The sequence below is a fragment of the Ambystoma mexicanum genome, chromosome 3p, assembly GCF_040938575.1.
Source record: "Ambystoma mexicanum isolate Mex_15411 chromosome 3p, UKY_AmexF1_1, whole genome shotgun sequence".
Classification (NCBI taxonomy): domain Eukaryota; kingdom Metazoa; phylum Chordata; class Amphibia; order Caudata; family Ambystomatidae; genus Ambystoma; species Ambystoma mexicanum.
The window spans coordinates 918,147,220-918,291,398 of NC_090925.1; the positions used below are offsets into that span (position 1 = coordinate 918,147,220).

The window sequence follows — 144,179 nt, forward strand, 5'->3', positions numbered from 1 at the left end:
CCACTAACAGGGGTATTGCTCACCACTGGGAATCCTTTAAGGCTTAGTGTGAGGTCCATTGTACCAAATATTCTTCATTTTTTGCAGTAGGGATTTCAAAAAGAGCTTGCAGTGGCATTACTGAAGGTGTAGTGGGCAGCACTCAAAACATTAACACCTTCGGTTTACTCCTGCTCAATCCTCCTAAAAGCCCCAATCTACAGGTGCTGCCAGATGCATAAGTACTTAGACTAGGACCAGGATTTCAACAAAAGAATTGTTCGAGTTTTCCATCTGGACCAAGCCATTTCTACTCACTACTAATTGTCAATTCAGGTCTCAAGATGCCAAAGTGAAGGCAGTTTATCAGGCATGATGCTTTTGGTATGCTGTCACAATAAAGGGTGTGGCATTTTCTGATGATTGCAGTGGTCATCATGCATGCAACCTATTGTGAATTATCTTAGGTATGTCCTCTGTGAGTAGGGACATGGAAGCAGGAGGGGAGTTGCTAGGTAAGGATTTGATCCCTTCTGGTTGTCCACATTACCGCATCACCCCTTCCTCATCCCCTTTCTTACTCCCCACTTTACCATTCTTGGAACAGACGACAGGTTTCTCTGATCTTGGGATATTCAGGAGGATCTACAGGATGGCAGCCACATACCTCCAGGAGGCAGGGCACTAAGAGCTGTATAGAGGGAACAGAGGAAAAGCCTCTATGGTAAAGTTCTGCAGAAGAAAAAGGATACCTCAAAAAGGAAGGGAACAAGGCAGGGGAGTTGCAGTAATGTTTATCACCACCTTCATTCCCTGACAAATGCTGTTCTTTGTCCGATAGGTCAACACTCCTACCAGGCCACACTAGGCACAACAACGGAGCATGTTCAAGTGAGGTTTGCAACTGCTCTCAACCTTCCCTTCAAAATATAAAGGATAAGGAAAGTGAATAGAGCACCTAAAGTCTTCCTGAAGAGCCTCTCCATCTGAAGCAAAAAGGGCATGCCTCCCAGAGCATGAGCACTTCACTTTAATTCCAGATTCTTGTTTTACAGAGGGTCTATTTGAGAGAGACTGGGTCTGACATACAAAGTAAGAAAGTGAAATTCAGTCCTATACAGAGACAGTGGTACTAAGCGGAAGCCATCATTTATTGCCCGGCTATGTCTTGTTGTGCCTTTATAGGTTATGCCTTGCTATATGCACTTGATTATTTTATAAGCTGTTTTTCTCCTGAATGAGGCGTTGCTCAAGGACTACATGGCACCCACTGTTATTCACCCCATTAATGCATGATCCTTGATCAAAATGAATGATGTGAAATGCGACTCTCTGCTACCTAATTCACACCATACTTACCGTTTCAGACTGCCAACATAACAGACATATCTCACCATGCCACTTAAAACTCTTTGCCTTACACAACGCCGAAAACCACCTAAACACAGACCAAAAAACATACTCTAGTGACCATAAACGCAACCAAACCTGAACCAAACAAACCCACAGTCCACCCTACACAACTATAATGCTACATTACTATAACAGCCACTGAACAGATATGCAACATGCTTGTTGACCTCAAGGAGCACTCATTTCACATCTTAAAGCAATACATACCAAAACCCCTTGAAGATTACCCACAGAGTATATTTTCTTATGATATGCATGCTTCAAAAGAGCAAAGAATGTAACACTGATCTCTCTGCTCGGGTAAACCAAAGCCAACCTATTCTCTTGCAGGTACAAAGTTCCAAAAGATCATTAAAAGAGCAAAAGTAGCACTACATAGAACTATTGTGCTAACTACACAGGACATAACCTTACTGTGGCATCAGGGTCAATGGTATCTGGCTTTATTGTGCTAACTTGACATACTAGAATCTGATCTTCTAGTGCCAAATGCTACAATGGAATCTGGCACTGCTGTGATAACTGGGCATATCCTTGGTAATTGTCTCAATACCTGAGAACCAGATGGCAAATTTATAAGTGCCAGGATTTTGAAAGCAATGGAACTAGTGTTCTTCATAGCAAAACCTGTACATGGTATAATAAAAGTATTTTTCAATGCCATTTCCTGCCACAGGATGGAAGTAAACAAGCATATCTGAGAAAATGATGGTACTTCGGGGTGTTGATGGCAATACCTGGCACACCACATCGGAGCTTTGTCCTCTTCTAACACTGAATTCCCTCCCCCTTCTGCTCCTTCAACTTTCTTTTCTGACTTTGCTCCCATCTCAGACTCTGATTACTTCTGTTGGGTTAGGTTTATCCGACAGCAGCTCCTGTGCATCCTATTCCATCTGCTCTTATTTCCAAAGTCTATCCTCTTGCACCATTTCTTGTTTCTTTCTTTAATATCTGCCTCTCTACCTCCATCTTTCCTATAGCTTTCTAACTCGCAACTATTATTCCAATTCTAAAATAAAAGCTCAGCTAATCCTTTTATCCTCTAATTACCGTCCTATCTCACTCTTACCCTATGTATCTAAGCTTCTAGAGCGCTTAGTACAGTCTCAGACTTCCTCTTTTGTCAATGATCTATCTCTTCTTCCACATTTCCAAACTGGGTTTCGTCCCTGTCACTCTAACGAGAATGCTTTGATTTGTGTGATTAACTCACTTCTTTGAGCTCGCCACTCTAAACACTCTTCCTTTCTTATCCTTCTTGATTTATCAGCAGCTTTAGACACCGTTGATCACTCTTTGTTTTTGGAATCTCTTTCCTCTTTTGGTTTTAGGGGCTCCGTTCGTTCCTGGTTCTCTTCGTATCTGTTTAACTGACCTTTTTCTGTCTCCTGGGGTGGTAAGGCCTCCACACCCCTCCCTCGAGAGAACAGTGTTCCCCAAGGGTCGGTCCTAGGTCCCTTTCTCTTTTCACTATATAGTGCGCTACTTGCTCCTATTATCTCTTCTTTTGGACTTTCTCATCACTTTTACACCGACAACACGCAACTCTTCCTATCTTTTTCATCCTTCACTCCGGAAATACATCATACTTTTACGACTTGTCTTTCTGTCATCAAATCTTGGATGGGGTCTCACTTTCTCACTTTAAATGTCGGGAAGACTGAGGTTTTATTCTTCCCTGCTAACACTCTTTCCCCTCATCCCTGTAAGGATATATATATAGCATTTTTATTGTCAGCATACAGTAGGTAGCATTTTATTGCCAGCAGATAATAGCATTTTGCCAGTATGTAATATAGCATTTTATTTGCCAGTATAATATATAGCATTATTGGTAGTACGCAAAGGACAGGATTTATAACACAGCCAGGCCCAATTTGAAACTGCATATATTCAGAGCACACATAGAAAAACTTAGTGTGCTGCCAAGTTCAAATAATGAAGTGGACCTTGTATTTTGGATGCTTCATGTATGGAGACTACATTAGAATACATAACCGACTAACATTATTAACATAACTACTAAATGCTAACATTTAACATGAGAATGTAGTCTTCTATGCAAAATGAGGTGAAATCCATGTTTTGGTGGCACGGCTGAAATTCATTTTTAAATGCACAATGGCATTTTCTTCAGCTTGTGGAGAACAGAAAATATGCAATCTGCAGGAAGCAAAGTGAAACAGTAACTCTGGGCCTGAAGCTTTCAGTGTTCTGAAAATGAAGGCTGGCACAGAGCACGTCATCACTCACCTTCAAATGTTTAAACAGTGCAGCCCCCACACTATCTCGCAGCCAGAATAGCAACAAAAAAAACCACCCGCCCCACCAGATCGATTAACTCTTACTGCCTGCAGGTGCCCAAATTCAGACAAAAGAAAACCGGCGGCAATAGCTTCCCTGTCTTGGCAGCCCAACGCTGGAACGCTCTCCCACTCAACATCAGAATAGACCAATCCTACCATAGCTTCAGGCGAAACACCCTCACCTGGCTGAGGTCCAATGATCCCCACGACTAACCCTGCCCTCCCAAACGCTCATGCTTCTGCTCTAACCTGACTGATTCTATGTACAGCATTAAAATGTATATATGCAAATATGCAACTTCAACCGAACTGCCTCCATGCACAGCATCAAATATGTAAATATGTAAGCAAGTTATTAACTATATATATATACATGTACTCTCGATTCTTACTCAAATCTGCCATCAAGGAACTAAGTTTTTATGTAATCTTATCTTCCTGCTCTATGTTGCGCCCTGTTACCTCTGGGTTTTGCGCGCTATACTAAATAAATAAACAAACAAACATTCTTTTAAAACTGATTGGGAGAAAATGTAGGCAGACAAGCCACGTCAATAAAGAGATGGGTTAAAGTTTTATTGGAAAATATAAATGGGGCGCAGTTAGTTCATGCTGGGCTGAGGAGACAGACAGACGGAGTTCCAGGGGGTAGAGCGCTGACTTTGGGATATAATCAGTTGGCGCTCCCCCACACAAGCTTACAGAAAAGTTTCGCGCCGACACTGGGACTGGGACTGGGACTGGGACTGGGTCTGCATCTGCGAACACAGAGAGGTTGTGCGGGGGGACTTCAAAGAATCTCCGACCTTGGTAAGGTAAGTGTTAACTGAGGACCAGATAAAATGCTGTATGTGTGACTAAGATTTATTGCAGTGTAGGGAAGTTAGGAAATCATTGCATGTTTATTTTTCTCTATTTTCAGAATGTGGGAACATTAATCCATGTTACAAAATACCTGCTTGTTCTATTTGTTCTTTTATATTGCAGATGATGCTGTAAATAACATGGTAAGATTTGGTGACTTGTAAATGAGATGCAATACAAAAAGCATATATAAAAACAAATGGGATTTTTGTGTCATTCATGCATCTGTAAATTATTTACATAAGTGAAGTACAAAGGGGAGGTTTATATCAGTGCAGTAGTGCATTTACTAATTTACCACTGTAATTGAAATAGCAAATAAGAGAAAGTCAGTACTAAATATCTACAAGATAAAGGATGTGTGTGATATGTCATGAGTGAGCCCTTCCTTGCATGCTGATGGGAAGGTGTCTAATCTGATACATAGATTGCTGGATGTACATGAGCCAATAATGCCCAATGGCACATAGATTACTGGATGTACATAAGCCAGTGATGCCAGCCACAAACTATAGGTGGCACATTGAATAAACTCATTGGGTTCACTGAAGTGCATAAGTCTGGCACTCTCTAGAGACAACTAGAAGGTATTCTAATAGAAAGGAAAGGTTTGTTTTATGATGGGGTTATAGTATAAAAAAGAAACCATGCTCACCACTATACCACAGAAATAAAAGACAGCAAAGCAAGATACCACTAAAATTACCACCAATACAAGCTAACAAGGTATGGTCACTAAAATAGTGTGATACCAAACCCGCTCTAAATGTAAGACTAATGTATCGCCAAATTACCGCTAATATTTTTACAGTAAGAAAATACTGCAAATTCCCGAATTTACCCCAATAAAACAAAATCTCCTACATCCCCCACCACTATCTTCTTTCCTCCATCTACTCTTTGTATGTCTTTTACTGCACGTAATCTTGGCTTTTACCTTGACCCCAATCTTTATTTTACTACACATTTCTCTCACTTCACTCCTGTCGCTTTCATCTCTACAATATTTGTAAAGTTCGTTCTCCTATCACCTTCAATGCTACTAAACTTCTTGTTTCTTCTCTGATTTTCTCTCTGCTTTTCTATTGTTCTGTCATGCTTTTTGGCCTCCCTTCATCTCGTCTTGCTCCCTTAAAATCTATCATTCTTCAGTTTGTGTACTTGGTCTCCTCTCTTATTGTAACTCAATTACAGCATCATTTGCCTCACTTGGCTGGCTACCCTTCCATTCACAACTTAAATTTTACTTTCTCCGCCTAGTCTCTAAATCTTTTTATGGTCTAGCTCCTGACTATCTTGTTGTACTTGTGTCTTTCTATACTCCCTCTCTGTCTCTTCGCTCTTCCTCCCTCTTCAGGTTGAACGTTCCACCCCCTCCTTGTGCTCAGTCCCGCTTTCAGTCCCTTCAACTTCTCGCTCCTCTTTCCCTTCGTTTTATCTCTGTTTACTCTCTCTTTCGGGTCTCTTTTTAAAAATCACCTTCTCCATTGCCCTGATTGTTAGCTACCAAAATTGTTGCTCGGCCAATATAAATGATAATTATTGTCGTACCATTTGATTTTAACCTTCTGCAGCACTTTGGATTAAGGCGCTATATAAAATACAATATAAATACAAAAATACACACTGCATGTACTTACCCATATGTTGCATATGGCTGATGAATGCCTGCATACAAGACAAAAACTGTTGGATTTATTAGTGCAAGTTTTGCAGTAGGTGTTACTCTGATCTGTGCTCTGGAACATTTATCAAACTCTGCTGTGGCAGGTACATGTTTAGCGCATGAGGAATGACGACACAAGTAACTAAGTTTTGCAGGTCAAAGATTTTTTTGTGGGCTATTGAAATAGCAAGTACATTATACATCTTTTGTTAAGACATTCTTTCTCAAAAACACAAATCTGAGCAAATATCTTATTAATGCCAGCGGTGGCATCTTCTCCCTCTAGATAAACCTGACATGACAGTTTTTGTAAAGCTACACCTCAATGAGCAAGACTACATGTGTGAGCTTCTGTTCTTTAATGCCAGAATGTTTCTTCTACCCTTACGCCATTTCGTAATGGCATCACTATGGTCTATTGTGTTTGCAATTAATGGATTTTCTATAAAGCCTGTTTCCATTTGCTGTGAATCATTATGGCAATCTCATTTTGCTACTGTTGGCCAGACATTACATTTCACAGAACTCATAACTGAGTTTCCAAGATGGTTTTCTCTTCCAACCACGTGAGTACCACAATGAACCACATGCATCAGTTAGGTGAGGCTCTGTTTTAGGATTCCTTTTAATGAATGCTACATGCTCTTATTATAATATGTAATGTGTCAAACACAGCTTCCATCAAGAGTTTGTATGGGATCACTTTCGTAGTCGACATGTTTCGATGTGCTGACATGGTTACTTAACTCCTGTGGCACACAGGAGGTGTGGTACTAGTTCAGTGCCTTCACTCCACATTATGACAAAGAAACATTTCTTGAGAAGTCTTAATGTGCTCGCTCTCCAATTAGTGGATTTAGTAACCGTTAGTAATCTATACTTCAGCAGTTCTAAATAATTGTAGCATGGTTTGGTTTTCAAGAAACTCCCTTTTGCTGGTGGTATTTCACTCATTCCCATAAACCGAACATCAATGTTTGCTGTTGTTTCCTTCCTCAACTTTTCATTTGTAACAATTCAGCATCATCTGTATGTGCCAATGTCTTATGTTTCATCATGTTTGAAAAACGACTAAAGCTCTTCTCACATTGATTACATGGATAGGGTCTTAATCCAGTGTGAATGTGCTTGTGACGGATCAAATTTGAATAGACACTAAATGCTCGTCCACAGACATTGCATGTATTTGGTTTTTCTCCAGTATGCATTCGCTTATGAATGGTTAGATACGAAGCCCAGCCAAATCGCTTCCCACACTCATTACATGAATATGGTTTCTCACCTGTGTGCGTTCGTTGATGCATGATCAAATAAGATGAACTTCTGAAACTCTTGCCACATGCATTACATGTGTAAGGCTTTTCCTGCGTGTGTACACCTTCATGTTTCAGGGCATCTGCTGCTCTGCTGAAACTCTTCCCACATGTATTGCACGTGAAAGGTTTCTCTCCAGTATGGATTATCTGGTGCTTAATTAAATAGGTTGACTGACTGAAGCACTTACCGCATTCCTTACAGGTATATGGTTTGTCGCTAGAATGTATTCGGTGGTGTTTCTGAAGGTTTGATAATGTAGTGAATGCCTTTCCACATTCCTTACAAGAATTAAGCTTTTCACCAGTATGTATTTTCTGATGAATAATAAGACTTGATGACCACCTGAAACCTTTTCCACACTCGTTGCATGTATAGTGTTTGTCTCCGGAGTGCGTGCGATTATGCCTTAATAGGTATGAAGATCCTCTGAAATACTTCCCACATACATTGCAAGAATATGGTGTAATCCTTGTATGTACACTCTGGTGTTTTAGAAGCTCAGACGACAAGCAAAAGTTCTTCCCACATTCACTACAGGCATACGGTTTCTCCCCAGTATGTGTCCTTCGATGTAGAACGAGGTTTGACGACTGGCTGTATCTCTTCCCACATTCACTGCATGAGTAGGGCTTCTCACCAGTGTGTGTTCTATGGTGACTCAGAAGATGTGATGATCGACGAAAACTCTTTCCACACACATGACATGTAAATGGTCTATCCCCAGAGTGTATTTTCTGGTGCGTGATGAGAAAGGATGACATACTGAAAGCATGGCCACATTCATTACATATATATGGTTTTACCCCTGTGTGCATACGCTGGTGAGTGCGCAGGTTGGATGACTGAGTAAACGTTTTTCCGCACTCGTTGCATGTGTATGGATTTTCACCAGTATGTGTACGCCTGTGAGTAATTAAATGCGACATTTGGGTGAAGTTCTTTCCACATTCACTACATTTGTGGGGCTTGTCCCCTGTGTGTATTCTCTGGTGTACGGTGAATTGAGAGAGATGGCTGAAAGCACTGCCACATGTATCACATATATACGGCTTCTCCCCAGTATGCACTCTCTGGTGAGTAACAAGTCCTGAGGAGACACGGAAGGTTTTTCCACAATCCTTACAGATGTATGGTTTCTCTCCTGTATGTATTCTCTTGTGTACAATAAGGTGTGCCGACTGACGGAAACACTTCCCACATTCATTACAGGAGAATGGTTTTTCTCCTGTATGTACTCTCTGATGGTTGACAAGTTCATATGTTTGGGGGAAAATCTTTCCACAGTCCATACACACAAATTTCATGGACCTTCTCCTACGTTTGGAGTAATTTGATTCATCCAAACTTTTAGGTTCACTTAGTTGCTCAAGCTTGCGAACTATATTTCTCTTCAGTTTCCTTGGATGTGTATTATGGATCTTGCTGGTTTCTTCCTCGACTGAATAACTCAGAACCTGGGCTTTAGCTTTTCTTAATAATGTTGGTCGTGGCTCAATTGTTTCAGAGCATTTCTTATTCTTCCGCTTATATTTTATTCCAGGTCCCATTCCTATTGGATTGAAACAGAGTAAACAGAAATTACTTTTTAAGTGTATGAACTAATGATTGCTAAACATATATAACTCATTGTTGCAGGCATTTATATTGCAATATTGTAATTACACAAACGTGGTACCTCTTTAAAAGATAGGAGATGGGGCATACCATTTCTTGTAAAGGAAATGGATACAAGATTTGTATTATTAGGTAACTATAAATGTGTAAAACAAAAAAGCAGGAGATGACCGGGTTAGTCATTGGCATGCTCGAGTGCCTAGGTTGGTTTTAATCAGTAGACATTTGTTGCCAATTTAAAAATCAGCAATGTTGATGCAGATCTATGTAAAAATATTGTACATCAGTGGTAATGTAAATCACGTTGCAAGCTACCAACCAGCCATGGAAAGTTACTCGCCTCCCCGATCATGATCACACACACACACACACAGACACACACTTAGTTGCCAAGAGTCAATCATCACTAGCCAGTGGCTAGTGCACATTTTGAGGACTGTTTTACAAAATAACTGGTGTGAAAATATCGTCAAAAATAAACCTCTAAAAAAAGACCATCTAAAATTAAAAATGAAGACAAAAAGAATCACCCACCACCCTTTACACACACACACTATACAATGGAATTCTTAAAACACCAGAACATTCATTTTATCAAGGGCGACCCTTGTTTAAACCATCAACCAAACAGAGTACCCAGTTACACTATGCTAACAGTCTGCAAATCAAAAGGGCCAGCCAAAGCCTGATCACCAAGCTACCTAACCCCGCCTCTTCTCCAGTGGACAGAACTACCCATGCTCAGGAAGAAAGCAAACACGTAAGCCTAGTACCAGGTACCAGAAGAACAGACACAAGACTGCTATGCAACATCAAGGCAAGCCAGACGACAAACTGAGTGGCTTTTGAAAATATCAGCAGTGAATAAATGATTTCTTGTCTGTGAAACAGTTTGCAGCTGTGTGACTGCACAAAGGCCTAGTGTTATCAAAAGAACAGCAATGGTGGATCCTGCAGCTTCAGTGGGATGGCTCCATGAGGGTTTACCTGGGTACTAGCCTTGCCAGTTGGACCAGTAAAGGGAGATGCAGGTGTGCGCAGATCTGGCTTCTGGTGTGTACCCACCAGATCTCAAGGCTTGTAAAGTGTCCTGAGTCATTCAAAAACAGCGTGGCAGGGAAAAGTCGTTTTCCGGCTCACAGAGGGAGAAAGACCATGTATTCACTAGCAGAAAGAAAAGTGAGGCATTCATTCGTTTGATGCGCCAAGGCAAGCTTAATGGAAGAAAATGTGTTATATTAAAAGTTAAATATGATCTGTGGCAAGAAATAAACAAAATAAACCACCATTACAAAATTATTTATAAAATGTTTAAATTGTATTTCCAATGGCTATTTTTAAAACACCACAAGAGGAGAGGGCAAGGATGTGGAAGCCTGTTGGCAAATGGAGTGCACAATTTTCTTATAAAGAAATAATCTAAAATAGTTAACCACCTGAAAATTCCCTTAAAAACAAAAAAATAAATAAGAAGGCGGAAATCTGCACCTTGCAAATTCCACTCAATGATCCTTTCTTTTTTGGTCCAATTAAATGAACCTGGCCATTGCGAACTCTTTCCCTGTGTACAAATGCAAGATGCTGAATTTTCCCTCAGTTGGAGAACAGAGAAGAAAAAAAAGCGTGGCAACTGTACACCATGTTACAGCACTACAAATCTCCCAGTGAGTGTGTGGATTGCTTCTGGGAGGGATTTTAGCAACAACAGTGGGATGTTAGCCCTCTCCTACAACAAATAGGAAAAGTGCCACCGGTTTGCTAATAAAGTTGGCGCTTTTGAAATTATATATACTTAAGGTTTGATACTGCCATCAACTATAGCCAGAGACAGCAATAGTTACAAATGACAAAGTAACACGGATGCCTTTACTAAGCAGACCCCAAAAACAATACAGGCTGACAGAATGGCACACCAAATACTCTTGACACTCAACAACTACTCAAGAGTCTGCAAGGGGATTTCTCTTCTTTAAATACTAAATTGGAGGACATCACTGCAAAAAGACTTGTGGAAGGCAAAACTAGATCAGGAAAGTGAGAGAATCACTGAAGTAGAAAACAGAGTTTGGATTCCTGAAGATAATATTTCAAGGCTCAAGACAGACCTTGTTGAAGTCACAAGGGAGCGAAGGCAAACTATGATGAAATGCGAGGATCTAAAGTCCCCACTCTATGGAGTAAGGACGGTCACATAACTGGAATTCCAGAAAACATGATCAAAGGTTCCATGAAAGAATTAGTGGAAGATCTACTACTGAAGATCTTAGGCAACTTCACCATTTTGCAACACTCTACAGTAGAATGCACTCACTGCACTCTAGAACCTAAACAAAGTGCGGGCCCATGACCACTAACTGCCTGCATATTTAACTATAATAACATGGCTGAATTTTGATGAACCTAAACAAGGTGCAGGCCCATGACCAATAACTGCCTGCATATTTAACTATAAGAACATGGCTGAATTTTGATGATTGCTAGGGAAAAGGCAAATTACACTAGGACTCCAACAAAGTTCATCTTTATCTGGATTATTTTCCACCGGCGATTCAAGAGGAACAACAATCATTCATTGGGGTCAAGAAACTATTACATGAAAGATTCATTAACTATATGATGTTCTATCCGGCAAAGCTCAGATTTCAACTTAATACAAGTCAAACATTTCTAAATGCCTGATGAGGTGGTGAACTTTATTGAAGCAAATATTCCATTGCCATCACAAGCCAAGCCAGTGAGAGTGCAATAATACAGACCATGTGATGCTGCAAAACGTATTTCTCTTTTTTTGTTATATAGGTCCATTCTTACGATACTGTTAATTCAAAATGTGCATAGGCATCATTGTACAATAGTGAAATGTCATTACATATTATGTCAAGATGTTGTCAGACCAGACAATAGTATGCAGTCTCCGCCATGGAGGGTTGCTTTAAGTGCTACTGGTTGTCGGTTTACTATAAGTTAGGGAATAACCTTACCAAAGTTGAGTTTAAATGCTATAGCTCAATGGCATGCACCGCGTAATTGATAAGAGTAGTTCTACAATGTGTAACTATGTGTGCAGTCCATGATTCAGAATCAAACTGTTGATGAAAATTAATATCTTATCCCTGATGCGCAGGAATGTCAGAGACTTGGGGAACCCCATTAAGGCACGCAAGGGTTTGGCCTACATCGATCACCATTAATTTTCTATTCCTACAACAGACACACACTACGGACAAGTCTAAGTTTGCTAAAGGGAGATCCAACAATATATTTTATACGTCATATTTATCACGAACCAGTGGAGTTCTGATCATCGTCCACCAATCCCTGCAGTTTGTCAGCATAAGGAAGTGTGTATATCATTTGGGTCGTTCTAGAATAGTACATGGTAGACTATAATATACTCCGCTTCTATTGGTATAACACAAATGGCCAGAATACAGATAATCCTGAATTCTTCACAAAAGCTAACATATTTGAAATTTAACCATTTATTCCCATAATGTGGCGGCGGGAAGAACGCACTAATTTTTAACATTTATAACAGGCTAGGTGGGTGTGTTCCAATGGAGAGTCTTAAAATTATGTGCTGTATGATTACAGAAAGCCTAACTGCAGATAAACTTTCCCCTCTTATTTTAGCTATGGCAGATTTTAATTTGCAATATGAACCTTTAAAACAACTGGATGGCTCCTGGGACGATCAGGATGTAGCATTTGGTATCCTCAAATTGGAGTCCGTCAGCTCCAGTAGGTTCTACCTGGCTGCCATTGAGGCTGCTAGGTTAATGGGGGGAAGCAGGGCTGCGCTCGTGTAACGGGAGGATTCCTCCAGATAGACCCGCAACACTCACATATGTAGGGTGTCAGGGTAGGTCCCGAATAGATTATATCCTGTTCAGGGCAGCAGACTAGGATATGGTCACTAGAATGAAAGTTTTAAAGCATCCAGATAGTAATCGTCTCCCACGAAGCTACTTCTTCTGCCCCAAATGGGTCAGGAATGACAAGACTGGAAACCAAAGGGGCAAAAACTCGATTACTGTAGCAGGTAACTCTAGACGAGTGGTCAAATAGTCAACTGTCAACCAGAGTGCGACCATGCCGGGTTTGTATGCAAGTAGTGTCCCGTTTATTTCAGGCATCTGTCTGGTAGACCCTAGGTCTTCAATTAAAGGACAAGGATGGCAAATATTTTGTCATCTTTTTTCCTAAAATCAGCATGTGCAAATAGGAAATATAATCTAGTGAATAAATGATGGTTCAACGAAGACTGCCGGTTAGCTAAACAGAACTTATTGAATTACTTTAAACATGCGGTTTTGATTGACAAGCCCCATTTGAGGCTTTTCCAGTCTAATTATAAGGCGGTAATGGCCCTTAAAAAGTCTCATTTTACAAATGAATGGAGTGAACTACTGTTTTGTAGTGAAAATGGAGATCAGGTCGGGTTCTGGAGGTTGGTAGTAGGAAACGAGGTGAAATCTACGGGCCCTGTCTCCAACCAGATTTCATCTGGTGAATAGTTTAATAATTTCAGTAATCTGTACAAGAAAGGGCAGAATGATTCACCTGCTCATTTGGATCAATTAGTTAGGCAAAATAGTGATGAATAACCATTGATGTCCTCTATTGCTGAGGTGGGAGAGGCTATAGCCGAACTGTGATTAGGGAAATTCAACGGGCCCAATGTAATTGCAATAGATATGTTAAAGGAAGAACCATCCATTTGGGCTCCTCTATTAACATGCGTATTTGATTCTGTAGCAGGGATGGGAGATGTTCCCCGATCATGGCGGAAGGCAATCATTATTCCCCTTTACAAGAAGGGTGATAAGAATCCAGTGAACTACAGACCGATCTCACTGCAAGATTCAGTGGGAAAGGTCTATGCAAAGGTGTTGCTGTCCCACCTGCAGAGTTGTGCTTTAGAGTTTAGCCATATAAACCATCTGCAGGCTGGCTTCCAGTCAGTTATTGGAACAGTGGACCAATGTTTTTGATTGTATGCAGTTCTGTCCAAATATATCTCCCTACAAAATAATCAGATTTACACTGTATTCGTTGATCTGCATACAGCATTTGGCAGCATTTCTCGAAGCAAGCTGTGGTCAATGCTGAGGAGCAAGGGCATTCCAGGTCCACTGCTGTTTAGCATTCAACCATTGTATGCCAACAAAGGAGCTTCTGTAAGGTGGGGGCTGGGAGGTGAGACTATTGAAAACGTTATGGTGGAGAGGGGGGGTACGCCCTCTCTTCTGTTTATATATAAATGGAATACATGAAGAATTGTTAGTCAGTGGACTTGGCCCGCCAAATTGGCATGTGATGTGTTCCCAGCCCTCTTTTATGCAGATGATGCAGTGTTGCTATCCACCAGGCCTATGGGTCTGAGATGTAATTTGGATATCTTTGTTAAAGAGTGGAAAAAGCTGTCAATGGAGCCGAGTATAGCACAAACCATGGTGATGGTGTTTGGACGTAAGCGAAGCAAGAGAATTAATATATGATATGATAGGTTATTTATATTGCGCTTAATACCCAGAGGTTTCCAAGCGCCGACCGGGGATCGAACCTGTGTGGCTCCTCATCGTCTTGCTTCCAAGGCGAGCACGTTGCCCCTGAGCTATCCTCCTGAGACTCCCGATGAGGATTTTAATCGAGGAGTACATTTTTATGATTATTTAGGAGTCAGGTTTTCGGATGATATCTTATGGGTTGCACATTGTACTAAGGCCGTGATTACTTTGAAAAAGCACAGTAACGGTGTACACCGTTTTCATAGCAGGCATGGGAGAGGTGCAATTTCCCCAGCTTTAAAACTGTACAAAGCACAGGGATGGACGTCCACCCTTTATGGAGCAGATTTTTGGGGATACTATGAGTGTGCACAGATTAAGGTGGTGGACAGCCATTCCTTAGGTCTCTACTTATGCAACCAAAGGGAGCCCCATGGGCGTAGGACATGGGGGGGGACATGGGGGACAAATCCCCCCCACAATCTTAAGTGGGGGGATACAATGTCATTTATCCCCCCCAGTTTTGTGTCCTGCCCTGGAGTCTGATGTGCCATCATGTGCACTGCTGCGTGCGGGCTGTGGATTCTATCCGAATCTGATTCACAACAGTGGGGGAGGAGGAGAAGAACGACGCAGGACCACGAGCAAGAGTTGTTCCCCTCCTCCCCCACCCCCCAGAATACGGCACGTGCCACTGCCAGCCCAGCCCTGCCTGGGAGTGCGCAGTACACTGCTGCGCAGCTTGTTGCCAGCCTCCTCTGACCTTCGCCACAGCACTACAGCAGGCAGGCAGCGACACGCGAGTGTGAGCATGCTTGATGGATGATGGTGATGGAGGAGTCGAGCCGATTCTCGGAAGAGCTACTAACAGCTCCCACTACCTCTTCATGTCACTGCGGTAAGAACCGTAAGATAAGAAATATTAACATCCACTGCGAGCGCCTTCGTAAAAACACAGATCTTAACGGAAACATATTCAGAGCAACGTGATTAGATTTCCCAACAGAATGGTAACGAAGCACAAATACCGTTCTTCATCTAATTGTAATGAGGCAGATACATGAGTCCAAGCATTATTGGGAGCATAGCTCAGGGGCAACGTGCTCGCCTTGGATGCAAAACGACACGGAGCAAAACAGGTTCGATCCCCGGTTCCGTGTTTAAACCTCTGGGTATTAAGCGCATTATAGATAACGTATCATTTTTAAATAAGGTGAAATGTACAATGGCGATGTTTGATTCTGCGGCGTTTACATATATTAACATATCATATGCTCGGCGTAGTTTATTGCATATATATATTGCAATGAAAAAACATGAGGGAGCACGTCGTCAAGGCAATTTGTGCATTCGTTTTGGTGTGTGTGTTATAAAAATGGACTTCTCATTCATGTATGATAGATCCCGTGTGATTTATTCATCAAGTTTCGGATTTACACAGACATAAGTCAGAATATGATGTATTTGCAGTACTATGTAGCCTCTCCCTTCACAAGGAAACAGGTATTCCCACCCATACCTATTCCTTTCTTGGAGTTTTTTTTTTTTATTAGTCATTGACACATTCAAGTCATGCATGACCTAGGGTGATTTTAAAATATCTGGCTATTCGAAAGCCTCCCTTGAGTTTCTCGATGAAACCGTAAATCCCAAGCTGCATCTGCAAATGTTTGTAATTTTCAACTTCACTAACACCGTTTTGTCTGTTCTCCGTTCCCCAATCCGTGGACATATCAATTAAGTAATCCCTGATGTGCACGTAGGTTCCCAGGGTTCCCAACGCTGGCCTGTTTTTCCGCTCAGCCCTACAGGGAATCTGCTCACATATTTCAGACACCTCACACTAAATGTATCATATTCTGATACATGGGACTGGAGCATTCTACTGATTGCGCTCCGGAACCAGGAAGGGTTTTTTTTTTTTTTCCTGGTGCTGAGGGTGAGAGTAGCAAGTCTAATGAGGACGTTTTATTGTATTGGCGTGCTTGGCGTGCGCGTGCGCGTGTGTGTGTGTGTGTGTGTGTGTGTGTGTTCGCATGCGGCCGGGGAGGAGAGGCTCTGACTGGATGGCCTGGGGAATGTCTCTAGGTCCAGAACTGAAAGCTTAACATGTTGTACTGCCGTTAGTACAAATCTAACACGTTGAGTATTATGTGGGGAGACTGGCATGTATGGGTGCAGTCATTCGGGACATGTTTGGTCACAGCCAGCATGAAAATGTTTTTACACTGGGAAAACACTGCCATATATTGTAAGAAAGGCATCATGAAAATGCATTGGTAAATGCTCCTGTGCAAAGTTAGTGATCTAGCATCTATTGGATTTATTAATGTATTACCCTACATAGTATAAATTAAACTGTGTGGTTTTCCCCAATTTTTCAAAGAGAGAGTGCTGTAAAATGTACCAATTTAACCCATTATTTTAAGGGAAGAGAGCTTTGTTGTTTGGGGCTCCCACGAAGAGGTGTTGCCAAGATTGTCCAACAAGTGCGGCCTGAATCAAATGTAGTTGGGGCCACCACAGTGACATTAAGATCTGTAAATGCTCACACAGCGCTGCAGGGTGGGCATTTACAGATTTTGGGTGGGCCTTGCCAGCTCAGGCCCTACCCTGTCTATGCCTCTGACCCCCACAAAAGGCTCAGTCGCTTGCACACATTCATGGAAAATGTTTGCACCCCTGCAAGTAAAAATGTCACCAGCTGCCACTGGTATTAAAATGGGAAATTGTTGACATGTTGATGTTACTTGGCTAATCTGTTTAAAGAGTTAAAGGCCAAATTCAATATCAAATTTCCAAAGAGGCCAACATTCTCCTAAATATTTAAAAATACAGGCGTCACTTTATAATTAGTTAATGACAGGACGCAAAAATAAAAGGATTTTGCAGTCTGACTGAACTCCTTTTCTTAATTTTCTTCTTTCATTTTTTCTTCTCTCTTGTTTTATACAGTGATGATATACGTGATTTAATACGTACTGCTATTTTAATTTTGCGAAACGTCGATTTCTTTGACTAAAAAACAATAAATAAATAAAAAAATTAAAGTCCCAAGGTGTCCCCTGTCCCCCCCAGATTTGATGGGTCTCCTACGCCCCTGGGGAGCCCCAAAGGCCTGTTTACGAAAGGAATGGGACCTCATGTCCCTGTGTGTAGTAGCGGCCAGTCAGCCGATATTGTTCTGGGCTAGACTATGGTGCACAGCTGAACTTGTAAAATATAGAGATGCGATTATCAACCTACAGAATGTACTTGGGTCCAGCTAACTCCCATGGTTCAGGCATATCCGCAAAGGGCTTGTGGATTTAGAGGTGCCAGTACTTTGTTCAAGCGCAGAGGGGTCACGCTATGGTTTAAAGAAGACAGTCAAAATAAAGTGCTGGGATGTTATAATCAGAAATATGAAAAGTGCATGTGCTGTTCTAAAAATTGGATTGTCATTTGTATTGCTGAAACAAAACGAGGGTTTCGAGCCCTATCTAGACTGAGTAGCCCCTGGGTATGCACGAGCCTTGTTTTTTCAGCTCTGCCCTAATACCGAAAAAGGGGGGCCACTTTCACTGCAAAATATTCTCGTTTCCCTTGATACACAATGCAAAACTTGCGGCAACCCGATTGAGTCGCCAAAACACTTCCTTCTGCTTTGCCTTGGGTATCAGGGCTTTAGGAGGCGTTATTTGGTCCTACTTTTCAGAGGGAGTTTTGCACACAGAAGCTGCTGTTGATTATTGTAAAAATACCACCAATTTGAATGAGGTTTATTCTGTTGCAAAATTGCTTCAGAGCATGGTTAAGGAGAATGGATGTTATGAAGTTGTGCAGCTCCTTTTCCTTTTTTTTTTCTTTTACTGGGATTGATTGCATTTATAAATATTCTTACTTTTAGTCTATCGATAGATAACATGTAACACTGATTGATATGTGCTTTTATGAATTGTGCATGTTGTAACCGTATTGATGCTTTCTTGGTTTTTAATGCCGAATAAAGCAAGTTTGAACAATATGGGGGTGAAGGCGAGTTATGAATAGGAGTGTAGGTCTAGATCGGAAACATACAGGATCATCAACTAGAATGAGGTCTAAAGCAGCTGGCAAGATATTGGAGGATATGTATAGCCTAGAGCTACGCAATAAATGGAGGGACCTATATACCCTGTAGAACACGATTATACTTCGTATTCGAGTGTGTACAATATGTTTTCTAGGATCAAGGTCATCACCAATACTGCATCTTGTTCGTGCCATAGAATTTCTCCCTCATACATATTGAGATCATTCACGTATTGTACTCAGGATGGAATTTAGTGGGGATACCTCCCGCCACAAGACTTCAGGACAGTAGTGTAGGCCCTGTTGGTCTCGCACTTCGACGGGGAAGATGATCTCCCGACAGGGCTCCCACCTGTTCACTTGGCTCCCCTAAAAGCAGTCCACCATGCGGAAGCAAGTCTTATTTTGGGAGCACGGAAATGTGGCCAAACAGGCTTGAATCACAACTCGTCCAGAAAGAGAGGACCTGCAAACAAGCCTTCTCTTGTCATGCATCCACCCTCTGGAACTCTATCCAGGTGTTTGCTCGAAATGCCCTCACAATTCTCAAATTTCGCAACTCTCTCAAAATATGGCTCTGACCAAGGACCAATTCCAATGGACGCACATACCGAGGCACAGACCTCAGTACTGTGCTACTGCTAAAAGATGCCAGTCCAAATGCTGGCTACCCACACCTTGTAAAGCGCTCTGCTGCTCTTGAGCTATGCTTGCGCTTTAAACAAAACCATTAAAATATATAAAAAATAAAATACTGCATCTCTTCCCCTCTGGAGAATTAAACTGCAAGATATTGCCTTTGTCTCCTGCACAAACGCATACAGCTGTTTATTGAGATAAACACTGGATTTGTTTAGTCGGTAGCTGTATTATGGCAAAGATTTAAGGTTTATATAAAAGCAGCATAGCGATGTCAGCTGAAATAAGCGTGTTGAAAAATCAATAGAAATTATATAATTGCATGCAAATGTGAATTACGCAAGCTTTAGCGAGAATGTGCATGTACACCTACTGCAGATGTAGTAACTAATATCAAGACTACACTGGATACATTTAGACAGCGCACAGAGAATTAGAACTTTTGTCGGTACCCGCAGGGGCTATGAGACATGGTGAGGGAGATTATCGGGATAAAGGTTCCTCGGCTGTTAACATTGGAGTTAAGTAGCACCTGTATACTATTGATCCATAATCATAGGGCTTAAGTGGTCCAAAATGGGTGAGAAATAAATGTCTTCCGTAATTATTATGCACCATATAAGCTCCAAGATTGTAAGCCTGCTGAAGAAATGCATGCAAAGATGGATGAGCTTCCAACTTCAGTGCCTTCACAAACAAGAGATAAACTTGGATGTCAGTTTATCACCGAAAAGGTCCTGCTGGCGGAGGTGCTGTTACGCATTGGCCAAGACAGCGGCTCTTCACTAGAGCTCTGGCACCAAGCGCCGGTATGAGGCTGCAGGTTACCATATCCTCACAGCTGCAAACTTGACAGAGGTACTGCCAATGGTGGCAGCGATCCTTTGACCTTGGTCGGACACCTTTGCGAGCCTGCGGTGCAGCAGGGCAGGCATCCGAAGTTACGGCTCAGCTTGGGCAACAAGTGACGAACGCCTGAACCGTGCCCTACGCCGTCACCAGCGTTCTTCATCCTAGTTGAGTTCCCGCCTCCGATTCGGACGCTCTCCGACCCTCGAATATTCCACACATCTGGGTCGCCGGGAGCGCTGCTCTGAGGGGGCCCCTTCAACTGACCTATCTGCTCTTGTGGCAGACTTGAGACCGCTGCCTGCGGGCAGTTGTGCCTACTGCCACAGGAGAGCGTTAAGCCGCTGCTGCGGCATCAGGCCAGGACAGCCGGCAGAAGATTGCGAACGAAGGATTTCCCGACGTGGGCCTGCTCCATCTGTGCCTGCACCCAGGAGCCCTGGGCTGCTGTGGGCCTTTGGGTACCTTTGAGACTCCGGAGCTGCACCTTGCTGGGGCCTCTGCCGTGCAGTGAGCCCTCCACGGGAGGCGTTTAGGAGCAAAGTGGCCCCTACTCTGGTGTTGCTTGTTTTGATTCCACTGCCGGGTCCTCTGGGCCCCCCCAGTGATCTGCTTGGCACCTGAAGCCCCTAATTCTGCTTGTTGTAGGGGAGGGCGCATGCAGCCCGCCTACCCTGCGCCCTTTCACCCGCCTGGCAATCCCCTGCCTGCAGAGCTGCTCTTCGCATGCCAGGCTCACCTCTGCCCGTCTTCCTGGCCCATTCGGCTATTGCTGGTGAGCAGGCCTGTCTGTAGTGTCATGACCGACCTCACAGTGTGAGCCATAGATACACAACCACGTGGTCACAGCCTACCATCCACATATCTGGCACCTGCTGCGTGACACGGCCATACTGTGTCCTTTCCTGCAGGCTAGCCCCAGACCAGGCCCCTTGACAGTTACCAAATCAAACTTACCACACAAAGCCCTTCTGCATCCCTGAAGAAATACCCCTGCACTATATGTTAACAGTGACAGACAAGACTCTGATCAATGATCACTGCGCAGCTGGGGCACTGATACCCTCTGGGACGTTCTCCACCGATACAGGTTGCCCCGTTCCTCTGCTTAAGATCACCAAAGGGGGCACTAAAAATCAGCAACCCATCAGCCAGTACACTAGATCTACCCTTAACCCTCCAGCGATCAGTGGGGCTTCCTCTAACATGGATACGGACCCTCCACTTCTAGAACCCTCTGAGACTCAATGTATGATGGCATGTATGCAGGAGGGCTTCGCTAAAGTGCATAGCAAGCTGGACGGCATGTACAGCACTATAGATTCTATAAAGACTTGCATCGACAAAACCGACCAAGGTCTGTCTGAAGCTGAGATCAGAGAGAACTCTGTGGAAGATGAGGTTTCCACTATGCGAGGGGAACTCACGACCATTACTAGGCGGGTGCTCCCGGTCGAAAAGAGGAACGATGGCCTGGAGTCGAGATCTAGACGCAACAACATTGAGATCATCGGAGTCCCCAAGAGCAGCTCAGAATCCCTCCTGCAGCAGTGGATAGAAACCACTTTATTACCGTTACTGGGTAACCCACCACTATCTCTGCAGTTCACCATCAAACAAGCTCATAGATCCCTGCTGGACCCCAAACTAAAGCCTGGAGCCCCTTCACGCCCTATAATTGCCCGCATACTCACTACGGAGACCATGATGCCATCCTGCGTGTGGCACGTGAGCAGGGCGATTTGATGTTGGGGTCAAACCGAATCCATATCTACCCAGATTTTTCCATGGCAGTTCAACAGGAGAGGAAATCCTTCTCATCAGTGAAGAAATGGCTACTTGACAACAATATTAAATACGCAATCCTGTTTCCTGCTAAGAATTGAATGGAACAACAAAACCTTCTTTTTCACCATGCCTAACTAAGCCATGAAATTCTTAGACGAAACCCTCCCAGCGCCCGGAGAAACGGACTAATCATTCGAAGCTGAGAAATACTGATAAAGCCGAATAGCTGACTCTCTGCCTGTTCTGGCACATGCTAAACAGAAGACTACCATACATACTGTGAAGGCCACGACCAACCTGGGGTTAGAAAGATGAAGGGGCCCTCCCTCACCTGAACTTAATGTGCTGTTTCTACATCCCCCCTTTGGGGTACAAATACGACCCAAGTAAACAAAGTTTGATCCTCATTAGTATTGTCCTTGTTTTAGGCCTAGTGTTAGCTGGGTGTGCCCGTGACACAAAGCAATATTGAGTTTCTGGTTGGGAATGTTCTCGATGGGTAAGCATCGCCACGATTAAGGGGGGAGGTGAGGGTGAAGTTAAAACCAGTCAAAAAGCACTTGGAACACTATATTGGCAACTCGGAGCGGAGTGGGTACGGGGAGAATGTGATGTATTGCTAATTCAACAATGCTATTGTCCAGGAAGGCGGATCTGTACAATATCTACGTTGCAATGGGAGACATAACATGCCTTAGTTTCAATGTGCACGGTCTGGCGAACCCAATTAAGCGCTGTAAAATGCAACGCTATTGTGAAAGACACAAAGCCAATATATTATTCCTGAAAAAGACTCACGTCCTCTCCAGCTCATGTGAGGGATTTGCCAGAAATTGGGGAGGGAATCGTTACTACACCTCTTACTGCTCTAAATCCATGGGGGGTGATGATTTTGGTCCATAGTTCCTTCCCTTTTCAATGTAAACACACAAAAAAAGACACTTTAGGCAGATATGTTTTAGTGTATGGCCTTCTCGCTGGGGTGGAAATTGTACTGATGACTATCCCTCCCGACGAGCATTACGCTGGCTGGCTGTAGTAGACTGTATTAAGTTCAAAGTGGCATGTCTTATATTTAAATGCCTGAATTGATTAGCTCCGGACTACCAGAGGAACAAGATCAGCCTGTACCAACCTTCCAGGTGCGTACGGTCACAGGATCAATCCCTTCTGATCACCCACATCTGTGTTTATCAAGGGGGGAATAGAAGATTTGCTGTCTTCGGCCCAAGGTCCTAGAACAGTATCCCTAGAGATCAGGGTCCTGGATACTCTATCAATTCCGTAGGGCCTTCAAATCTTTTTTATTTAGATAGCTATCTAATCTTCCTCTATGTTTGTGCTATAAATTCTGTACAAATCGGATGATGGCTACAATTTGTGGTTCAATTTCCTATATGTCAGCTGCGCCATTATATGGTTCAGTACGTCACTGTGCGCAATATAAATATACAAATCAAATCTACGGCCCAAACATAGACAACCAACAATTTTACGCAGAGGCGATGGTAAACCTCGCCCGTTACCCCCTCATTCCCATACTCTGCGGGGGAGAATTTAATACTATTCTCGATCTGAATCTTGATAGATCTCATGCTCACAAAGGGCCCTCACAAAATCTACTCGAGTTATCCAAGAGGGTATGCAGTCCCTGGGTCTAGTGGACGTTTGGAGAACTTTACACACCAACGTCCACTCATATTCCTTTTACTCCTCCGTCCACGACTCTTCCCACATCGACATGTGGCTCCTATCTGACACTCTACTAAGGGGTGTCTCCAATACACACTTGTTCCCCGTACCTATTCTGACCCATTCCCCGGTTAGCGTCACCCTGAGGCTACCAACATTTGCCAAATCCCAGAACAATTGGCGTTTTAAACCCTCAGCACTTCTAGATACCATTTTTGCTTCCATTATACAACCCACATCCAATTGATTTTAGAGAAGCATGTAGGATCAGTAACCTCCCCCGGGGTAGTTTGGGAAACCTTTAAAGTCTACATTAGAGGGATGGCAATGGCCTCAGAGTTCAGCATCCTAAAAGTGATCTGGCGCTCCATAGAACAGTGCGAGAATGCTTGAGAACTCTGGAGCAGGGCTTCGTGGCCCATCCCCTTAGAGCTACCCTAGCCCAAATCAAAGAGGTATTGGATACTTGGAGCACATGCCGAGAGAGAGGTGAAGTTTTTTTAAACCCCTCTGTTAGCCAGGAAGTACAGAGAAGGGGATAGACCGGGCAAGCTACTGGCCCGCATGGCGTAAATGGTGGTAGATGCATTCCCCTCATTACTGATACATCCAGAAATACAGCCCACACACCCACTGCCATCAACTGAGTCTTTAACGAGTTTTACACAGATCTTTACTCCAATAAAGACGCATGCACTTGGCCGGGAATAGGGACCTCTGCTCCCTGGTTTTCCCAACGGGTTTAGCAGAGCGCTTCGAAACACTTGCCTGTGTAACACTTGCCTGTGTACAGGCACTATATAAATAAACATTACCATTCCATTACCATAGCAGATGAATGTAGATTTGACCCTGCCAGCGTCACCACATTGGCATGGTGCAAATTATGGGTGGAGGTGGGTGTCCCGAATCCTTATCACGAAAACCTCCCACTCTGGAACTGTGCTCCCTCACTACCAAGTTCTGACGCTGGATCCCGAGACATTTGGACACATCACAGACATCACACGGTGGGCTCGTTATACTCTGGGGGTCACCTCGGTCAGGCCACTGAGATACCTGGCTTGAAGTGGGGGAGATCCTCTCAGTGACTGCAATACGCGGGCCAGTGTAAAGTTCATAAGAAGCTGTGGCCTTCCTTCCCAGTGGAACCAGACAGCGACATTCTCCTAGGGTTCCTACTTACTGCACTGGACACCCGTTGCCGGGTCTCTACCCTATACCAACTGATCCAGGCCCACTCAGACATCCCCCTCTGCAAGGCATGAGACAAGTGGGCGTCAGACCTCCAATTTGAGATTAGCAATGACCTGTGGAGTGATATGTGCTCCCAGAAACCTAGGGTGTCGTGTAAATCACGGTTCCTTTTGATCCAACTAAAAAGGTTGCACCGATACCACTACACTCCGAGCCGGCTCCACTTATTTTCAGGGGAGGGGACCGGGGCATGCCCGCGCTGCAGATCCCCAAATGCTAGATAACTTCATATGATCTGGGAGTGCCCTATGTTAACCCTCTTTTGGAAAGTTTGCAACCACTCACTCCCAGCATAAGGACATTTGGACTCCACTGCGACTGTACTTGTTACGTACCGAGTCTGGGTCAGGCGACCTCCCCATCGCCCCCACACCTGTAACCTGCTAGCCCCTCCATTGCCATCTCCCCCTACTGTTGCCAATATTCTGGAAATGTGTTTCCAGGTGTGCTAATAAAGAAAGAGTTACAAAAAAATAAAAAGTCCTGCGGGCAATTGTTGATTTACCAAATTGCAGTACTCCCAGTCCGGATGGGCTGAACTCAGAAACTAAGAAATGGTTCCAAGCTATATTATATTAGCCCCACATTTATTGCCCAAATGGGACAAATCCATTGTATCGTAAGTGCTGCCCCCATGCTACTCAAAGCCAGTATGATCTTGCTTCTTAAACCAGACAAACATGCAGCTGAGTGTAGCTTGTATCCCCATTTATGTTTAAGAAATGTAGATGACAAAATAAACGCTAAAGTGATTGCCAATAGACCACTCCCACTGATGCGTCAAATACATCCAGACCAGGATGGATCTATCCCAGGCCAATCAACTATCCTAAATGCACACAGAATATTTCATATAATGTAGCAAATAATACAAATTAAGCGGTTGCAGTCTCCTTAGATAAACAAAAAGCATGGAACCGTGTTTCCTGTGAATTACTGTTTTGTATAAATGCAGATTATCTTACATTAGCTACTATGCACACTACCATAGTACATACTAGCAGCCTATTCTCTGGTACAAATGCAATGTTGCCCATTGTCGCAGTTACTTTTTGCAATGGTAATCGAGCCTCTTGCCGATTTAATCAGATCGAGACACTCCCAAAGAGGGATCCACATTTCTGATTCCTTCCCAATTACGAATTGATGTCATACGCAATGGAACACACTGTACAAATCATGCTAAGTTCGAAGTATTTCCACTCACAGAAGTTAAAACCCCAGTTCAATGCACAAATTAACTGAAATGGTCACCAGAATATAGAAAATAGTTAAGGGTTTACATATTTAGGTCTTGGAAGACTCTCTTCAACCATAACTACAAATTTTATGGAGAACACATGGAGCAAGTGGCCACACCTCCCTTTATACATAGCAGGCAAAATTGCTTTGGTCAAAATGGTAACTTTACCCAAATACTTTTTATTGCACTTGGGAGCAGAATGTAAGAAATGGTCACAGGTCACAAAACACAAAATCTTATGAATAAGGGGGGATTTAAATCTACGGATTGTGAGCTAGAATGATTGGCAACACAGGCACAATTTGTTTCATACTGGTTTTGGGGTGAACAACCTCAAACACCTGTAAGAATTAAAAGAATTGCCACAGGTATTCACAACCTTCACTCACTATTTATCAGTAATGTTTACGCTGACTCATTTATTTGACACTGTCAGGACCACATTATTAGCATGGTAAAAACATTTTTTTTTAAAACAGTCTCTTTCACACCATATTGTAGAAATATTTCTTTGCAGAATTTCCCTAGACATCTCTCCTACAACTGACAGGTTGGTCAAACCTATTTGCATGGATTCAAATTAAGTACAGTGTGTGATATCTAGCCAAATGGTGAATATATATCCATTTACTAAAGAATGAGAGTAGCCTTTAAAAGCTTGAATGGTCTACATTCCTTCCTCTGGATCCATATGCCAAAGATATTATTCACTTCTATGGTCGTCATGGTATAGTAGCCACACTGTACTTATTCAGAATTGGATACAGATAACATCAGTTCAAATATATGACACATGGGCTCTTGATATGGGAGTTGATAACTCAGATGATGATTTGGGTAGGATGTGCAACTTGATTGCCCGAGTCTCGCTGAACTCCTGGTTCATGCCAATTCCATTTAAAATCCTACACAGGGTACATTATAAACAAGTTAGAATTAAGTTGTTCAATCATGACAGTACTGGTCAATGCCATAGATGTAAAATGGATAATGCACACTATATACATATGCTAAGCAATTGCCTATGTCTGCAAAACCTGTGGCTGCAAGTTTGTGAGAAGCTGCCAGGTTGATACTCTTTGCACCAGATCCCAAAATATGTCTCTTTGGTACATTAGGGAAAATAACGGAAGTCAAAAGATTCCTAATCTGAGTTGCCTACTTGCCAATAGGTGCATACTCAAGAACTGGACTCGTACAGCTCCATCTAGTATTGATGCCTGGTTAAGTGACATAATTTGGGTCAATAATAACAGAAAACTATGTATGTCGCATTCTGCCACCGTTTTCCAGCCCCATGGATATATGAATGAATTTGAGATTCTATTAACTGACAAAAGCTTTGGGTCAATTTTATGCCTGCATGTTACTCACAAACGTACAACACGCTTAGAAACATGTCACAGACCATGTTAGTAAGCTACATACTAAATATGCAATTATTACATCTTGAGATACCGAATATGCATATTGACTAATTGGCATGCGCCCATTGTGCTTCATGTTCTGTATTTTGAATCGTTTATGTAATCCAGACTGTACCACAGTGTATTGCGTTAAACAAAGCAATCAATTAATGCTCAACATGTGCCCTGTGCAGTTCTTATCTCCTGCTGATCCAGATGATCTGATTCCTCGCCTTACTTAGGGATACTTGAAGCCCGCAACACCGTTCACGGGGGCTGCATTTATCTGCTGGCAGCATTTGACCATTCCAAGAGCAGTAAGTTTTAATTTTGAAAAATCGAAGAAAAAAGAATTGCAACATTTTAATTGAACTTCATTGAAATATGCGCGTTTGCTGAGGGGCCTTCTCCACGGGCAGATCCATGCCAGTTTTGCTCAGTGGGACGATTGCATTGCGGGTAGTGGGCTGTGCAGGGAAAAAAGTCGGTTTGCTCATTGCAATCACGGGAACCATGCAGCATTTCCAAGATAGCCGGCGCCTTGTCTTCACTTGTAGGGCACCTCAGCTCTGAGCTCTTTAAACTGTCTGCTGCGCTCCGAGTGGGCCTCACTGCCTTCTTTTCAGCCTATCGGGGAATCGGCAGGCTTGAACGGCCCCTCTCCAAAGGCCCGCATCTAGGGGCCAGTCTGTTCCTGGCTGGGCATTTTGGCCCCCACTTACCTTTGCTCTACCCATCATTATGCACCTGGTGTCTTGGCTATGTGATTGCCCCCACAGCCATCACATTGCCCCCAAAGCCATCACATAAGTGTGGACTACTGCTATACTGCCCGCATCATCCGCCAGACTCTGTGCCTCGCATGACAATCTCTATAAACTATCTACGGAAGGCACCTTTTTCTCTTCTGTTTTTGTTTCCATGCAACAAGCCATAACACTTACTTCCTTCCTGGACTTCACCTCCACTTCCTACACCCCTGGACTGTTGTGCTGTTATACCAGTTGACCTAAAAAGAAAAATCCTGATTGTTTTGCTGCTGTTCAAAATCTAATTTAGCTGTGCTCACATCCAGATTGTGTTGTTACTGTTTAAAATCGAATTTAGCTGTGCAAACATCCCGCTTTTCCTGGGAATGTGCCGACAGGTTATCCCTTTTGTCCTCTGTCTGGTCTGCTATCTGTTCCCTTACCCTCGTCATCTACCATTGTTTCTCTCTATCCTGTCTGTGTCTCCCTGTGCGCTTGCTCCCTTCTCCCACGTACCTCAATAGCTCTGCTTGGTTAAGTGTACCACGCTCTGTGCTCCTCACTATGGCACTTTCTATCCCCCCACATCTACTCTAACTGCTTTTCCATCTCCTATCCTTCACCTCTCACTAAGTCGGGCAGGAAGAAATTCAAGAAGGACATACTGGCTTCCAACCCGGGACTTCCTATCGCCGACACCTACGTCAGTGCTTCCGCCAGAGAGACTCTCACTGACATCCTCTTCGTCATTCCTTCTTCCAACCTATGGACTCTCCATATGGCCGCTTTGCTCTATCCTTACTCTTCCTCACACATAAATGGTGGCACCCGCTGGGAGGCCATTCTATCATAAATGTGTATCGAAATGATACCATCCTGGGACAAGAGCCTCAACCCAGCCTCTTATTTTTGATAGGCTCCTTCCTCGCCTTATCAACTTTCCTCTTTTATCCTCACAGGCTCCCTTGCCACCTGCCTCTATGGCTGCCCAGGCTCCCTTGCCAACTATGCCCACGTTGGCCACCTTGCCACCTATCAAACTTACCACCTCCCTCACAACTCCCATGTTGCCTTCAACTGCACAGGCTTCCTTGCCTACACGCAGTACACTGACACCTGTGTCACCCTGGTCTCCTCTGCCTCCTCCTACCTCCATATCTCAGGCACTCTTGCCACTTCTGGGCAGGGGGCCTCAGTCCCCTGCACCCCCCCCACGTAAGTCTTTCAAAAGTGTCAATCTGCTCCATGTTGCCACACTAAACTCTTGCTCTGCTGTCAAGCACTCCTCTGACATCTGCCAACACCTTGAACTCCTGAACCTTGATGTTCTTGGATTTACTGAGACATGGTTTAAGGACAGCTCTGTCACGTGTTTTGAAACACTCCTCCCTGAAGGCTACAAGATCCTCTTCGTGCCCAGGCCCAACAGGACAGGACAGGAGGTGGAGTAGCCTTGTTCTTTCCGGAGTGGATCCCCGTTTCCATTATTCCAACTCAGGTCTACCTCTCCTTTGAATGCTTAGTCTGCAGGCTCTCTCTCGCTCGCCTGTCGCCTCTCTTACTCTGGCCACTTTCTATCAACTGCCAGGCCAGTCTACCCTCTTCCTCTTGGAATGGGCGGACATGGCCTCTTCGCTCCTCTCCTCCTCTTCCCAACTCCTCCTGCTGGGGGATCTTAACATCAATCTCGACTCTCCTGACTCTTCAGGACCTTTCCGCAACCCCACCCTCTGCTGGCCATAACTTGGATGATCTCATCTCCACAGACATCCCATTCTCTATTCCTTTCACTACTCCATTCTCATGGACTGATCATTCTTTTCTCTCTTCTCACTTGAAGCTCTCTTCTCCTTTAGAAATGGCACACCCTACACCACCTCCTGCCTTCAAGGTCATCCGACCCATGAAAAGAGCGTCAGTGGCTGCCTTGGCTCCACCTACTCTCCTCCTTCGGCTGACTCCCACCCTGACACAGCCCTCTCTAACTTTCACTGTTCCATCTCCAACACTCATGATATTCTTACCCCTGTCATTAGGGTCCGACTGAAGCCTACCAAAAAGTGCAACTCTTGGTACAACTCCGATCTGACTGCCCTTAAACGCAAGTACAGAGCAGCGGAATGGTAATGGAGATCTTCAGGTGACAAACTGGCCTGCTGCCTTCTTCAAAGGCAATATAGACTCTGCATCCGCTCCAAGAAAAGAGTCTGCATTCAAGCCTGCATCTCCGTGGCATCCAACAACATGGCCGAACTTTTGTCTGCAAGGAACTAGCCAACCCTACTGCAGCCTCATCCTCTACTACACCCACCCAGGCCCTTTGCTCAGCCCTGGCCGCACATTTCAACACCAAAACACAAGGAATCCTGTGTGTGGTCTCGGGGTCTGTCTGTCTGTCTGTCTGTCTGTCGCTCTCTCTCTCGCTCCCCCTCCTGCTCCCCCTCCTGCTCCAACATCTCTTGGGCCCTCCTCAGCCACCCACCCCTCCACCTCTTCTCTGCTCCCTCTCCCCTGTCACACCTGATGAGGTCTCTAGACAAGTCTGGTTTATGAAAGCCTCTTCTAAACAGGTCGACCCCTGCCCCTCCAAAACCATCAAGGACAATATTGACACTCTCGCTCCAGTCTTGGCCGACCTCTACAACCTCTCTTTTGCCACTGGAGTTTTCCCCTCTCCTCTCAAGCACTCTCTTGTGCACCCTCTGCTCAAGAAACCCTCTGCCGACCCTTTTTATCCAGTCAAACTATCGCCCGAACTCCATCACCCCTTTCCTGGGAAAACTCCTGGAGAAGCTGGCTATCACCCAACTTACCCTCCACACTGAATCTTTTGGTTGTCTCCATGACCATCAACCTGGCTTTAGAGCATTCAGAGGCACAGAAACTGCCCTTTAAAAACCTGTGAAGACCTGCTCTCAAATCTTGACTCCAACTCCCCTCCGTCCTCATTCTTCTTGACCTCTGTTCTGCTTTCAATAAGATTAACCACAACATCCTGATCACCCGCCTCCATGATACCCTGGGCATCACAGATCAGGCCCTGGTATGGCTTACCTCCTTTCTCTCTGACAGGCCCTTCCAGGTGGAACTTGAGTCCTTTCTCTCCTTTATCACCCTCTCTACTTGTGGTGTCCCACCAGGGATCTAAACGGTCCCCCTAGTTTTTTCAATATCTGCATGGCCCCCTTGGCCCACAGGATCTCCGCCTTTACCTCTCTAAGTTTCAGTGTTATGTGGATGACATGCAACTCTTTCAGGCTACCCTCAGCCTCCTCCTCGCTCATCCCTGAATTCAGTCTTGGTGTGCTGCTAACGATCTCTGCTTCAACGCCAGTAAGACAGATTGTCCTCATTGGAACCTCGCTTTCCCACTCACACTGGCCGGCCGGCCTCCCTTTGCCCTGCACCCTCACCTATCAATGAGGCAAAAATTCTTGAAGTCATCTTCGACTCCACTCTCTCCTTCTCTTCGCACATCTCAGACATCGCCAAAATGTCCCGCTACCAAATGCACCTCCTCAGAGGTATTCTACCTTTTATTTCACTTTCCCCTAGAGGCTCACCACCTCGAGACCCATGGTTCTCCCAGGTTGGACTATTGCAACAGCCTCTTTCTCAACCTTCCTCACTCTACTCTCCGTCCTCTACAACTCATCCAGAACAGAACTGCGAGACTTATCTTTGGCCTCAAACCCAGGGACCGCATCTCTCCAGCGCTGAAATCACTCCACTGGCTCCCCGTGGCTGCAAGGATCAAGTCCAAGACCTTCTGCATAATCCACAATGCTTCCTGGGGCCAGGGCCTGGACTATCTACAACACTTTCTTCCTAAATACTCTCCCTTCAGATTCCTCCGCTTGTCCTTTAACTCTGTGGGTGAACCGCTTTCACAAACAGAGATTTGGGGGTAGATCTTTATCCTCTGCAAGTGCCTCCCTCTGGAACAGCCTCCCCGCCTCTCTGTCTTGAGCCGGAGCACCTTAAGTTTTGGGAAACTCCTCAAGTGCTTACTCTTCTCTTCCTCCTTCTCTCTCTCCCTAGTTCCATGTCATTTCATCGCGGGATATTTTTTCGCTGGGTTTTTTACAGTGAATTTTTTATGGAAAAAAACAATTTTTACTTTATTTTTGGGGGGTTCCCCTCCCAACACCCATTCCCTTTCAGTTTATATCTATTACCAAAAACCGACATCCTATATATTTAATTATTTAACCCCCCCAAAAAAGATTCGATTTTTTTTTTTTTATTAATAATTTGCGGTAAAAAACCCCACGAAAAAAGGACATACCTCTATCCCTCTACCCTGCCAACCTCCGTTCTTTTCTCCACCCTCCTTCCTCCTTTCCTCCCTTACTCCATTCAGTTCTGCAAACTGGTTGCCTGGTTCACCGCCAGAGCCTAACAGGTCCCAGCACCCCCCGGAAGTCTTTGCACTTGCCTCTGTACCACTGCATGATGTTCAGCGCTACTGCACTTTCTGCTTACGCTCTATGAGTGAGGCAAACTCTCTGCAGGTTCCTGTTGGATGCGCTTGTCCCCCCACTCGCTCATCCTCGCATCTCTTTCTGTTGGCATGCGTTACCCATATGTACTAGGACTAGTAAGTTCATATGTCCTGCCCCCACACCCCACCCACCTTTTTTCTGTCCCCCACCCTAGCTGGGTCGGAACTGTAACACTTCATGCACTTTCACTAGGAGAAACGCAGTCAGGCCTAGTATGGTAGTTTTCTGTTTAGATCATCCGGAAACTTCACGGCCTAAGAATGATTAATGTAGTCCCTTGTTCCCTTCCTGCCTTGAAGCGCTCCACCTGTGAATAAGCGCTGTATAAATAAATAATTACAGTTACAATTCCCCAAGGTTCCCTTTTGTCCCCTTTCCCTGGGTGCATATATATGTTCAACATCTCACTGCCCTGTTTAAGAAAGATCAACTTTGCTACCACTCTTGTGACGGAGAGACACACGTTTACTTTAGAATTACAAACCTCTTTCTGAGTGCTAGGATAATCTAGCCAGGTGTATGTCCAAAGTCTGAATTGGATGGTGCAAAATGGACAACCTAAATCAATCAAAAACGGAAATCACGCCTCATTGCCCAAAAGTGCCTGCCAAGATCCATCAAACCTCCAAGAACATCTCTTTTTGTTTATCTAACCCCCTTCCTACATTGACAAGGTTAAGCATCTTAGTGCTATCTGGCAAGCTGGTTCGGGGTTAAACTCTCGCATTGGCGGGATAGTAAAATCAGCCTTTCATAGACTGCGTCTTTTAAAAAAATATCTTGTTTCTTCCCTCAAATGAACATGCAGGGATAGTTGCGGCCCACACAAATTAAAAACTGGATTATGCTAATGATCTAATAATTGGCCTTCCTGCACACCAAATACACTATTTACAGACAGCTCAAAATGCAACTATAAGAGGTATTTTTAAATTGTATTAATTCAGTTAGGTTTCTAATCATGGGGCCTCATTACGAGGCAGGGGGAATGGGTTAACGGGGTCCGCTAATGGATGAGGACCCGTTATTCCCATTCCGCCTGAATACGAGGTCCCCTCGCGGGACCCGGTAATGACGCCTGGTAAAACCAGGTGTCGTTAACGGGTCCTGCGAGGGGACCAGGGAGCTAAAAACAGGCCGGTCGTAATCGGTCCGTTGTTATCTCCCTGCACCCATTTCCATTAAGCCCTGTGGGGGCTCGAATGGGAAAGGTCGGGGAACCCGGACCCGGTTTTGGAGGCAGCCATACCGCCAATAGCGGCATGGCTACCGCCAAAGCCGTAATGAGGCCCATGGTCTTTGCACTGGCTGCCAGTTCAGAAAAGTACTCAATTCGAAATCCTGTTTACGGTTTTCAGATCATCTTTATTCCACTCCCCTACCCTTTCCACGCCCTCTTTCAACAATCAAATAACCTCAAATGGTTTTCCATACTTTTTCCCCCGCTACGTTATCTGCGGACACCGGCCGGTGTGGGATTATTCATTCATTTGTTTTAGTTCTATCTCCCATGGTGCATTGCAGAATCATGGTTTTGAGAAATTAAAAAGCTGCCATCTTTTTTATTTGTCCTCGATGTGAGAGATAGCCCTGCGGCTATCTGAAAAATGAAAAGCAGAAGAAAAAGACTGTTGGAGGTCAAAAATCATGCAAATGCTATCAGGCAAGTGGTGCATGTCATGGTACCTGCCAACCAACCCAGGGTATTGGCACCCGTGGGGACCTTCAAGGTCCCAAAGGATTCCCTAAGGGATTCCTGGACTCGGTCCTGGTGCCGTTGGTGCCAGGCTCATGCTGCCATCTCAAGTAAGGCAGGTTTCAAAGGGAGAGAACCACGTGCAGACCATTCTAAGGCAGGTTGAAGGGACTACTTTACCAAGGGGCTACTTGCTAGGGTGTGGTTGGAGGGACTGCTTTACCTGGGAACTACTTCTTGAAGGCTATATAGACCACGCCTTCAGTACAGAACACGCTTCGCGTTATTCTGCACTCCTGCAGCGTAACACTCACTGTGTCTGCAAAGTCCGGGCCTGTCTTCAGCCACGCCCGTCCCGTCCTCTCGAGTTACCTGCAAGGAAGAAAGAGAGAGAAGAGAACAGAACAGAACAAGACTCTTACCTGATGCTCCATCTCGGTCGCACCGAATCACAGCTTCTGCAGAGCTGCAAAGGAAAAGACACCAGGTTAGCAGCGCAACGCTAATACTTACCAGAAGGCTGCACATTCCAGCGATCCATAGAAGCACCATCACTCGATCACCGCTCCATCATCCGATCGCTGCTCTGGAGCTGCCGCATCTGTAGAAAACAAAAGAAGACATCAGTTTAGCCGCGCAGTGGGGGAAAGGCCTCATTAAGACTTTGAAATCTTGCGCAGCGCTACTACTCACCGGAAGGCAGCCCTTCCTCGCGGCCTGCAAGACATCGCCACGCACTCTCCGCCTTGGATATACCGCACCTGCAGAATACAAGAACAGCAGGTTAGGTGCACAGAGAACCAATACCGTGTGGAAAGATTAATGCAGAACGCTGCTGCTAGACCTATCTTGGAAGCCAGCTACCATTTCCGGAAGGGACCCCGCTCCATATTAAGCACCGAGGGGAAACCTGTAAGGAAGAGGCACAGGAGTGAACTTTTGGCAACTTGAACTCTTAAGCAATCCATACCTTGGAATAAAGACTTACCCATTGAGTCACAGTTGTCTGGAACTCTGCAGGATCAGTGAAGTAACTAGATCCTTGAACTACTACGCACCCCTGCACACAGTCGCAGGATGGAGAGTCCGCCATTCAGAACATACAGGTGAGACATAGCAGAGGGGTGCAAGAAGAGGTCACGGGAGGCGGGAGTTGCCCTTGTCTTTATGGTTGGGTAACATTTGGTTTAACCTTTTAGGCAACCTGCTTTTGTGACAAAAGGGGAATCAGAGGGGGGCACAAGGAACCACTCAACACCGGACCGTCCAGCTCCGTTCGACGCCCCTGTGGAGACCAGGTGAGCGTAACAGTGCAGGGGTGCGGGGGTTGTCAAGAGGACACAAAGTGCAATTTGGGAGTTGGAGGGGATCTGGGGGCCGAGTTTGCAACACAAACTTTTCTGTAACCTTGGCTATAGCCGTGAATAGCCAACAAAGCTAACTGTGTCATAGAAACACTGTGCTGTGGGGGAAATGGGAGAGGGCAGGGGAGATGAGGAGGCCACGGCACAGATGAGGGGGGTAGCAAATCCTGTGTATTCCCCACTAGAGACCTACCTAAAGTCTCCTCCCAGGTGGCCAGGAGAGGGCAGACGCTTCTGGATCCCAATACTGGGGGTGGTGTACTGAGGGAGAATCACCTGGGCAGTGGGGTGCTTTAAAAGGGTGAGACATGGTATTTCTCCTTGGAGAGGGTTACTCTTGCCACTGGGTTAAAGGAGGAATTGGCTTATTGTAATTTTAATATATCTCAACTTCCTACCAAAGATGGAAGGATAAAGTCCCAGGGTATAACCCAACAAGGTACTGTATTTAAAGAACAGGTCTTTTGCTCCCCCCCAAAACATATATCCTATCCAATGCCAAAGGTATACCAAAATGGATGATGGAAAGGTCTGTAAAAAGATTAAGCCCTATATATACCTCTTCCAAAAATATCAACGGAAGTGAAAGTACTACTAAAAGTAGTAAGGAGATAAGAACATTCAATTTCCTCCAAGAAAGACTACATGTCCCAGAATCCTTCACAGACTGATGAAGAAGGGGGTTTAAGAGGCATGCAGAGGTAAAGGACAGGCAAGCAGGCTTAACAGCCTTTTACCAGGCGCAGGCAATTAATATTAAAGGCCTGCAGCTGAGGCCAATTAATCCACCTGAGGGCCATAAAAGACTGCAGCAGGAAGGAGCAGTACAAAGAAGCTGGAGCAGGAAGGTCGGCAGCAGTAGCAGAAGAAGAAACAGAGCACAAGGCTGGTAGTTCACTAGGAAATGTGACCACAGAAGTGGAGGAAGAGATTTTACCTGCAGGCTCTGATTTGTTCCTCACAAACCCTGTTTGTCTGTGCCTGCATTGGAAGAGACTGGGAGAAACTAGCAGTCTTTCCAGGTGCGCCTAATTGCTGCGACTGCTGAGCTGAATGTGTACGTTTACCCGAGGCACGTGTACAGAAGCAAGCCGAGGAAAGCTGGAGAATAGAAGACTCTCCATTATCGAAGCCGGATCGGAGACACCCGCACTGTGGAGCGGTGTGGGTCCCAAGAGATCCTGTAGCAGCAGTAGCAGAAGTCAGAAAGTCGGGAAGTCGGGAAGTGGAAGCAGCCCGCAACCGTTGCGATTTCGGAGCCAGGAAGTTAAGCTCTGTACTCCCAAGTCACTTGAAATACCTTGCCAGTAACTGTAACCAACAGAATTCACACTCGCTTAGAAGTTAAAGCAAGTGAAATTGTTCGCAGTCGTGGGAAGTCCAGTTCAACTAAGGGAATTGTAGCATTAAGCAAAGTGCTCACGTTGTTGCATAGCAATCAATACCAGGGAGGTTGCGTGTCTCCTATTGAGTTGGAGACTTATCAGTAATGGTTTAAGAAGCAGTAGTTGGCATTCCCAAAGTGATACAAGAACATTTCACAGTATCATTTGTAGAAGGGAGGTGCTCAGAATAAGCAACCCCCTTAGAAGAAGCATCCCGATCAATTGCATTCACGACGCTGCAGAGGTAACAAAAGAAGAATTGTTATTCAAGTTGAAGAGGTTCTCTGCATTTTATCCTGGAAGTGGGCTGTCCAGGATTGCCATTGGTACGGTGTTCTTTATGGAACTTGGAAAGGGAATCTTTCAGCAACCGAAGAAGAAGCGTTAACAGTGTATTTTTGTTTGGGTGAACTTTTGTTTCTTTGGAACTGTGCACAAACCGATTTAGAACTTTATTTTTCTTTGGAAGAAATTGACTTTGGACATTCCTGGTGGGAGAAAGCTACCCAGAACAAGGAGAAGTTATCCTAGACACTGGTAATTTGGTAATCTTTTATTTATGTCGTTTATGCTTCGTTTTGATTTTTCCGTTGTTAGGGTCAGTTTTGTTTACGATAGGAGATGATCTATACTAGGTAGGGAATCCCCTGGTAGAGTAGGCTTAGTTGTGTTATTTGCACTTTCTCTTTGAAATAAAATGTCAAATACAGAGAAAATGACAGGTAGTTGTCCGCCTGCCATTGCTGACCCCTCACAGGGGGCACTTGGTGAGGGCCTGCGGGGTCAAAAAATATTTTTTTGGGCTGTTCTTTAGATATTCGCGGCTATAAACTACACATAGCCGCAGCTATCTGTAGTCCATAATAAAATATCGGCATCCAGGTCTACCAACCGAGACCAAACCTGCTTAGCTTCACAGAGAGGAAGGGGCTGCCCCCTTCATGCCATGTTGCCTAATAGATGGACACAAGTTACAAGACCACTTAGAGCAACATTGCCTGAGGGGGCTAGCCCCTTTCTCGCTGTGAAGCTAAGCAGGTTCAGTCCTGGTTACTGAATGGATGGTAGACCGTCCACAGTTCCAGATGCTGTGGCTTTCTTAGTTTTAAATACCTCATAACAAACTAAGAAAGCACACTGCATCCGCATGGTTAAAGAGCTGTTAATACTTGGAGAATTGCAAATACAGCTTGCATGTACAAAGCATACTAGAATAACTTTTTGATATATATATATCCCAATATGGTTTAAAGATCTTCTATGTTCCCAGTGCTCTCTGAGAGCTCAGAAGAACATTTGTATGACTTTTGCTGAATTGCCAATGCCTTTATGTATTAAGTTTGAGAAAGATTATGTTCTCGATAACCCCACATGGTCATCTAATATACTCATTTGGAATAGATTTATAGACTACATCTTTGGTGTCTGGTGTGGCACTAAGGAAGATTTGACAATATTTCCCACTTACCTCAACACAGTACACTCCAGAATAAAATTCACCATGGAGATTGGAACACCTACACTTCACTTCCTAGATGTGAATTTATAGATCAGAGATGGGAACATTATAACCACGATCTACCATAAACCCACTGATGCAAATAATTTACTCCACTACTCCAGCATCCATCCGAGGGTCATGCTCAAAAGTCTACCCTATAGCCAGATTATGACATTAAAAATGATAATATCTGATCCAGCAGGGTTTGACACTGAATGTTCAACACTTGTGGAGAACATTTAGGAAAAAGAGGATATCCTGAAAACATCTTAAATGAAGCCTAGGCAAGATCGACAGAGGTGACAAAGGACCAATTACTGAATCCTAATATCCAGAAGAAGGGGATACCCCTTTTGTTTATCTCAAAAAGTTCTCGTCAAAGTTTCCAGATCAGCAAGACGATCAAAAAGCATTGGAACATTCTCCATAATGATCCCATGCTTTTTAAGCTGTTTCCAAAAGCCCCTACGATGTGTTTCAAGGAGGGAAAAATCTTAGAGACAAGTTGGTCAGGGCAGAAAAACCCTCTAAAGACAACCAATTACTTTGAAAACCAGAAAGAAGGGAACATTCCCATGTTTTAGTTGCACCCATTGCTACAAAGTCATAAAAGGCGATACCGTTTCCCATCCACGCACGGGAAAAAAGTTCAAACTCAAGGATTTTTCGACCTGCCTGACTGCTGGTGTATTTACATGATAAAATGCCCCTGTGGGAAACTGTACATAGGACGATGAGACCTTCAAAAGAAAGTTGGACGGAACACAAATCTAGCATAAGGTGTAACAATCATCGATCACCGGTGGCAAGACACTTCGTAGAACACCTACTTAAAGTTGGGAAACGTCCACAAAGGGGAGGCAACAATCACTCCCTTCTTCTTCAAAGGGAACTGTATTGGATTCACTTATTAGACACTGTCCAACCAAAGGGCTTGAACGAGGAATGTTCACTAAATTGTTTTCTGTAACACTCTATTCTACACAGTCTCCATTTGGAGTATGTACAATCTATGGAATTGCCTTGCTTAAAAACCCTCTTTACATATTGTCTTCATTTTAATGTTTAACTACACTCCTGGAATACAGGGATCAAGGCAGTGTACCTATACAGACTGTTTATATCCTTATGTCAAATATACATCTGAATAATAGACTGATCAATGTTCCAGTATAAAGCAGTGAACATGTTTTAGGCTATATTGCACATTTTTGTGGTATGGTACCCTCAGAACCAGGGAATCATTGTATGAAACATTTAACATAACAAATGGAATAACTCGATGGACCAATGTCCCATCATAAAGCAATTAACAGGTTTTTGTGGAACGGTACCCTTATGATCAGGAAAACAATGTATAAGATATATGTAACCTGTTACATTGAAGACAAGAAGTGTGTGAACTTGGTATGAGTTACGCAATGTAGTGGAAGAAAGATTAACACGAATATGGGCCACATCTGATCCATCTTGGGGCAACCCGCAGTGTTACTTCCTTAGAAATGTCCTGACAACAGAATCAAGCCTCTGGGCCATCATCATTTGTACCATGGCACATTCTAAATGTATATTCCCCTTTGTTTATTATCATCAGAGTCCTCGGTTCATTTCGTAGGATCAACATTTGCTACAGGCACACTTATAACAAGCAACAATTGGGCTTGGTTGTTATTGTTGGTACTTTACACACTCCCATTGAAGAACAGCCATTAGAGTACAAATGGAATCGAACGCTATCTAAAATTCCATTCCATATTGGAGCACTTATTCAGACAGGGATATGCGCACGTCCAGTCCTTTCTCCCATATCCGTGGTTACTGACGCTCTCATCTTTGTTAACCCCCCCGGCACTGCAGCGTTAGATACAGAATTAAGGTAAGCCTCTTTTTCCTGAGACCCCATGCAGCCGCAGGGGGGGGGTTCTTTACTCTTTGATATTATGCAACATACAGATTAATGAATGCCCTAATATGCCTTTCAGCATTTATCTATGCGAGTCATTCATTGACACAACAGAGGTCATTACCAGGGATACAGACACTTTCTAGACAGCACGAGCCTCGACCGCTCGCAGATGAGGGTGAGTGAATTTCATAATTGGGAAGGTCACTCCATATCAAGCTTATACTGAGAATATTCACATCGAATTGTCAGGTGACAAGATTCACATATGGGGATATATCAATTATCACCTTTAGCTTTATGAACAACCTGCCTCTAGAACTCGAACAGTGCACCATTAATGAAGACCCAAGAGGAGAACCCTTTTTTTACCTCAAATTCACAGTCGGACATGACAAGTCGTAAAGGCACATACCACTAGGGTTCTATGTCACATTTTTTATAAGATGTTCCAGGAGACCAGCGTTATGATTGTCAATACATAATAAACAGTTCATAACGTTTGCTACATAGTCGATTTTTGGAGGTTATATACCCTGCACACCCTCAGACGATAGACTCCGTTTTCAGGGCACACTCTTGACACTCTCGACACAACCAGTTGATCACCAAGAGGTGGGAATCCGTGACGATTGTCCTAGAACACAAGAGAATTCAGTCGACTTTAAGAATATTTAACTATTAACAATTCATCAGAGAAATTACACTAGAGCTATACACTGGGTCTTGCCCAGATGGCTCCATGTTTCAGTGATTTGTAGACATTGGCTGGTCGAGCGGTTCTCAAATTATTTAAAAAATCACAATGTCTTGTGACCCACCTGGAGTCTGGGTAATTTCTCCATTGATGCCATTAATGACTTGGTAATATCCGGACTGGCTTGCATATGTATAACAAGGTCTATTGATGTATAGTACAACTTGAATTGACCTCTAGGCTAGTTCTCTTTTAGGGAGAATTGTACGAATTAATGATTCAGAACCCATATATTTGTCACTGTGGCCAAAATGCCTCTTGGAATTTACTGTCGCCTAACTCAAGTCTAAATTCATTGCATTATAAGTATGACTGTACTCAATTATGATACATCTTTTCTGTATAAAAAGGGAGGATTCTACTTTCGAATTGTCTTTTCTTCTTTGTATTATGTGATGGTTTTGTACCAGTATCATAGTTCCTCCCCTGCACCTTAAATTCTCTTCAATGAATAAGAAAAATAATCGTAAATTCTGATCCTTTAACATTGGTGTGCACTGACAGCTCTTAGCTTCAAAGCAGAGTACTGTTGAAAGCCAGACGTGGGGGTCAGGAGGAGAAATGATGAGAGGGCAAGCAAGTCATGAGTATTTGCCCAGGATGTGGCAAAAGAAGTTACAATCATGGACACTGGTGCAATTATTTTCCCCTGATTATGGCAGCTTTTCAGGGCACAAGTAAATGACACATATGGGTTTACAGCGTAACTTTTTTTTTAGAGGGTAGACACAACCCCCTTTTTTTAGGTTGGCAAGCTTGCTCAAGTATTTGGCTGCCAGGATTTTACTCAAGTTCTCAAGTTCCCGGTGCAGACGCTTACCCACAAGACCACAAACACGTGTTTCGCATTGCGATTTTGTTTCCCTGAGAATATTTCACGACAAATTGCTAGGTTTAAAAGGTGAGCACCTTTTATTCTTTGCCAGCATATTTATTGGAACGCTTCCTCTCAGGTTTTTTTCTGGTCTTCATCAATTTTTAAAACAATCCAGTGCTATTGTGTCTTGTGCACTTTCAACTAAGGGGAAGGACAATTGAACTACATTTGTATATTTCACTTTAAGATATATGTTCACTTACTGTGCGTTTATTCATGGGTGCCAGCTTTTGATTTTCACTATTGGGGCAAAAGTACCTGCGCATATGTTATTCTTGTAACCAGTCATTTTTATTCCCTTTTCCGTGCTGCTTTAATGCGGTTAGTTTGGGTTATGCGATGTATCACAACAGTCAGCAAGAGACTGGCCATAAAACAAGGGTCTTGTAGCACTCTGCTTAACCAAAGTGTGTGATCCTTGGCAAATAATTTAATCCCACTGAGCATTGCCTAAAAGTTCTCAAAGCCTGCTATTATTTATGAATAAAAATGCCACGGTCAAAAGAGGTGAAAAATCAGTCTGTGGCTGATTAACATCTTTGAACGATGGTTGCATTAGGGTGGATTTCGAGGTTAACCTCTCAATCCACTGCATACATTAGTCTTGCAGCGGGTCATGAGGGATATTACCCTACTTATGCACGCAATGAAACAATAAAATAATATCTCTGTGTTTACACTGGAAAAAAACAATTCCCTGCAATTGTTGGAAGGGAGCACATGGAAAAACACTGATAAACAGATTCTGAAATGTTTGGAAAACAGGAAACCTAATAATAATGATACATGCGGCTATGGCAAAAAAGTAATTAAAACAAAATGTTTAGTAATTTTAACAAATACTGCGAGGTTGGGGATGAAACATCACTGACTATGGCCTCCAGTGGTCTGGTAGTGTGTTAAAATGGACAGTGGCCACGTCCAAAGGCCATGCCTAGCGATCACTTAGTGATTTAAAAAAAAAAGCAGTAGACACGGCCGGCCGGAGGCCATGCTTGCTGGCTATGGCCGAAGGCTATGGCTAGTGGACTGGTAGTGTTCTAAAATGGACAGTGGCACGACCGAATGCCATGACAAGTGATTTAAAAAATACAGTGGGCTTGGGCAGAGCGTGCACGGCTATTGGTCTGGCAGTAGTTTTAAAAATACAGTGGACACGGGCAAAATGCCGTGGTTAGTGATTTAAAAAGAATACAGTGGGCAGGCCAGAGCATCCATGGCTAGTGGTCTGGCAGTGGTTTGAAAAATACAGTGGGCACGGACAGAGGTTGTGCCCACTGGCCATGGCTAGTGGTCTGGGAGTGTTCTAAAATGGCCATAGGGCTTGGTCGAAAGCCATGGCTAGTGTTCTGGTGGCGATTTAAAAAAATACAGTGGGAACATGCGGAGGCCATGGCCAGTGGTGGGGAAAATAAAATTTTAAAAAAATAATAATCTATGGCATAACAAAATCCTTGAAATTCAATGAAAAAAAACAGTAGTTGCAAGGACGTTAAGGCGAGCAATACATTGTAAAAAAAAATGATGAATTCAAGGAAAAATCATTGTTGCAGGGACGTTAAGGTGAGAACTTAATGCAAAATAGACCGGCCATTCAGCTAAATCCACCTTAACTTTGCATCCCCTGTTGCGCAGCCTTTGACCACAATGACATACAGATGACATCCCCAATTACATCATCCATGACATCCCCAATTACATCATCCATGACATCACTAGTGACATTACAAATGATATCATATAGGACACCACTGATTACATCTGTGATGCATCAGACATAACATGTATGACTGAGCTTATAAAAGCTTTGAGTAACTTTGAGTAACTAAATAACAAATTAGGTTGTGTCCTTAGCCGTGGCATTTGCAAGTGGTATGTTGCAGGCAGATTCGCACCAAGGGAAGGGTGCTTAGCCAATCAGGATGCTGGAAATGAAGGTAAGAACACACTAAGTACCACCTGCTTTTTCCAGCCACCTGAGGCCCTTCCCCTTGTGACACCATCTTGATTCTGGGGAGGCAACAGGGAGTCTCTCCCCGTTGCCTCGCCACAGCCGCACCCTCCTGCTGTCCATCCGCCCGGACCTGGTGGACCGGAGCTTTGTGCTCCGGTCCCGGCGCTCCTCCCACACATGCCAGATTACATTCTGTAGATCAGGTACACAAGGATGATGTTAAAGATGCATGCTGTTGTGATGCCTAGAGCCAGTTCTGTGCAGGTGCTAAAAGGGAATTTACTATTTTCCTAAGTCCTTATCACTTACATGAATATCTAATCGCAGAGGAAACAGCGTTTTTCTCACCACTTGTTGCAAGATCCAGTAGTAGCCAAAAAGGTTAAGCAAGGTGTCAAAAAGCACTTCTTCCACAATAACAATAGGTACCACAAATAGATTTGGCGCTAATAAAATAATACTAGACAGATGGATCAAAATAAACTTGGGAGTTCATCATGAAGGCTGGGATACTTGATCTTAAAGTGCACAGAAGTGCGGCGCCAATTCATTGATTTACACACAAAAGAGCAGCCCATTTCCCATTTATACTGCATGGTCTTTTTCATCTTTATGTCTGTGCCAAGAATTGCACTGGGATTCTGCAAGGAAAATTATTTGATTAGCTAGACTAGTAGAGTCAAGTGATCATAGGTCTGAGTCAGTAAATGTATCTGACTGTATTAAAAAGGGATGTGTGTGGCGCAGAGGTTGAGGAGATTGGTGCCGCATGAGCTAGACAAGGATAGTAAGTCCATTGGATGAGTTTTAGAAAATTATGCTAATATGTTGATAAAGTGTGTCGAGAACTGTTGCCAGCCTCGAAAGATCATTAAAAATCTACTGGACCTCCAGGTCTAGTAATTTAATGTATCTACTCGACCTAGGGGTAATGTACTCGACCAATGATTATGACACTTTTCTTTTTGATTAGAAACATGTTTGGGGTGTTAAACCTATGCAGCGATGCGAATGTGCCTTTGAACTTACGAATTTACACAGCCATACAAAATAAAAATCAAACTCAACTAGTATTATGTAATTGCGGTCTTCTAACACAACTTGGTTTTCTTGCATCTTGATGATCATGGCCCAGAACTTGTTCTTAGGAACAGACATGTCAACATGCAGGGGTTGCTAATGTGTATGAGTTGACTGCAGGGAGGGGCTTTGCATTTGCAAAACTACCAATGTACACAAATACCAGCTTGCATGGTCTGCTAAGGTGGACATATGCATGTCCTTGTGAAGTCCCAATGTGCAGGGTTAGCTCTTAATTTGGACAGTCAATTTGTAGAGCTGCCATTTTACAGGTGCAAAGGTAGCTAGAGGTCCGTTTGCATGGTATTCTAATGGGTTGGCGCCCTGTTTAAGGGACTGCTAATGGACACATCCATCAGCTTATCAGAGCTACTTATTTCCTTGGCAAATAGTTCACCAACGTGAATATCCTCAGCTACCTACTTGGGGGGGGGGTTCAATTGTTAGGGCTACTAGTTAAGCAAGGGGCAATAACACATGACTGTCAGTCTGCAGCAGCAGCTAACCTTCAAGCTCCAGGTTTGCAGGGGCTTTCAATGTGCAGCAGTGCCTGTAGGGTCTGGTAGTTTGCAGCACTGTGACTTTATCAGGGCATGTAATGTTCAAGGCTACCTGCTTGCAGAGGCTGGTAATGAGCAATGCTGCCAGTCCATATCGGTAAGTGCATAGAGATACAGAGGAGGGAGGGATGGGTACAGAGAACAAGGACCGTGGATTGACAGAAAGGTGATGAGGGGAGGTAGGTACTGAAGGAGAATGAGTGAACAGAGAGGGAGACGAGAGTGGATGTGGACAATGGCAAAGTGGATGGAGAGGGAAAGGAAGCATAGAATAAGTGGAAACAGTCCAATCAAACGCTATGCCCTCGGTCATGACTTGCTAGCTAAGGGTGAAGGGGCATGGAAGAAAAAGTACATAGAAGGGTGAAGTTAGGAAGGGGAAGAGAGAGAGCCTGACGGGAGGGAGATGAACTATGGAGTACACACTAGCGAGAAAAAGAGTTAAGCGATTGAGAATGCAGGTGTAGGTGAGAGAGGGAGAGTGAGAGCAGAGCATAACTGGGGCTAGAGAGGGAGAGCAGGCGAGAGCACAAGGGACTAGTCAGAGGATACAGCAAGCATGGGAAGCTAGCGTCCAAGCAAGGACAGAGGGGACAGTTGTATACTGGGAATACTGGAATAGATGGTAGAGCAGGAGTCAGACTGTTCACAAGGAGGGGGTGAGGGGTAGGGATAAAAAGTGTCTAACTAGAGATGGTCACCAAGCGAGACACACAAAATAGGGTAAAGGCATGACAAACATCTACAAAACTGTGTTTGCACATATGGATGCACCCATCCTTTCAGAGTGGCAATATTTCTGACACTTGTGGGTGGGCAAGTGCTATCCGCTTTGAATTGCCCTGTAGCCTCATCCAGCCAGTGCTGATGTTGGCGTGACGTCCACCACTGCATGAAAGGGGACCTAAAAATGCAGATGCCTGCACTGTACCAACAGTGTGTGAGAAAGTTGCTTTGCAAAAATTTAGGCTATACCTGTATTCTGTGAAAGTGGGAAGTGCAGCATGGGTGTGTTACGCTCTTAAGGAGCAAAGCTTCCCTTGTGAGGACTGCTAGTGTAGTGTAACAGAAGCTCATAAAAAGGTAACGTGTTTCTTAAATAGACCATTTCACCCACAAAACAATGAGAGTCAGAACTTAACAACACTTTTATCGACTCCACAACATCACAGAAGCAGTGCCCAAACATTCAGTGCCCCCCTTAATACCTGACCCATCCCACTCTCTACTCCTCTCCCTCACATGAAAACAATCACAAGGCAAAAGCGTCAATAGTGCTCAGCTGGCCTTGATCCAGTGCTTCACAGGCATTTTACTCCGTCCAGGGCAGAACGCATTCTGCTTACCGAGTTTTTATTTTTAAATAGCACCCACAAGTCACTTCGCAAATAAAGATGTGGGGCCTACCTAATCGGATTTTGTAATTGTCATTGTTCTGAATGCGCTTCTTCATGTCGATCCAGTCTGTCTGCTGCCATCTAGTGGGCATTTAAAAAAGTGAAACTATCATGCTCAAGGAACGCTCACCAACAACGTCGAGCAGGTGTAAATGCTGCAGGTCCCTCATAAAAATAGCTCGACTATGCGTTTATAGGTAACTTACAACATCCAATTCTAGAGCAGGCAGAGAAAGGGATGCCCAAAGACACAGATATGCCCACTGTAGTGGTGGATCCATTTTCCCATCACGTTCAGCAGAACAGAGGTATGAAATGCATACACTTTGGGGTTTCGAACACTATTCAATGCTCTCTGCAGAGGACATCCTAGCCATTTTAATTGATCCAAGTACCTGCATCTGGGAGGATTAGGGCATTTGTACTTATCGCAGAGTATATAAAGTGTCCAACTTCCAAAATAATGAATGCTTAACTGAACATTGTATGCTGACATGGTTGCATGCACTGTGGTCCTCAAAGTGCATTAATATGGTGTTAATCCCCCTTTCCAATAGCTGGAACGGGGGATAACAACCCTGCAGTCCAAGCCCGGGGACATCACCCCCAGCCGCCCTAGAACTCTGGATGCGCTGCGTTACAGCGTTGCCCTCGGGGGAGGGGTGGGGGACCCTGCCACGGCTCCCTGGGACAGCCGCTGGACTTGGGGACAGTCAACCCACATTGGAGACAGGCGCCCAAGGCCGGGGGCTGCTGCACCCCCAGCCGTCCTAAGGCTTTGGCTGGGCTGCGTTATAGCTTTTCCGTCTTGGAACAGATGGGGACCCTGCCGGGGCTCCCTGTGCCTGCCGCTGGACTTGGGGACCGTCAACCCTTTCTCTTTTCCGCCAAGGTAAGCACACCCACGCATGTGAGGTACCGTTTTCGTCAGGACACATTGCCTGCATGTTTCAGTGGTTTCTTGGTGGTAAATTGTGTTTTTTCCGCTACATTTTGTACTTTGCCGGGCCTTGTGTGTAATGAAATCTAGGGTTATTTGCGCAAGTCAGACCTCTTTGGATTCCCACAGGTTTCTTCTTTTCAGAAATGCATGGGGTTCCCGGTTTTCCCAAGCCCAAATCTGTGGGTTGTCCACAAAGCCAACTCCAGTCTTCCCCAGTGCGTATGATGTACCAGTGGTTTAGCCTTTTCCCTTTGCGCCCAGGTCAGTACACACACATGTTTCCGTCGGGACACCTGTGGAAACGCGGGAAGGTAGGACATTTGTTGTTTTCCCTGGGTTTTGATAACGTTTTCATACATTTCCTACTGCACTTTGTTACACAACCATTTCATTTCTCAAATGTAACCTACATTTAGTCGCTGCTGTAGGCACTGCACGCTTTTGTAACCTGCACAAGTCACCTATCCTTCAAAAGGTCTGCCTGTGCCCTTTCAAAAAATGTATACTTGCCATTCTTCACCACATTCGTTTTCCTTATTTTCAAATGCCAAGTACGTGCCAAGTAAGTCTGTTTAGGCAGTCAGCACAGAAATCCGGTGTACCATGGCTCCGTTTTTGGATCATGGTATTGCTTGTTTTGTGAAACATTACGAAAAATGTGTGATTTCCTAAGAGTCGTAGGAATGTAGGTATTCAAAGACGCCATTACTGTACAAGTACAAACATGTCCATGCTTGTTTTCTGTCACTTTTCCAATGTTTTCCCAAACTTCCTGAACATGGAACGATGTCTACTTTTCAGAAATGTATGCGTTTCTGTATTCCCATTGAGCTTTCCTACCCTCCTTTTCTGTTCTGTCCAAGAATGTCCTATTAAAATAAAATGGGAAAATAAAATAAAAAAATAATTAAAAACAAAAAAAAAAACACCTACCTCTCACAAAATGATGGTAACTTTATGCAAAATATGTATTTTCGTTTCCACTCAACCTATTCTTCAAAGCATGGCAAATGGCGAATTCAGAACTGCAAACCATTTGTTCCTAGCTCTTACAAGAAAAAATGCAGGGTTCTTTGTACATCATTTTATTGGTGTTTTCTGAAAAAACACAAATATTTTCACTTTTTGTTACTTTCTCACAACCCCCCTCACCCTACAGTTTACAACTAATCCTTGGCATTATGACCGCGTACATGTGACAACAAAAGGGTGCACATTTGACCAGTTTTATAACTTGTAAAAAAAATGTTACAAGGAATTGAATGCGACATACCGAAATGTCCAAAAAAGGGCACAGCACTGGGAGCAAAAACCCTCAGCAGGCAAGGGGTTGAAGGTGGGAATACACTGGCTAATTTGTGGCGTTTAAACTGCCTAATCCGGTCTGCCTAGAACATTAAGGAAGCTTTGTATGTATCCTAAGTGGACTACACTAAAGCTTTTAACACCGTCAATAGGCAAAGATTGTGGAGGAAACTACAATGTTGGAGACATCTGACAACTTTGCATTTTGTAATTGTCTTATGCACAGACATCATCTCAAGTTAGATGTAATATGAATGGACAGCTGGATAAGTCCATTCATACTAATCATGGCTTGAAACAGGGGTGCTTATTGGCCCCTGTACTTTTTAACATATATCAGATCTAGATGTACTGTGTAATAGTAGGAATAACCCACCAAAATCGGTCATCAGGCGATTGGATGCCTTTCCTAAACTGATGACACTGTCATTTTTTACCATACTCCCACCGGGCTACAGCATAGCTTAACTGGCCTCCATACATTTTCCAGAAGAAATTAATTAATTTTGAATCTGGAACAAACAAAGATAATGGTCTTTACTGGCAGAAAGAATAAATATAAGAATCACATATGGAAACTTGATGGCACAATTATTGAAATTGTTCAATACTATATGTAACTGGGAATTACCATATATGATTCCTTTGACTCAAAACTCCTGGCCAAGGATATGAAGGCCAAGGTGAGCAGAAAATTGAATGCCATAAGATCATTTATATCTAATAGTGGAGGCTACTCAATGGAAGGTCTTGTTAAAATATATAAAGCAACACTAGTCCTCAGTAGCTTATAGGGCGTAGAGATATTGCTTGATAGGGAGATGTATTTGTTAAGTATTATGGAGGGTAAACTATGGCAAGGCCCACTGGGGCTGTCTCTGTCTGCCCCAGTGGAAGATATATGTATGGAGTTGGGCATTAGCTCCATGTCCACATTATGGAAAACACGCTGTGGTCCGTGTCTCCTTTAGATGCTGGAACAGAGTAAGAATCAAGAATGTCTGTATTTTGAATCTGACCGAATGTTAAGCCCGGAGGGCCCCCACAAGATGATGGAATTTGTGTTGCAGGATAGTAATACGTTCCATACAGACATTGAATATATGGCACAATGCCCTGCCAATGTTAGCTTAGACACTAAGGAGATTAAACGTAAAGTCGAAATATGGGAACGCAAAAGGAACACTAATCACTAATCTAGCAAGGTGTCATTTACAAAGTATATAAAACAAGGCTTTACCATCATCAGAGTTTCATTTTAATATTTTTATCAAGGTCGGAACTCAAAAACAACGTTTTGTAATGAGATTTCGCTTTGACCAGCTACCTACTTTTGAACGTGTAGGTGCCTACATCAATGTTCCTTATGATGATAGGCTATGTCGTATATGAGATGGTGATTTCGAGTCTACCCGCCACTTGCTTACCTCATGCTCAAAATTGATGTAAATTTATATAAGAGGGTACTGTAATTTTGTATCAGATACTAGGGGCACACACAATTATCAATTTTGGTCTGAAATATTCTCAGGTGAACATTTAATACTGAACTATGCTGCCTATTGTGTTTGGCAAATGATACCGAGAACGTAGTCAGTAATATCCAACAATTAACTGAAAGTATTCACTTTAAGATTGTATTACATTTTGTAAATAGGATGAATTTTAACAAATATAGGGTTGACATGACAAGGATTTTTTATTTTTATCTTCAATTCACGGTATTATAAGAAATTGATGAAATATGCATGTAAAAAGTGAATGTACTTAAACTGGTGTTTCCTGAGATTTTTATTTATGTTTCTTTATATTGTTTTTATGTAATTTGGTTTGTTACCAATAAACCTAATATAATAATTAAAAAATAAGTTGGTTACTACGCCAAGATTATTTTATGATATGATGTGGCATTTATAGCACGCCTGTACCCAAGTGTTTCTAGACACGACAAGACACGGAGGGAGAAACAAAGGGAGGACAAAATAACAACCTTACTAAGCCTTGTGTCATTCAGATCACGCAAGTGCAGGGAAGAGGGAAGTCCCAGGCGGGAGGAGAAGGGGGAGGTACAGTTAACTCCAAAGAGCAGCCATCGGTTGGCTCATAAGTGCAGAGAGAAGGAACTGTATGGTTGCAGATACAAACCCTTGAGTGCTGGGGAGCCCGGAAGCAGTGTGAGGGCAAGTTGATATGCAGCAGCCTGGGACCGAGTTCAGAGGATGACAAGGTGGCCAGTGGGCGGAGCAGTCAGGTGCATCAGCAGGGGACAGGAAGAGAGAAAGTATGAGAGGGGCAGGGAGGCTGTTCTAGAGGGAGGCCCCCGCCAAGGAGATAGATCTGCCCCCAACTGTCTGCTTAGAGAAGCATCTGACTCTCAGAGAGCTGGAGGTGGATGAGCCGAGAGCTTGAGAAGGAAGATAAAGTTGGAGGTAGAGAGGTCCAAGGCCCCGGAAAGCCTTGTGGATGATGCAGAGGGTCTTGAACTTGGATCCTTGCGCCACAGGGAGCCAGTTAAGAGATTTCAGAGCTAGAGAGATACGATCCCTGGGCTTGACGCCAAGGACAAGTCTTGCAGTCCTGTTCTGGATAAGTTGTAAAAGTCGAAGAGTAGAGGCAGGAAGATTTAGAAAGAGGTTGTTGCAATTGTCCAGCCTAGAGAGGACCAGACCTCTGGAGAAAGTGAGCTTCTGGGGGGGAAGTAAGAAAAGGAAGAATACCTTGGAGGAGGTGCAGCTGATAGTTTGACTTCTTAGAGACGTCAGAGATGTGAGGAGAGGTGAGGGTGGAGTCGAAGATGACACCAAGGTTCTTAGCCTCACAGGAAGGAGCAGGGAGAGAGCCCAGAGTGGGCGGTCAGAGAGAGAGAGAGAGAGAGAGAGAGAGGGGGGAAAGGAGGGAGCGGGTGTCCCAATGAGGAGGATCTCAGTCTTACTGGCATTAAGGTAGAGATCACAAATAATGACAGTGGCACCTACCAATTGGTATGCTGGGGAAGACTTGTAATTGGAGAGGGTGGACAGGATACCCGACTGCTCCTCACTAACGTGGTCAGAGTGAAGGAACAATGACTGACCAGTAACACCTGTGACTGGAAAGCACTTAACGTGTAATCAGATGGAAGCTCAGGTAGGAATCTGAGTATGATGAGCATAGTACAGAACAGGGAAATCCAAAAGCAGTCCGGTAGCACAGATCGAGGTCCAGAGCGTGAAAATCCGCAAGTTCAAGGCGCCAAAACCAAACGTAATAGTACAGCAGTCCGTATAGTCTTGCCAAGTTCGCAGCAATTCAAAGAGTCCGAGCCAAAATAGACCGTTGTAGCAGTGGAAGAAACAAGAGTGGGTCCGTAGATCAAAAGCCACGGTCAAAGTCCGGAATTACCAGAAGTTCGTAGCAACTTGAAGCTGGTGTAAGAACGCAGCTGTGAAGCGCTGTACAGTGATTCCAGTGTTACTTTATACCGTAACATTGGTAACACGATCATGTGACCGTGTCCCTCTCACATGATTGTGTAATCATGTCCTCCGGACGTGGTCCAGTCTCCAAGGTAACTGCCAATCACAGGAGACTGAAGCCGCCAGGTATAGTGTGGCCGTAATGAAGCAGACACCTGTGTTATAATGCGAGGGATACTACGTACACCTCAGCCCCCACGTTGCAGCCTGGGAGGGTCACCTCCGAGTACCACGTGAGTGTGGTGGTATTGGAGGTGTCATGATGTGTAATGGTGGCATTGGGGCATACAGGATGCGTGACAGCAGCTGACTGGTCTATGGAATCCACTTACAGGCCGTTTTACCATAAACACATTGAACATACAGCATTACATGTTTGCAAGAGCTTTAAACTTGCATAAAATGCCACCAGTTTTGACATAGAATGGCTAATCCCCCTCACTACTGTGAGTGGGGGTTTAGATTATATTAAAGACAGAAGTGCGTATTATCCATGCCACCTCCCACTGTTTTTAGTTTTTCTTGCAGTTGCGGTCCAATGAAGCCAGGATACAGAACCAACTCAGAGTGCAGGTAAAGGCAACCTTAGAGGGCATTGCCCGGCTTCAATTTAGGGGTAGATTGCCCTCTGCATGGATTTTCCTAAGGCTTTCTGACATTTTATTGCAGCTGAAGAAGAGGGTGAAGGGATGATTCAGGATCCTTATACAGACTTTTATGTGATCTCATTGGATTTACGGCGGTCATGGCCTACCCCTCCATATTGCATTGTTTTTCTTTCTCCAGGGTTATATTTCAAGTGGAAAAGACAAAAAAAAACTGGTTTAAAATGTACTCTTTGCTGGTAGTAAATACCTTTGACATTCTCATCCTTGCGTTTTTAATACAATACAGATTTTCAATACTAGCGTAAGAGAAAGTCATGATGCTATTATTAAAGACACAGGACCGAAGGATTATGGTAATCTCTACACTTTACTTCTCGAACAGCTCATAAAAACACATTACATCCATAATAACAAACAATGAAAACTATGATTCCCTAGAACAGTAAGTAATTTTGTAGCTGCTTGTTTATTGGTTCTTGGTTTCACGTGACTTCCTGAATCAATCACGGTCCTTAATCCAATATCACTTCCCTTAATCTCCTTCCTTCTTTGTCTTTCTGTAGTTGATGCACCAAATTGAAACTTGCGTCCCAACCAGTTAACGCCCCAACTAAACTGAAAGCTTCTCCTATTTTTCATGATCCAGATCTGCACCTACCAAATATAAACAGTATTACCGAAATAGCCATTGACTGGGTGGGCAACCATTGGCTGGGTGGGCAATCGCATGGAACAAAACATCAGTCATGTAATTAATACTTCTACTTAAATGTTTTCATTCAATCCATGTCATTCTATCTTCACGATTGATAGGGTGGGATAATCATTTGCCTCTGTATCTTTAATAGAAACATTACTTTCTGTTACGCTAGTATTAGGCTCAGATTATGCTTGTTCAAAGCTTGCTCACCACCAACATAGACACCCTGGTTGATCGGTCGAAAATAAAACAAGTCAACTCCTTCAACCAGTCGGCTGAAACCGAAACATTTTTGGTTTCAAAATGTCTTCCAAACATGTCCCCCAGCCTGTATGCTGTGGATGCCATGGCATTGCCAATCGAACGTGCCCCACATTGATCCACATCAATGCCAGCCTACAGCATGTACCATTTTACCCATCTTGCCAAGGAAGATGGAGCGACTTCTGTAAATGCCTCACAGCTATTAATAATTGGGATTCCCCTGCGGGTCTGAACGGTGTTGACATTATTTCAAAGGCCTTCAGACATCTAACTGGACACAGTTTAGGCCAATTTGGAAATACCACATAACCTTATTAACCCTTCAGTCACAGACGGCTGAAGAAAGAGGTTACACTACATTGTAGTGTGGGGGCTCAGTAGTAGCGTGTTGGGAAGATTTTAATTGATTGACCTAACAGGGAAAAACGTAACTTTGACTTGCGTGCATCTCACAATATTTATTGTATGACTGCTGCAATTGTAGGCTGAGTTTGGCTATACTTCTAGACATCACCAGCTGGCAAGTACTGTTGTAGGCATCTAAAGTAATTTGTTTAAGTTTGCAACGAGTAAGCACTTGTATTGTGACCTGCTTTGTTTGTACTCTGCAAGCAGGAACTACAGTTCCCAAGAGCACTTGCGGGCTATATTCTGAAACGTGAGGCGCTTCAGAGTCAAGCCGGTCCCACCGGCCTCCCCTTATTAACCCTTCAGTCACAGATGGCTGAAGAAAGAGGTTAGACTACGTTGTAGTGTGGGGGCTCAGTAGTAGCGTGCTGCGAAGATTTGAATTGATTGACCGAACAGGGGAAAACGTAAGTTTGACTTGCGTGCATCTCACAATATTTATTGTATGACTGCTGCAATTGTAGGCTGAGTTTGGCTATACTTCTAGACATCACCAGCTGGCAAGTACTGTTGTAGGCATCTAAAGTAATTTGTTTAAGTTTGCAACGAGTAAGCACTTGTATTGTGACCTGCTTTGTTTGTACTCTGCAAGCAAGAACTACAGTACCCAAGAGCACTTGCAGGCTATATTCTGAAACATCAGGCGCTTCAGCGCTGGCGCGTCAGAGTCAAGCCGGTCTGTGACGGTCCTCGCCGTCCACGGCGCCCAGGCCAGGAAACGCTGCTCGAGTCTGTCCAGCCTACCTGCAAATTCACCACAGGTAATTATGGGGATACTTTCTATAGACAGGTAAGTGGTAGACTTCCACAATCTCCAATGCATGAATTTGGTCGAAAAAGCTGTCGCCACCGCTATAGACCGCTCCAGCCAGGACACTCCCCCACCTGGGGTAAACCTGGCAATTAAAAAGTTCACTAAAAAAGAGAAATCGACTACCCCTTCACAGAATGGCGCTGCGCTCCACTCCACTTTCAAGCAAGATCTTAAATTAGGTCTACTCAACACTCGCTCTCTTAATAAACACGCTCAATGTGTACATGACAGGATTGTAGACGAACAAATAGATTTTTTTTGCATCACCGAAACCTGGCTCAAGGACCCGAAAGGTCCCACTTGTGATATCGCGGTCCCGGAGGGCTACTCTATCTTCTACTCCAACAGACAAGAAGGACGGGGGGGGAGGTGTTGGAGTAATTGCAAGAGACATTATCCACATGTTCCCCAGTAACATAGCATGTACGGGTAGTGAATTACTCCACCTTAAACACCTTCCCACGGCCAATAGTAGCCTAAACTTGATTGTCTTTACAGGCCCCCCACATCTACCCCAGAATTTAATGAAGAGATAACACACCAGCTTAACATGCTCAACGGGCCCAACACAGCCACCTTAATTTTGGGAGATTTCAATCGTTGGTATGGGGATACTAATGAAAAAGAAGCCAGCAATCTACAAAGACTTCTCAATAACACTGATTTCAAGATTAACAACCAGTAACCCACGATGGACAATGGACACCTACTTGATTGGGTTGTCACAAACAACCTTGAAACCCGTGACTTTATGACAGAACCGTGCATATGGTCATTCCACCACATTATAACATTCCATATCTCCTTGCCACTTCCTAAATCCAAAACCTCCAATTGTCCCGTTCCAGCGACACACCGAACTACAAAAACATTGACAGGAACCAACTCATGCAATGTCTTGCAAACGTTGAAAGTAATCAATGTGAGAAAGACTCATGTGAATCCCTACTGACAAATTTATTAAGCCACCTCGAAAAACTAACCAACCAAGCACCACCTCTTCAACCAAGCCAACCAGTCCAAAAAAAACAATGATTCTCAAATGAACTTGCACAACAAAAAAGGGACAAGAGAAAGAGAAAACGGCTGGTGAAAAAACCTTTTGCCTGCCAATAAAGCCTCTTGGAAGGAAAGTGAAATCAAATACAAACTCATGATACTAGAGGCTAAGAAAAACTACTATAATTAACAGATAGGAATAGCAGCCAATTCCACCAGTAAACTATTTAACATCCTGATATCAGTAGAAAACCCTAATGCAGAAGTCACCATCAGTGACATGACTAAGGTACTCGCCTCCATGAAACCCACTACATGCGCGGAGAACATTCTCCTGCCTAAAATAATTTTGGATAACACTGACATTTTCACTCTGATACCAAAATCATCACTGCATCTTCCAGAGACAAGAAAGTACCTAACTCCATCAAAAGGGTCACAGTGACGCCGTTGGTGAAGACACCAAACCTCGACCAAAGAGATCCCAATAATCTGAGACCTATTTACTAACTGTAACTTTGTCCTAAAAATGGTGGACAGGATTGCTACCAGACAACTCTAGGCACATGTGGAATCAACAAACTCCCTGCAGCCTCAACAGTCGGGTTTCTGCCCTGGCCAAAGCGCGGAGACGCCCATGCCAGACTTACAGACCAAAATGTTCAGCATCATAGACAAGGGAAAGACAGCCCTCCTCATCCTCCTTGACCTAAGCGCAGCGTTCGATTTACTGGACCATAACTTACTCCAGACTGCACTAAAGAAAACAGCCAACTGTTCTGAGGAAACCATCGGCTGGATAATGACATTCTTAAAAAACAGGATATCCAGGGTTCATTGGGGTGACAAGTTCTCCCTAGAAATGGAAATTCTATGTGGAGTTCCTCAAGGTGCCAGCATGTCACCATTACTATTTAACCTTTACCTGAGATACCTATGCCTTGTCCTCGATTATATTAACACCTTCTTTACCAACTATGCTGACGATACGCAGCTGGTGTTTGAGCTGAGTGGAGACTATCAGAAAGACAGTGACCAGCTCACCATGATCTACAACAATGTGGAACATTGGATGGATTCCAATTGGATGTGTCTCAATGGAAAAAAACAGAGCTCATGGTATTTGGCTCTCCTTTTGCCAGAGCAAAATTATCCACCTCCTATAAGTCATTCCAGATCAAAAGATACACACATACAGGTTCTGGGTACGGTCAAATCCCTTGGTATGATGCTGGAAGCATCTTTGGGGGCCGATGCTCAAGCACAATACATTAAAAAAAAAAACAGTGCCTATCACCTCAGACTACTAAAATCCATCCAGCCATACATATCAGAGGACAACTGTGCCACTATTGCTAGAGCCATCATAATGTCTCGCCTTGACTATGGTAACGCATTGGCTTTGGGCTCCTCTAAAAAGTGTTTGCACAGTTACCAAATTGTCCAGAACAATGCAGTAAGGATCGTTAAGCATAAAACCAGATCACAGCACATCAGCGACTCCAGAAAGGAGCTACACTGGATGAAAATCGAAAATAGGGTGCACTTCAAAGCCTTAACACTTGTGCATAGATGTATCTTTGGAAAAGCCGCGGCCTACTTAAAATCCAGGATTCAATCATATGTACCCAGCAAAACACTAAGATCTTCCCACATTGGTAAAATCATAGTGGCTCAACACAAACTCAAATGCGGCTTAGGCAGATCTTTCCCGATACTGGCAGCCGGCCTTTGGAACAAACTCCCCAACCACAAAAGAATGGAACCCAACTACATGCGATTTCACAAACAGGTGAAAACCCATATCTTCAAATAAAATCCCTTCTGGAGGTCCCTACCTAGCTCCCGTGTGAATCTTTTCTGTCAGTCCTGTTCCGTGTAGTCACTGTCCATCTTGTCTCGTGTTCTTGTATCTGCGCCCCGGACATGCAAGCTACCAGTGCAATAAAATATTAAACAAAGTAAAATAAAATCTACTGTCCTAATCCCAGTCTTCGCCCTATTTACTATATAAAAGGTGACACCTGTTGGTGAAAAAGTTCTTCTATGCCCTGACATCTCAGGTGTTTTTGCATGATATGAGACAAAGTAGAGTATTCAGTTGTGCTCATAAAGCTTTCCTGGTCAGATCTTTGTTGTTAGGCCCCGATTCAAATAGTTGAGGGCTTCATGATGTGTATCCTTTTTATCAATCTACATACCAGCGGATGTTTCCCAATAGGGTTACCTTCTACTCTCTCATGTCCCTCTGAAATTGCTGAACGATATGTGTTGATTGTCTGGTATGCTTTACCCTCTGCCGTCAATGCATCTAGTAAATTAACTACGTGAATTACATCGGGAGGTACGTCCCTCTCAGGCACCAGCTACGCCACTTAGACCAGGCACCTTTATAGGCTATCTGGTTCTGGGAGCCCAGGAATCCCTCAAGAATTTCTGAGCCTCTCCGGAAAGTCCTGGCTTAGTCCAGGCACTCCTGAAATCACCCACACTATTAGGTTCAGACTGCCTATCTGAATGAAAGGATGAAGCTCTCCTGCTGGTCCTCGCAAGATAGATTGTATCTGGGGGCAGTAAGAATGGTATGTCGTACAACATCGCTCACAGGTCCGGGAAGCAGGCCAGTCCTCTCCATTCTGAAGTCAAGCATGGTAATATCGCTCTTTTTGTCTCCTTATTTGCGTGAGAGTTCACGGTATCATGGCGAATGGAAGCTATGTGTATTCTGTGGGTGGGCCCTGGACCTGGAGAAAGGCATCCGTCGCTCTCGCTTCCGAATCCGGTCTCCAGCTAAAAATATCATGCCAGCTTCCTGTTCAAGTCTTGAAGCGAACAAGTCAGTCCGACAGGGGCACCGACGTATCATAATTACCTGAAAACACGGTCTCGTCCAGCTGCCATTCGCTGGAGTCTCTCAGGTATCTCGAGTTCCAGTCTGCCGTCCAATTCTGGATACCTGGTAAATGTTCCACTGTCACGCTGACTCTCCTTTGAAGGCGTAAATGCCAGAAATCTTTTGCTAGCATCTTGGACCTTGTCCCGCCCAGGAGATTGCTATACCTTGTCCATCTTGAGAATTATCGAACATTTGGTCCTCACCTGGGTCCAGCATCGGACTGCAAATGTCCATGCTAGCAATTTGAGGCAATTGATGGGGAGGGCTAGTTCTTCCTCTCACCATCTCCCTCATGTTGTCATATCACCAAACCGGGCTCCCCAGCTACCTCGCCTGGCATCTGACTCTATAAGGTCCGGGGAGGATGCAAATATTGTCTTCCAATATCGAGGCCTCCATGTAGTGGTACCACCACGCCAGTTCTGTCCTCACCTCCTGTGAAATTGGTACTCTGTTTGAATGACAGACCCTGTTTGGGGTGTTGAATTTATAGCCGTTGTAAGACTCGATAATGTAGAGGGCCTGGAAATACAGCTTGAATTGATGATGATAGACATCCTCCAAGTCTGGCTAGTCCCCTCAGGAATATCATTTCTTTCACCAGACTGGACTCGATTTCTTGCTTGATGGAATTCAACTTCTCTGAAGCTAATCTGAGGGTTCCATGCTTGGTGTCCACTATGAAGCCTAGGAACTCCATTGACTGAGCCGGGTTTACGTCCGGCTTCTCCCAGTTGATCAGAAAACCCAACTGTTGCAACAAGTCGGTCGTGGTCTTCACCTGCTCCAAAAGCAGTTCTCTGTCCTGGACCATTAAACATATGTTGTTTATAATCAATCTGGTGCCTTGTTCCCTCGGAGGATCAACCACTGGTTTTATCAGCTTGGTAAAACACCACGGAGCAGATGCCAGTCCAAACGGGAGACTTGTAAACTCTCATCTCTGTTCTTTTCAGAGAAACTGCAGTAGATAACACACAATTCGAGTTATGGGGTTTGTAAGATATGAGTCCCTGAGGTCCACCGAGGCTAACCAGTGCACTTTCTGGAGTATGTCTCTCAGAAGATAGATTCCCTCCCTCTTGAAACATCTGTAGACCAGAAAGGCATTCAACGCCCTGAGATTGATGACTGTTCTGACTTTGCACCTGCCCCTTTCTAAAAACATGTTGCTTATGAAGCCTCCTGGGACATCTGTTGCTTGCGCAATGTCATCTTTTGCCACATGTTCCCCATCTTCCTGTCCAATATTTTGTCTTCTTTGTTCAGCCCGAGCGGCCTCAGGGTGTATGTCTGTGCCGGTTCTTGAAAGAATTCTAATCCGATACCCTGTACCATTTCCAAAACCCAAGAGTCTCCAGATATCTCTCTCCACTTGTGCAAACACTGCGCTATTCTCCGCCCTCCCCACAGGTGGGATGTTTGCGTCTAGCTGACACTCTCACGTTGTGGGCAAGGCTCTTCCTTGTGTTATTATTTTGTTGTTTGCCACTGGACCTCCACCCTCTGCCACAACGTCTTCCCCTTGGTGGAAAGGAAGGGTTGACACGACAGTCCTTTTGTTCACTCCATTGTTCTCTGTTAGCAGAGGGCCTATATGACGAGTATCGGCTGGCCAAAAGGCCTCTGCGTCTGCCATCCCTGACGTAAATCGTTATGCCAAATATTTTCTTCAATGAGGCAAATTATCCCATATCTTTTATAAGTCTCTCCAAATAGCTTCCCTTTAGCTACGGCTGCCGCTTCTGGCTTGGTCAAATTGCCCAGCTTGGGGTCAATCTTCACCAATATAGAACATCTTCTTTCAGTCATTGTGACACTATTGGCATTACCCAATAAACAAATCGCTCTCTGTTCCCAACCTGACACAATATCAGGGTCCACCACTTCTTTCTTCTGCTTGCCCTTTTCTGCGAGCTGCCATATCTTTGTGATTGGCCCTACCACATCCAAGAGCTGGTCTTGGCATGCTCGCTATGATCAGTCTATGCACCTCTTAACATCCTTGCCATACCTCGGATGAAGGTGAACATGCGTTCATCTATTTCCGGACAATCTGCTACACCCTCTAGCACCATGGGTCTCGGGCACTCTGCTCTCATTTTATTTCTGGCCTCCTTGTTCAGGGGGGCACTCAGTCTCTTCTTCGGGTAAGCTGTAATGTTACTCAGTGGTTCCCTCCGAGGACCAGGGGTGTATTAAAGAGTCTGGGTCGAACTCTTCCCCTTGTTCCTCATCGTCTACTCGCAGGTTTCTCTTACTCTTGTGTTTTCTAGCACTGCTGAGGAGGAGTCCTCCTCCTAAATGATTCTGCTAGCTCTCATCTGTAGATACATTGGTGCTTCTGCATCCACACTTGTCTCAGGACCTCGCCCTTCTCTTGCCACTGTGTTTCTTGTGTAGCATACATGGGGCGGTGGGGGAGGCCATGGGCACTATGTACCCATCGGGTTTTCCTTTCTTCCCACTTTCCTTGCCTTGAGAGAAGGGTAAGAGTTTGTCCATAATGCTCATGCCTTTGCTCAATGGGCCCCTGCCGGCCCTCGGTACCCTTTAGGGATGTAACGGTATTACGGTATACCGTTAAAGATACCGTGAACCAATGAATTGAACAATAATAACCGTCACATTGTTTATACCGGTATACCGTTCATACCGTTAAGTGTGCTTTTCAATCTGATTTGGAAAGGCTGCAGTAAGCAAGTGCTGCGCAGTCTTGGCCTTGCACTGTTGGATGTGCCGTCTGCCAAGTAGTTTCAGTTTGAGCAATTTTTAATGCCATTCCATAAACCACACTTCCCGACACAAAATCAATATGTTAGCAATAGGAAGAATACATTTTATTTACATTTTTTTTAAAGCGCTCACACAGTCCGCAGGCATCGCGGCGCTGTTAAAGAAATTGTTTTTGTTTATTTAGTTGTGTAATTGTTTTTGTCTTAGTCGCCTATTTATAACACGGTTAAACACCCAGAGGTTTCTAAGCACGGACCCGGGGATCGAACCTGTGTTGCTGCTAGTGTCGTTTTGCTTCCAAGGCGCACACGTTGCCGCTGAGCTATCCTCCCGGGACTTTGGGTTGGCGGCTTTGGGGTTTATATATTTATAATGGATAATGTTTTCTAAACATATGACAATGGGGGATTTCCCTGGTTCTATCATTGAACTTACATATAATAAGTCACACTGCGAAATTTACTCATCTCTGTGGGTATTCCCTGCTGCCATACCAAAGGGTAACATGTCCGTGATTACTGAACACCTTTTGGTCCGGAAGTAAACTAAAGGCTGTAACATAAAGAGAGAGTGCGTGTGCATGCGCAAAAGCATATACTACCATCAGACTCCATTGATCTGTGGCATGCAGGTTATCAAGATGGCAACATATTCATCTTCACCAGTAGCCAGTGGGGGAGCTAAAAGCCTAAATGACCACTTAAGAAAAGCTATTCAGTTTGCTTTGCCAGTCGCAGCAGGGCCCCCCCCTCCTCTTCTCCACACGTGTGTTTGCGTTTGGTGGAAGCAAGGGGTGGCATTTCAGTGGAAAGTATGTTGAAAAGCCCAATTCTGCCCTGAGTGCCTGGTTTTGTTTGTGATGAATAATCTGACAATTTATGACCTTTTAGAAAATATTTAAAATAACTCCACCTGCTATACCACGATAACCATGATATACCGTCATTTGGCAAGAAGGTTATTGTACCGTCATAAAACTAATACCGTGACACCCCTAGTACCCTTTGAACCACCTGACTCATTCTACTACCACTAGTGTGTGGCACATCTGATTCCTCACTGGAGATCTCTCTCCTGCTCACGTTGATTCTTGTTCTCTCGGTTCAAGTATATGGAATATAGCAGTTCCCTTGGGATGTCCCAGTTTACAATACTTTAATACACAGCACGGCAGGTCTTTTGGTATAGTATGAACAGTTTTCCTTGGGACTGCGTTGAAGCTGCTTGTGGGTTTATGACCCTGCAGAGCCGTGTGCAGTTGGTCTTGGGACTGAGCCTGTATTGATGCACCTTGGATCTGCACCCTTTGTGCTGTCTTTTTCACAGCAGTTATCAGCTACCACTTTGTATGTGCAATAATTTTGTCACTCTGCGCTGTTTGTGACACTTCTCCGAGCCGGAATAACTGTTCGCTCCTACCCGATGCCAGCTCCTCGCAGAAATACGCAGCAGCGTCCGAATAGTTCAGAGTCCCGTTGGCCTACCTGCGACTTCCATAAGGCTACTCTCTCCTGACGCCGCACTACATGAATGTCGGGGCCCCGTCACGTTCCAACACTGGCGTTAAGTGGATAAGATCTGCTACGCTGCGCACCTAGACTCGATGCACTCTATTCCTACGCACCCAAACTTAAACAATCACACTGTCAAATTGAAGCAATAGTTGCTGCTCGAGCAGCAAAGATAGAGGAATTTGGAAGGAGATCAAGGGGAGTTATATTGGATTAAGGACTGGGATTGGATTCAAGAAGTCACGCAAAACCAAGAACCAATTAACAACACACTACAAAATCACTTACTGTACGAGGGAATTGTAGTTCTTTTACTGTTTGTTTTTATGGTTGCAATGTTTTTATATGAGCTGCTCGAGAAGTAAGTGTAAAGATGAGCATAATCCGAGCCTCCGGGTCTTGACATAGAATCTGAACCCCCCTCACGACAGTGTGGGGGATTAGTCATTATGCACATCTGTTAGATCGATCACTTACTTACACAGACCACATCTCCTTAGTTACGGTTCTCAGGAAAAGCATTGAAATAAATCCGAACATGAACTATTTTCATCACACTTAATCCCACTCAACACCTGCACTCGCCACTTAGTTGCCACCAGGTACCACAGTGTTGTGGAATTGTCGGGATTTTGGCAATCACCACACTAGCTGAGTTGTGGACATTGGCAGGTGCACTGGCCGTATGAGTGGGAAGGGAAGACAGGTAGGGCTGCGAGGGAGGCTGGTGGAGGAGGTGTCAGATGTGAAAGGGACCTTGAAGGCCAGGCGGGCCCAGATCAGGACAGAGGCGCAGGGGTGCTCCTGAACCCCATTTGGGGAGATTACCTAAACCCAGCGCCTCAATTCAGGATAGAGATGCCAACTAACCAATTGCACTAACAATTTCCCCCTCTGCATACACCTCTCATACTCTAAACCAAACACATCCACAAACCTACAGCACAACAAACCGCACAAACTTCACTACATTGCAACAACAAAACAAAAACACACAGACTCACACAACAGACCACGACTACCGGCCGCAAACACCCCAGGCCCAGCCAACTGACCCACCGGGCTGAGGCCGCCAACAGCACATCACTGCTCTCTTGCACTTTTCCAGCTTCCTCCCACTAACCCCCCTTCACTTCCTCTTTCAGAGCCGCCACAGCGCCAGGGGACCACACCAGAGGTGATAATGTTAAAGGACATTTGTACCACACACTAACACTTAAAGTACTGGCTGTGTCCAATGTTGCTTACCCTGTGTATTTAAAAATGCACCATTTTTATGGCATTTCAAGCAGGAAATGAAATCTTCAAGTCAACTTCAAGTCCGCTTCTGAACACTTGCAACTTCCTACTGCAGGAAAGTGAAATACTCTACGGTACGATCACAAAAGCCTCCTTGCTCAGCTAAACATAATAATGAAAAAAACACTTTGATGATAAGAGGAAAGTATGTTCACAACCATTTTGTTGGCGAGCTTCTCTTGAATTTCGTGGAGAGACAAAAACCCTTGTGATTGGAGGGCTATATAACAATTGATACTGGCACTAGAGCCTCCAGCAATTTCACAGTATAGCAATTCCACAGAATTGTGAAATTGCTAGAGGTTCCAGTGTCGTTATCAGTTGGTATAGAGAGCTTCAATAAAAAAAGGGGTGTTGCTTCTAGGCGCTGTAATAACATCTGCTATTATAAAAGTTAAGTTTGCCCAGGTCAGGATTCAAAAGTTGCCCAAGCGCTTAATCCGAGAATTCGGTGCCCTAACATGCGCGTCCACTGCCCAAATAGCAGCAATCGTAGAAATGTGGCAACAGAAACTTTTTTGGAGAACAATGGATTTTAATTAAACGCAAGACGTGACGTAGCTTCTTAGCAATATCCTACCTGAGTAGATTTGATATTAACCGTAAATCGCTATTACAGGCAGTGCTGGAAACAGTGCAGATGCAGCCTTCTCTCGCCTGCGTACTAAAATAAACTGGACAACCCTCTGTGGGTCAGCTATCGGCTATGCCATCCTGGACTCTAGATCAATTTGTAAATCAAGTCACCACACGCTGTATTACGTGTCAACTTTGATCCCTTTTGCAGACCCTGGCCGCGCTCTGTACTGAAATGGAAAGAGTGGGCAAGCCCCTCCCCGCCTGTTGCAAACACAGAAGCCATTTTGGAGCTTCTGTGGAGTCTGTCCCACTCATGCACTAAGGACACAAATAAACAATTTAATACACCAACAGAATTTACGTTGTCTCAAATACTTAAGAGAGTTTATAGTTCGAAGAATATCGTAGTTAAATTTAATACAAACAGTGAGATTTTTATTTCGCACAAAAAAAGTAAAAAACAATCCTCATTTCTCTGTAATTAAATATTAAATCTTGGTGCTGCCTACCGGAGAACTATCGACAAACGCTTCGCCCTGGTTAATTGCAGCATGGTTTTTTTCAAATAACGAAATCAACGGTCTTTTCCATCACAGTTTGCATTGTATTGCTGAACAAGGGCAGTGGTGATGTTTCCGTGACGGAAATGCAGACAGCCCATTCTTGGTGCGTGACTTGTAGAATATCGCCTTATTCACGCCACGCGTGTTACTTTTTTGTTTTAGTTCTTTTTAACTAACAATGCCTTAGCGGGGGCATCCAATGCTGTGCCTCCCCCCCTCCAGACTCTCCATCCTGCCAACATCATTCAAACCCCCCCCCCCGCGCCCCTCTGGATGGTCTTTTCCCTGAATAAACAAGCCAAACAAGCTCTCAACCATTTGTGTCAAAGGCAGGTGAAATCGCCCGATTTTGTTTTTGGCGGGTGAGACCCCCATTGGAATTAATGGGCGTGCAGGAGTCCTTGGCGGGTGAGAGTCAACCCTTTACAAGGCGGGTGACACCCGCCAAAAGCGTGTGGGTTGAGAGCTATGCAAGTGAACACCCCCGCCCCCACCGTCTGTGTCTGGTGGACCTTTCCGGTTGAGCCCAGCCCTCCGTACCGGTGTTGTATGCTATCCTGCCTCCCATGGTAGATTGTGGGAGGCAGTGTTCGGCAATCTTCGGAGTCACGCCCACTTGATGGCTACAGCCATACATGCAGCCAGAAATGAAAAGCTAATGTTATAGCCCGCCTACAGCCCGCCCTCCAACATCTCTGTTCAGGGATTGGCCAGAGCTACCAGGTGGGCGTTGTTTCAGGGCCTTCACTCTGTCATGGGAAGCCGAATATCATACAGTATGGTATAATATACGGCTTCCCATGTTGTTTTGTTTTTTTTTAATACTGTGCAAAGTCTGGGAGCCTAGCATTCGCTCAGTTGTACATTTGCGCACATGTTATTATTTTAAATGGTATAATAATAAGAAAGGTTGTACTGTTACAGTAGATGGGGCACTTAAACATGTTTTATGGCATAATTAACCTTTCTATATTTTATTCCAACATCACACTACAGCCAAAATAAGAAAGGTTGTACTGTGACAGCAGATAGGGCGCACATGTTATTATTTTAAATGGTATAATAATAAGAAAGTTTGTACTGTTACAGTAGATGGGGCGCTTAAACATTATTTATGGCATAATTAACCTTTCTATATTTGATTCCAACATCAAAGCGCGAGGAATCACTGCAGGAGTCTCTCTTAAGGATAAAGAGGGAGGTTGGGCTCAGTCACACAACTCTGTCATAATGCAGGGGGGTGCATGGTAGGGTCTCCCTTCCGCATGTGTTATTGGGAAGGGAAGTCAACAGTATTTTACGTAATTGGTGTTAAGCTCCCTGTTCACCCGCGGCTTGGTAAACTGTGCACATTATCACACACTGCTGCAAGTGACTGGTATGGCCTGCGCTATGTCATGGCTACAACACCACTGGGTTAATGAGGCTCAAGCCCCCTACCTAAAGTTTGGGCTGTTTTGTATGGGGATGAAATGCAGACTGGTGAGAGTCTGTGTAATTCCTTTCCTTTTGTCCTCAGCAGCGCTGTTCTTCGGCGTGCATTCAGCCATCACACACTACAATGGGGCATTTCCAACCGAAAGATCCCCTTCCCCTTACAGCTACAACTATCAATTCTGTGTCTGCTTCCAAGACGGATCTATCTGATTACTGTGCCCCAATTACTATGACCCCCAAAATGTTGACTTTTTTATTTCAACCCCATTTTCACCTCATATATATGCTGGGAGAGACACGATCAGCCCCCCTACATGTATTATGGTAATTTGCATCCCCTGTCTCCCTGGGGTTAACTCACAATGACACAAGTCGTCATCCTGTTTAACGTTTAATCTGGTCCCTACCAATGTATCGGCACCACCTACCTCCTCCCTTGACACCCCCATACCTTTTCATTGATGGGGTGCATGATATCATGGCCTGAACACAACTATGGTAATTCACAAAACCTGTAACACACATCCTGTTTTATGTTTACTCTGGTCCCAAATGATGTAGAGGCACCACCTAGCCCTTCCCTGGATACCTCCATACCCTTTGATTGTGGGGGTGCAAGATATCATGGCCTGAATGCACTTATGGTCATTTTGCATCCCCTGCCTCCCTGGGGTTAGCTCACACTAACAAAAGTGGTCATCCTGTTTTATGTTTAATCTGGTCCCAAATGAAGTAGAGGCACCATCTAACATCGCCCTGGACACCCCCATACCTTTTGATTGTGGGGGGTGCTAGATATCATGGCCTGAATACACCTATGGTAGTTCGCATCCCCTACCTCCCTGGGGATAACTCACACTGACGCAAGTGGTCATCCTGTTTTATGTTTAATCTGGTCCCAACCAAAGTAGAGGTGTCCCCTAACCCCTCCCGGAACACCCCCATACCTTTCGATTGTGGGGGGTGCAAGATATCATGGCCTGAATGCACCTATGGTAGGTTGCATCCCCTACCTCCCTGGGGTTAACTCACACTGACGCAAGTGGTCATCCTGTTTTATGTTTAATCTGGTCCCAACCAATGTAGATGCACCATCTAACCCCTCCCTGGAGACCACCATGCCTTTTGATTGTAGGGGGTGCGAGATATCATGGCCTGAATGCACCTATGGTAATTTGCATCCCCTATTTCTCTTGGGGTAATTCACACTAGCGCAAGTGGTCATCCTGTTTTATGTTTACTCTGGTCCTAACCAATATAGAGGCATCCCCCTAGCCCCTCCCGGAACACCCCCATACCTTTTGATTGTGGGGGGTGCAAGATATCATGGCCTGAATGCACCTATGGTAATTTGCATCCCCTATTTCTCTTGGGGTAATTCACACTAGCGCAAGTGGTCATCCTGTTTTATGTTTACTCTGGTCCTAACCAATATAGAGGCATCCCCCTAGCCCCTCCCGGAACACCCCCATACCTTTTGATTGTGGGGGGTGCAAGATATCATGGCCTGAATGCACCTATGGTAATTTGCATCCCCTATTTCTCTTGGGGTAATTCACACTAGCGCAAGTGGTCATCCTGTTTTATGTTTACTCTGGTCCTAACCAATATAGAGGCATCCCCCTAGCCCCTCCCGGAACACCCCCATACCTTTTGATTGTGGGGGGTGCAAGATATCATGGCCTGAATGCACCTATGGTAATTTGCATCCCCTATTTCTCTTGGGGCTATTGACAGTAGCGCAAGTGGTCATCCTGGTTTATGTTTACTCTGGTCCTAACCAATGTAGAGGCATCCTCTAACCCCTCCCGGAACACCCCCATACCTTTCGATTGTGGGGGGTGCAAGATATCATGGCCTGAATACACCTATGGTAGTTCGCATCCCCTACCTCCCTGGGGTTAACTCACACTAGTGCACGTGGTCATCCTGCTGTATGTTTAATCTGGTCCTAACCAATATAGAGGCGTCCCCTAGCCCCTCCCTGGAGACCCCTATGCCTTTTGATTGTGGGGGGTGCAAGATATCATGGCCTGAATGCACCTATGTTAATTTGCATCCCATATTTCTCTTGGGGCTATTGACACTAGCGCAAGTGGTCATCGTGGTTTATGTTTACTCTGGTCCTAACCAATGTAGAGGTGTCCCCTAACCCCTCCTGGAACACCCCCCTACCTTTTGATTGTGGGGGGTGCAAGATATCATGGCCTGAATGCACCTATGGTAGGTTGCATCCCCTACCTCCCTGGGGTTAACTCACACTGACGCAAGTGGTCATCCTGTTTTATGTTTAATCTGGTCCCAACCAATGTAGATGCACCATCTAACCCCTCCCTGGAGACCACCATGCCTTTTGATTGTAGGGGGTGCGAGATATCATGGCCTGAATGCACCTATGGTAATTTGCATCCCCTATTTCTCTTGGGGTAATTCACACTAGCGCAAGTGGTCATCCTGTTTTATGTTTACTCTGGTCCTAACCAATATAGAGGCATCCCCCTAGCCCCTCCCGGAACACCCCCATACCTTTTGATTGTGGGGGGTGCAAGATATCATGGCCTGAATGCACCTGTGGTAATTTGCATCCCATATTTCTCTTGGGGCTATTCACACTAGCGCAAGTGGTCATCCTGTTTTATGTTTAATCTGGTCCCAACAAATGTAAAGGCACCATCTACCCCCTCCCGGAACACCCCCATACCTTTTGATTGTGGGGGGTGCAAGATATCATGGCTTGAATGCACCTATGGTAATTTGCATCCCCTATTTCTGTTGGGGCTATTCACACTAGTGCAAGTGGTCATCCTGTTTTATGTTTAATCTGGTCCCAATCAATGTAGAGGCATCACCTAGCCCCTCCCTGGACACCCCCATACCTTTTGATTGTGGGGGTGCAAGATGTCATGGCCTGAACACACCTATGGTAGTTCGCTTCCCCTACCTCCCTGGGGTTAACTCACACTAGCGCACGGGGTCATCCGGCTGTATGTTTAATCTGGTCCCAATCAATGTAGAGGCATCACCTAGCCCCTCCCTGGACACCCCCATACCTTTTGATTGTGGGGGCTGCAAGATATCATGGCCTGAATGCACCTATGGTAATTTGCATCCCCTATTTCTCTTGGGGCTATTCACACTAGCGCAAGTGGTCATCCTGTTTTATGTTTAATCTGGTCCCAACAAATGTAGAGGCACCATCTACCCCCTCCCGGAACACCCCCATACCTTTTGATTGTGGGGGGTGCAAGATATCATGGCTTGAATGCACCTATGGTAATTTGCATCCCCTATTTCTCTTGGGGCTATTCACACTAGTGCAAGTGGTCATCCTGTTTTATGTTTAATCTGATCCCAATCAATGTAGATGCACCATCTAACCCCTCCCTGGACACCCCCATACCTTTTGATTGTGGGGGGTGCAAGATATCATGGCCTGAATGCACCTATGGTAGTTTGCATCCCCTACCTCACTGGGGTTAACTCACACTGACGCAAGTGGTCATCCTGTTTTATGTTTAATCTGGTCCCAACCAATGTAGAGGCACCATCTACCGCCTCCCAGAACACCCCCATACCTTTTGATTGTGGGGATTGCAAGATATCATGGCCTGAATGCACCTATGGTAATTTGCATCCCCTATTTCTCTTGGGGCTATTCACACTAGTGCAAGTGGTCATCCTGTTTTATGTTTAATCTGGTCCCAATCAATGTAGATGCACCATCTAACCCCTCCCTGGACACCCGATTACCTTTTGATTGTGGGGGGTGCAAGATGTCATGGCCTGAATGCACCTATGGTAGTTTGCATCCCCTACCTCCCTGGGGTTAACTCACACTAGCGCACGTGGTCATCCGGCTGTATGTTTAATCTGGTCTCAATCAATGTAGATGCACAGTCTAACCCCTCCCTGGAGTCCCCATGCCTTTTGATTGTGGGGGGTGCAAAATATCATGGCCTGAATGCACCTGTGGTAATTTGCATCCCCTATTTCTCTTGGGGCTATTCACACTAGTGCAAATGGTCATCCTGTTTTATGTTTACTCTGGTCCCAATCAATGTAGATGCACCATCCAACCCCTCCCTGGAGACCCCCATGCCTTTTGATTGTGGGGGGTGCAAGATATCATGGCCTGAACACAACTATGGTAATTCGCATTCCCTACCTCCCTGGGGTTAACTCACAGTAGCGCACGTGGTCATCCTGCTGTATGTTTAATCTGGTCCCAATCAATGTAGAGGCATCACCTAGCCCCTCCCTGGACACCCCCATACCTTTTGATTGTGGGGTTGCAAGATGTCATGGCCTGAACACACCTATGGTAGTTCGCATCCCCTACCTCCCTGGGGTAAACTCACACTAGCGCATTTGGTCATCTGTTTTATGTTTAATCTGGTCCCAATCAATGTAGATGCACCATCTAACCCTTCCCTGGAGACCCCCAGGCCTTTTGATTGTGGGGGGTGCAAGATATCATGGCCTGAATGCACCAATGGTAATTTGCACCCCCTATTTCTCTTGCGGCTATTCACACTAGTGCAAGTGGTCATCCTGTTTTATGTTTATTCTGGTCCCAATCAATGTAGATGCACCATCTAACCCCTTCCTGGAGACCCCCATGCCTTTTGATTGTGGGGGTGCAAGATATCATGGCCTGAACACACCTATGGTAATTCGCATCCCCTACCTCCCTGGGGTTAACTCACACTAGCGCACGTGGTCATCCTGCTGTATGATTAATCTGGTCCTAACCAATATAGAGGCGTCTCCTAGCCCCTCCCTGGAGACCCCTATGCCTTTTGATTGTGGGGGGTGCAAGATATCATGGCCTGAATGCACCTATGGTAATTTGCATCCCCTATTTCTCTTGGGGCTATTGACAGTAGCGCAAGTGGTCATCCTGGTTTATGTTTACTCTGGTCCTAACCAATGTAGAGGCATCCTCTAACCCCTCCCGGAACACCCCCATACCTTTCGATTGTGGGGGGTGCAAGATATCATGGCCTGAATACACCTATGGTAGTTCGCATCCCCTACCTCCCTGGGGTTAACTCACACTAGCGCACGTGGTCATCCTGCTGTATGTTTAATCTGGTCCTAACCAATATAGAGGCGTCCCCTAGCCCCTCCCTGGAGACCCCTATGCCTTTTGATTGTGGGGGGTGCAAGATATCATGGCCTGAATGCACCTATGGTAATTTGCATCCCCTATTTCTCTTGGGGCTATTGACACTAGCGCAAGTGGTCATCCTGGTTTATGTTTACTCTGGTCCTAACCAATGTAGAGGTGTCCCCTAACCCCTCCCGGAACACCCCCATACCTTTTGATTGTGGGGGGTGCAAGATGTCATGGCCTGAATGCACCTATGGTAGTTTGCATCCCCTACCTCCCTGGGGTTAACTCACACTAGCGCACGTGGTCATCCTGTTTTATGTTTAATCTGGTTCCAATCAATGTAGATGCACAGTCTAACCCCTCCCTGGAGTCCCCATGCCTTTTGATTGTGGGGGGTGCAAGATATCATGGCCTGAATGCACCTATGGTAATTTGCATCCCCTATTTCTCTTGGGGCTATTCACACTAGTGCAAGTGGTCATCCTGTTTTATGTTTAATCTGGTCCCAATCAATGTAGATGCACCATCTAACCCCTCCCTGGACACCCCCACACCTTTTGATTGTGGGGGGTGCAAGATGTCATGGCCTGAATGCACCTATGGTAGTTCGCATCCCCTACCTCCCTGGGGTTAACTCACACTAGCGCACGTGGTCATCCTGTTTTATGTTTAATCTGGTTCCAATCAATGTAGATGCACAGTCTAACCCCTCCCTGGAGTCCCCATGCCTTTTGATTGTGGGGGGTGCAAGATATCATGGCCTGAATGCACCTATGGTAATTTGCATCCCCTATTTCTCTTGGGGCTATTCACGCTAGCGCAAGTGGTCATCCTGTTTTATGTTTAATCTGGTTCCAATCAATGTAGATGCACCATCTAACCCTTCCCTGGAGACCCCCATGCCTTTTGATTGTGGGGGGTGCAAGATATCATGGCCTGAATGCACCTATGGTAATTTGCATCCCCTATTTCTCTTGGGGCTATTCACGCTAGCGCAAGTGGTCATCGTGTTTTATGTTTAATCTGGTTCCAATCAATGTAGATGCACCATCTAACCCTTCCCTGGAGACCCCCATGCCTTTTGATTGTGGGGGGTGCAAGATATCATGGCCTGAATGCACCTATGGTAATTTGCATCCCCTATTTCTCTTGGGGCTATTCACGCTAGCGCAAGTGGTCATCCTGTTTTATGTTTAATCTGGTCCCAACCAATGTAGAGGCATCACCTAGCCCCTCCCTGGACACCCCCATAGCTTTTGATTGTGGGGGGTGCAAGATATCATGGCTTGAACGCACCTATGGTAATTTGCATCCCCTATTTCTCTTGGGGTAATTCACACAAGCGCAAGTGGTCATCCTGTGTTATGTTTTATGATCATTGCCCCATACACATCTATGATAATCTGCATCTCCTGATACAAAAGGGTACCCACCTGTACAGCAGGTTTTCCTCTTTTCTATTTATTTGATTCGTCTGAACTATGCAGCAACAACTGTACATTCCATTAAATGTTCATATATATATATATATACATATATATATATATATCCAACTCATATGCCAAATTTAACCCCTATCATACAACCTCATCTTGGATTATTTATATTGTTATTCAGAAAACTCAACCTCCTCTTGATTCCTCCTTGAAAAGCACCTCCTTTTCATTTGAAATATTTCTCACTGAAGGCTCTCAATTCATGTTACCGTAGATCAGCATAATTCAAACTGTGGGGCGCGCCCCTCTGGTTGGGCATATCCTCATGCCCAGGGGGGCACGCACCCATAGCCTGAAAAGGAAAACACAAAAAAACGGGATACATTACAAAAGGATCGGGCTGTTGCTTCATCAAGCAGCAGCCGAATCCACGTCCCCTGTCTTTAGTGCGACAGGGGCCGGGCCTTTTGTGCAGCCTCAGGCTCCATTAAGAGCCGATTTAGGAAGACAAAACAAAAAAGCACACACCTTCTTTTGCCGTGATGACCAGTCATCGTGGCAAAAGAAGGTGTGTACTTTTTCTTTCGTCTTCATGGAAAGGCTCCTAATGGGGCCTGGGCCACACAAAGGCCCGGCCTCTGTCGCACTAAGGACAGGGGCCGGGCGTTTGAGTGGCCTCACACTCCATTAAGAGCCTATTTATGAAGATAAAAGAAAAAGCACACGCCTTCTTTTGCCGCGATGACTGGTCATCACAGCAAAAGAAGGTGTGTGCTTTTATTCTTAATGGAAATCCAAAACATCGTGCACGACTATTGTTTGTTCACAGCCTTTCTGGTGACCTCCTACTCAATGTCAGGGCAGTTTCTAGCCAAATTGGTGCCCAGGGCGAAACATCAGAATGCACCCACGCCCACCCCCCAAATTGCACACATCACTCACAAACTGCACCTCTGTTGTGTGACAAAACCGCTCTGCAATATGAATAAATAATTGCTATATAAATTAAGTTTGTTTCATTACATTGCAATTAAAGTAATTTGCAGAATAATTTTAATGTGAATACTAGTCTAACCATAAGAACTATTTTTTGATAGAAGGTTATCATTCCAAGATTGGCAGTCTGGTACACTCTTAATACCTCTTTGAGAGTGGGAAAGGGGATAAATAGCACCAATGAGGATTCCTTTATGTTCTGCATTAAATCACAGAGCATTTCAGGACTATACCAGTGATCCGAGATCACTACATTTGATAAACCAGTCTGTGATAAAAGGATTGTATGTGTGAATCTCTAAATTCATGACGGATGTGTGGCTTGGTGCTCACATCACGGCTCACAATACTCACCCTAACATTAAAATGTTAGGAACAATGAACCATACATGCTTTTGGACAGCTTACGTTTTTGGAAGCAAGGATTAAATGGCTGCAACATCAGCCACTCAAATGTGGTACAAGGGCTCTTTTGCTTCTTGTTTCTGAAGGAAGGGCTGGGCCTCAGTGCGGGCATCCCCAACACCAATGCAGAAACAACTTTAGGGAATTCAGGATACCGCACAAGAGAGACCCAATAAACAATGCACAGAAATGCTGCACAGAAAGGATTGTACCACTTTCAAACTTTAGCCTGATCAGTAATAAACTGATGAAGCGTTTTAAAAAGAAATGTCCTCTAATGCATGTTAGAGGGTCCACAAATCCTCAGCCGATACCTCCTCCATATTATGCAAGCCTCAGGGGTTATTTCGGCAAAAAAGAGCAGGCCCAGGCTTTTTCTAACAGAGTTGGCATTAGTATCTCTCATTAGTGCTGGCCTGCAGCTAGTGAAAATCATGGTGTGGCAGTGTAGAAAGGGCATTTGGCCTAGTGGATTTACAATGTGAGGCAAGTTCTTTGATTGCTTTATGTGTTTAAATGTGGGCACAGTATGGCATGCTCATCAGAGCCACATACACACAACGTTCCATTGTTCTTATCTATGGACATCACGCATTCCGCAGCCATCTCTATAAATAAAAATAAACACCAGCACAAAGGTGCGGGGCAGGGGGGTCCCGAACAATTTATTTTTTGCTCAGTGTGGCCTTGGCATGAATAGTTTGAAGACCCCTGCCGTAGATGTTCCCAAATACCATTTCCTGAGATGGGAAATCTTTGAAGTTTTTATTCTTCGAATTTGGTAGGGTAAGTGGTTAATTTAAAAAAGATAGATGGGGTGGGGTAAGGGTATAGGATAAGGTAGAGGGGAAGTGGGGGGCTACAGGGGGTCTCCCCCGCATATAATAAAATGCAAAGAAAATATAATTCGAAGTTTTCTCCATTAGGAGAAATGTATTTGGTGAAATCACATACATCCCTCCATTCAAACTCAATATAATTTTCTTTTATGATATAACATAGCAGTGAACCTCTCAATTTCAAAGATTTCTATCCCCAGACACCAGGGTCTAGTTTTGTATTTATTGGAATCTCCCGATATGGTTCTGTATCATGCAGCACTCTCATAAATTACCCCCACCCTTTTTTATTGTGGTGGTTCAAGATATTATAGCCCCATACCCACTCCTCATAATTGCATCCCCTGCCCTGTACAGGCAACTCATGGATGCATACCAGTTAAACCGGTTTTATGTTTGTGTTGCAAGGAATTGTTCTGTACCAATGCATAGATTAACTTTTTTAATACAAACATTTTAAATAACACAGATTGACAACAATAAACAACTTTTATGAAAAGTAATAACTTGAAAACAGAAACATAACTGTTTTTAAATACTGCGATTGTTCATATGTAATTGTACATATGTTTTAAGAGTATTTTAATGCTCCTCTGTGGTGAAGTCTGTGATGCTCACATGAGATGTAATCAGGTGCTTGACAACTTCTTTTGACATCTGTTACACAGAAATTGTGCCTTGTCCACGTCTACCGGTCTTTGTTTTTCATCCACACAGTTCCAGTGGAACCATAGTTTGCATGCATCACACGCAACCTGAAACAAGTTAAATCATATTAACGGAACAATTTTTATAAATTTAATTTCATTTTGTATTCAAATTCTTCTTCCCATTTTTGCTACAAGCAGTCAATTGTTTCACACACTATCACAATCAGAAAGACAGACATTAATTGAATATATATCAAATAGTACAGCAGATATGGGTGTTAATCATATACTCTCATTAGATAATAAGAGAGAAGGCAAGATATATATGACATGCTTTACTTACTGTAATAGTATTTCTGATGATTGTATCTGCTTACAATCACATGGTGTACATATAGTCCGACATCTAGTTTATTGAGAATCCCAGACTGAAGAGTAGATCTAACGTCTGTTGGGTGTTTCATAGGCATGTTCCGTACAAATCCCCTGTTATTAGCCAGTCGTCGAGGTAAGGATAGACTGGAATGAACTGCCTCCACAGGTGAGCCGCTACTACCGCCAGCACCTTTGTAAATACTGTGGGGGCTGGGGCAATCTATTTATTTACCTTTCTAAAGCACACTAGGCGGCTCTGGGGCATCGTGGCGCTGTTACATAGTGCTTGCTTGGTTACAAGAGATGGGACAACAGAGAGATACAAGACAGTGCATAAACACCAGAATACAATGACATTTACATGAGATGCAGTTTAAATTCTAATGGTTCTGAGGTTACAGGGGAACCATCTGAAGCTCTTCGTGAGATTATTAGCAGGGGGATTTAGTTGAAAAGCTTGGTTTTTAGTGCTTTGTGGAACGCTGCGGATGAGGTTACGTTCCCGAGTGCTGTGGGCAGGACATTCCAGTTTTTTGGCGCTAGGAATAGGAAGCTATACCGAAGTGAAGAACCTTGAACTGATGGTGTTTGTCCTCGCGCTCTGAAACACCTGCGTATGGGCGCAATATAAAGTATGTGTTAGGCAAGATTTGGAGCAATACCCTTGGGGTGCACTACAACAAACCTTGACCTCCTGGCAATAGGAACCGAACCTTTGGTATAGGTCTTTATTACACAGGTTGGTAGTGTGGTTCAGCAGCCAGGCTTATCTCAAGAGGTGTCAATGTGAGCTATGCTGCAGTTACACAGAGATTCACAGTGACAAGTATCCAAATAAACACATACTCTCAAGGTTTCTTGATTAAATTCTTAGTCTTACTCATTTATTTAACAGTCAGTTTGAATAAGCCTTCCTCAGAAGGGAGCAATATAATAGCAACACACAAATACACTTCAAACTACACACTCTTAGTTTCTCTAAATCAGCAAATACCCATTTGGGATGGCACACAGACACTTCCTACACCCTCAGGTGACTTAAATAGCTAGGACACTGTGGGCATTAATATATCACTGTAGCATTTAGAGCAATACTGAGATGAGTGTCAAATAAAAGGGTTATTAGAATAAACAAGAGATCACAAATATTCTGAAGCAGGTAAGTACTTTTGAACCCCTCCCCCCCAAAGCAACGTAAGTTAACCCCTTCCTGGAAGGATAGGTTCAACACAATGTCAGAGGAGAGAAGAGTCATTCGGGGAGCCAGGCCAGCCAAAGTCAAGTTAGCAAATGTCTAGGTGAGCTGAAGCACTTCTTGCAGGTAAGTAAAAGTCTTGCACAATGTTTTAGAAGTCTCTGTAGAAAAAGAAGGATCAATGTAGGGCCACAAGCTGTTAGGCTTGTGAGAGTAGAAGATGCAAGCAACTCTACAGATCAACCAAGACAAGTCTCAACTGAGAACAAGCAAGGCTATACAACAAGAGGTAAGTTCTCTTAGACTGTACACTACCTTTGGTTAGAAGAAAAAGGTTGTAGATGACTTCTGTTCCTGTGCAGCTCTGCAGACCCTGTTGTTCCTGGGGCTCAGTCGTGGGGACAAGAGGGAGGACGTCTGGGGACTCCTGCACTGCAATGGGACGGTCATTGACAGCAATCAGCAATCTTCAAATGAGTGGCACCACTGCGGTTTCTGGCTATCGAGATGGGCTTTCCTTGCATTTGGGGTCCAGCACTCTGTTGAGGTGGCTCACACTCGGCCAGTCCCCGCAACCCCAGGATGAACCGGTGACACACACCCACCAAGAAACAGGTGGCAGAAGACCCGGCAGAGGTACATGGAATAAGAAAAGCCAAGAGACCAATTTGAGTAATCTCCCTTGTCAAAGCAATTACAAACAGATTAAGAAACGCAAGTGGGCAACGGGTGTAATCTCCCTCATCACAGTGACTGTAAGAACTGTGCGAAAAACCGAAGAATACTACAGGAGTAATCTCCCTTGTAGCAGCGATCATGAAAACCCTAAGAAAAGCTAAGAGGAGTATGGGAGTGGTTGCCCTCATCGCAATGGTTGTAAAGTTTATGGAAAGAGCCAAGTTGACATCCTTGGACACTTGATAAAGACACAAGAAGCCCCCTTGAGGAACTGCATGGGCTAATCAGTACTATAGAAAAAGACTATGAGATCAGTCACTAAGGCTGAGTAAGACAGGCCAGGACAAGGGAGTCATGCTCTGCTCACCACTGTCTCCTTATCAATGTCAGGTCAGATCACTAACGTTAAATATAATAAAACTTCACGACTGAACACTAGATCTCATTCTAGCTGTCCTAATAATTGAAGAAATGTTGTTCAACACTTATTTGGCCACATTCACCCTAGCGGGTGCCACTTGGCATCTCATTTTGCAAAACAGACCAGAAGGCCGAGTGGTTGATTCTGCAATATCAATTTAGGCAGTATACATAGATCTATGGATCGGGTTATGGTAGGTTCTTAGCCACAAATAAGAGTTGACAATGTCTTAAGTGTGGATATTTACCATAAAGGTTGTATCAATGCATGTGAGAACTTTCCTTGTGTGTCCCCATAACTATCCAACTTGCTTCCCTTAACCTCTTCCCAGTTTTCCTAACGTCTCCAGAAACTCCCCCTAACCCTCTTCGACCCATTGCCTGCCTCGTGGTCCTCTGTTGTGTACAAAATCAGTAACCCGTACCAACCAAGCTGGGAAGGCTCTCCATTCAGCTTCTGTACTTGGGCAGTGAGTGTGGATACACCCACATTCCCCTTGCTGCTGACTTTAAGCTCAACTAATTTGAATTCATTAACATTTAACCACACATCAGTCTGCTACAGAATTCTCGTATTCTATCGTACCCATGACCCCAAATGTCTTTGTTGACTTTCTGTCACTCCTGATAGACCTCTGCATTACTTTGATCGACAGGATAATCGCAGAGGTTTTGAACATCTATCCTCCCTCAACATCCTCTCCAGAACACCATGTCACTCTAAAGACCACTGTCCAGATACTAAAATGGCTTACAGCAGTCCATCCATGTATACCTGCAACCTGCCTGTTTGCTTGTCTGATACCTCCATGATGTTCTTCCCATGCTTTGAACCTCCTCCCTCTTAGAAGATGCAAGCCACAGCAAAAATCGGCCTCTTCTAATCTATCTAAAAGATGTCATCCCCTTCTTAACAAAAAAGCCCTACCAATCATTCCCAGCGACAAAAAGCTGCTTAGTGATGGGTTCTTTGATCAATGCCTGCTTGGACTATGGCAATGCCCTTTATGCTGAAACTTCTAACCGCCTAACAGAAAAAATAAACAAAGTGCAAAATGCCACCATATGTCTAAGTGTGCCATTATATAAACACATCATGTATCCCTGCTTCGTAAAAACCCTTAATTGGCTACCCATGGATCCACCTTGAAATGCAACATCTTGACATTATAACAGTTAGAGGCAATTTGGTTTGCAGATTGCGCTTAACAAATTAATAAACAAAAGTATGGAACAGAGTAGACAGGACATAGGAGTAATGCCCATCCTAACATTGTGTCTCTTCCCCACCCACTGGGCTTGGGGCAGCTGACAACACTTTAAAGGATATGGCTAAGAGCACAAGTAAATGCTTTAAAGCAAGCACCTTGACCACCGATAGCTTACGTTTTTAATGAAGTTGAAGGTGCTGCCAGTTATATTTATATTCAGTGATAGCTTTTTATAAGTTTATCTAAGTTTAATTAAATGGGCTGTCTACTGTCCAGCACACTTACTCAGATACCTAGTGAAATTAAAATAAGTTACTCACTGTAGTGAACTTTGTAACCTTTTCCAATGTCCCATTACCTCATGCCCCATCACCATAGGAAATGATAACCCACAAGTATGGATTAAACTGGATGTGATGTAGAAGTACAAAATATTTTGTACTTGTTAAACAGGGATTTGCGGGCAGAATGGTGCACAAATACCTGTTTTTCGGCGCACAAATTCCATGAATCCGCTCCTTAAGCTTGACAAATTATCAGAATGGACAGTCAAAAAAATGAATCACATACATTTAACAGTTACCTCATTAATGAACTCTTTTCCATGATCTGTCAATATGCGCTTTGGTGCACCGAAACGGTAAACAAGTTTTACAATACAGTCGGCGACTTCGGCTGCAGTCTTGGATCTTAAAGGATATGCCTCTACCCATTTGGTTAAGTAATCAGTAATTGTACATATATACTGATTTCCATTTTTTGTTGAAGCTAGTGGCCCAATGAGGTCCATACCGACAAGCTCCCATGGTTCTTTCACCTATAGAAAACAATGATAGAAAAATTGAATTAATGTATGGAAGGCTAAAAGTTGAAGAAGCAAGACAATGCAACTCTCGAGGTAGGCGGCCAAGATATTCAAAGACAAAGAGGTATGGTGAGCCCTAACAAGCAGATACATGTGTTTCTGGTACTTGAAACAGGACTGATGAAGAGGAAGGTTCAGGAGGAAAATGAAGTCGTTTTTTATAAATTACCAGTATTGGTGTGTATTGGAGCGGTGTTTTAATATTGATTTTTTCCATTTGACACTCGGTGCACTGCGATACCTAAAACAACATTGAATGTAAATGTTAGTTATACACACATTTACCCTTACACTTTACAATTGTATCCTCTGAATCCATATAGTTCAGGAAAAATAAAAAGATGAACATAGTTTTCCATTAATTTGTAATAAAACATCAAAACTTTTAAGAAAAGAAACTAACATGCAGTGTGGGACACTGGGTGTGCATCACCCAAAGAGAATCTTTGGCTTGCAGGCAATAATGGCAGACATTTCAAAGATCCTGGTCACTTACTTGCACACCTCATCAATTTGGACCGAGCTAGATCCCTCTGTCTCCTTCCTGATTTAGCAATCCTGCAGTTGTCTAATCTCACTTTTCACCTCTTATTTCTAGCAGGGTGCACCATGCACGTATGCCTTTCTTCTACTTGTGCCCAGCCCCCGTGTGCACACCTGCTCTGAACCTACTACCAGTATGGGTCATAGAAAAAAGAAAAATGACTTCTATTCCTGTGTGTCTCCCGTCCTGTCACACGGTAGCCTTCTGTGAACTTTTTGAATCCGGGTTCGAAATTCAGGGCAGCTGGGAGCTATTTAGGTCCTGCTTGTGGCCTAGAACCACCTGATTAACTTGACACCAACAACTACCAGCAGCTACTTTTGGCCCCCCAAAGCCAAATTATGCCAAACAAACATTCCCATTAGAACTTATGTCTAAATAAGCATTATAACACATCTGTACAACATGTAAAATAGCATAAGAGGTCATAAATAATGGACAAAATGTTAAAATTGCACATTACGTAGAAGTTAGATTTGTGGAACGCCATGTACTAGCCCCTCACTCCCCAGTGGTAGCTCCTCCACAATGGTTAATGCCGGATACACAGGAGCTGCATTTAGCTCCCCCTTCTCCAAACTTAATTTCGATCCCCGTGAATGAATAAATATTGGGTATTATGTTGTGTTTATGAAAATGTAACTCAGTATCCAAACTTGTCTACGGGAACCCACCGTGGGGATGCTTCATTTAAATTTCTTTTTATTAAGCATTAATCACAGCAAATAGCTTGAAATCATTGAACAGAGAAAATAAGGCAACAGTCAAATTAATCCAGCGTAGATCATGCTAATGGATACAGGAACAAATCTGAGGAGCACAAAGGAAGAGGGTTGTGGAGTTGCTCCAGGGAATGGGAGCCCTTGTCCCCAAGAGGGGAGACTTTGCCGGACCTTGTTAACAGGACATGTCCAATGAGATAGCTAAGTGTTAGCCTTTCTACTCTCAGGCCTCCTCCTCCTTGCACCAGTGTTTGCAGAAAGGGGGCAGAGTTGGGAGAATCCTATAAAATAGGATGGGGTGTGAGTACAGGAAAGGGGGATACCGCATCTCACCACTGGCTGCTCACCCCCACTCCCTGAAGATCCCTCACCCAGGTGATCCTCCTGCACTGGTCCACCACCAGGGTCTGGATCCAAAGGCGATGGGCATGCCCTGGCCACCTGAGAGAGAGAGAGATCGATCCCCGGGGACTAGCAGGTGAGACACCCTTTGGTTTCTCACAGCACTGAGTTCCACAATGTTGATGCCAAGGTTAAATAGGTGGCGCCTCCAATCTTGGCTAAATTGGAGGCGGGGACCACTAGGAGGAGGGCAGTACTTGACCTTAGAGTGTGGCTTGGGTGGTAAGACGTAATCTTTTCCTGTCAGTATTTTGGCCCAGCTTTACTCAGTGAGTAATGAACAGGATTTTGAAGGTGACCCTTGGTCCAGGCGGGAGCCAGTGTAGTGTCTGGAGTGCAGGGGAGATGTGATCCCCTGGTCTGAGCGCAAAGAGCCGTCTGGCAGCGAGTTTTGGACTCTTTGGAGTTTGTTTATTTGGTGGGCCAGTGTATCCAGGTAAAGTGAGTTTGCATAGTCAGGTATGGACATGACAATCAACATAATTGCTGCCAGTCTATTGAGGTAGGTGAGGTAAGAAGATGCGTTTCAAAAGCGTAAGGTGCAAGTGGTAGGATTTGGAGACATTGTTAATGTGGTGTGACAGAGTTAGGCCAGAGTCCATTATGCAGCCAAGGCTTTTGACAATGGTGGAGTTTTGGAGGGGTTGATCCACGTTGTGAACTGCACCCTTGCATCCAGTGCCAGAGTGTGTCACCCCGTCTGAGTGTGCCACCTTACCCCGTGCTATACAAACGTGGGGCGAGAGTTTACTCCTAAACTTGTAGTTGTAGGGCAAGGTAGGAGTTTTCCAACCCCGTTCAAGTTAAAATAAAGGTTTTGAAAACTTGCAGCTCTTGCGTCAGTGTCTCCTTGATGATATCATGCCTCCCTTACATATAGGAATATGCATTGCGGGCAATCAGTTTTGCCAAGAATCTGGTATTGGTGAGAGTGAGCAGGCAGTCACAGGCCTTTGAGAGGGGTGATTGGGATTGGTGTCCAGAGCGTGGATGAGGTGGTGTTGTGGGTGGTTGGAGATGACAGGGGTAAGAGCTGTATTCAAAGAGGGAGGTGGAAGGCATAGGTGACAGAGAGGGGTGAGAAAGAGGGGGTGGGAAAGGGTAGTAGGTAAACTGACGTAGGCCAGAGAGGTGTGTAGAGCTGATGGTGAGGAGTGGCCCACTGCCTTTGTGTTTTCTGTGTTTGGGTGGGAGAGGTTTGTGCAAGTGGGTCGAGGGAGGCAGGAAGGGGGTTGAAGCGATGGTTCAGGAAAGGGCAAAGGTGGTCTTGTGATGGTGGTCGGGGGGATAGAGGGGTTAAATGGTCTAAGGGTCATGTTTGTCAAGGGATGTGTGGACGAGGAAGGGGAAATAGGTGCTCGGTGGACTTCTATCCCCATAACCGCAAGTAAGCTGGGACAAGGAAGAGGAATCGAGTAATGCAGAACATAAAAGACCAAAAGCACAGGTTGCGCTCTAGTTGTTGGGAGCCCAGTCCTGTAGCCGGGAGATTTAATAAATAAATAAGAATTAGAAGACATCTAATATACATTTAAACACAATGGTTCATACAAACTGGACAAAATGTACAAAGGAGCATCTTTGGTAGCTTCTAGTTCACCAGCAGTGGCTCCTGCCTAATGGGTGATGCCCGACACCCAGAAGCTGGTTTTAGGTCAAGAGTTAATAATTGGATTTTGTTTGAGGTAAGGTGTGGTATGCATGCAATTGAAATTTAATACTACAGTCAGCCAATAACTGGACTCATAAAATGGTACGCAAGAAAAAGCATATATTAATAGCATGCATTAAGATATGCAAAACATAAGATGCTTGAAATGAAATAAATGCTAATGGACATATCACGACTACTTCTATAGACGTATTATGCAAAATAGCCAACTTATAGTTACCCAGTTCCTAACATCGGCATACATGTTTGGCCAGTAGTAGCGTTGGGAAACTGCATCACAAGTCTTATTAATGCCACAGTGGGCACCAATTCCACTGCCATGGAAATGTTTCAATATTTCTTGTGCCTTTTCAGCGCTAGACACCACTTTTTCTGAAGTTGTCGTCCCGTCCCTTTTAACAGTAACGTGACACAAATCTTCACCTGTAGAGAGGAATAATGGCAACATCGATGCAGATGAGAAAGGTATTGTGTATGAGCAGGATATATTATTCATATAAAAAGCCATGTAGGTGGCTGCTCCACCGTTTACAATCACAGAATTGATTTTAAGAATAATCTTTCTTTTGTGGTGTTTGTTCATCTATTGGTTTTATACAGTATACATTTGAACAATAATTGATAATTACTACAATGCACACACAAATCCACATATTTTAAAAAATGATTGTGCATTTGCAGATGCAAATATTTCAATGTGAACAAGGATGATTATTATTTTTTTTAAAACTTTATTTATTGAAGAGCTTGACAACGCAACAACGGACACCAACAGTACATACTTGATCAGTGAACATACATCAGGTGTACATTTAGTGTCACAAATCATTCATGAGCAGCAGAACAACTGTTTAAGGTGACCAGGGGAATGACATCAATACAAGTAACATGAGTATAGCAATACAAAGGGACTAAGCAACTTCAGGAGGGGGGGATGGTGGCTCGCTGACCTCGTCCCCCGAACTGGCAGACAGGGAGGAGATGTATGAGCGAAAGGGGCCACACATATTGCTTGGTCTAGCTCTTAATGGTTGTAGTAGTACCCACCATTATTCAGTGTCAGCAGCCCATGTGACAGCGCAGAGTCATGGTTCGTGTGCGGGGGTCTAGGCCGGAGCCAAAGTAAGAGAATGCACCGGGTGGAGAGAAGCAGGCACAGACTCGCCAGTCTCCTGGAGCCGCGGTTTAACATGGGAAGATCGTAAAAGAAACATGTCAAGGGGGATGGGGCGTTGGTACACTCCAGCATTGCAGAGTGAGATGCACACACTTCGGTCCAGAATTGGGTAAGTCGCGGGCATGACCACAGCGTGTGTATATAGTCTGCGCTATCAGAATTACATCTTGGGCATGTGGCGGGGTGGTACTGTGACATGCGGCGAAGCATGATCGGTGTATAGTGGAACCTGTGTAGGATCTTAAATTGCATGAGTTGAATGAGATGTCGTGTGTACAAGTGCACATATGTTCCCACCGTTGATTGAAATCTCGGTTCCCAGATCTCTTGTCCACAATTCCCTGAGCCTAGTGATCTGTGGGGATATCTCACTCTGAAGGGTAGCGTATAATCTGGAGACCTTGCCACTGAGAGCCGTAGTGTTTAATAGTTCCGATAGTAAATGGTTATCTTGTGGAAGTGAAGGGAAGTCAGGGAGTCTGGACTTTTGTGCGCGTTACAGGCCCACATAGTGTAACCAACGATAAGGCCTGCCCCGCAGGGACCCCGGCAGATTGGCCCATTCAGTGAAAGTGCCCTGTACACATATATCACAAATAAAATTCAGGCCGGCTTCCGCCCAGCGGTTCGCGGTCGTTATGTCAACCCGGGGGGAAATCAGGAAAAACATTCAGGGGAACTCTCCGTGAAACGGCTGTGTGTCACCGGTCTGTTTCCACATCTTGCTTAAGGCTAGGGCCGTGGCGCCTACAGGATCGGTGGGTTCAAATCTGGGATCGTAGGACTATGGTAAGGATATTTTTGCTATCCACAGCAAGATGCTCCAATTTGACATGAAGGGGAGGGTCAGAGGGCATGAACCAGAATGATGCAAAGTGGGCTTGAGCCGCAATCCAGTAGCCCTTGAAATTCGGAGCTCCGAATCCTCCCTTCGTTATTGGGGTGGTTAGTGTTGCTAGCTTCAGCCGGACCGCGCCAGAGTGTCATAGAAATGCGTTAACGGTACGAGTGAGTGTAGCAGAGAATTCTTGTCCCGGCCACAGTAGGACATTTAAGAACCTGTAACGTAGTTGCAGCAGTACCAGCATTTTGAGAATGGCTATTCTACCAGCTAGGGTAATCATCAGGTTCGTCCAACCCGCGCACTTCCGGATTAGAGTGGCTAGGTATTTACCAAGGTTAGCATCATACAACGTGGCTGGATCACGAGCGACTACCATGCCCAGGTATGTAAACGTATTCTGTGCCCATGTGAACCCCTGGAGATTCGATGGCGTCGTGGTAGCTTCGGTCAGCGGGAATAATACGGACTTGAAGAAATTAACTTGAAGGCCTGACAACTCGCTGAAATGAATAACGCCTTAGAGTATTGGGGGAAGGTTGAGCTCGGGTTGGCGAACGAAAAGGTGAGCATCATCCACATATAGTGAGATGATCTCCGATGGGCCCGCCAATCGTATGCCTCTGTGCGCGTGCCTCTGGCGTATCCTATCGGCTAGTGGTCCAATAGCCAGTGCAAAGACTAGTGGCGAGAAGGGGCAGCCCTGTCTCATGCCTCTTGCTATCGGGAATTGAGTTGAGCACATATTGTCGATGCGGACCCTAGCAACAGGGGAGGAATATAACTGTTTGATCCATGCTCTGAAACCGGGGCTGAAGTTGCATTTCTCAAGTACCTGCCAAAGGTATCCCCATGAGAAAGAATCGAAGGCCTTCTGCATATCTAATGTTGCTGCAACTGCTTGCCTGCTGGGATTAATGCGCGTCAGTACATTAAATCGTCGGCGTAGATTGAAGGAGGTAGCACGGCCAGGAATAAAACTGGATTGGTCCGGGCGTATAATATGGTGCATGTATGGGGCCAGACGCAAGGCTAACACTTTGGCGTAAATCTTAACGTCACAATTTATGAGTGACAGAGGGCAGTAGGAGCCACACTGTGTGGGGGGTTGCCCGGTTTGGGCAGCACTGTTATTACTGCTTCACAGAGGGAAGGGGCCAGGGCTCCCACAAGGAGTAGTGATACAAGATGGGATTTATAATGTTTATAAAATTTGATAGGGAGACCGTCGGATCATGGAGCCTTTCCCTAAGCCATCTGGTCAATGGCGGTAGATATTTCGTCTGATGTGATCGGGGCATCAAGGGTATCTCTAGTTGCCAAAGAAAGAACCGAGAGCGGGCGACTGTCCAAGAACGACCCAATGTCGGTTTCACTGGCTGTATCAGTGTTAGAGTAGAGCTTCTCATAGAAAGATCGGAATTCAGTGTTGACTTCTTGCGATGTCACATCCAGAGTGCCATCAGCCTTTTCTATTGCCGGGATATGTGATGCACGCCGTTCAAGTCTGATCAACCTGGCAAAAACCCGACCTGGGCGTTCGGCCTCCACGTATTGATGTGCGGCCTGGGGGAATCAAAGAACTTCCGTTCCTGCTCAGCATGCGCACAAAACATATCTAGTTAAGTGCTAATATCAGTATGTAGAAAAAAGAGAGAGGGTGAGGCGCGCACTCTAGTTCCCAGCTTTGAATAACTGATGCATTTCAGTTGCTGTTCTCCTCCAAGCACTTTCATGTCTCTAACAATCTACACGGAGGCAGTCTTTTCAGGTGTTACAAGCCGCCCTACCGCAACCAAAGGGGGGGAGTAGCCTCACCCTGATCCGAGGAAGCAGATACAGGATGTATGCCCTTCAATGGTTGCCAGCTGAGTCCAGGACACGTTAAGACGTGATGCCACGGGGGAGTGCCCCTTAGGTGCTGCAGGATAGGTCAGTCTGGTATCTGGGCCCGAGTCGCCCAACTCAATTAAGGGGAGCATGCACCATCACACAGGCACAGGAGGGGTCCACACATGTAGCACAGATCCTTACAATAGTATGATCGGGGAGGGGACCCTGGTGTACACGGCTTTAGAGTTGGCAGATTGATGGATCATAGGGACGTGGCTTGGTGTAAGCCGAATCCCCTGGCTGTCCCAGGCTCGACTGTAGCCCTCCACGTAGGTTCAAAAATGTGAAAATTACAACAGGAGGGCCAGTGCCGCTAGTTACTATGCCAGACCAGTAGTCCGCTTCAGCACAACAATGTCACAGCCTGCTGGGACTCCCAACACATTGTGAGCCGGCGCTAGTAGTAATATGCAGGCAGAACCACTAGCGCAATCAAGGAGCACTGCGCACAGCCGTGCCCCCACGTGCCAGGTGAAGTATGCGCCCGCAGCAGGCAGGATTTATGAAAGGAGAACAGTGGAGGCTGTCAGACAGTGCATGTCCACGTCCTGCCACCGTGGATGCTTAACTATGAATTCTTGGCAGTAATGTGACAAGCTAGCTTGGGTCTGTGTTTAGTTAGGAGACCAGGAGCCGTGCGTGGGGAGGTTCGGGGGAGCCAAGCGCAGCGTATGATCGCTGACTCCACAGTCGCAACACATGGCACAAGAGCAGGCAGTCCGGACCGCCCGGCATGCTACAGCAGTAGGGGGCGAAGACGTCCTTATAACCTAGGAGGGTTTGTGGATCCCCTGCTTCTCATGCGCCACCACGCAGTATCCATGCACTGCGAGGCTCCCCGAAAGCCCCTGCAGTGCCGCCATTGCAGGTCCTACCTTGCCCAAAGATGCGTCACATCATGGTGGTGAGCGGTGGGAGGGGAACAACAGGAGCGCCCAGAAGCTGAGCCAGGAACCGGCGCCTCAGTCTCCAGGAGCGAACCGGGAGATGGGGGCCCAGCGCCAGTCAAGGAGGATCTCCAGAAGTCAACTGCCGCCCACCGAAGAGCCGCAGGCGTGATGGGGTGCTGTCTCCAAGTGGTGGAAGGGCTCAGGCGCAATGAACACAGTGGCGACCAGCAAGTATCCAACAGCCCGAATAATAGTGCTGCAGTATGGCCGTAGAGCCTTCCCCCAGGCAGAGCAGCACAGGCGAGGCGCGCAGTCAGGGCAGTGACGCCCCTCCCCCACCAGGCCTGCAAAGCCTCGCCTCTCGATTGTAGAATGAGAAGTGCCGCGTGGAGCTGCGTCCTGGGTCCTCGCAGGGGAGTCCCGCAGCGGTCTTCAAGTGGTTGTAGCTCCCAGGTCTACAGCCTCCGGAGGCTGCAAGTTAGCCAGTATCTGCAGGAATGGGAGATGTAGAGTTCAGCCCAAGATATTCAGGATTTACTGCAACGCAGCAGATCGTTTGCGGAAATGGATCTTCCCTAAAATGGAGCCCAACGTTCAGGCGGCCATACTCATCGAGTGCAACAGCACCCCTAACAAGGATGATTTGTGACATGTCATGAATGGTTCAATCACAGCTACTGAGTAATATGATTGTGAATTACATGTCTGAGAGTTGTATTGTGAAATATTTAACGATTCATGTGTAAATAATAAGAGTGACCAAAGACATTTTCATTGATGATTACTGTGGCTAATTAAGCTGGTGATTTCTCCATGTTTTGAGCCTCAGTTTCACTGTAATTCAAATAAATATGAAAGAGCAGGCTTAAAATAGAAATATGGAAACATGATTTTACCTGATAATTCAAAATGTGCGGCTCTTCTTCGAATTGTGTGCTTTTCTGACTTTGTGGCACCTAATGGATAGGTCGTATTTGAATTGTAATCAATTATTTCTTTTATTTTTTGGGGATCCATTATCTAAAAGAAAACATTGAAAATATGATGCTGGTGCAATATGGGAAACATGAGCATATACAACCAACAATGCATCCACCATGAAGGGTACAAAAAAGTTACTTAAATACAGGATTGAAAACAGGAAGCCGTCACAAACGCCTCCCACCCTATACTCTACCACAATTCCCTGCCTACTGTGCTGGATCCCATGAATCCCTCACCAAATCCCTGACTAAAGTCTCCTCCCAGGTGGCCAGGGAAAGGCAGACACTTCCTGATCCTGAGCTTGCAGGTGGTGCTCTGCGGGAGGATCACCTGGGAGGAGACAAGGCTCAGAGGTGAGAGGAACCAATGGGGTCGAGACACAGTATTTAACTTCCTCTGAGGAAGACAAGTTACAAATGCCAAAATACCTAATTGCTTGTTGCCACAATAATCTAAATGTTCCACTTGTTGAACATATAAATGTAGGTAAAATCAGCCAAAGCTACGGTGGTATAAAAGAGAATACTCATTGTAAAGCCCCTAGAGCTCAATGGTTCCCTACCTCAAAAGGGGGTAATGGAAAGATGTCTGAATAATAATCACAAAAAGCCTAGAACCCCTTCATCCTCTTTTCAAACAAGAATGGTCACTCAATTGTATGAAATTCCTTCAGAAATGTTGCAGAAAATAGAAGGCAAATCAGCAAAGCACAAAGAGCAAGAAAAACTAACTTTGTTGCAAGGGATTTCAAGTCCAATAATTCCCTCATTACTGGGACGAGAAGAGGGATGGCAAAGAAACCCCACTGTGGGAGTGATCTCCTAATTGGTGTAAATGACCTACACCTGAAGGGGACTGAGAGGCATAAAAAGCCCCCTCAGGTGCAGGCATTAAGAGAGAGAAGAAGAGCAGCAGAAGAGGAAGATGCAGCATGGGCCTTGGTTGCAGCTCAAAGGGAAATCTGTGGCGAGAGAAAACACCAGGACTACTGGTCCTGAGAGTCTTTTCCATTGCCTTTCCCTGTTGTAGAGGTCGTTTGCCCAGTGACCTTTCATTGTGAAGAGTTTGTGCAGCAGGAAGCAGCAGAGGGAAGTGTTCCCTCTTAGGAGGTTCCAGGTGGCTGGGTTGCACCTGGCCCTCTCAGAAGCAGAGGAGGCTCCATTCCTGAGTGGCGTGAGCAGAGGAGGATCAGAGGAGGCTATCCACCTAACCACAAGGAGCCACTAGTACCGAAGACCTGTGAAAACCAAGCAAAGTGTAATCGAGCGACTTACCCGGTGAGTGCAAAGCTTGCAAGTGACTCTGGAGCTCTCAAGCACTGTCTATGTGCTCGCGGCAGGCCGGTTCATTTGCGAGTGTATGAAAGCAGCAGCAGTAACTTTGAATACTGAACTATACAAAACCAATAAAAGTGGTGCCTGTTGAAATTAAATGGCTGTATAAACAAGCGCATGACAGTATGGAAAGCCCAAAAGCCCCAAGGGAAAGCTTTAAACAGTCTAAAAGCTACAAGTAATAACCAAGCCAAGAGTGTATAGTCAATCAACAATACCAATATAACAAATCGCACTCAAGGCCAGAGAGCAATACTGGGAGGCTTAAGGATTGTGAGACTTACTGCTTATGTGCTATGAAACACAGATCTTATGCTGATAGAAACATACATAGCCAAAGCCGAGACAGAGGAAAGGTGAGACTATCTGTTTAGCATTATTTGTTTTTTGGTACAGAGGGGAAAAAAGGTGACAAACAGGCTGCCCTCTGGAGAAGGTTATCCAGAGAGAGGGGAGCATAGTTGCCAAGAAGTCTTAAAGAGGACCAATGTGGTTTCTTGTTTCCCCACAACTCGTTTAAAGTTTTATGCTGAAGAAGCCCAATGAAGGTGTTGTTATTCTAAGTTGGAAGTTACCACTGAAACACTTTTTTCTGTTTTGTTGTTGAAGAGGTAGACAGGCAGGCGAGTATACCTGTAGGGCAGAAGTTGTTCCCTACAAGAACCTGGCAAAAGAATGAGCCAGGTACTAGTTGATGCAAGTGCTGAACTATGGTTCTAACAGAAATAACTCATACTGATTAGTGACATTTGAAGAAGAATTGTAAGAGCTGGTTGAAGAAAAAATACAATTCTCTTTGAAACCAAGATAGTAGTAAACCATTTGTTAGGCTGAATTATATGCAGTACCCTTTGGGAATACCACACACAATTAAGACTACAAGTGACAGTACAAATTCACCTTTGGTACAAGCCTGTACTACACAGTGTAACTAAGGAGGGTCTCCTGACTGTAGCTTTCCATATCTGACATGATTAATATTGCTTTTTAGTGATGTTTTAGCCTTGTGGTTAGTTGATCCAAGGTAATAGCAGCACTCTTAGTGTAATCACTATACATGATACTCACCGCTATACACCAGTGTTAGGCAGAATTATATGCAGTACCATTTGGGAACACCACACACAATTAGGACTACAAGTGACAGTACAAATTCACCTTTGGTACAAGCCTGTACGACACAGTAAAGTGGTAGTGATGGCTGAGCAACCAGACTTATCTCAAGAGTAAGTGAGCAGTATCAAATAGTTGCACAAAGGACAGCAATTACTATGATTCAAACAAACACTGACTCAAGGTTTTCAAGTAAAAGAATATACATTTATTTTACTCTTCAGTTGTATAACATTTCACTAAGTTAAAGCAGTTTAAAAAGCACACTCTTAATACACCACTCCCAATAAGTTCCAGACAAGTTAAGCTCACAAAATGAAGTGGGAGCAAAATGGCACTCAAGCAATTTAAAAGAGAGGGAAAGACAAAGTTAATGGTAATTGAACCACACCAACAGGTAAGTACTCAGGGCAATTGAGCAAGAGGAACTACAGTGATAGAATCAGGTAAAAAAAAGCTTAGGGCCAAAGTCATTAGGTCAAAAGTATTTTGCTCAAGATAACACAGTTCAGGGTAGTTCGCGGTAAAGTTCGTGCCACGAGTTCCGGACGGAGTTGGCCAGCAGAAAAGTTAGTTCAAAGAGAAGAGAAGGACAAGCCCTCGGATTGGGGAAAGATTTCACACTTTCCCAGCGGCTGGACGAAACAAACAACCGATTTGCACAGTACCTTGAAACAGAGAGGGAGCTGTAGCTGAGGCGGACGTTCCTGGTAGTTTCTGCAGGCTCACGGTTCCTGAAGCGACTGTCGGACTGACAAGAAGTAGGAAGACTGGAGGGTCCTGCACTACGCAGGGAAGAAACCAGCAGCAGAGCAAAGCAATGAATAAAAAATAGGGTAGTTACCACTGCCACCAGCCAAGACTTGATGAAAAGGGAGCGAAACAGTGCTCCAAGTGAAACAGTCAAAAAGGGATAAGAATTAACCCTTTCCAATACTCCATGTAAGATGGGGTGTACTGGCTATGTGGTTTAAAGAGACTACATAAAGTTAATGGCACTTTACATGTTTCTCGGAGACAGTAGTCAGGTCCCAGAAATATTGAGTCAGTGGGAAGTCTGAAAGACAACCCTGTGTCACTGCACTGGAGGTGCTGTGTAACATAAAGAAATGATGCCCATGGAGTAGGTGAGGCTCCAGAGCCCAAGGTCACACAAATGGTAAAAACACACACAGCAAAACACATGTAAGAGTGGGAAAAAGGCTCACACTCTTACCAGGTGAAAAAAATAAACCGAGTGTATGAAAGCAGCAGCAACAGTAACTTTGAATACTGAACTATACGAAACCAACAAAAGTGGCACCTGTTGAAACTAAGTGGCTGTATAAACAAGCGCATGACAGTGTGGAAAGCCCAAAAGCACCAAGGGAAAGCTTTAAACAGTCTAAAAGCTACAAGTAATACCCAAGCCAAGAGTGTATAGTCAATCAACAATAGTCTAGTGTTAACCCTGATGGAAATACCAGTGAGGGGATTTGAGGGGGGCGTGGCCTGGTGAGTAAGGAGGTGCTAACCTGCGGCTCCGGCCGAGATCCTGTAAACAGATCCTACACTGGCGGTTATACGACGCCACAGACAATACTAAAGACATCCAAGAGAAGCCAAAGGGATTCTACACACAACCGCAACAAATCCAGAAGAAATCGGACCCGAAAAGGAGGTGCAAAACTCTGTGTACTACTCCCCCCTGGGTCCTAACAAAATGGCGGACGGGACCCGGTGCTGGAGATAGAAGAGGGGGAGGGGCGGAGCAGACCCGACTCAATAGAACGAGAAGCAGCCTGAGAACGCCTGAATACAGGCAGAAAAAAACAGAGCTGGACCGGCTTATTAGACGCTCAGCGGTGCAGACCGGGCTGATATAAAGGAGCGTTCCTACAGCTCCACTACAGCGCTGTCTGTAAGCCTGCCCTGAGCGGGCCGCCCTGAGGAGCAGAGGAATCAGCAGGACCCCTGGTGCCAGGGGGGGGAAAGAGAGGACTGGCGCCAACACAAACGCTGAGGTGAGCGGGGTGAAAAGCGTGAGCAGCTGCACTACGCGGGGGATGCGAGGGATAGAACCATAATAGGAACGCTAAACTGGCCAAGTGAGATAAAGATTAGAAAGACCACACATACACTCATTCTTGATCCCGGACCCGACCGAATTGCCATAATCCCAACGGCCATGCAAAGCGAGTAATCCTGAACCCACGAGCTAATATTGGAGAGGCCACATAAACATACAGGGGACACGCTACAGAAGAGCGAGACACTATGAGTACTGTGCTGCTCCTAACAAACCTATAGCCTGGAAAGTAAACAACGGCCTGGCACTAACACCATTGATGTGCAGGCCTAACCTGGGGTACCACCACAGCCAAACAACGCATAACCTAAGGCACAACTGAGGAGTGGTCAAGACAACGCTGATGACCCCATGGGAACGGAAGATAATGGTAGCACCCAACCATTAGCAGACTAACATAATAACGCCAGGCTGGAGGGATAAGGAACAGGAGACAGACCTCAGCGAGCAACACGCAAGACGCAGATAACCCAGAACACCTAGGCTGGGAGGCTGCTGACACTAAGTTGATTAGATCTGGGAGCGAAGCCAAGCCCGGAATATTGCTTAGAATTCCTGGCAAGTCCACAACTGAAACGAAACACACAGCTATCATGCAAATAGAGGACGCTGAGCACACCTCCCCAAATACCGTCCCTAGACAAGGCCTCTCCAGACACCTACTTGCGAATTGCCATGTCACCATCCAAAAACAAAGGGAGGGCATCCATAATGGACTCCTTTGCCGCAACCAAACCCCGCTCACCAATGGAGTTAACGACGGCAGAGCCTGAGACCCAGAGAAATGAGGACGGTGAAAAAAAGGACCACCAGGTTCTGGAAGCAATAGCTGCCTTAAGAACATTCATTGACACAAAGATAGACGAAGTAAAAGCTGACATGCAATTGATGCGGCAAGATGCATGCAACCTAGCAGAAAGAGTCACTACTGCTGAAGCCACGCTACAAGAGACGACCGAATCCATGACCGAACTAAAAGCTAAGGTGGCGGAGCTAGAAAAGAAAGTAGCAACGCTGGAGGCAAGGTCTGAGGACGCGGAGGAACAGGCTAGATGCAGCAACATCAGAATACTGGGAGTACCTGAAGGACAGGAAGGGCCAAATACGACCGGATATGTAGAATCACTACTACAACAAGAAATAGGTGCTGGCTGGCTGTCACAGGGATTCGCGGTGGAAAGAGCGCACCGATCCCTCCAGTAAAGACCACCACCGGGCTCATATCCCCGCCCGATAATAGCGAAAATACTCAACTTTCAAGATAGAGAGGTGATACTCAGACACTCAAGGGAAGGAGGAGTGATAGAACGAGACAACTCCAAAACTACAATATATCCTGATTACACAACGGCGGTGCAGAAGGCATGTACAACTTGAGCGATGGATGGAGGCCCATATCCCGATTATATAGCCAACTATCGGATAGACCTAACCCTTGCAGCCTAACCTTGAAAGAGAAATGCGAGAAAGAACTGACGACTAGCATACCCGAAAAGGAATGGGAAAGAGCGCTGACGTCCCCGAAAGAGGTGTCTAGGAACACTAGATTCAAATTAATCCAACTGAACATCCAATACAGGACCTACATGATATAATATGATATGGCATTTATAACGTGCCTATACACAAGTGTTTCAAGGCGTGAAAATGACCCCGAAGCGATTAGCTGGGTTTGGCAGGCACCCGAGTTCAAAATGCCCACGATGCAGTGAGAAAGGTGCTGGCCTACTACACATGTTCTGGGAGTGCAACAAGATACAGACCTTCTGGACTAAAATAGAAAATACTTGCAGAAGAGGGGGTATGAACAGATACACCTGGACTCCAACGAAAGCCTCCTGGGAACATACCCTCGCCTGAGCAAACACAAACACCTGGTGCAACTGATGGACCTAGTTTGCATACTGGTGAAAAGGGCAATAGCTATGACGTGGAAATCGACTACAGGCCCAAAATACGAGAAATGGAGCAAGAAACTGGAAAGATGTGCAGAGGCGGAGACCGCAGCCTGGGAAAAGGGAATGGATAGATCAGAGGGTGACATCAGTGTCACGTTCGAAGCATGGAAAGCCCTACTAAGAGACATGTTCCTGCCGGCTGATGACAAACCACCTTGAATTTATAAACGGAACCCGTAATGCAAGAGCTGCGAAGCAAAACTCACTTATGGAACCACGCCATTGATGTCCCCCCTCCACCCCTCAAGACGGAGCAAACCACTCCTGCACTTCTTAACTAGGAACCTAGAAGAGATCTCGCCTGAGAATCGAAGACAGTTTGTGTTGTTAACGTTATATGTTTGGTTTATTGATGCTCTGAAATATCCAAAATGACAATTGATACAGGCTGCAATGAAAGAGCTAATTGTTGTATAATCCAAATGCAAATAAAAACATTTTAAAATAAATAAACAAGTGAGGTGGTTCAAACAGAGTGCCTGCAACATAGGGCCAATGGGCCCTCATACCGTGGCAGGCTGGTCACACCAGTGTGCTACTATGGACAGTTTGAAACTGCATTCAGGCAAGGCATCCCCTAAGAGCAGCTGACAGAAATACCATTTACTTGGATAGCAACAGCTGTTTTCACATTAGATGTATTCTGTAAGGTACTTGAATTACAATGTAATGAAACCAGCTTCCTTCATTTAGCAACTATTCATGGATATTGAGGAGGGTTTTATTGCGTGACACAGAGATGTAGTTTGGGAGTGACATTTGCCATTCAGAGGATGTGCATTCTAATTTGCCTTGGTCACCAAGTTGGCTAGGAACTGACCTGGTGGGGGGATGTGCATGATCTTCCCAATGATCAATGCCCTGCCTTTGATCTGACTAACACATGCAAATGCAGTACAACGTATGCAGTTACAATCATCAGGGTTCTGCCATGGGGGTGTTGTATGATATTCTGCATCGCCATGGCAGAATGATGGAAGTGGTGTACGGAAGTCTTCAAAACATCAATAGGTAGGCAAACTAGAGAAGGGGAGATTCTTGCAGTAAGAATGTAATATCTCCAGCTACACTGAACCTGTTGACTTTCTTAAGAGCTTCATGATCCCTCTTGGCTTTTCCCAATGCATCGAGTATTCCTTGTCCTCCAGATTTTAAGGCAGCAATAAACTCCATCATAATTTTCCCCTTGAACGAACTGCACCTGATCATTTTGTATACATTGTTCCGTTAATATCGGGCAGAAAAGTAGGGGGCACATACACTGTAGAACGTATTATACACACACACATGTGTTATGCCAGGGTACATTATGTTGCAAAGGAAAGTAGCTTGTGACTACTACCCTAAACGTTTTAATTTCCATGAAAAGTATTTGTGATTTCTTTAACACTTCGCAATTTCATGTGTACATGTTTTGGGCTAGTTGAACTATTTAATGGTGAGAGCAAATGCGCTGGGGGAAAAGGAGAGCTGAAAAGATGGTGCGTTGTAAAACATTTACTCCAAGTTGAACGTTAAGTAACGGGTTGTTGTAATGCGTAAGTGAGCCTTCCGATTTCTCACTTGAATGAACTACATCTTTACACCCATACCCTGCCTTCAGCATAAACGTTGTGTGTGGACTGGATGAATATTTTAAAGGGTGAGGGAAGGAAACAGGTTATTTTAAAAAGTGAACAGAAAGTTAAAGTGGGTGTCAAACTGCTTTATATTGACTGTTTGAGGATTAGAAAGTGCTACCATGGGGATGCAGAATATCATACAACACCGGTGCATCCACATTCCTTAAAAAGCTAAGGATTACACTTATTACGAACGGCATTGCTTGAAAATGGGTTTAATCATTATGTTTCTTCTATCAACCCAAAATGGAGAAGTGCCATTGAGGGAAGAAGTGCAGGCATGAAGGCAAGATTCACCGAGAGCCAAAAGATAAGTCTGGGGGCAGGGAGCAGGGGGTATAAGACGATTGAGGGAGGCCATGGGGTTTTGCCACACAAAGAGCAGGATGGTGGAGGCAAGGAGCTGAGGAGGACCAATGGTCGCTTATGCAAAGACCAGCTCATGTCAGGTACAGGGGGCTGAGGGGAAGGGAAATGGGGGTAAGGGTAGGGGAAGAACATGAAACAGCTTGTGAGCAACGAATGGTAAGCATACAACAGGGAAGCAGAATATCGTACGAGACGAGATCCCCATTGCAGATCGCAGAGCTTACCTTGAGTCAGGAAAAATACGATGCTTGCTGTACACTTTGGAAAACTGCAAAAGAAGAAAATACAGTAAGTAATGGGCACGGGCAATGTACAAAAGAAGAAAATGAGGACAATGCACAAGTTATATACGCGGGCGCTGTAGGACACCGATGGACAGGGGCGGATCTACAAAGAAGATCACTGGACAATCCCAGGAACAGAGCTGTTGAGGGCGGGCTATCCCGTTATATATTCATTTCACGCTGTATGTATGGCTGTAGCATCTGTGGGTGGGCGGGGTTACCACTTGCTCATCTTCCGGAAATCCGAACATGTCATACCCACAGGTGCTGCATATGTACTCCTGGATGGATTCCAACTGAATTGTCTGTCAAGGAACTGGAAGTTAGATTCCATACACTCATATGGCTTTAATATGAGTTTGGTGGTATTAGATATGGTAATGCCACTAAACTCATTTACGTTACCAGTGCCTGCATGATTCAGAGTCATGTGAATCCTTCTATTAGTCCCTATTTTGGAGTGCCATTGGACTACATGACACCTGTAATTAATACATGTGGATATTACTGCAAGCAATAATGCATTTGTGGGAAGGTAGCTACCATGACACAGAAGCAAGTCTCAGGAGGATAGCTCAGGGGCAACAGGCTCGCCTTGGAAGCAAGACGACACTGAGCAACAAAGGTTCAACCCCCGGGTCTTCGCTTAGAAACCTCTGGGTATTACTGGGCACGTTAAAAATAACCAATAAAATAAAATAAATAAATAAGTGATAAATTGAGTTTCGGTAACAAAACTCAAAAGTGTGGCAGAGCGTGGAAACATCCGGTACTGGGGTCCCAGGGCTGCTGCGGTTTATAGCGGTAGATCCAAGGGGCGTAGTGGAAGTTAAGATCCATGACGTGTGTGGAGGGAGGGGGAAGGACAGTGAGGAGTTTGTGGAGGGAGCTTACCTTGCATGCTAACATTGGCCCTTTTGCGCTATGTGAGTGTGGGGGGTGTCAGGTCTGGACTAGGCACAAAGGTAACTGGGACTCAGGACCTGCCATAATTTATGTTTTTTGGAAACTAGTAGGATTTTGGGCTTGGGATTCACTTCCACCACAATCATAGTCAAAACGTGACCGTTTTTTCCTGCACACTTTTGCGGTTTGGTGTTTCTTCCTGATAAAATCAAATGCATATATATACTTTTTAAAAACATGTTTATGGGTCTATGTAAATAGACTCAGTGTCAGCACTTATTAAAGATTGCAAGCTACATCTACAACCACACTACAGAACATCACTTAGGTATACACAGGCCCACTATCTGGAAAATGGCAACACTATCATCGAGAACAAGGGTCCGGCTAGGACAAACATGAGCAACAAGGCACCTACACAATGGAAGAACATGAATCACAGAGCTTACCTAGAGGCGGCAGAGAAAATATCGTGCTCGACTGCAAAAGAAAGTAATACAGTAAATTATGAGCACGGCTGTTACAAAGAAGAAAATACTAATACTCGAACTGCGTACTTTATGGGCACGTGCACTCGAGAGAGGGGCAGAGCTAAGAAAACACAGACAAAAATGAACACCAAGACACCTACAAAATGGGCCATCTTTACAAAATGCAGGCAATAACATTAATGACAGAGCTTACCTGGAGGCAGAGAAAATATCATGCTCGACTGCAAAAGAAGTTAATACAGTATATTATGAGCACGCATGGCTGAAGTCGAGGGTACACGCGGTGGGACAGAGTCCACCCACTTTTTTCGGAGGGTGGACTCAGTCCCCCCCCCAGCAAAAATGAGAAACATTGAGTATATTCTTTGAATTTAGGAATTAACACGAACCTCGGGGCTCAGAACAAGTCTTTACGTTCGCAGGGGGGCCACTTCACCAATGCACTATAAAACCTTATGAAAAATAACAAACTACTAAAGCTGATATGTTCCATTTCAGTAGTGCATGTTCTAGGGAAAACTGGTATTTGTTCTTGAAGTTTAAAACATTCAAACCTTTAAACATTTTCAAAAACACTATTAGAAGAAAATATTCTCTCTAAGTTTTGTATGTTGATTTCTTGAAAGGCAAATGCCATTCGTCCTGTGCAATTTGGGTGGATATGCAAAGCCAATTCAATGTATTGTGCATTTTTCACCTTGATATGCTCATTTCTGGCGATGTCGAATACAATTGCATTTTTTATGAGTCCCACTACTTCTTTCTTTAGGACTTGACCCCTGTGAGCACGGCTGCCTGAGTACTTTGGGCACGTGCGCTCGAGGAGAGGGGCGGAGCTAAAAAACACGGAGAAAAACTAACACCAAGGCACCTACAAAATGGGCCATCTATACAAAATGCAGGCAATAACAGTAATGACAGAGCTTACCTGGAGGCAGAGAATATATAAATAAGTTAATACAGTATATTGTGAGCACGGCTGCTACTGCTACACAGAAGAAAATACTAATATAGAACTGCGTACTTTGGGCACGCGCGCTCGAGGAGAGGGGCGGAGCTAAAAACACGGACAAAAACTAACACCAAAGCACCTACAAAATGGGCCAGCTTTACAAAATGCAAGCAATTACAGTAATGACAGAGCTTACCTGGAAGCAGAGAAAATATCGTGCTGCAAACTGCGAAAATCCGTGAACAACTGCTACAGAAGAAAATACAGAACAACTGTGTAAATGATGGCACAGACGCCCGAGGACAGGGGTGGAGTTACAAGAATATCACTGGCCAATCCCTGAACAGAGATGTTGGAGGGCGGGCTGTAGGCGGGCTATGACATTAGCTTTTCATTTCGGGCTGCATGTATGGCTGTAGCCATCAAGTGGGCGTGACTCCGAAGATTGCCGAACACTGCCTCCCACAATCTACCATGGGAGGCAGGATAGCATACAACACCGGATTCTCTCTCTACCCATGGCCATTCTTTTTATGTTTTGACTTTGTTCCAGTACACATTTCCCAGACCCTTTTATGGTATCCTTTATTGACAGTACACATTTCTATCTCACAGACACTTTCTTCGGTGTCCTTAATCACAGTCACGTTTCTACTCTATTCTGTGCTCCCATCTCCATTCTATGCACTAACTCTTCCTTTGTTATGTTCCCGTGCCCTAGTTCTACGTGCCCAACCAACTATCTAATTCTCTCGCTAGGTACTCCCGGCTCCATTTCTCTCTCCCATGTACCGTTGCGGTGTGCTCTGATGCGGTTGTAGGTCAACTGGTCGAATATAAATGGTCGACAGGATAAATGGTTGACACCAAAAGGTCGACAGGTCAAATGATCGAATTTTCTTTTTTTTTGGGGGGGGTCCCCCCAACCCCTTTTTTTTGCTAAAAACCCCTTTTTTCCCTAAACGAAAACCTAAAAAAATATATATAACTAAAAAAAATAATTCAATCATTTGTTCTGTCGACCAAATTGTGTTGACCATTTGTCTGTCGACCATTTGACTAGACACCCTCTGATGCTTCACCCTCCTTCCCCTCATTCCCTTCTCCTTGTTCTCTCTCCCCTTTTCCCCCTCCCATGCTCTTGCCCCGGTCTACCTCCCGTTTCGTTTATCCCTTGCCCTTTCCCTTCCATCCCCGAGGCTCACTCCTCCTCCCCCTTCCGAGTACTCATCTCATTATGCTGGCCCCCCCACTCCCTCTTTGCCTCCATTCTCGGTTCCTTGTGATCCATGCGCCCCCCCCCCCCCGCTGGCCTCCCTGTATTACCTCTCTATTGCCCAAGTGACCCAGTCTCTTATCCCCCAGCCTATCCCCCAGCCTTGCGCTTACTCCCCCCATAACCCTTGGACCTTTCCCCCCTGAACCCCCTTGTCACCCCCCCGAGCTTACCCTTCCCTTGTGTGTTTTCCTTCAGTTATCCCTTCCACAACTTGTTTCCTTACCCACCTTACTGTGCCACCTTCTTCTTGTTCCCCCCGATTTTCTTACTTGCCCCTTTTAATTACTTCGTTCTCCTCTTTCTACCCCCGACCCCCTGCATTTGGGGTTGGAATGCCTTCCAAGCCCCCTAACCCCTCCCCTTCTTCCCAGGGCCTCCCCTGAGTCTATTACTCCTGGGTGCCATAGATTCTAAGCTGGATGGCTGAACAGCCCCCTACGGGTCTGCCAGTGCTTTGCTCAAGGGATCGACCTGTGACTCCGCCAAGACTCTCTGTTGGTTACCGGCAGCAGAGAGTCCCCACCCCCCAGAGAACAGGTCGTATGCATCTCTAGTCCCCCAAACCCGCTGTTTCCCCCTCAATCATACCGGGGGGGTTGCACCCCCAGCATCCCCCCTCCCCGCTACACTCTTGCTCGTTGCATACCCCTTTGACCCACCTAACCATTTCCTCTGTTCTGTCCTTATGTGCACCCTAAGTTTGTCAGTGCTTCCCTCCATTCCATGGCCATGAGTGCTGTCCCTACGTCTGACAAATGAGTCCTGTCGCCCCCAAAGTAACCCGGTACTTTCAGTGTGATGAGCGGGTGCTGTACCCAACCCATGCCGTTACTTTTGAAATAACCCCCCATCCTGGAATTTGCCTTCCTTCTTGCATCTTCTATTGCCCCATTCTGTAATGCCCCCCTCCATTCCTGCCTGGCGATTATTTCTGACCACATCACTTCACACCTCTGAAACACCCTCCCTACCCGAGTGAGGATGTTCCTCATGGATGCTGTCATGTCCTTCCTACCCATTGCCACCAAGTCGTCGTAGCACCAAAATGTCGGGGTAGGGTAGCCGTTGTGCTGCCTGCTCCAAGGTAGCCCATACTTGGTCGCACCTAAGACCGGCCTTTGCAACCCAGCAGATTTGCGTGTGTTTAAAACCCATGTTGCCATCCCTATTCGCCGTTTCCGCTCTTTCCGCTGCTCGAGCCACAAACGAATGTCCCACGACCAAGACCCAGGTGACACCTATTAAGACAAGGAGGCAGTTTACCCTTTTGTGGGATGATTAGAAGCACCCCCCTGGCTCCCCTGCACCACCAGAGCCGCCCCCTCAGCCCCTCTACCGTGTTTTCCCCCCTCCTCCTACCTGATGTAGAGCTTAAATTTGTCCAACTCCCAATCTTTTTGATAACATCGACCCCCAGACCTTCCCTGTGCACTGTTGTGGCCGCACATATTCGGAATGAATGAGTGGAGTAAAGTGCTTGGTCGATGCCTGCCTTGGCCAGAGTTGCGGCTAACACCTTCCGAAATTGAAACTGTGTGAGGGGCGTCCCGTCCTCATGCATGAACAGGTATTCTGACCCCCCTTTCCTTGCCCCCAAAAATGTTGCCATGGTCACAACGGGGCAAAAAATGTCCTGACCCAACTTGCACAACACTAACTCCCTTCCTTTGGCCCCCTGGTCGGTTTTGGATATTCGGATGTGCACATGAAGCGCCCCCTCCCTTATAGACACATCATCAACTAGAAGAGCCCTGTGGGCGTGATCGCCCTTGGCTCACTGACACGTAATGCCCCGAAGAAGGCCAAAGCAAAGCATGCTTTGAACATTGTGTGTTCATAATAAGAATAACATACCCACCCAGTTGCTCTCATGATCTTTTTCAGGAGGTCAAAGTGTATGGGTCTTCTCTCATCTTGGGTTTACGGTGCCCCCCTGTCCCGGTCCCAACCCTTCAAGGCCGCCCTTAATAAGAAACCTTTTGTTGGATCACCCCTACCCCCCAGATGGCTATGAAAAGCTATTGCGCTGATGTGTGCCGCCACCCATGATCTTGTTTTCTCTGCATCCTTGGCCCATAGCACGAAACGCTCCACCTTTGTCTCCCAGTTACCCCCCCCATGTCCTTGGTGATGGCCAGGAATGTGCCGAAGTTGGTGTTGTATCTGGTTCTCGTGCTTCCCGCCAGCGCCCTTGTCGCCAACTGTCTCATGCCTTCTCCCAACTCACTAGGCGCCAAAGCTATTCGCTGAATGGTGTCATGGTTGCCTGAGCTTCCGGGTGGGCCTTCCGAAAGCACGCCATCTGCGAACGAGAAAGTGCGTCAGCGCCTACATTGTGACTCCCCGGGATGTGGCGCACTTTTATTGCAGTGTTCATAGTTAAACATTTTAGTACCCTGTAGCACGGTGTGAGTGTTTACTACCTGTACTACCACCAAGTTGTCGGACCAAACTACCAGCCGCATGTTTGCCAGTTTACTGGACCATACGTGCAGGGCTAGTACTACGGGGAACAGCTCCAGGACATTGATGTTTTTGGTCAGTCCCTTCCTGGTCCATGCGTTCGGCCAGTCTCCCCTGCACCACTCAATCCCTAGGATTACCCCAAACCCCACTCGGCCTGCTACATCCGTGAATAGTTGTATTTGTGAACAAGCCACCCAAGGGCTCTGCCATAAGCAAACCCCATTATAGTCCTTCAGAAATTCCAGCCAGACCCTTAGGTCCTCCTTTAGGCCTGTGCCCAACCGTATCTTGTGCCACCCTTTTGATGGCCCCCCAGTTGCTGCTGACAATCGCCTTGCAAAAACTCTCCCTGCCGGGATGACCCTAGCCGCAAAGTTGTACTTGCCCACCAGTGATTGAATGGTTTTTACAGTTGTCCTGCCGCCTGCCAGTGCTGCATTGATATCAGACATGTAATCCGTGATCTTTTCATTGGGCAGGTGGCAGATCCCCAATTCAATGCCCAAGTATGTCAATCTTGTGCATGGACCTTGCGTTTTTCCCCCGTCAGTGGCACCTCCAGGTCTTCTGCCAGTTTGGTGAACTTGTGTAGCAGTGTGCCGCACACGTCATCGTCCCTTTTGCCCACAAATAGGAAATCTTCCAAGTAATGCGTCTTGCCCCCCCTACTTTCCAACTTGTTCAGAACCCACTCCAAAAAGGAGCTGAAAGCCTCAAAATAAGCACAGGATATGCTTCACCCCATTGGCATGCATTTGTCCACAAATATCTGCCCTCGAAAAGAAAACCTAGTAAGTGAAAGCTCTCCGGGTGCACAGGGAGTAACCTGAAAGCTGCCTCGATGTCTACTTTTGCCAACAGTGCCCCCTTTCCCGCTTTTTTGGCGAGGCTAACCGCCGGGTCAAAGGATGCGTATGACAAAGAGTAGTCTACCTCCTCCAACCAGTCATTCACTGACTCCCCTTTGGGATGTGACAAATTGTGTATGAGGCAATATTTTCCCTTCTGTTTTTTGGGGACTATCCCTAAGGGAGATATTATTAAATTCATCACTGGTGCTGTCTGATACGGTCCCGCCACCCTGCCTAGTGCCACTTCCTTGTGAATTTTTTCCCTCACTATCTCGGGCCACTCCTTTGCCAACTTCAGGTTATCCGCTGACCGTGCCCCCCCCGAGAGCCTTTGTAAGGAATGCGGAACCCCATCGCGAAACCCCCGGCCAAGAGGTCCCTCTCGTGCAGCAAGGGGTACTGTGATAACCAAGAAAGCAAGTTGTTGACCCTAATTGGCGACGGGCCCTTCTCATCGAGATCCTTTGATCCCCCTAGCCTCTTGGGCCCCCACCCCCCGATGTACTCTTATTACCATTCAGTCCTGGGCTGTGTGCCATCACCGGCCGGGGCCCTCGTGGACGGTTTTCCGAAGAAGCCCCAGACATACTGCCACATTTGAAGAAAATAAACGTTTATTACATTAACAATACAGTGAAAATTCGGCCATCCTTACATTGCTGCCACCCCACAGTACGTTCTCTTGTTTGAAGGCAGTGACACCACTATTTTCTCGGCTCTCCCACCATTCCCCCCCCTGCAGTTCCTTGATGGGTGGCCAAATGCTCTGCACAATGCGTAACTGTGCTTGAACCTACAGTTCGGTCCCCAATTGCACTCGCCCTCGTTGTAGAACCTGCACGTGAACTGTGCTCTGTTGTTAGGGTAGTTCCCAAAGCCCCCTCTACCCCCTCGGGGTGTCCCCTGTATAGTGGCCTGATGCCTGTCGCATTCGTAGCTGCTCCCCCATTTGACCCCCCTGGCTGCTGGTTGATATTCCCGCTGCTCCATCTGTTCTCCTCCTTGCCTTCTCTCCCTCCGCCTGGTTTTAGCTCTGGAAATGCTCTGGCGGTAAACACCCCTGCCCCTGATTGAGAGAAACCTCCTCCCTGCAAGTACCCAGGGCAATTATCACGCCCTCCTGCCAGTACGATCCTTCCATCTGGTTTATCCACAGTGCCCCTGGTTGACACTAGCCAATCCTCCAATGATTTATGGTCCCACATCAGTTTGGGATCGTGCTCCAACCTTAGGCGGAATCGCTGATCCCTTAATAGCCATTCGATGCCCCGTAGCTGATTGTGCTCCTCTATTACACACGCCCGGTAGTTCATTAGAGCGGGTCGTAGGCTGGGTTCTTTCTGCAATATGGTCTGCACCATCATTTTAAATGCTGCTAACCAGTTTGCAAGGGTTTCATCGGGCCTCACTCTCTTTCTGGCCTTTACTGTCTCCCTTCCCCCCTTCTCCTGCATCGTATCCTGGCCCTTGTTTTTGTGCTCGAGCAGTGACAGTATATCTATGAACTTCCTTGCCCAGATCTGGTTCTTAACCCACTCTGGTATGAGCCAGGTTGAGTAGCCGTCCCCGATTGCAGCAGGAAGTTTGCTGCGCTTCCTTAACCCACCTGGCTCCTTGTCAGCATTTCCCTGGATGCTTGATGTGCTTTCCAAACTCAGATTGCGGGCTATCTCCTTCTGGCTGGCCCCAGGCACCTTGTCTACCCATACTTTGCTTGCCCCCCTGTAGCTGAAACCTCTTTGCTTGCCCTCTGGCCCCCCTGTACCCTTGTTCCTTCCTGCAATGCAAACAAGGCTTTTGCAATCCTTTGGATTAGTTCCGACTCACCCTCTTTGTTCAAGAACGTGCCGCTTACGGCTGCCCCACCCTCTCTGGCCACTGCTGTGTCTTTGTTTGTTGGTGGTTTGGAAGGTGAGGTCGGCCGTGGAGGCGAGATCGTTTGCACCACTATTTTTCCAGTGGCCGTCGGGGCCGTTGCCACCATGCGTGCATTTAATGATGCTAGCTCCTCCTCTAAGTCCTTCTTGGTTCTTTTCTGGCGTGCGCCACCGCTGGTTTTTGCCACCCTTTTGCGCGCTGTGTTCAGTTCCTCACCCCCCAGCCGGCTGCAGTTCGCCGCTGGGTGTGAGGGCCTGGCGTGTCGACTCTTTTGACTCATTGCTTCCTCTGTCCACCCCTTGGCCCCCCATCGGGGTGTTCGTGCCATCTCGTCAGGATGGGCCCCCCATTCTGGTCATGGCTGCCTGCCACCCAATGACCTCTGCTAGGGCTGCGTATTACTGCCATGATTTGGCATCCATGAAACGCCCTGATGTTGATGTCCCCATGACTTCCTCTTCTGCTAGCCCTTCCTCCACTAAAACGAGCTCTACGATCTCCAGCCCTGGGCTTCATGACACTGCCTGACGCGACATATTGACCTGGAGGGAAACAAAAGGTGTCAGCTACTGCAGCGCTGTGTCATTCCTTCATTTATACAAGGTGCGCTGGCCCAGCGCCTCTCCCCTTCACCCCCTCCTCCGCAGCGTTACATGTAATTGCGCCTTGTGGGTTGATTGATTCATCACTGCCTGGGATTTGCCAGCCAAAGCGCCCCTCTCCCCTGTCCCTTTGCTCAGGAGAGATGGATCATGCAAATGCCTTGTGCTCCGTGTGGTATTGCTTCCAACAGCAGCGTTGTTAAACTTAGTTGCAATCCCATTGTGCCTAGTTTGTTTTAATGTTGTATACCCTGTACAAGCCTGGAATTTCTTTTTTGCCCTGCCTACACCCCCCCACACCCTCATAAACCCCTCTTTTTCACAACACGATGCTAGTCACGCCCACTCGGTGACCCATGGAGCGAAACCTCACTTACCAGGCCTAGAACTGTTTCCTAGAACTGGTTTATTTGACCCTCCCTTGTATTTGGGGGTGGAGGCAGTAGAGTACGTGCCTTCACAATATTCTTATTTAAAGTCCTCTCATCATTTTGTGTTGGGATGCCAAATGTAGTAGCCAAATGTAGTAGCCAATATAGGGCCTGATTCACAGAGCATTTTCCCTATGGGATTGCAACATCATAAAACGCTTCTGTGAATCAGGTCCATGGTGCCTTAATTAAGCTGACAATACAGTGGCCTTGATAAGAATTTAGCGGTACTGCTAGAGAGTATGCAGCATGCATTGCAAATCATGGTTCCATGTTTTTCAATTTGCGGAGTCCCCCAAAGCCCCCTGTTTCCCTAGCCTTATTACCCCACCCCAAAACCCTCCCTGCCTCTTTTAATCCCTTAACCACCCACCATATATACTTTTAACCAAAAATTCGACATTTTTTTGTTATTTATTTTTAGTTTAAAAAGTTATTCATTATTTTCATTTCGTTATATTCACTGTATAACCAAAAACATTTCTGCTGATTGACTCCTTACTCAGATAAGGCCCAAGCCCCATGGAAGCTTTGAGTACTCCCAGCCATTTTACATGGGGTTGGTATCATAATAAAGAATTCAGTGCAGCAATATTTTATCATCCCTTTGATTTTGAGGGTTAAAATTTACCAAAACATCAGATGATATGGCCTTGTATTGAAGAGGTAAGTAGAGTAAGTGCCTGCACAATATTTTCTTTCTTGGAGTCCTACCATCTAAGTTTATTGGGGATGCCACCTATTACGGCAAATTCAGTGTAGTAATATTTGTTATCCACTTGATTTTGACAGCAAATATTCAAACACTGCTTGAACTATCCCTTGTGTTGGGGATGGGAGAACATCATAAGCCCACACAGTGACTCCTTCTCGAAGCCATCCTATCCTTTTTTTCAAGGGGATACCAAATATAACAGCTGATATAGCCTTGTAATATTTGGTATCTCCTTGTTTTTGAGGGTTAGCATTTAACAAAACACTGCTTACACTATCCCTTGTATTATGGAGGGGAGTACATCATAAGTCTACACTGTGACTTCTTCTGGACATCATCCCATCCTTTTCTTCTGGGGATACCAACTATAACAGCTGATATTCTATTGTAATATTTGTTATCCCCTTGAGTTTGAGGGGTAACATCTAACAAAGCACTGTTTGAACTATCCCATGCATTGGGGAGGGGAGTACACCATAAGCCTACACTTTGACTGCTTCTGGAAACCATCCCATCCTTTTTTTCAAGGGGATTCCAAATATAATTGCTAATTTTTCCTAGAAGAAAGTACTGAGCATGAGCAATGTCCAGCCTTCTGTCTTGAACCAGAATCCTCCCAGGAAGGGTATGTGGAGGAGAAACAGGCTCAAACATTTGTACATTTTGGCGAATATAATAATGATAAAGAGCCTACCTATAAGAGAGATCCACAAAATTTTGTTAAGGCACTACAGTTTCAGGCAATTGATAAATCTGGACCAATACAGATATTCAATAGACAGCGAATTGTCAAACTCTGTGCGATGGTAGTCCCGTTGAGGTCTGTAAAATCGAGCGACTTTAAGATAGTAGACCAACTTGTAACTCCAAAATTAGTCACCACTAATGTGTGGTGCGCAGAAGCTACTACCCTTGAATTTATATTAAGCCATCAAGAGTATTTTACTAAATTAGGATATACCTGCACAGAAACTTCTATGCGTAAAGTGAAATATCAGAGGGTAGCAATAGAAGTAAAAAGAAGTGAGAACTTAAGAACAGTAAATAATAATGAGATGCCAACAGAAATTAATTCACTTAAATCGTCAAAATGTGTAAAGGACCTAGTGAAACAAATAAATATTGGTATTGTTACCCAACCTAGAAAGGCCGGCAACCTAAAAGATCATGGTGAGACTAACAGTGATCGAGATACGGTTGGCTACTGGCAATGGCTACCGATAGAATTCAAATCTAGATTAGAACAAAGTTCCTGATGACATCAATATGATGATCTCATGGAATACTAGAGGAAATTTGCACTATGAGAAAAAAGACAGGCTCCTCAATAATTTGGATACCTTCTGCTTAGTCACACTGCAAGAGACATGGTTATATGAAATATGCGAGATAGATGGATGGTGTTCTATTCAAAGTCTGGCATGCAAAGGCCCGCGAGGCCACCCAAAAGGTGGATTGTTAACAGCTATTAAACACCCCTGGACCAGTGTTAAATCTAGCTGGTCCAATGAGATGGTCCTGGGAGTGATTGTAAAAACGAATTGCCACTGATTCCCGAGTTTTCTACTAATAAACATATACAATCCCTCAAATGGAACTAAGAATAAAGAGAATGTAGAGATGTTAACAAAAATTATAACATAACATAATGCTGTGCTTCCCATTATAATTGCAGGAGATTTTAATGCTAAGATAATTTTACCAGAGGACCCAATGTGTGAGGATAAGAGTTCTGGTCCTATTGCAATGGGAACCTGCAATAAATATGGTGAAGCCTGGTGTAAGATGATATTGAGCCAACAGCTGATTATGCTTAATGGTCATACTAAAGGTGATGCTAAACGAGGTACAACTAGAGTTGGATGGGGTAGTCTAACTACAATTGACTACATTATTGTTAATGAAAAGGCCAATAGCTTCATTATGCATATGGCGATAGGAAGCCGAGAAGAAAGTGACCATTTTCCACTTATTGTAATATTGGAATACCCGAATGAGGAGGCAGAATATCATATGGCTGGGAACATAAAAGTAAATAATGCCGCTAATCGGATCTCTTGGAATCCTACTACACTCAAAAAAGTTAATGCAGTAGCCGTTAATGAGCTACAAAAGTGGTGGGATATGATAGATGATAGACAAATAGCTATTCATAGCGATTTTATTTGGAAATATGAAGATGTCATGAATAAAATCAAAGAAGCTGCCTCCCAAAAACAGACGTACTCCAGCAATGGTGAAAAATTGAATCTTACACACGACAAGCACGACTCCTATGATCCAGCAATTAATAAAGCTAAATCTGTATTGAGGAAAGCTATTAAGCATATTGCGGAAACCAAGAGTAGTGATGCCACTATACAGGTAAAATGGCTAAAAAAACAACATAGGAAGTGGATGCGTTAGCACAAAAAATATAAAGCATGTGAAATATGGTTAAACATTGCTGCACAAGCGAGAAGTAATAATCAGCAAGTAGGCAAAAAGCTGTGGGGAACCTTTTTAATGGACACTCTTAACAGAGGACCTCAGAGCCCTTGGTATAGATAGTGATTGTCGCATGGATTGTGCAACAGCGGAGAAAAATATGGTTACTCTACTCCGTTTTAAAAGCTAAAAATGAAGAAGGTAGTTGCACTTATTCCTTCATGCGCCAGTTTCAGTTAAATGAAAAAAAGAAGAGACTCCACTCAATTGGAATGTAATAATTGTGAATTTGTATTATTTATAACGAGTGCCTTTGTGATAACACGTGTTTCAACGGTCTGCGCCGTCTTTCTCAAATCAGGGCTAATTTTTAATACAAGAATGCAAACAAAAATTAATGTTTAAATTCAACAGAAAAATAGTGACCAGTTTTAGCACGGACAAATTATGTCAAATGTAACACCGACAAAATAAAGAGAGGGGCGGTTTGTTAAGGAGGATCATTCAGGCAAAACAGTGTGTCATTAAGTATCAAAATAAATTGAAAAACATCCGTTATTGCATCAAATGTCCACATGAAAACATTTTGCCTAAACCAAGAGAAGATTTACGCTATAAATTTATTAAATTGGAGCGAGCTTCACATTTCCCTTAAGAATTATATTTCTAAGCAGCAGATACCAAGGGGACTTAGAATTCTGATTTTTCCGGATTTTACACGAGATGAAGATAAAGATTTGGCAGACCTTTGGGAAAAGAATTTGAATCTGAGCTCCAAGAACATGTTAGATCTGTTGGTAGGACATGCTACCAGAGAACATAAAAGAATTACTGAACAAATAGACACTATCAAAAAGGAGATTAACGATGCCAAAGCCTTAGAGCTGACAAAAGAGAAAAACTATCAAAAAATGTTCGAAATATTAAAAGAGTATCAGGACGAAATCAAACTAAGGAAAATGAGAAAATTCTTCAGAGACGACCGAGATTACCAGGATGACAAGGTGTATACATTTCAAGATAAATACAGACAACTTAGCAAACCACTATCCAAAGAAAGTACTCCAACTTCATCACCGGGCAGCTCGGATGCGTATTCAGAAGGCGATCAGGACAATGAAATAGACAAAGAAACAGAAATAGAAAACCAATCGCAAACAGGATTAGGCTTCCTGAATCAAATTAGGAGATATAAAAAAGGCAATCGCACTGCATACCAAAAACAAGTACGTTTTTTACTACCACCTCAAACGAACCAACAACAACCAGACAGAGGAGAAGGGGGAAATGTGGGAGTGGTAGATTCAGGGAATCCCGACGCACTAGAAGATTCCCGAAGACTGACAAGAGCTGCAGCGAGAGAGGCAGCGAAAAAAACGAAGTAAATAATCTTGTTTTGAATCTATCTAACCAGACCTTGACAACAGAAGAAGTTTCCCTACTGAACAAAGGCCTTTCTTTTGCCCCGACAATGGATTACAACACTACGGACGTTCATAGATCTGTTTAAATTTGTTCGTAAACTTAAACTTAAGAAATGGTTTGCCACTCAAGTGGCCAATACTTACCAAAAGAAAGAAGTACCGATAAGCCAAAGTGAACTCACAATAGAAGATCTTGAGTGCATCCATTTACTCAGATCTTTGGAAAATGACACAGAAAGACCTATACATGAAACTCTACAGGAATTATGCATACAACAGAGTAGTCTTGCGCCTAAAGAAATGAAGAACAGATTGAGATTTACACCTCAGCTAACGCCAGATAACTTAATCAATATATTTTACAAAACTATGACCAAGGATCTCAATGATGCCTTTGACACAATAAAACCTAACAGGACATCTAAAACTAAATACAAATTTGACAACTTGTCACAAACAGAAAGGAAAGCCCTCCAAGGATTGCAACAAGATTTCAATTTAACGATCAAGCCAGCTGACAAAGGTGGCAAAATTGTGGTGATGAACCGTGAAGATTACATTACAATGGCTTACAACCACTTAACAACACCACTGTGTTATGTCAAATTAGCATAAAATCCGAAATCTGATATTGTTCAAAAACTTACCGAAGCAATTGCCGGTTGGCACCGTCAAGGACTCCTAACAGATGAGGAAAAACAAGTACTAATAACCAAACATCCAACACTACCGACCATCTATTTTTTGCCTAATGTTCATAAACCTTTTGAGCAAATTCCAGAAGGGCGACCTATCCTTAGTGGAATAGGCTGGGCTACTGTTAACATGGCTGAATACATTGACAATATTCTTAGGCCAATAGTAAACACAACAAAGTCATTCCTGAAAGACACTACAATTGATTGGCAACCCGGATACATCCTAGCCACATGGGATGTCACAGCACTGTATACATCAATTAAGCATGACACAGGATTGGAAGCCATAGACCACGCTTTCTCTCAAGAAACAGCATCAAGCTACCAATCAATTCAAATGCTCAAGTAAATGCTACTTTTGACTTTGCAGAATAACGTATTTTTGTTCAATAGAGAATACTATAGACAGACTTGTGGCGTAGCTATGGGTGTAAAATATGCCCCGGCTCTTGCCAACCTGGTAATGGCCATGTACGAAGATCAATACATCTATTCAGACCCCAATTTCGGAGACAATGTTGTTTTATGGAGCCGATATATAGATGATGTTTTTCTCATCTGGAAGGGGATGACGACCAACTCCAAGCATTTCAACAACGAGCGAACCAAAACACCCTAGGAATCCAGTTTACTGGAACATCAAGCACATCGGAGGTCAACTTTTTAGATTTAACAATCTACATAAAAGATAATGAACTAATGACCAAAACTTATAGAAAACCAACGGAGGCAAACTCTACTTTGTTTGCGACAAGCTGTCATTACAATACTGTGATCAAAAATATCCCAAAAGGGGAATTCATTAGAGCTCGAAGAAACTGTACGGCAAAAGCAGCCTTTGATGAAGAATGTGACCTGATCTCAACTAGATTTTTAGCCAGAGGATATGCCATGAAGAATATCACCAAAGCAAGAGCTCAAGCAAGGAAACTTAAAAGAGAGAACACACTGACTTCCAGAAAGCCAACTCAAAGTCAGCCAGAAAGAATTAGATTTATCACAACCTTTTGTGCCAACAATGATGTAATAAGGAAGATCCTTAAAAAGAATTGGGAACTTTTAAAATTGGATCCACATATTCAGAATTACATTGAAGAAAGTCCTTCAGTAACATTTAAAAGAGCAAGAATGCTGAAAAACATTCTTAGCCCTTCACTTTTACCAGAAGAAAAATGTACAGCGACAACCTCATGGTTACCCCAAAAACCTGCAGGCTTTCGCAAATGTAGCTCATGCACCATGTGCCAATATGCAATGGGTAACACAGAGATATTTGAAGACCCTTTTGGCACCAAGTTCAAAATTACTGACTTTATAAATTGCAAAATGAAATTTGTGATTTACGCAATAATCTGCCAATGTAAAAAGATGTACATTGGAAGTACTATTAGAGAAATGAGAACCAGAATCAGGGAACATATGTCCAGCATTGGAAGCCAGAACGTGAATTTACCATTGGCATCCCACTGGCAAAAAGAACACCAACTTAGCAATAAAAAAGACATCACATATTTGGGTCTAAAAAGAGTTACACTTGGACCAAGAGGTGGAGACCTAGAGAGGAAACTGAGACAAGAAGAAGCGAAACTAATATGCCGTTTCCAAACAGTAGAAAGAGGCTTGAACTCTGACAATGAGATGTGCTCCTTTTTATGAAGTACTTAAATTAGGTTATGTCAAAGATGTGGTGCCTGTATTGAACTGTAAATTCAGTATAAAATGTACTTACCCTGCATGTTACTGAACAGCTCCAAAAATACCCAGATTTACTTTTAGAACATAACCAATAATGATGAGAATGGGTGGTTTCCAGGTTTACTCAGCTATTAATAGCTACTTAACATTTAGTGTTTTGCTAATTAACGTATTTATAAGAGTGAAGACTTGGGAGTTAACATGGCGAATCTCTTTATACATTATTTGTTATGTGATACAGAACTTAATATTAACATAACCGATTATTAACTTTCTAATTATCTGACTTCAATCACGTACATCATTTATGTATGTATTTGTCTCTTGACCGTAGCCATATAGTAGTTAGCGAACCAGAACGAAATTGTAGATACTGGACATTTACTTATGTATGGGCTCACGCAACCATGAGTAACACTGTTTTCTTTTGGAGCCCAAAAGATGGCGCTCATATTAGAAATAGAAAAAGGACCTCTTTGGTTGCCTAGACAACCTCAGAAACAACTACTTAAAGCCACCATTTTAGCTTTTCCTGTGAACGCGGACAGAATTGTACGGAGCTCGTATTTTTGACTGCAGAGGTGAGACACGGACTTAAGCAAGCTTTTATCTGTAGCGCATGCAAAGTGAACCTGCTCTAATTTGACCACGATACATTATGAGATAATAAGATAGGGATCAGGACTCATCGCGCAGCCTCTTTTCACGGCACATGTATTATAACTAGAGGGTGTTATCCCCTAAGTGCTTCTGTCATCTCACGAACGTTTAGTATCAATTCATTTACAAATGCCGCTCCACTATAAACTTAAAAATAAATGTACTTTTAGAATATTATACATATCATTTTATTTAACAGGCTGAGATTTAACCCGTGAATGTACATTTTTGCTATGCTGACAAGCCACGTTCAATATTTACAACCAATACCATTGGGTAAGACATAATTAGCTCATATTTTATAAAAAAAACTTTGGCAACTGAATTCTAAGAGATAATTGAACTCATGATGTCTTTTTTTCTCTTTCCCTTTTTTTCTCTTGTCTCTATTCTCCCCTCCCCGTCCTCCACCCCGTTCTGTTTATTTTCAAAATGTTTTCATGTGGACATTTGATGCAATAACGGATGTTTTTCACTTTATTTTGATACTTAATGACTCACTGTTTTGCCTGAATGATCCTCCTTAACAAACCCCCCCTCTCTTTTTTCTGTCGGTGTTACATTTGACATAATTTGTCCGTGCTACAACTGGTCACTATTTTTCTGTTGAATTTAAACATTGATTTTTGTTTGCATTCTTGTATTAAAAATTAGCCCTGATTTGAGAAAGACGGCTCAGACCGTTGAAACACATGTTATCACAAAGGGCACTCGTTCTAAATAATACAAATTCACAATTATTACATTCCAATTGAGTGGAGTCTCTTCTTTTTTTCATTTAACTGAAACTGGCGCATGAAGGAATAAATGCAACTACCTTCTTCATAATAATCAGCAAGGGATCTGGAGAGTAATAAATGATGCAAAAAAACGAAATCTCCCAATCAATAGTGTAGCAGAAAAAGAGTGGATTGCGCATGTAAAAGACACCTTGGGCTCTGGTGAGTCTAAAAAAGCTGGGTTGATGACAAATCAGGCAATATGGCTGGGAAATTTTTCTGAATCTTCTCTGACTAACATGATTGAGAAATTGCACTCCTCTAGAACTACCGGCCCTGACGGGACCTGCAATGCTCTATTATGTTTAGCCCCAGAAGTATGGGTAAAAGTACTTAATCTCCTGTTCGGATGGATTGGTATGAATGGGTCTATCCCAAAAACGTGGCATGAAAGTGTAATACTCCCGATATACAAAAAGGGTGAATGGAAAGAACCTAAAAATTATCGAATGCTGGCGATGTTGGACATCCCGGCAACATTTTTTTCAAAAGTACTACTCGATGATCTAAATATATGGATTGAGGCGAATAAGATCCTGATCCTACCGATTTACCAAACAGGGTTTCCAGCGAAATCCTCCACTACGCACAACATAATCAACCTATTATCAGCAGTAGAGTACTCATGGAATGTCCGTAAGTTGCCAGTATATGTGGTGTTTATAGATTTTTCTGCTGCATTTGACACGGTGATAAGAGAAAATCTATGGATCAAATTGAAGTTGTGGGGGATACCAGAAGGACTACTGTTTATGATACAGCTACTTTACTCTGACACCTCAGTTAGAGTATGTTTAGACGGTGAAGGACGGCTCTCCCAATCAATCCCCACAGTAGGTGGAGTACAACAAGGTTGTAGGATAGCAGCGACATTGTTTAATCTTTACCTGGCCGATAGTATGAATGAGGTAGATGCAAGAATGGTCAATCAAGTGAAGTTGGGCATGATAGATCTCCCTTGGCCAGGATATGCTGATGATTTGGTCCTCCTAGACTACGCCAGCAGGGCTACAAACAAGGATAAACTGTCTGTTGCAATTTTCTGAAAAGAATGGGTTAAAGATTAATATTGCAAAAACTAAGGTAATTTCCTTTTTGGGAAAAGCGAAAGAAACTTGGTCTAACAAATTTAAGTGGATGGTGAATTCAGAGATGCTTGAAAAAGTTGAATGCTATCGGTATCTGGGAGTCATAATAGACTCGAAGCTGTTGTGGAATCATCATTGGAAGGCAACTAAACTCTTATGTTTAAAAAATACTGGCGCAATTAGTAAATTCATTGGCAAACAAGGGGGAATATCAGTAAATACCATCTTACTAATATATGCCAGTAAAATAATATCTGGTCTACTTTATGGAGCCGAGATATGGGGAGGTAAATTTGCGAATGAAATGTGCAAATTGGAAGGACATTTTTTTAAATCATTGTTTAGAATGCCTAGTGCAATATCCTGCGAGTATATTTGTCATGTCGCCGTTCTCAAGGGGCATTCCCTGGCGACTCGGAGATCAATGGCGACGTCGGCGCCATTAGAATGTTCCATTTTCAGTTTCTCTATTTCCGGCATAGGCGTTCTAGCTTTTCTTTCACTTTGTCCTGATTCCGTATTTAGCTCCTCCTCTTTGTTATGATCGGCGCGTTGCAACTTTCTTGCTTACCGCGCCGAACCTGCGTTTGTTGCTCTCGTAGCCTTTGCTGTAAACTTTTCTCACCGTAGCCGGCTCCGCCGGCCTGTCATTCCTTGTTTCTTTCCCTCCCCTCTTGAGCTTCCGTTTGGTGCCTTTGGCGTCAGATGGGTTTTCCGCTGTACCTTTGACTTCCCCTCCGTTTCTCCTTGCTCCAGTTTTGCCTTCTTGGATCTTTCCGATTTGCCTTCTTCCTTTCCTTTCCTCTTTTCTCAGACCCGTCCTTATAGCCGTTTTCTTCTTACTCTGTTCTCTTTCCGTAGTGTTCTTAGCCTTCTGGAGTGCCTCCGCGTTGTGGGTACTCCAGTGCTCATCTTCTATTCGATTGCTGGAATTGTATTTTCTCCATTCTGCTTCCGCCATACCTACCTCATCCACTGGTCACCGAAAGTCTGCCTGCCGACAAGAACATCTATTGAGAGGTTTTTTTGAGCCGTGCTTTTTTCCTCTCAGTCGGTTTCTCCGACAGGAGGTCCCTTGTATCCCTGTCACATCAGGGAGACAGGGTGGCTTCCTGTTGTAGAAGACCATTTCTCTTCTCAAAAAAGAAAACTTCCAAAAGAAAGGGGCGAAGACAGGAGCCTGCATCCGAAGAATCAGGTGAGGAGGAAGGGGAGCAGGGTTCCATTGATTCCGGTCCGGAGGAATCCGGGGAAACAAGCCATATTCCTGACAGTTTGCAACGCCTAGAAGAATCTGCTATGGCGACTGCGGAACAAGTACAAGATCTCCTTACTGCAGTCCATAACCTTACTCTAGAACTTCAGACAGTTAAGACTGAGAATGCAGCGCTTAAACAAAGGGTAGATCACCAGGATTCCTCGCTTCAGGAAAATATGACGGATCTCCACACAAGTTTAAAGAATTTATGGAAGCGTGCATAATCCACTTTACATTCAGACCTCAACCCTTTGCATCTGATAATGCACGTATTGGTTTCCTGATCTCTAATCTAACAGGAAATGCTTTGGCCTGGGCTACTCCTCTTGTCACAAGTGCCAGTCCCTTGCTCCATGATTATAGCGGGTTTACTGCCCAATTTAAGGAGACATTTGAAAGACAAGAACTCGCATTGGTGGCCAGCGAACAGCTATTGGATACTCGACAAGAAACTACCGATCTGATTAACTACATTTCACGTTTTAAACGTGTAGCTGCCGAAGCTGGGTGGCAAGAGTCAGCACAGTACACCATAATCCGTCAGGGGCTTCGTGAAGAGCTTAAGGATGAATTAGTTCGGGTCCCTAGACCTGCAACCTTGGCTGACTTATGGTCCACTGTCCTACAATTGGACTTCCGTCTTTCAGAAAGGCGAGCCGAACGCAAGAAGGGTCGGTTCTACTCTCTCCCCACGGAACCCTATTTACCCGCCTCCTCCTCGCTCCATCCATCCAAGGAAGAACCTATGCAAATCAGGACTACTCGAGTGCCCCTAACTTCTGAGGAACGGAAAAGAAGAAAAGACCATAATCTGTGCTTATATTGTGGCTCAAGTCAACATCTTTTGAGAGACTGTCCCGAAGTACATCCACGACGTTCGGGAAACGCCACTCCTCGGGACTAATAGGGACTAGTTTCCGAGGTGGAGTGGTAGGTCCCTTTGATACCATGTCTGTGACTTCTTTGACTTCTACTGAGGATGCCCGTCTGATGGTAGTGGCGATACAACTCAATTCACAAAAGAAATCCTACGATGTTCTGGCATTACTAGATTGTGGTGCAGCAGGGTGCTTTATGGATATTATGTGGGCCAATAAGGTTGGGATCGAGCAGGTGGAAAAGGAAGAAGATCAGAAGGTTGAGGGGGTAGATGGTAAGCCTCTAAGTTCTGGTCTAATAACCCACACTACCCCTCAGATGACAATGAAGATCCTACAACACACAGAAGAAATCCAATTCGATCTGATAAGAGCTGCTCACTTCCCAGTCATTTTAGGTGTTTCTTGGCTAAGAAAGCACATTCCGGCCATCAATTGGAAGACCAACCAAATTTCTTTCACATCTGACTATTGTGTAAAGACTTGTCAATCTGCGAAACCTTACACCACGGTTCGAGTACTCTCTGATTCCTCTTCCGCTTCTAGTAGCCTAAGAATTCATACCTTACCGGTGGAGCTCAACCAATACTGTGACGTCTTTCAAGACCCAGAACCCAGGAAATTACCTCCACACCGTCCGGAGGACTGTGCCATCGATCTGATACCAGAAGGGTTAGTGCCATTTGGACGCATGTTTTTTTTGTCACTCAAAGAGAAAGAGGTTCTGAGAAGCTACTTAGACTCCAACTTGCAAAACGGATTAATACAACCATCCCGCTCCCCGGCTGGTGCATCTTTGTTTTTCATCCCTAAAAAAGACACCACAGAACTACGACCATGTATTGATTACCGAGGATTAAACCCAGTCACCATCCGTGACCGGTATCCGATGCTCTTAATAAAAGATGTTTTGGAAGTGGTTCAAGGGGCCTGCCTCTTTTCTAAGATTGATTTACGGAATGCTTACCACCTACTACGCATCCGAGCCGGAGACGAATGGAAGACCGCATTCAGGACTCCATTCGGTCACTTCGAGTATCGGGTGATGCCATTCGGTCTAGTCAATGCCCCATCTGTGTTTCAACGGTTTATGGACCGTACCTTCTCTGACCTTTTGTTTCATTCTACAATCATCTATCTGGATGATATATTGGTGTTTTCCAAGACTCCGGAATTACACAAACAGCATCACCTGCAGGTCATTCAGAGACTTAAAGAAGCCAGTTTGAAGGCCAATCCAGACAAATGTGTCTTCTAGGCATCTTTTGTTCCATATCTGGGTTTCATCCTTTCTGCAGAGGGTATACAGATGGACCCTCGCAAGGTTGCCGCCATCCTTCAATGGCCAAGTCCAACTTCTATTAAAGAATTACAACGGTTTCTGGGGCTTTCAAATTTTTACCGAAAGTTTATTCCGAATTTTTCTCAGTTGATATTACCAATTACCAACCTGTTAAAAAAACCTCATCTCCCTTTGTATGGTCGACTCTGGCTGAATCCGCATTTCAACAACTCAAAGAGGCCTTCTGTGCGGCCCCAGTGCTGCGTCAACCTGATCAAGTGAAACATTTTGTGGTTGAGACAGATGCTTTTGCCGCGGCTATTGGAGCTGCTTTGCTTCAAGAACATCAGGGTGTGGAATACCAGGCAGCTTATATCTCCAAGACTCTTAACCCAAGTCAGAACCATTACTCTGTGATAGAGAAGGAATTATTGGCAATGAAGACTGCCTGCGAAGAGTGGAGACATCTTCTTCAGGGGGCTAATTACCCTTTTGAGTTACGCACTGATCATAAGAACCTACGAGTGATTCAAAACATGGAATGTATCAATTCTCGACAGGCTCGGTGGGCCCATTTCTTCTCTCAGTATGATTTCACCCTGACATACCTCCCTGGTACCAAGAATCTGCTTGCTGATGCACTTTCTAGATGTCCCGGTTCCGGGGATCAACCGACTCATCAATTAAGCTTGATGCTACCCAAAACCAGGGTGATATGCAGGGTGAATGCATTTTTGGAAGAAGTACGCCAAGCCACTACCACAATCACTCCTCCATCTCCAAGAGCCTCTACTGAGGTTCCAATCTTGCGTGATGGTTTGTATTTTTTCAAGCAACGGTTGTTCCTCCCAGAAGCCAGATTTAGAGAACAAGCACTTAAATGATGTCATGACAATCCAGTGGCAGGGCATAGAGGGGTCAGGAACACTCTGGAGCTCCTTAAACGCCATTTTTGGTGGCCCAACATGGAAAAGGAAGTAAAAGAATATGTCTCTTCATGCCCGACCTGCTGCAGGTCAAAATACAGCACCCATAAGCCTGTGGGATATCTGCATCAAGATCGACCTCCTGAAAGACCATGGGAAGTAATCTCTACAGACTTTATTGTCGAATTACCTCTGTCGAATGGCTGTTCTTGCATAATGGTAACAGTAGATAGCTTTACCAAATTGGCGCATTTCACTCCCTTGGCTGGCCTTCCATCCGCTTCTGAGATGGCTTCGATATTCACCAAGGAGATATTCCGTCTTCATGGGATACCGGACAAGATCATTTCAGACAGAGGCAATCAATATGCATCTCGATTCTGGAGAGATCTTTGTAAGATTCTGGGGGTCGAAAGAGCAATGTCTTCAGGTTTTCATCCGCAAACCAACGGCCAGACGGAGCAGATAAACGCTTCATTGGAACAATACCTCTGCTGTTTCGTCAATGGTCAACAAGACAAATGGGTGGACTTACTGCCCACAGCAGAATTTGCTTATAACAATTCTTTCCACAGTGCCACCAAACTCAGTCCATTCTACTGCAGCTATGGGTTCCACCCCAGATTTTTGCCGTCTCTACCTATCCCTCCAAGTAATACTCCTTTGGTTGAGGCTTTACTTACTCGCTTGTCAGAAGCCCACCAGATGGCTTTGGAAGGTCTACAGGCTAGCAGACTTCGCTATAGCTCTTCTAGTAATAGCCAACGTTTGCCATCACCTCCCTGGAAAAAGGGGTCCCAAGTTTGGTTATCCACGAAATACCTTCCCCGATGGTTGCATACTTCCAAACTATCCCCCCGTTCTTTGGGACCATTTACCATTCTGGATAGAATAAATCCTGTGGCATTCAGACTACAGTTACCCAACCATATGAAGAGAATTCATCCTGTATTTCACTCTTCATTGCTTAAGGAGTATCGGGAGGATGATCATCAGCGCCCTTTACCCCCGGTTTTCACTCCCACCAATACATTTCCAGAAGAATATGAGGTGGAATCCATTCAGGACACACGGTACAAGGCTGGCAGGCTGGAGTATCGTATACAATGGAAAGAATACTCACATCTCGAGGATTCTTGGGAGCCGGTGATGCACGTTCATGCTCCCTGTTTGGTGCAGAGATTTCATCGTTTACACCCAGGCAAACCGGGAGGGGTCCCCCTCAAAAGGGGGCATACTGTCATGTCGCCGTTCTCGACGGGCATTCCCTGGCGACTCGGAGATCAATGGCGACATCGGCGCCATTAGAATGTTGCATTTTCAGTTTCTCTATTTCCGGCATAGGCGTTCTAGCCTTTCTTTCACTTTGTCCTGTTTCTGTATTTAGCTCCTCCTCTTTGTTTTGATCTGCGCGTTGAAACTTTCTTGCTTACCGCACCGAACCTGCGTTTGTTGCTCTCGTAGCCTTTGCTGTAAACTTTTCTCACCGTAGCCGGCTCCGCCGGCCTGTCCTTCCTTGTTTCTTTCTCTCCCCTCTTGAGCTTCCGTTTGGTGCCTTTGGCGTCAGACGGGTTTTCCGCTGTACCTTTGACTTCCCCTCCGTTTCCCCCTGCTCCAGTTTTGCCTTCTTGGATCTTTCCGATTTGCCTTCTTTCTTTCCTTTCCTCTTTTCTCAGACCCGTCCTTGTAGCAGTTTTCTTCTTACTCTGTTCTCTTTCCATAGTGTTCTTAGCCTTCTGGAGTGCTTCCACGTTGTGGGTACTCCAGTGTGCTCATCTTCTATTCGATTGCGGGAAGTGTATTTTCTCCATTCTGCTTCCGCCATACCTACCTCATCAACTGGTCACCGAAAGTCTGCCTGCTGACAAGAACATCTATTGAGAGGCTTTTTTGAGCCGTGCTTTTTTCCTCTCAGTCGGTTTCTCCGACAGGAGGTCCCTTGTATCCCTGTCACATCAGGGAGACAGGGTGGCTTCCTATTGTAGAAGACCATTTCTCTTCTCAAAAAAGAAAACTTCCAAAAGAAAGGGGCGAAGACAGGAGCCTGCATCCGAAGAATCAGGTGAGGAGGAAGGGGAGCAGGGTTCCATTGATTCCGGTCCGGAGGAATCCAGGGAAAAAGCCATATTCCTGACAATATTTTATTAGAAGGTGATTTTAGATTTGCAAAGGATATACTGGAATATACATCTGCAATGCTATATGCAAAGTTAAGCATGTTATCCACTAGCACCTTTGTGGTGGAACTGATGAATAATTTTACCGAGGATGGTCACAAAAAACATTTTAAATCTTTGAGTAGATTACATATGGTATATGCGAAATGGGCGACTGATAATGAAAAGAGCTGGTTACTCCTAAAGCAAGTTAAGATTAAAAAACTATTACAAGGAGTCGTATATAGCCATGCTAAGGAGCGTGACATGATTACATTGGCCACAAAATCTAAAAGTGGTTTATTTGTAGAACACTGGTCTTTAGTATCTGCGAAACCAAAATATCTGTATGCTTTCCCAACTGCAGTCATTGTGAGACAGTATTTCATGTTCAAATTCAATCGTTGTGCCACGATGGCAATCTTAGGTGCTAAATTGGGGATTGAGAAAAACACAAAGTTCTGTAGACTATGTGGTATGGAACATATTGAAACTGCTAAACATTTGCTATGTTATTGAGATAGTCTTGTAAACCTCTGTGAAAAGTATCTTTTACGGTACAAGAATTCCAGTTTAATAGAGGATATAGAAATTATTTGGAAAATACTAATGGAAGGGAATGACATGAATCTGATATATCATATGATGAAATTTTATGAATTAATTTTAATAATTTTAAAGGACGTATCAGAGGATATTTTTGTATGTAAATTTTAATAATTGAATAATGTGTGATAATGTGTCTTAATCTATGTTTGTATATGTAAACCACTTGTGGCTGTGAACATATTATAAATAAATAAATAATTGCTAATATAGTGTTGTGATATTTGGTATCCCCTTGATGTTGAGGGGTAACATTTAAGAAAGCACTGCTTGAACTATCCCTTGCATCTGGAAGGTGAGTACATTGTCTACACTATGACTCCTTCTTTGAGAACACCCATTCTTTTTTTCTGGGGATACCAAATATAACATCTGATTTAGTGTTGTAATATTTGGTATTCCCTTCTTTTGCAAGGTTGACATTTAACAAAGCACTGATTGAACTATCCCTTGTATTGGGGATGGGAGTACATCATAAGCCTCCACAGTGACTCCTTGCGGAAGCCATCCCATCCTTTTTTTCAAGGGATTCCAAATATAACAGCTGATGTAGCGTTGTAATATTTGATATCCCCTTGTTTTTGAAGGTTAGCATTTAATAAAACACTGCTTAAACTATCCCTTGTATTATGGAGGGGAGTACATCATAGGTGTACACTGTGACTCCTTCTGGATGCCATCCCTTCCTTTTTTCTGGGGATACTAAATATAACAACTGACATAGCTTTGTAATATTTGGTATCCCCTTGATTTTGAGGGTTAGCATTTAACAAAACACTGCTTGAACTATCCCTTGTACTGGGGAGAGGAGTACATCATAATTCTACACTGTGACTCCTTCTGGAAGCCACCCCATCCTTTTTTTCAAGGGGATACCAAATATAATAGCTAATATAGTGTTGTGATATTTAGTATCCCCTTGATGTTGAGGGGTAACATTTAACAAAGCACTGATTGAACTAACCCTTGTATTGGGTATGAGAGTACATGATACGCCTATACAGTGACTCCTTCTGGAAGCCAACCCATCCTTCTTTTCAAGGGGATACTAAATATAACAGCTGATATAGCGTTGTAATATTTGTTATCCCCTTCATTTTGAGGCCTATTGTGTAATATAACATCACTTGATTTGACACTGAATTAGGAAGGGGAGTAAAGTATGTGTTTGTATTATATTGTCCTTCTTGGAGTCCCTCCCCATCCATTTTTGTTGGGAATACCAAATTCAATAGCTGATATAGTGTCTGAGTATTTGGTATCCCCTTAATTTTGAAGGTTAACATTTAACAAAACACTGCTTGAACTATCCCTTGAATTTGGGAGGGAGGTATGATATATTTTATTTATTTTGCGGTCATACATAAGTGTTTCAGAGCGCGACCAAGCAAAGGGAGGGGAACAAGGGAGAATAAAAACAACGATCTTAGTAGGCCCAGGGACCTTAAGAACGTGCAAGTGCATAGAAAAGGGAAAAGAGGGAAAGTGCGAGGAATGGGGAGGAGTGGAAAGTGCAGCACAAAGGAGAGAACAGAATAAGTGCAATAAATAAATGCAATAAATGAGTAAAATAAATGAAAGGCCGAGGCAAGTGCGTAATTTGTCAGATAGGGTATATCTGACAAGTGCAGAAGAAAAATGGGGGACTGTATGGGCACAGATACAGATGCCAGTGCAAGGAGTGGCTGGGAGGCAGTGCAGGAGGGTGAGAAGGTACCTGGGCCCGACAAATGGTGGCCAGGAGCATGGTGTCAAGAGAGAAAACAGATCAGCAGGTGAGAAGAGGGGCAGAGGCAGAAGCGAAGAGGAAGGTCTTGAGGTGCTTCCAGAACCGGAGATGGTTCTCCTCAAGTTTCAAGGTCGCTGGGAGGTACATCATTTGTGTGCACTGTGACTCTGGGCCAGCCCAAGGGATGCTCGGGCACCCAACACAAAATTAATGGGGCAGGGATCACCCTAGGCCGTGGTCACGCAACAAGACTGCACCTGCCGTGGGCTCCCAGACAAGCAGCTGCAATCACACAGAGGGCCAGTGGCCTGGAGGCACCCAAGTTACACATGTTGGTTCTGGGGGCACCCAGACTAGCAGGACCGCTGGCCTGTGATCACACGTGGTAGGCCTGCAGGCCCAACACAATGAGACACGGAGACAGAGTGCCATTATATTCAGTCTGCCGCCATTGTATTGCACGTGCGTGACGAGGCTCCTTCTTTTTCCAGTCAGTCATAAGGTTGTCTTGACACATCCTTAAAAGGGCAATACATGTTCTTTAAAAGGGAAACACACCAAATACTCCACTGGGCTGTACTTTTCACCACTGAGCAGCAGAGCACTCACACTGTGTAGCTCTCAGAGAGACAACACTCGAAGCTAACAGAACTCACACTGAGCAGCTTCTAGAGGCAGCACGCACACTAAGTAGCACTCACAAGCAGCACTACAATGGGAACCACTCACATTAACCAACACTGACAGACAATACACCCACTCGGCTGTACTCTCACCACTTAGCAGCAAAGCACTCACACTGAGTAGCTATCAGAGACAGAACTCACACTGAACAGCGCCCAGGGACAGCACTCCCACTAAACAGCACACCCAATTAGCAGCAATAAAAGTGAACAGATCTCACTTGGAGAAATCACTTGCACTGAAGAGCACTACAAAGGGAAGCTTGCACAGCAACACAAAGCAGCAACTGCACTGACATTGGCCGGTATTCACAAAGGGCAAGTGTCAGACAACTTTAAGAGCAGCACTCAGTAAATACTCACACAGAGACACCCCAAGGGGGGCAGGGAAGTACTAAGACACAGAGCAGCACAAAAAAGTCCCTCTGAGATAGGACTCCGAAGGAACATCATCGGAAAAAGAAGGTCTTACCCAAGCACTATGTTCGCACTGAGAAGGTTGCACCCCATGGATACTCCTCTCAGGCATAACAGGAGCTTCTGCAGCCCAATGCTTACTGGAAAGAGACGCCCCCCATCTTTTTTCCCAAAACAAAGTCCTTTATTGTCCACATGCAGATTTTGAAAACAAACCACTTTATTGTCCACATGCATGTTTTGAAAACAAAGCTTCATTTTCCACATGCAGGTTTTGGAAAGTGGTTGGTTTTATTCAGTGGAAAAAAAGCAAACACAAGACTTATGAAACATTTCCCCAACTAAGTTTTATTAAAATATAGACCTGCCACCGCATTCCACACTGCAGCGTGTTTATAAGACTTGCCTCAGGTTTTCATGAAGTCTTATAAACACACTGCAGTGTGACCTGCTTCATAAGGCTCCACTGCATTAATATAAAAGCTTGTAAATAGACAGATTTGGGGGGCTCATTTGGAAAGGAATCGGTGCTCAAAGTCATTTTTTACAAGGTGGGCCTGCCAATTTTTTTTCACACTGAAGCATGTTTATAAGACTTGCCTCGTGTTTTCATGAAGTCTTATAAACACACTGCAGTGTGAAATGCTTCATAAGGCTACATTGCATTAATATAAGTTCTTGTATATGCTCAAAATATTTTTTACAATGTGAGCCTGCCAATGCTTGCATATACAAGCTTTTATATTAACTCAACGGAGCCAGTGTGAAATGCTTCATAAGGCTCCATTGCATTAATATAAAAGATTGTATTAAAAAGCTTGTATATGCTCAGTCATTTTTACAATGTGAGCCTGCCAATGCTTGCATGTACAAGCTTTTATATTAACGCAATGGAGCTTGTTTTAAATAGTTTACCAGAGCAGGTCCTGCACAACCTGACCAGGGGTGATGCCCGTTAGCCCTGCCCCTCCTTACACAGCCCTGCCCCTCCAAAGAGGTGACAGTTGCCCAAATATATATTATTTCCTGCACTGATAGTACAGATGAGTATTTCAAAATTAAAAAAAAAACAGCAAGCTATTAGTAGTAGATGGCTGCACACGCAGCAGTGAGAGTGTGATTGGGGTGAATAATGTTATGTGCAAAACAATGACAACAAGGAGGTGACTTTATTACATATTTTCTTGCACTGTGTGTAAGTCTTGATAGTATAGTTGTAAAACCCAGAGGAGATGGTTTAGTTCCACGCTACTTTGCTGGTAGTTGTAATCTTCCATTCAGGATGGGGGAAAATAAAGCCTCAATCATACAATTTGTAATCAAAATGTTGCTATGACGATATATATATACATAGTCAGCCTGGTTTATTGTGTGATTTTTCTGTGTTTCATGCCAACCCTGTAAAATGAAATAGTATTTGTATGTGTTTTACACTTTTTGCAAACCTGTGAGGTGCATGCACAGCTAGGCCACACCCTCTACAGTGAACCCATCAGGTCAATTTCCGTAAGGAGATAGCATTCCAGAGTATTATTTCAATTTCCAGGCGTATTTTGTGTACCCATTTCCATCACTGTTGGCAGCTGTGATTTTTTAAGCTACAAATATCCATATAATCAACAACGTTTCATTCAACTCAATGCAGTTCAGTTGACCGATCAAGTTGCTCATCAGGCGTTTAGAGGCTTGCTGTCGGTGTTGTGTAACATTTGGTACCCCATACTGAGGCTCGGAACTCTATTTTGGCCCGGGATACCAAACATTACATAACACCGGCCCTGGCTGCATGCACACAGCGATCCTACGTTGTTTTCGTTGGTGCTATGTAGGTGTTGAAATGTCATCGGCCGCTAATTTGGCCAAAAAGTTGATGAGCGGCACGAATGACACTGTATGAAGCCGCGCACAGTGCAGGCCACTTCTGATGTTCTGATGCAGTGTCCTATTATAATATAATCTGCCAATGTTCAGTGCTACCAATTCACAATCCATATTTTTTATTTAAACACTTCAAGACAATCATTTTTATTGATGCCAAAGTGCGTGCAATATTCAAGAATTGCAAACCCTTTTGAATGATGAACAGCTCAACATTTACAATCCATATTAGTAACTTGGATAGAACCCGCAATTCATTTTATTAGGTCGAAATATGACTGCTCCAGTGAAAAGACTCGACCGATGTGGCAAACGCCAGTGCACATCCCAGAGATGCCCGGCAGATCATATCATGCACAGCCAACGTGACATCAGATCCGGGCAGCATCATCATATGCCACGCATAGCTCCTCCCTTCCATGCACTAATCGCTATCCCTGTTGCAGCTGAAAAACACACGGAATCAGGGCTGCAGGGTTTGATGCTTTGAAGTGAACCCCTTGGCGCAGTGCTGCTTTCTGAGTGACCGAGAACCGGGCGCTATGGGGAAAGGAGACCCCAATAAACCGCGCGGCAAAATCTCCGCCTTCTCCTACTTCGTGCAGGCCTGCCGGGACGAGATCCAGAGGCGGCACCCGGGCGTCTCGTACAGCTTCACCGAGCTGACCCGAGCCTGCGCCGAGCGCTGGAAGATCACCTCGGCGCGGGAGAGGGCCAAGTTCGACCACATGGCCGACTGGGACAAGTGCCGCTACCGCCGCGAGATGCAGTGTTACTCCTCCACCTCGCCCCCCCAGCAGGACGCCGAGAGCAGAGCCAGGCACAAGAGGGACCCCAACAAGCCCAAGAGGCCGCTCTCGGCCTTCTTCCTCTTCGCCTCGGAGCACCGGCCACAGATCAGAGCCGCCTGGCCCGGCTTGTCCTTCCCCGAGACGGCGAAGAAGGTGGGGCAGAAATGGTCGGCGCAGACCCCGGAAGAGAGGCTGCCCTATGAGCTGAGGGCGGTAGAACTGAAAGAAAAATATGACCAGGAAGTGGCCGCGTATCGCGCCAAGAGAGGGGGAGGGCGCAAATCCAAGGCCAGGGCAGCCCTGCCTGTGACAGAGGCGCAACCTGAGGAGAAGATGCGGCACGAAATGGAGGACGATAGCAGGGTCGCTGGGGGTGAGGGTTATAAGCGGGAAGAAGAGCAGGCACAGGAGGCGAAGGGCGAGAGGATGGATGAAGTGCAGGCCGAGAAGATGGATGACAACGTTGGGGGCTATAACGAGGATAATGACGAAGAAAAGCACGAATGACACGCCTTTTGGAATCGATAACTAAGCATGTCGGCGGTTCGCGAAGCAAAAGAATTACAGGACACAAAGGACACCATTCTCCTTAAACCCGGGCGGGGTGTGGGGGGACTACTTGTAACAGAGGAGAAATCGAACTAAAATGGAAAACGGCAATAACTTTTAGAATGATACGTTTACATTTATACGTTTTTGCGGGAAGTAGATTGTGCATTCTAACAACTATTCATTTATTGGGCCTGTGTAAAATAAACAACATTCAGCGTCTCTATTGTGCGCATGTTAATTAAGCAAACCATAGAATTTATAAGTGGTAGGTGTAATTCCCATTTCTTAAGGAGTGATGAAGTCTAACTGGAATCCCTATTTAAGATGCTTTCGTGTAAAGCGACTACCCTAAATAGCATGTGCTATCAACATGCGTAACTCCCAGCAATGAGCATCCCAGGAAGATGTTTACATTTTTCCCTCTGACAGTTTTCTGTTTCCGACTGATGAAATATCACCTACGTACGCCCCAGGACAGGGCCAGTGTTGATGATCCACCATTTGGCTTTTAAATAGTTTGCAGGATTAACAGTTTGATGTTGCAGCCATATGGACACTGTTGAGGGTTCCACACCCATGTCTTAATTCGTGAAAAGTTCGCTGAAGAGTCATGAGCAGTGGTGTCACTAGATTTCAGTATTGGGGAGTGGGCGGACCATGTAGCACAAATACAACAAGTGGGGGCTGCTGCCACATCAGATAATGGACAGCAGGCCAGACTAGTTTGTATACAAGCTGGTTAACAAAATGTGACATTAAGCATGTTCGGAGTAGGTTTAAGACAAACGTTTTACATCATTAAATATCATAAAAAGTTAACTCGCGTTCAACCGTTGCAAAAATGCATTCAGCAAGAGACTGCATTCTTTTAACTCAAGCAGACAACTACCAGTACAGCTTCCAATAATGTGTCGTTATAAGTAGTATTTAACAGAAGAGATATCACTCATATCTGTTTAAAATGACAGTCTAACATATGAAATATCCCCTATAGGCACCAAGTGCAGGGGAAAGGAGGAAATGGCTTCCTTATTTATTTTGTAATGGTTGCAGGAATCCCAAGTTGCCTCTATAGAATTATCTGTAGTTTTCAGTTTCTGGCTGTACATCCCAGTGGCAGCTTGTGAATTTTGGAGCGTAAATATTTACCCGAAATATGTCAGAGCGACTGAGCATAACAAGGTAGCCCAAACTAATCAAGAGGGGTTGGGAGTGCACCTCCCTGAGAACATTTTTAGAATAATGGATTCAAATGGTGCATTTTACATCACACTTTAAACAAAAATTGGGTAAAAGGCCAAACATTTTCAATTGTTTTTGTAGGGTTGCTCATGAAAAAAGACAATAGATGCAAGGCACCAAGAGGGCACAGGAGCACCCCCACCTCCCAATTTCATGATATGTTTGCTCAAAATATATGCCAGTATAAACTTATTGTAATGCTGTTTGTGCCCATACATTTCCATTTTGGCTGCACCAATATATGCTACTATTCCCGTATAAGAACATACTCATGTTTGCTTTGCAAATAATGCCAGTTATGATAATATAAGAAAACATGCTCCACTTGTTCTGTTAATATATGGCAATATCCCCACAGAACATACTCCATTTGGCTTTACCATTAAACATGGCATGCCACAATATGAAAACATATCCAAACTGGCTGCATCAAAATGCCAGTCTAGCCACATAGTAACACTTGCGCTTGCTTTATCAAAGATGCTCAACACGAAATGGCATACCACAATAAGAAATGGCTAGTCTGTCTATACCAAAATATCAGTCTAGCGATGTAATAACACCTCATGCTTCCTTTATCAAAGATACCCAATACAAAATGTGATGCCACAGTAAGAAATGTATCGACTGGCAGGATTAAAATGGCAGTCTACCTACATAACACTTATCGTCCTTGCTTTATCAAAGGTGCCCAGTAAAAAAATGCCATGCCTGGCCCCTAACCTCTGTCTCTCACACAATGTGAGTCATGGTGTTCTTTACTAGTCCTCATCGATGTCCGGTACAAATGTGCCAGGCACCTCGGGTGCACACAATATGATTGTGTGCATGCAAAACACAGAGGGGCCAAAATGTCAGGCATGATATTTTTTACTAGGCATTTATCATAGATGCCCAGTATACAAATACCATGCCTCCACCACTGGGCCTCCCAGCACCTCGCACAGGGAGCTGATTTTTGCAGGTGGGGAAGGAGGTTGTGCCACAATGCCATTGTGGCACAAACCCTCTGTCCCCCACCTGCCAAAATCAGCTCCCTGGCCCAGCACAAAGGCGCAAACACATTCACACGCAGCATGCACTCACTTTTTACATGCAACACATGCATTCATATACATTTGAAATTAACTTGCCTTGTTCCCTGGTCCTAAAGTTTCCTCCAGTCGTTCCAGCTCCTGCGTATCTTGAACAGGAAGCAAAGGGAGCTTCCTTGTTCCTGCACATGTGTGCCAGAGCGCTGATCACGAAGCGCCCCGCTCTGTATGTGTGGGAAGGCACAGGATCGCCCCCTCGTCCATACCAACATAAAGCACTCCAGCCAGCATCCCCAATGGGCCAGGCAAGGCTGGGGAACGAAAAGGCTCCCGACTTTGCATAGCCCGGGGAACAGAACTGTCAAACGGAAAATGCCTTACCCGTTGATAATTCAAGCCAGCCCAATACCGCTCCCTCAGCTGCAAAAAGCACCACAGGGAGCACTCAGTGTTTACACTGGGCTGGCTCCTCGGCTTGTCCATAATGGGTGAGGGTGCCGGTGCATCGGGCCCGCTCGGCCATTATGAACGAGCTGTCACTGGTACATCCTGAACAAATCTATTCACAGTCATTGTGACTGGAGATGAAATACTGTGGATTTTGAAGTCATGTACATGAACTACTCTGTTCTGTTGGTAATGCAGTGATTTTGAGCACATTTAGAGATCCATAGATGCGTCCTACTGTACACGGGTAGCTAAGCAGTTTGCGTGACTTGCTGAGATGTTATATATTTAAAACTAGCTGTTAATCTTATAACTTCTTGCAATTAATTACAAAAAACACCTGCTATAAAATGGGGTGTGCGTAGGCTGGTGGCTTGCTTATATTGAGTGGTGTTCTTCCCTGTAGTAAAAATCCAAAGTTGTCACCCATGAGCCCACCGTTTAGTTTACTAATAACTGCTGTCAGCACTATAGAAGAATTGATTTGTGACAAAGTTTTTTGAAAAGCATATACATCTTCAGCAATATATCCTGTGAAAAAACATAAAGGAAGGGACACAAGGTCACTGGGTATTTATGTGATAGTCAAACAAAATATACAGTTTAAAGAAAACTAGTGGATGTGGAAGCATGTTTCAGTTTGGAAATGTCATTTTTGGTTTTTCTATGAAAGTGTAAGTCGCACATTTTGAAAACACTGATGTGTCCAGCATGTAGGAAGCCTGCTTTTAACAGTGATGACCCCCACCCAAGTGATATTCATGGCCCACTGATTCCAGTGGTGTCCCTTTCAGGCCAGCATAAAGGACACAGGCTAAGCAAAGAGCCTGCAAACGGGCAAATAACGGCTGGCAGTAGGAGAATCTTTAAGCCACCTGGAAAGAGTTATTTGCCATATTGGGAGGTGCGGGGTATGGGGCAGGCCACCAATTAGGAGGGACAAAGCAGCAAATAAGAGGGGCTATTGTCCGCCGCTAGGGGTGCCTATGGTCATGAGGTGTAAGGTGAGGTAGCTCAGCGAGTTGAATGAGTGTTGCTGAGATATGATCATAACCTGTATGCCTCTGCAGCTATTGGATTCTTTGTGAGACTGACACGCCCTCTTTATTACACCCGAAGAAGTGAATCATACTTGTATTTGAATAGTTGGTTCTATTAATTGTTCTTATATTGCAAGGGTTTATCTTGTGAGATGGTACTTTGCAAGCCGTATTTATTCAGTACTTGTTTAAGCCTTCAATGATAACTATTTGGAAAGCATTGTATGTTGGTTTCAAGCTGTCTAATGTGAGAGAAAGCAAATGTTTTGAGCTCCGCAAACAGCTTATACATTGCTATGCTTGCATTAAATTAAAGCTGCCTTACGTTAGAATTGACGAATCGGCAGCAAAAAGAAGTGAGATGGTCGGAACCAAAATCCGAGTTGCAAGAGGAGTTGGGGGGACAGCCACGTGAAACTCCTGCTACTTTCCCCTCAAATGCAGTGCACGCAATTCCAGGTTGTCTCATTCACGCCCACCCCTGTCCGCAATTAACTTTTTTGGTAACATTACTATTGGCATATCGCATTTTAACACAACAAAATAAAAACGGCAGAATCATTACAGCTGCAGGGAACTCATCTATTAGAGCTCGGTCCAGGCGCTCTGGGGCAAAATACATGCACATCTCCTGATTTGCATATGGATTGCACCAACAGAAATGACTTCACAGAAAGCACATTGCAAAAGCATCATCAGTCTTTGATACTTGGAGGCACCATGCAAGTGACTTTAGAATAAGTTGTCGTAAGTAAGTCAAGTGGCAAATAATTTTGTGATGCAAAATACCTATGATGCACTGTTTTATATGGAGCAAGTCAGGCTTTTTTTAATTTTAATAACAGCATGCTATATTAACACATAAGCTTTGAAGTGAATCACTTACAGAGCTGTAGATAAGACACATGGGGCCTCATTATAAGTTCTCCGGTCCGGACTTAAACGCTGCAGGTATAACCATACCGGCACCGTTTCCGTGATCGCCAAATTATGACCTACGGACCCGGAAATACCACCACTATAAACCGCCACTGCGAAATCAAGACACCCGTAAACTTCGCCTGCACGGAAACCCCCATGTGACCGGCAACACGAAACACAGTGAGCATTACGAGTACCATGGACATGGAAACACTGCCACAAAAATAGCGCAAAAACCGTGACCATGGTGGCGGTATTGCCGCCACCACGAACATGACTTTAAACAGTGCCTGGTGATCTGAATCAGGCCACAGGTGCACCAAATGAGCCCAGCTGGACCCAGCAGGCCACTGGGAGCCTACAAAAGGGCCACACCCAGGCCAACTCCCAACAGAACTATGCACGCAGCAGCTCTAGTAGCATTGGGACTGGGGCTATTGAACCAACAGGCAGTACTGCACATGATGGCAGTAATGGTGCAGAAGAGGAGGAGGCGGAGCAGGCACAGGCAGCACTTAGCAAACCCAGTACCCATGCCAAACCCTATTTTTCAGCTGGCACAACCCCGCAGGCAGCCTGCAATACCATGCATCAGAGCCTCACCCTGGAACCTGACCCCAGGACAGATCCACACATTATATCGGCTGGACCGTCCAACAATCATGTTCTTGGCACCAGAACTTATCAGCAAACAGTTGGTGAGCTGCACTGGCTATCACAACCCTGTTTCTCCAAAATATTGGTACAGGTACTGGATGCCCTGTTGTGCCATGTGTCTGAACACATCGCCCTACCCCGTACCCTTGTCCAGGTCATTGCCACCAAGTTGGCCTTCCATGCCATTGCAGGCATGCCAAATTGCATAGGTGCAGTAGACTGCACCCACATAGAGCTGACAGTACCACGTGCTATCGAGATAGTGTACCGCAATAGGAAACTATACCACTCACTGAATGTACAGATGGTATGTGATGCCGCACAAGTGATAACACATTGCTGCACACGTTTCCCGGGCTCAACACATGAATCAATGGTACTGCGGAATTCACCATTGCCACGGTACATGGAACGCTACACTGGACAAAGCACATGGCTATTGGGTGAGTAAAACTGCCAATGCACAGGCCCTGTGGAAGGGGTGTGTGTGTCCAGAGCAATGACCAATGTGAGTGGGCTGCTACGACTGCACATGCATCACCCCCCTGCCCATTTAGTGAACAGTCAGCACAACCCACACATCACAAAGCTACACATGAAAGGTTGCCACAGTGTGCCCGTACACACCCTGCCACATGAGACACACAACCGATACTACCACTGGCCCATATACCTGGAGCCACTCAATACATCCACCCACAATATGCACCACTGCCCCCCAATGCACATGATGCCTGCACATGAGACATCCTGCATGAACAACATCATCACAGTCAATTGATTGACTCCCCCATGTCTGTACATCAATGCGCAATGCCATACTTACCAACCACTATTTCCTGCAGGGGCAACTACATATGCACATCAATTCGTTGGTCAATGTCCAGATGCCAACGTCGACTGCAATGACCCAGGAATGGTAATCACCCACCGGTCCAACCACTGCTTGGCTCATATGGATGAATGATCAATGACACAAGATTGCACTGTATCTGATGAAGACATGATACAACAAACACTGACATGTCCCCCACATCTACATCCCATGTAGGTGATGCTGGATATGCACTCAGCCGTGGCTGATGACGCCTGTACGGAGGGCAAGGAACAGGCATGAGGAGGCGTACAACAGGGCACACGTCCACACACGTGGCATGATTGAGAGGACATTTGGACTACTGAAGGCCCAGTTCCGCTGCTTGAGCAGATCTGGCGGATCACTGCTCTACAGCCTAGTGAAGACGGGTAAAATCACGCTCGTTTGTGCCATGCTGCACGATCTGTGCTTGCGCAGGAACATTCCGCTGCCCTCAGACGCAGAGGATGAAGATGGGGATGGCTCCACCTCCTCCTGGAGGTGCACAAGATGGACAATGAGAACAGGATTCACTCATTCGCATTTACTTTTGAGAGACTGCTCATTGACAGCATTGCATGGATATGACGATGCCAGTTAATAAATTGATGGACTGCAAATGCCCCTAATTTACTAACCCCCTAATGGACCTCACCCACCACCCAAACGTACCCACCCCCAACCAGGCCCCAATTTACTGACCCCCTAATGCACCTCCCCCATCACCAAAACGTACCCACCACCAACCAGGCCCCGATTTACTAACCCCCTAATGCACCTCCCCCACCACCCAAACGTACCCACCCCCAACCAGGCCCCAATTTACTTACCCCCTAATGGACCTCCCCCACCACCCAAACATACCCACCCCCTTACACCCTTCTTGTCCATGTATGTGCCCTGCACTGCCAAACACACATGGCATCATTTGCGTGTGCGCTTCTGCGCACAGGCATCCTTGCCTGAGGGCCCTCTTAGGCGACTTGAGCGCCTCTGTGGGCTGGCAGAGGCGGAGCTGGATGGGTTGGTGCTTGTGGATGGCATTGTTGCTGGCATAGGTGGCAAACATCCCAGATATGCCAGCTGGGCAAGCAACATAGACTCTGCAATGCTGATCGTGTTGTTGCCGTCCCGCACATGGCGTGCCAGGGTAACTGTGGTGGTGGCAAAGCATCCTATTGACCTGGAGAGCCGACGCACAGATGCACTGTAACTCTCCCTCTGCAGCCTGGACCCTCCAGCTGCCTTTCTACTAGCTGGGTGAGGGTGGCCTGCTGGTCCTCCGTCCGCTGCATGCGGGCATTCAACTCAGTCATCGAGGGGGTTGAGGACCTCATCGGAATGTGTAGTGATCGTGGGCTGAACTGGAGGTCTTGGAAGGATGACAAGTCATCCAGGTTGGGCACCTCCCCCTGTGGCCCTACATCAGACTGCAGTGCTGGGGCACTGTTGTCACTGCCTGCAGCCTGCTCCGCAGTGCAGATGTTTTCTGGGGTGGGTTGTGTGGGCATGATGGGTGGCTGTGGCACATGTGTGGGGAGCAGGCAGCGAGGAGATAGTGGTGTTGGGTGGTACATCCGTACCAGATGCAGCTGGTGGCAATGTTGCTGAGCAGCTAGTGTCTTCCTCTTGGGCAGGGGTGCTGGGTCACCCACGTGCAGGTGCAGATTGACTTGCCTGTTGTGCGTTGTCACTGTCACTTGAAATGGCTGTGGGGACACAGAAGGCATGCTTTTAGTTGTGTGGTGGTACCTGATAGGTGCATCACATGCATCAGAGAGGTTGATCAGTTACCATTTGCATTTACACGCATATGAATGTTGACGGCCATGTTGCTTATCGTCTGGCTCATGATTGGGTCTTTTGGGGCACTCATGCACTGGCTGGGGTGGGGGGGTTGTTAATAGGTCCTTTGGGGCATTCATGCACTAGCTGGGGGGGCTGTTAATGGGTCATTTGGGGCACTCATGCACTGGCTGGGAGGGTTGTTAATGGGTCCTTTGGGGCACTCTTGGCCTCAACAAGTACTCATATGGCATTGAAATGTGTGCACTTACCAGAATCTGCAGGTGGGCTCACTCCTGCCTCAGCATCCCCAATTCCATGGATTGCCTCCAGGTGGAGGACACTGCTGCAGCGCTCCTCCCATGTCTGCAGCCTCAGTGGTGAAGGAGGCCCTCCACCTGTGACTTTGCTGCGCTGCCGGTGTGTTGCAATCAGGTTTCGCACCCTCAGTCTGAGGTCGTCCCACCTCTTGTGGCAGTCCTTGACGCTCCTTGTAGTGACGCCCACAGCTGTGCACTTGCGTGCAGCTTCGGCCCACACATCCTTTCTGCGCTGCTGTGTTGCACGCCGTTGGTCTGCGCTAAACAGCATTTTGGCATGCTGCACTATGTGGTCCACTAATACAGTGAGCTCCGCCTCGCAGAAGCACAGTTTGCGCTGTCTTTGGGCAGGGATCCTGGCTGCCATGCTGGTGGTCCTTTTTAGCTTCTCAGTGTGGAGATTTAGCCTGTGCTGACTCTGGATGGCAGTGGATTGTGGTTTATATAATGGCCGCCTCTCTCTTTCCGGTTTTTGAGGACATGGTATTTCTGCTTCCGTGTCCGTGAGGAGGGCGGCGGACATGGTTTTTACACTGCTTGTGGGGCCGGTATGTCAATTTCTGTGGGTGTTTACATGGCGACGGTGATACCGTTTCCGCGTCCGTGGGGTGCGCGCAACCGACGGGCCGTAATCGGACGATCTTTCCGCAACCTTGCCGACACATAAACTGTATTACCATCCTCATGGAATCACCACATTCCGGACCGGAGAACTTCTAATGAGGCCCACAGTCTGATTACATGATCTGCCCAGGATCACACACTTTGGTTAAATAGGGAAACCTGGATGTGGACAATTTAAGCAACTGAACACATCTTCACAGTTTTAGTTCATATAGATATTTATTAAGGTTTCCCTTTGCATTTCATGTGCTTAAATAATGCTTTATTTATAGCAATGCCTTGGAAGCAAAGCACATTACATAAGAAACTTCACTTTCATTATTAACTTTACACTATACATCATTATAGAAATATGTTGAGCAATAAGAGGATGGATTTGGTTTTATTCTACCCATCCTGCATGCAAAGTCACAATAGCATCATGCAGATTAACGTGAGCCTAACAAATCCCCCTTGGGTAAAGCCATAGTCATTATTTCATAAAGCCTGCAGCATTATACAACCTTCTCACACCTGATCACTCACTGCCATGCACATTTCTAAAGGGACAAAAGTCCCTGCTAATAGTCCCCCTTCCTCCCATCAGTGCCTGATGGCTCACATTGAAATGCTCTGTTGACACAGAGCAACTTGAGAGCCCCTCTGCTGCTGCCCAGAGCTCCATGGGACATTGTCCTGCCAGAGGTTTCGTAAAGGGTAATTACTGTGCTGAGCAGGAATTACTCAGCACACATTGTCCTGCCAGCGGGACACCTTTCTCGTTGGGCACCCTCATTGAGGTGCTGAACGGGAGGGGTGGCCCACTGACGAAAGTCCCGGTCAGGCTCTAAAAAGAGCCTGTGGGGTGGCAGCGGACCGCCCCACACCACCCGTCTCTGCACGTCACTGTAACTTGATCAGTTAGCTGAACTGCATTGAGTTGAATGAAACTTAGTGGGTTATACGGTTATTTGTAGCTTAATAAATCACAGCTGCCAACAGTGATGGAAATGGGTACACAAACTACGCCTGGAAATTGAAAAAATACTCCGGAATTGTACCTCCTTAGAGAAATTGACCCGATCGATGGGTTCACTGTAGAGGGTGTGGCCTAGCGGCGCAGTCATCATAGCAGGCACGTAAAACACATACAAATAATATTTCACTTTACAGGGTGGACATGAAACGCAGATAAATGACACAATAAACCAGACGGACAATATACATAGTATACATCTCATAGCAACATTTTGAGTATAATTTGTATGATTGAGGTTTTATTTTCCACATCCTGAAGGGAACATTAGTCACCCCAATTACACTCCCACTGCAGGGTGTGCAGCCATCTACATACATGTGGTCAATAAAGCACTTTATTTTGAGAAAAAAGATGGGGGGGCCCTCTCTTTCTAGTAAGCATTGGGCTGCAGAAGCTCCTGTTATGCATGAGAGGAGGATCCAGGGTCTGAATGCTTCTTATTGAATGCATAGTGCTTGGGTGAGTGATGCTTTTTCTGAGTGATGTTCCTTTGGAGTCCTATCTCAGAGGGACTGATTGTGCTGTTCTGTGTCTTAGTACTTCTCATCCCCTCCCCTTTGGGGTGTCTCTGCATGATTATTTACTGAGTGCTGCTCTTAAAGTTGTCTGACTCATGCCCTTTGTGAATGCCGGCCATTGTCAGTGCAGTTGCTGCTTTGTGTTGCTGTGCAAGCTTCCCTTTGTAGTGCTCTTCAGTAAGAGTGATTTCTCCAAGTGAGATCTGTTCAGTTTTATTGCTGCTAATTGGGTGTGCTGTTTAGTGTGAGTGCGTTCTCTGGGTACTGCTCAGTATGAGTTCTGTCTCTCTGATAGTACTCAGTGTGAGTTTTCTGCTACTAAGTGGTGAGAGTACAGCCCAGTGGGAATTTTGTTTGTCGGTGGTGATTAATGTGAGTGATTCCCATTGTAGTGCTGAGTGTGCGTGCTGCCTCTAGATGCTGCTCAGTGTGAGTTCTGTTAAGCTCGAGTGTGTTGTCTCTCTGACAGCTACACAGTGTGAGTGCTCTGCTGCTCAGTGGTGAAAAGTACAGCCCAGTGGGAGTATTTGTGGTGTTTCTCTTTTAAGAACATGTATTGCCCTTCTAAGTATGTGTCATGACAGCCTCATACCTGACTGGGAAAAGAAGGAGCCTCCGTACGCACGTGCAATACCACGGCGGTAGACTAAATGTAATGGCACTCTGTCTCTGTGTCTCATTGTGTTGGGCCTGCAGGCCTACCTCGTGTGATCATAGGTCTGCGGCCCTGCTAGTCTGGGTGCGGTCTGTGTGCCCCAGACCAGCATGTGTAACCTGGGTGCCTCCAGGCCACTGGCCCTCTGTGTGATCGCAGAGCAGCTGCTTGTCCGGGAGCCCACGGCAGCTGCGGTCTTGTCGTATGACCACGTCGATCAGGGTGATCCCTGCCACATTAATTGTGTGGTGGTGCCCCAAGCACCGCTTGGGCTGGCCCAGAGTCACAGTGCACAGAAATGATGTACTCCTCTACCCAATTCAAGGGATAGTTCAAGCAGTATTTTGTTAATTGTTAACCCTCAAAATTAAGGAGATACCAAATATTCCAACACTATATCACCTATTGTATTTGGTTTCCCAACAAAAACGGATGGGAGGACTCCAAGAAGGACAATATAATAGAAACACAGACTCTACTCCCCTTTCTAATTCAGTGTCAAATCAAGTGATATTATATTAGACAATAGGCCTCAAAATGAAGGGGATACCAAATATTACAACACTATATTAGCTGTTAAATTTGGTATCCCCTTCAAAAAAAGGATGGGATGGCTTCCAGAAGCTGTCACAATGAAGGCGTATGATGTACTCCCCTCCCA

General features: G+C 44.9%; 1 protein-coding gene and 1 pseudogene across 3 annotated transcripts; one reads left to right on the forward strand and one right to left on the reverse strand.

The window, feature by feature from the left end:
* Positions 1-6,374: 6,374 nt before the first annotated feature.
* Positions 6,375-66,595, reverse strand: LOC138581111 (zinc finger protein 271-like). 3 transcript variants are annotated; one of them, XM_069652193.1, is made up of 3 exons: positions 65,846-66,071; positions 41,238-41,339; positions 6,375-9,097 (listed from the first exon to the last, which is right to left on the reverse strand). In XM_069652193.1, exon 3 carries the CDS (start codon positions 9,093-9,095, stop codon positions 7,227-7,229), a length of 1,869 nt encoding a protein of 622 aa, XP_069508294.1. In that variant the 5' UTR covers positions 9,096-9,097; positions 41,238-41,339; positions 65,846-66,071; the 3' UTR covers positions 6,375-7,226. The 3 variants fall into 3 exon arrangements, with proteins under 3 accessions (XP_069508294.1, XP_069508295.1, XP_069508293.1); XM_069652194.1 differs by lacking the exons at positions 41,238-41,339; positions 65,846-66,071 and adding an exon at positions 66,354-66,595; XM_069652192.1 differs by lacking the exon at positions 41,238-41,339.
* A 62,791-nt stretch (positions 66,596-129,386) lies between these two features.
* On the forward strand, positions 129,387-132,620 carry LOC138581112 (high mobility group protein B2 pseudogene; annotated as a pseudogene).
* The last annotated feature ends 11,559 nt before the right edge of the window (positions 132,621-144,179 follow it).

Coding starts and splice junctions, on each gene's coding strand:
- LOC138581111 (XM_069652194.1), bottom strand. CDS start 9,095: ATGGGACCTGGAATAAAATATAAGCGGAAGAATAAGAAATGCTCTGAA.